The sequence below is a fragment of the Vitis riparia genome, chromosome 14 (assembly GCF_004353265.1).
Source record: "Vitis riparia cultivar Riparia Gloire de Montpellier isolate 1030 chromosome 14, EGFV_Vit.rip_1.0, whole genome shotgun sequence".
NCBI lineage: Eukaryota > Viridiplantae > Streptophyta > Magnoliopsida > Vitales > Vitaceae > Vitis > Vitis riparia.
In genome coordinates, this window is record NC_048444.1 from 22,916,561 (window position 1) to 23,060,739 (window position 144,179).

Below are 144,179 nucleotides of genomic sequence, written 5' to 3' on the forward strand. Positions count from 1 at the left end.
GAAGATCTTGGTCATCAATCTCTTATATGTAGCACCAGCATTCTTGAGTCCGAAAGGCATGACTCTATAACAGTAAAGCCCATGAGGAGTTATGAAGGAAGTTTTTTCTTCATCATCCGGAGCCATGGGGATTTGATGGTATCCGGAGAAAGCATCCAGAAAGGATAGTCTTTCGTGCGCAGAGGTTGCATCTACTATTTGATCTATTCGCGGTAGTGGAAAACTGTCTTTGGGGCACGCGTCATTAAGGTTGGTGTAGTCTACACACACCCGCCATTTTCCTCCTTTCTTTGGAACCACTACCACGTTTGCTAACCATTCTGGATACTCTACCTCCTTAATAAATCCGGCTTTCAATAATTTTTCCATTTCCTCCTTAATGACTTTCTGCCTATCTGGATGGAATCGTCGGATTTTTTGTCGAACAGGCTTGGAGGTGGCCAGTACATTGAGCCGATGAGAGGTGACGCTCGGATGTATTCCAGGCATGTCCGAGTGGGCCCAAGCAAAGATATCTCGATTTTGTTGAAGTACTTTTTGGAGTTCGAACTTCTCAGCTGGCGGCAGGAGGGTACTTACGTACGTGAAGTGTTCACCTTCTTTTAATATCCGGACGGCTTCCAGCGGGTCCGCTACCGGGGGATCTTTGTCTCCCGGGTGCTGTAACTGCTATTGGTCAGAAGCAGTTGCTTCTTTGGAGGAATGCTCGCTGTTGGTGCTGGGTCCAGCTTCGCGAGCAATCTGATAACATTGTCGAGCAGCAAGCTGGCTTCCGTGGAGATTAACTTGCCCATCGCGGGTAATGAAACTGACCCTTTGATGATATGTGGATGGAATGGCTTTCATCCCATGTAACCACGTACGCCCCAAGATGGCATTAAAAGGAGATAAATCTTCAACCACAGAAAATAGAACGTTTAGGATGACGGGCCCAGCATAAACCGGCAGTATTACATCTCCGAGTGAAGTTGTGGAGGAACCATTAAATCCGGACAAGGTTTTTCCGGGATTTTCTAAGCTGGAGGGTTCGAAGCCCATTCGTTTGATGACTGCCACCTGCAACAAGTCTGCAGAGCTGCCTGGGTCGATTAGGATTCTTTTCACGTCGTAGTCTCCCACCCCTACTGTTAAGACGAGAGCATCTCGGTGCAGTTGCAGCACTCGGGTTGGATCTATAGTGGGGAAGACAATGGTTCCATCTATGGGAGGGGTGCTCCCAGCGGCTAACCCTGGTCGGATGGAGCTCACGTGTTCCCGAACCGTGGCTGCTCGCAACAGTCTCTGTCTTTTCCTTTTGGAATTGTATTCGTCATCCATGGGTCCTCCGTATATGTCGTTGATCATTGTCCTAACAGGAGCTGCTGGGGCGCGTGGGCCTCGATTATGGGGAGATTCTTCACCTTGAGGGGTTGGTCGAATATATTGTTTCAAGTGACCTGCCTTCAGAAGATCCTCCACCATATAACGGAGGCTTATACATGCTTCAGTCGTGTGCCCATGATCTTTGTGGTATTCGCATCTTTTGTTGCGGTCCCTTTCTGAAGGGTTAGATCGTATTGGCACCGGCCATCTGAATCCAGGCAGATTGCGGATTATGGGAAGCAATTTTTCCTATGACTTGGTGAGAAGTGTTCGAACGAGTGGTGGTCGCCGTTCGTCTTGCCTCCAGTTGGATGTTCCAGGATGGTTGGGTGTTTTGAAGCTTCTGGTGGCTTCGTTTTTAGTGGTTTGGCCAGTCACCAGGACCGGCTGTACAGCGGCACGGATGTCGTCCTCTAGCATGGAGTATTTATTCGCACGTCGGAATAACTCGTCCATGGTTGTGGGAGGTTTTTTAGCGAGGGACTCGAAGAAGGGGGTCCCTGGGCATATACTCCGCTTAAAAATTTGGAGGATTGCGTCCATGCTGCACGATTCGACTTGTAGAACAGCTTGCCCGAAACGCTTAACGAACTCTCTCAAAGTTTCATTTTTCTTGCATTTTGAGGTTTTGGAGGGTGCTGATATTCTGATTATGTCTGGCTGAGCATAAGTATTGCCCCACGAAAACCTCGGACAAATCCCGAAAATTGTCGATCGAGTTTACGGGCAGTCGGTGGAACCATGAAAGAGCCTGGCCTTTGAGACTGGCTGGGAAAACCTTGCACAATAGCATATCATTCCCCATGTCAAGGGTCATGAGCTGCCGATAATGCATTATATGATCAAAGGGATCACTGGATCCATCATATGCGGAGAATTTCGGGACGATGAACCCTCGCGGGGGTTCATATTTAACGATACGAGAGCTGAAAGGTGTGGAGAGCATGTCATCCAGACGCCTACTGATAGAGCCCAGAGGGGCTGTACGCGAGGGAGGTTTACCACCCTGCACCGCTGGTGGGTGAGCAGCACGTCTTCGTAGAACAGGTGAGCTCGAGGGCTCAGAGTATGCCTCCAGTGGTATGGTGACGCGAGGCCTGCTTTTGTAGGGTGTTTGAGGTCCTAGACGCGCATACATAGCGTCAGATAATTGGGGCCTCTTCTTACGTCGTGATTTGGATGAGACTCGGGTAGAGCCTGAACTTTCGTCTCGTCGAATATGGTGAGCATGCACTGGGGTCTGACTAGGCCCTGCTTCTTGTGGCCCAAGGGTTGGGCTCGCCTCTCGGGGGAGTGGAACTCCCTGGCTATGACAGGGGTCCTGTCCCCGCTGATAGTGCTGAGGTTGGGGAGAGCTTCTAATCCTCAAGACACTATTTTCTTCCCTGAGCTTCCTTGTTTCCTAGAGTAGAATTTGCATATGTCGTTCATTCTCTCGTTGTCGTCTTTCCATGGCATCCCGCCATTCGGAATGGCTTTCGATACCTTTGGCTGAAGCGCGACTCCTTGAGGGTGAAACCATTTTTACAGTTGGAAGGTATAGGATTTACTGAGTAGAGAAGATGTTTCCCACAGACGGCGCCAGTGTTGGTGGTGAAATTTCCCTGCTACAATGATTGTCAATCAGCAACGAAATCTCGGTCAACGCACAGTATCAGTCCTTCCTTCTTCCTGCAAAAAGGCGTCCGGATGGGATGTCCGGACGCACCCTCCGATGGTTCTGTTAGCCATAACTCAAGAGATTAAGCTCAGTTTGGTTTCAGGGGAAGAAAAACCTTACCCTCCTCTTGGTGTGAAGACCCTTTTATATAGTGTCAGAAAGCATGGCACCGCTTGGCTAGTGGGTCCCATTGTCATGATTGTGGCCCATAGGCAAAGCAATCATGACATTTCTGGTGTCAGAAGGCGGTTGTCAGGAAGGTATTTAGGCGGTGGACGTCGCCGCACTTTATGACTTTTTAAATATCGGAAGTGTGTCAGGAAAACAGAGAAGATTTGGGAATGTCTTGTCGAATGTATCTTGCATTAATGATGAGTGACAGTTCAGTGGGCTTGGTCGTCAGTGTTGTCAGAGTTACCTTCTTGATATGCGGGCGTAAGCGAGTCCGATAATTTTGCAAATATCCAACAAGCTATACAGTCCGGGTATGCTGTCACAAGAATATCCGGACATGTCCTATCCGGGGAAGTTGAATCGTCTTCCTTTTCCCATCCGGTGGAAGGTGCCGGATGAGATATATTTGGAGAAGGTGGATCGTCACCCAGATCCGGATATGAGATATCCGGATAGGGTGAAGCGCCATCCGGGTATAATGGCGGTTGTGAGACACCCTTGGTGGGATGAACGATGATTCCTGTCCGGGTGGAGTTAGCTGTGCCAGGTGTCGTGGGGGGAACGTCCGCGTGGCCAAAAGAGAGAGAGACACGTGGCACTTTTTAGTGGGGATCCCACAGAGAGCATAGTTCAACTGATCCTCTCAAGCTTTCTCCATCATGCTCCCTCAAATTTTTCTCTTTTCCTCTGGCTATCTTTCTCAAAAAATCTCAACCCTCATGCCTCTCTTCCTCCATAACAGCTCTCTGTCTAGCTCTGCTCTTTTCCTTTCCTCTGTCCAGACTCTCTCTAGGCTGCCCCTCTCATCTTTTTAGCTCCTTGCTCTCGAAAAATATCTTGTATCTGCTCGTTTTCTTCTTCCTCAGCAAACACAAAACACACCTCCCCCTAACAGCCTGCAGAATATCCCCTATAACAGACACGCTCATCCTGAATATTACTTTACACGTGTCATACTTTGATAGCTTCTCAAAACCACTACCTGATTCTCCAATAGCCCCTCTTGAGGCAGCACATGGCCACCCAAAATCGTGACACCTGACAAAAATTAACTTGCCAAAAAGTGAGCCCTAAAATGGGGGTCTACAGGAGATTTTGTTTTGAAAATCTTGTTTGGGAATACCATTATATCCTAAGTTAGATGTATCTATCTTTATAATAGGAAAAAAAATCAAGGTTAAGAATTCCTAAACAAAGAAGAATCTTAACATGTTGTTTGATTGATTTGACTATTTCTATGTGTTTATGTGTCCAGGTCTTGGAATTTTGTCTAAGCCTAAGGAACGATGGTTTGATAATGGTCCTAAGATTTGGGTAGAAGTCTAACACATAGTTGAGACTTCCTAAAAACCTTTGAAGTTGATTTCTATCTTTCATTTCATCAAGAAATTTAATTTAGAGGCAAACTCTATTACTCTTTGAAATTCTATTGATCAACACTTCAAGCATTTATAATTTTAATTAGAATATCATTTTGATACAATTTTGATTTTATTATTATTTTTTAAATAGATAACATAAATAAGTTTTAAATTATAGTTTTAATTTTCATAGATACTAAACATGATAGTATTAATTTTGTTTATAGTAAAAAATAAAAGATAGAGATGTTCATAATAATATAATATAAAGAAAGAAGATATTTTTTTTATTTTTGTTACTCAAGTAGTAGGAGAAGGATATGGATCAAATAAAACTATAGTAAATGAAGGGATAGGAGCCATAATAATAATAATAATATTATAAAAAAAGTTGGTAGAGTAGATGGGTGATAAGGAAAATGAAAGCATTTGTTGACCAATTTCTAAACTTTAGACTTTTATCATTTGTCATTTGGATAAAGGCCTCCCAATTTTGAACCAATCAATAATAATAATATTAATAATAATAATAATAAACAGTTAGTAGAGTAGGTGGGTAATAAGGAAAATGAAAACATATGTGTACAAATTTCTAATCTTTGGACTTTTATCACTTTTCATTTGGATACAGGCCTCCCAATTTTGAACTAATCAATAATAATAATTATAAAAAAAAAAGTTAGTAGAGTAATTGGGTAATAAGGAAAATGAAAGCATTTGTGTACCAATTTCACAAGTCCTCCCAATTTTGAACCAATCAATAATAATAATTATAAAAAAAAAAAAAAAAGTTAGTAGAGTAGGTGGGTAATAAGGAAAATGAAAGCATTTGTGTACCTATTTCTAAACTTCGAACTTTTGTAGTTTGTCATTTGGATACAAGCCTCCCAATTTTGAACCAATCAATAATAATAATTATAAAAATAAAAAATAAAAAAAATTAGTAGAGTAGGTGGATGATAAGGAAAATGAAAGCAATTGTGTATCAATTTCTAAACTTGGGACTTTTATCACTTGTTTGAATAAAGGCCTCCCAATTTTGAACCAATCGATAATAATAATTATAAAAAAAAAAGTTGGTAGAGTAGGTGGGTAATAAGTGCTTACTCAAGGAAAATGAAAGCATTTGTGTACTAATTTCTAGACTTTGGACTTTTATCACTTTTCATTTGGATACAGGCCTCCCAATTTTGATCCAATTGTGGGAACCATGACCACACCTAACTAATCATCTAGGATTGTGAATGTCAGCATGAGCCCCATACATTTTCAAGTGTAAGTTCATTTACCTATTCCTCATCTATTCGTTTGGGATGTTTTCTTGTTTTTTGGTTTACTTGGAAGTTGATTCATGGAATGTATGATACTGTTAATACTTGAAAATATTTTTAATCTTATTTTGGTTTCAATTATAAAATATACAAAATCTCCACTATTCTTAATTTTCTTTTGAATAAACTTCTTGTTTACTTTATTATTATTTTTTTAACATAGATTCAGCTTAGCTCAGTCTTTATCAATTTTATAACATTATATTAAAATTACATCATACTACATAAATTTAATTTACCATCTTGTGTCAATTAATAACATGTAATTTTAAAAATATACATTATAAACCATATATGATTACTTTTATAGTCACTTAAGACGTTAAAAGGTAATAATTTTAGTATCCAAAGCCTCTAAATTTTGAATAATTAAGTTGTGGGAACACATGAATGGTATTATCTTCTATGATTGTGATTATGAATGTGAAGTAAACAATCCAATCCCCCATCTTCAAATATAAACCACTGACATCTATTTCACAACTCACATCATATTTAATACATTTTATCGTTTTCTTTGCTTTCTTCATTGGTCTAGTTGCTTTCACCAATTAAAGTTAATACTAATAGGAGTTCATCCTTTGTAGACATGTGCTCCACATTGGACAATCCAATTCCAAATTTTATCTTATTCTTTGTTTTCTTTATTTGTGTAGTTGCTTTCACCAATTAAAGTTAGTACCAACTTGAGCTCATCCTTAATAGACATGGGTTCACAATAGATAATATCTTCTATAAGGAATCCAAGTCCCCACATATCAATGATCAATGGAAATAATTTAGCAGCCAAAGGAGACCAAAACTTGAATGTGTTGTGGGAGTCAAATGCAGGTGGGAAATGGCAGATCATGGAATTTAGAATCGCTGCTTGTGATTTGTCTTCTTCTCTATTTTCTTGACTGTTACAGTTGTTTCACTTATTGAGAGCAATAATGGATGTGAACCCCTTTTCGTAGATATAAGAATAGTTCATGTAAAGAAATCCAAGGCTCAACGTATTTGTCTTTGTTATTGAAAACTGACAGCCCACTTTCATGTGAGTTACATGCCAGTATTTGTATTCCTTTATTGGTGGTTATAGTTTTGTTTTTCATTTTCATCAAAAGGAAATCAAATAAATTTTTTGCTATTTTTTATGATTATAGTTGAGATTGAGACACCCATATTATTGGTTTAGTAAATAAAAAAATAAAAGTGGGTAAATTAGGTGATAATTTTCAATTTTAAAAGTTAAAAAAAAAAAAATAGAAGTGAAACAAATTTTATACCTTGATACATTTTTTTTTTTTTTTTGTTAAAAGAGAATATATTAATAAATTCTATATAAAAAATAATTCTTTTTTAAAAAAATAGATTTAATTTATATCTTTAAAATTAAGATATAATTTTTTTTTATATCTCAACATTTAAATTTTTATTTTTTCAATATAAACATATGGTATATTATATAAAGATAATATTATTTTAATCTTTTGTCCGTAAAATAAAAAATAGGAAGGGTATACATTTAAATTCACATATATATTTTAAAACATGTATAATGAATTATCATTAAATAATTTTGTAGTGATTATAGAGGATAAGAGGGAAATAAGTTCAATAGCCAAAGGCGCCTGAGTATTGAATGGGTTGTGGGAGTCACTTGAACATGGAATGATATGTCTCCATTCAGAGGTCACGTCATGTTTCAGAAATGTCTCCATCTTTTTTCTACTTTCGTCATTGCTACAGTTGTTTCCCTTATTGATAATAGGAAAATTACCCTTGAAGGTCGGCCGGGAAACGAAGGGCGGGATATATTTAATAATTCTTTTTAAGGGTGTAGTAAAATTATGATAATTCTCTTAAATGCTTTATTTTGTTTAAATGTTAAGACTATTCATAATAAGTGAAAAATAACAGAAAAAAAAAAAATATTTTTTAACCCAGCTACAGCTTGTCAATATTGAAGAAGGAAAAATGGAAAGAGGAAAAAACTCCAACACTTTAGGTTATGATCTAAAATCGTTTCCATAAAACTTATATTTTTGTGTAAATCTAGTAAGAAATCCATTAAAGGTAAGATTTAAAAAAAAAAACGTCAATTTATGCAAATAATAAATAATTTAAAATTTGAATTGAATAAACAAAATGTTAATAATTTTAACAATGTAGATCTAAAATATTATATCTGAATATTGAAGGAGGTTTTGACAAAAAAATTATATTTTTTGTGTAAAATGTTATTTATTTATTTTATTTTTATATTATTTTGGTCATATTGAAGATATGTTTTTATTTTTAGTTTATTTTTCGGGTGGGTTGTTTGATATGATTATTATTGATTTCCGTTTAAAAGGTTCACATTTTAGTTTTGTTGTTGAGACTTATTTGACATGGCAGAAGAAAATTTTTTCTCAATTGTTTCATATTTGTTTGGAACCACTTTGTTTGGATATTTATGAACATATTTAGATTTTCATTGAAAACTGAAAATTATAATCAATTGAAACATATTTTATATAATAAAGAACAATATTTGTTGTATATTAGACATGTATATGCCAAAAAACCCACAACTACCCAATTTCATAATAAATTTGAAATTTTCAAAATTTTATCTTATCGTAATATATCGTAATGTTATTGTATTTATATTGTAATTGTAGTGTATTTTTATTGTACATTTATATTTTTATATAAAAAAATTAATATTATAGATTTTTTTTATACATCACTGGATTACTATCAATAACTTTATCTATTGAAATTACAATAGTGTATTTTTGTTGTCTTTTTATAATTTTGGTTTGCAAGGATGTTTTATGATAGGAATACAACATGATAGCCTAGAAATGATAGTTTAGTAAAAAAAGAATTCAATATTTTATCATTTTGGTATATTATAATGTATCATAATGTTAATATTTTTTCATTATAACTATATTGCATTTATATTGTATTTATACTTTATAATTGTCAAAAAAGAAGATGTACTTCTCAATTGGTAAATGGACTTGAGAAATTCAGGGTAAATTAATCTGATAAAAATGTTAGGCCGTCGTAAGAATTATCAAATCTATCCACTTTTTCGGTAAATATTTTTCCAAACCTACCCTTAATGGGTAATTCTCCCATGATAACAATGGAAGCCCTTTTCAGTACTGCAGATACAAGGGCTCCACAACAACAATAATAATTGTAGGGAATTCGTGTACAGGAATCCAAGGCTGAAGATTTTTGTCTTTGTTTGAAAATGCAAGCATGATATGGCAGGGTCTTCAGTCTCGTGATTTCACACTCAATCTCATTTAATTTCCATTTTGCTTTAATTTACATATTCATTTTTAAGCCAAAAATGTAATCATTAGACTGATTCTCTTTAAAACCATTTATAATAATAATAACAATAAAAATTTACAAAATTATTTGTATAAATTAAGAGCTTGTTAGATATCAAACAAATTTTATATCTTTATTTTCAATTTTTTGTTATCAAATTTAAAAGTAAAAAGTAAAATACATTACCAAACATGTTTTACGAAATTAGTTTTAAATTTTTTATTTAAAAAATAAATAATGAGAAATAAATTTTGAAGGAATGTTTAAATAATATATATATATATATATATTTTAAATCAGGCATTGAGATGTTATATATTTTTATTTAAAAAAATTAAAATTAAGATGAGATGTCTTTCACAGTGAGAGTTTATAATATTATATTAAAATCGCATCATATTGCCAAGTTCTCGAGGCAAAAATGAATTAATAACTAAGTGGATGATTCCCATAATTAATATCTGTACACTTGGCAGCCATGATGTGGAAAACCACATAGGCATTTTGCTTCATCCGTCTGTTTTCGTTTTTTTTAATAATAATAATAATAATAATAATACTAATGATGTTATAAGTTTGGAAATACACCGACTTCTAGCTTGTATAAGCATTATTTTTAAGTTGATAAAAAAAAACAAAAAAAGGTCTAAATTATGATTATTAAAGAACAACATAGAGAACATTAAGAATTTGAAGTAAATGATCTTACGGTTTTTGTTTAAAGCATGTTTTAATGAGATCAAGTAAGTGATCGTCATTGTGAATGCCCACCCACCTATTTGATAATTTTAAAATATGTATGATAAATAAATTATGATTATGTTTTATAGTTAGAGAAGAGATTAAAATGAGAATAATTTAGCAAAAATAGATCATGTCACATATATTATATCTTAAAACATGTATGATAAATAAATTATGATTATTTTTTATAGTCAAAGAAGAGATTAAAGCAGTCAAAGGAGACTGAAACTTGAGTGACTTGTGGGAGTCACATGCAGGTGGTGAATGGAAGACAAAGGAATTTAAAGTCATTGAATGTAATAATGGGAGCCCCTTTTAAGTACACAATAATGGTTCATGTAAAGGAATAGACTCAGGATATTTGTCTTTATTATTGAAAACTGATAGTCCACTTGCATGTAAGCTACATGCCACCACATATTTGTATTCGTTTGTTGGTGGTTATAGTTTTATTTTTTTATTTTTATCAAAAGGAAATCAAATAAATTTTTTTATTATTAATTTAGTAAATAAAAACGTGGGTGAATTGGGTGATAATTTTCCATTTTAAAAGTTAAAAAAAAGTTAAACAAATTTTATACCTCCATACGTTTCTTTTTTTGGTCAGAATAGAATATATTAATAAATTTTATATAAAAAATAAAATATTTTATAAAAAAATTGGATTTATTTTATATCTTTAAAAATAATGTTAAAAATTTAATATATAAAACTTTTTTGACATCTCAACTCTAATTAGAATGATTCTCTTTAAACCATTTATAATAATAATAATAAAAAATATTTACAAATGTATTTGTATAAATTAAGGGCCTGTTAGATATCAAACAAATTTTATACGGATGACTCGGATGCCAACAGAGACAGCAGTACTGAGATGGATGACCACAGTGCTGTCATTTGTTTTTGGTTCTTCATTACTTAATCATTCAAAGTTGAAAGCCGGAGATTGACAGAAGATAGAGAGCATAGTTAAACCTTATCGGTTTTGAAAATGCAATTTACCAAAGCCTGCTGCAAATCAGTTCTTCCTTCAGATGAGGGGTCTTCCCTTTTCGGCTGGAGCCTTCTCCATGAGATTCAGACGAGCTTTTGCGGCGCCGCTCGTTGTGTCCGGCCAAGCGCCTGCGGCAACTTCTTTTAGGGTCGTCAAACTCTGATAGCTCATGGAACCTGCAGAGCCACCATTGTGAAGAGATATGAACGGAGGTGAAGTGAAGGGGAAAATGACTTCCTTCTTCCACTGAAATTGATGTTGCAGAGTGAAGAATATGACTCACTAATGTGCAGCAACAAGAAGAAACAGAAATCTAAGAAAGAATAACACAAATTCAGAAGTGAATAGTAAAGAAAAATAGAAATGAAAATCTTATTAGATTCAAATTTATTATGTATTCTACTTTTTTTTTCTTTTTCTAAAAAAATCTAGGTATTAAAAAAACCTAAATATAAAGCAAAGGTTATTGTGTTTTCTCAATAATAACACTCAAATAAAAACATTAAGGCTTATTTAGTAATTTTATTTTTTATAATAAAAAATTATTTTTAAACATAAAAAATACATTTGATAAATTTCTAATAAAATTTTAATTGTTTAAAATTTATTCTAAAATTATATTTCTTAGAATAATTTTAAGGTGTGTTTTAAGTTATTTTTGTGAATTTTTTGAATAACAATTAAAAAATAAAAAAATACTTTAAAAACTTTTATATTATACATAAATGCATAATAAAATTATTTATTATATTTGAATTCCCAAAAAAAAAAATCCAAAATAATTAACAACTATTTTAAAAACCATTTTTTCTTTTTTAGAGAATTGGTTTTAAAAAAACCAACAAATAAATCCTTAATTGCTTCCATCCTTTTCTTTTTCTTTTTAACTATTTAATTTCCAGTTACAAAATTGAAAACGAGGAAGGTGGAAGTGAAAAAAATGACGAGTGATTCTTTAACGGTAGTTTACATTTTTTTCTTAAAAATGAATATTATTGGTCCTTATTAGGGATTTTTTATTTTATTTTTATATTCAAGTAAAGCAAAGGTGGGAGGATAAAGGCGCCTGAGTATTGAATGGGTTGTGGGAGTCACATTCAGAGGTCACATCATGTTTCAGAAATGTCTCCATCTTTCTTCATTGCTACAGCTGTTTTCACTGATTGATGGTAATAATGGAAGCCCTTTTCAGTACTGCAGGTACATGGCCTCCACAACAACAATAATAATTGTAAGGAATTCGTGTACAGGAATCCAAGGCATGATATGGCCTCATGACTCTGTTTACATTTCGTGATTTCGCACTCAATCTCATTTAATTTCCATTTTGCTTTAATTTACATATTCATTTTTAAGCCAAACATGTAATCATTACAATGATTCTCTTTAAAACCATTTATAATAATAATAATAATAATAATAATAAATTATTTACAAAAGTATTTGTATAAATTAAGGGCCTGTTAGATATCAAACAAATTTTATACCTTTATTTTCAATTTTTTCTTATCAAATTTAAAAGTAAAAAGTAAAATACATTACCAAACATGATTTACGAAATTAGTTTTAAATTTTTGATTTAAAAAATAAACAATGAGAAATTAATTTTGAAGAAATGTTTAAATAATATATATATATATATATATATATATTTTAGTTTTTATAAATATTAAATATATTTGGTGGTTATAATTTGTTTTGTTATTTTCATAAAAAAAAAAAAAAGAAGATAAATTTTAAATTATTTTTTATGAAATATTTGATATCACCCACATTGTTGGTTTGATAAGAACAAGATACGGAATGAGTTGAGTGATAATTATGCATTTACTTTTTATTAAATTAGGCATCAAACAAATTTTATACCTTCATTCTTAACTTTTTGTTATCAAATTTCAAAAGTAATTATGAAATAATTTTAAACTTTTTGACATCAAAACTTTTAAAAACAAGAAATAAATTAAGAGAGTTTTCATAGAGTTTTAATATCACTTATTCTTATTTTAAAAGAAAAATTAAAATTAATATGAGATGTTGTTCAATCTAATTTTTATTTCTTTAACATACATAATATAAGACTTATCACATATCCAATTTGATATAAGTTATATGATGTAATATTTTAGGTTATTATTATTAATATCTTAAAATATTTACAAAATACTAATAAACTTGATGAAATAATATAAAAAAATAAAAATTGTTTTTGTAGGTTCATTTTCTAAATGAAGCTTGTATGGGAATTTACCCATTTTATAATATTATATTAAAATTAGAAAGGCAAAAATGAATTTAAGTAACTAAGTGGGGCGATTCACATATATTATATCTTAAATGTGATTATTTTTATAGTTAGAGAAGAGATTAAAATGAAAATAATTTAGCAACCGAAGGAGACTGAAACTTGAATGAGTTATAATATAGTCACATGCAGCCGGTGAATGGCACACGATGGAATTTAAAGTCACTGATCGTGATTTCATGTGTTTGTCTTTTCCTATATTTTATCCAATAATGGTTCACACAATAATGGTTCATGTAAAGGAATCCAAGGCTCAGGGTATTTGTGGTTGATATTTGTCTCCCTTAAATTTCTTTTTTTCCAAAATCGTCTCCCCATAGACGATTTTAGCCTATAATTCTTTTTAAAAATCATTTCAAGACGACTTTTTTGTTATAATTTTTTTTAAATCATCCTTTGAAAAAAAGATTTAAAAAAATAACCATTTTTAATTTTTTCTTTTCTACTTATTTATAAATTTAAAATTAATTTTTCTACTAAAAAATATTTTTTAAAACTATCATTGAAATAAGTATTGTAATCATTCACAGCTCACATCTTGTTTCATATGTCTGCATCTTTTTCTACTTTGTTAATTGCTACAGCTGTTTTCATTGATTCACGTCAATAATGGAAGCCCTTTTCTGTACTGCATATACATTGGTCCCATAATAATAATAATAACAACAGGGGACTCGGGCTGCAGATTTTTGTCTTGGTTTGAAAATGCAAGCATGATAAAAAAAAAAATTTACTATCTCAAGTTTTAATATTGAAAAATATAAGGTAAATTTATATTATAAATTATAGATATATTAAAATATTAAAATTTGTTAAAAAATATTATAGATAATAAATTCTTAATTAATAATAATAATAATAATAAATAATAACAGGGGATCCGTATGAAGGCCTTGGGCTGCAGATTTTGTCTTGGTTTGAAATAATGACTATAGTTTTGGCTTAAAAATGAAATGTAAATTAAAGCAAAATGGAAATTGAATGAGATCGAGTGTGAAATGTGGACGGAGTAACAAGACAAAAATCCTTGTAAAGAAAATTACATTTATGATACATCTCATTCTTAATTTATGATTAAGAATAGTGGCAGAGGATGGAAAAGGAAGTGGCAGCCACAGCAGCCTCATATTATAAGCCATTAAACCCTGTTTTCCACTTTCCACAATGATAAAAGTAATCCATGTGAGGAATAATCCAAGGGTGAAGATGGAAAATTCTGCTTGGTTAGTGCTTTCTCAATTATAACACCCCAAGTTAAAAAGTAGTCTGCTCCTTCCCGTACCTAATTGCAATACCACTCTCTGCTTTGTTGCTGTTGCTTAATCCTTTTGGCTTTCCCCATCCCTTCGACTCACTACCTCTTTCCCATTTTATCATCCATTCCTAACTTGGCTCTCATTCACCGTCTCTCTGTTTGGAACCCAAACTCTGCTCCTTTCATTTCCTTGTTTATTTTCATTTGCTCCACCCTCTTCTTAGTTTCCTCTTATTTTCTCAGTTCCTATCTGTTTTCCAACATAACCAAATTCCCAAAAAAAAAAAAAAAAAAAACCACCATCTGTCTTCATAGCTTGGTAATCTACTCTTCACATTCGGGCTCACATCAGGATCTGCTTGCAAAACACCAACTTCCTTTGTTCTCGTTTTGTCACACTGAATCAAATTGCATGCATTCCTTGAGCTTTCTACATCTCTTCACTCCCTACTTCTTTGTCATTTTTTCTACCTTCACTCATATTCGCTACTGATTCTGCTTTTCATTTTGTTGGTGACCGTCTCTCTGCTTGGAACAAATACTCTGCTCCTTCCATTTCTTCCACTTTCTTATTTTAGTTTCCCCTTGTTCCTGCTTCCATTTGTTTCTGTTTTTTCATCATTTACCTTCTGTTTTCCCAACAAAACCCCACACACACACACACAAAAAAAAAAAAAAATCCAACTGAGACGAAATGACAGAGATCATTTTTGCCGTTGCTGCAAAAGTTTCAGAGTACTTGGTTGCTCCAATTGGACGCCGGCTTAGTTATCTGTTTTGCCATCGGAACTATACTGATGAACTCCACAACAAAGTTGAGAAGCTGGGGAAGGAGAGGGATGACGTGCTGATAACTGTTGATGAAGCTAGGAGAAGAGGGGATGAAATCAGACCTATCGTTCAGGAGTGGCTGAATCGGGTTCATGAGATTACACGGGAGGCCGAGGCGTTGAAGAAGGATGAAAACAAGAGCTGTTTCAATGGGTGGTGTCCTAATCTCAAGTCACGGTACCTGCTAAGCAGGGAAGCGGACAAGAAGGCGCAGGTTATTGTTGAAGTCCAAGGAAACCGCAATTTCCCCGATGGCGTAGCATTTCGTGTCCCTCCACGGAATGTAGCGTTTAAAGAATATGAATCTTTTGAGTCAAGAGACTTGACTTTGAACAAAATTATGGATGCATTAAGAGATGATAAGATGAAGATGATTGGGGTATGGGGGATGGGCGGTGTGGGCAAAACCACGCTGGTCAAACAAGTGGCTCAAGTAGCTGAAGATGGCAAGTTATTTGACAAGGTGGTGATGGTCGCTGTATCCCGAGAACAAAACTTGGAAAATATTCAAGCCGAGATTGCAGATTCCTTAGGTTTGAATATCCAAGAGAAGGGTAAATCGGGAAAAGCGAATCGGCTAATTGACATATTGAAGAAAAAGAAGCTCCTCATAATTCTGGATGATATTTGGGCGAAACTCGACTTGAAGGCTGTAGGAATTCCTTGTGGGGACGATCATGTAGGGTGTAAAATTGTGGTGACTTCTAGAAGAATAGATGTCTTATCTCAAGACATGGGCACTCAACCAAATTTTGAAATTCGAATTTTATCAAATGATGAAGCGTGGCAGTTATTTCAGAAGACAACAGGTGGCATTCCGGAATTGGATGTACAATCCGTAGCAAGGAAGGTAGCTGAGAAGTGTGGAGGTTTACCCATTGCACTTGTTACCGTTGCAAAGGCGCTAAAGAATAAGAGTTTGCCTTATTGGGATGATGCCTTACGACAACTGACAAGTCCTGTTATGATAGACATAAGAGAAATGGGTGAAAATGTATACAAAAGTCTAGAGTTGAGTTACGATTACTTGGAGATTGAAGATGCCAAGTTATTGTTTTTGCTTTGTGGTTTGATGGGTAATGGTGACATTTCACTGGATGACTTGTTCAAGTGCAGCCTGGGCTTGGGTTTTTTTCAGCGTATCAAGACATTGGACGACTCAACAAATAGGCTTCAAGTATTGGTAGATAGCCTCAAAGCCTCCAGTTTATTATTCGACATCGACAGAAAGGAAGCCTCCAGTTTTTTATTATACAGAAACAGAAAGGAGTATGTGAAGATGCACGATGTTGTTCGCGACGTTGCCAGAGAACTTGCATCCAAGGATCCTCGGTATATGGTAATAGAAGCCACGCAATCAGGGATACATGAATCCACAAGCTGCGTTCACCTTTCTTTAAGTCACGCAGGTACCCTTGACCTTGGTGAAATATCGGACCGTCCCAAAATTGAATTTTTTCGATTGGTCAATGAAGGTGGACCTTTGAAAATTCCGGACCCCCTTTTTAATGGCATGGGCAAACTCAAAGTATTACACTTGTTTCGAATGGAATTTTCATCACTACCTTTGTCACTTCAATCCCTTGCAAATCTCCGAACATTGTGTCTTCACCGCTGCACGTTGGGAGGCGTTGCTGGAATTGGAGAGCTAAAGAAACTAGAAGTTCTTAGCTTTTGGCGTTCCAATATCGTACAATTGCCTAGAGAGATAGCACAATTGACCTGTCTAAGATGGTTGGATCTGAGAGATTGCTATGAACTTCAAGCAATTCCACCAAATATCTTATCAAACCTATCTCAATTGGAGCATCTTTGCATGGAACTTTCTAGATTTATTCTGTTCGAGGATGAGGAAATTAATCAAGAAAGAAATGCTGGCCTTTCAGAATTGAAACATTTGTCTCGCTTGACAACTTTAGATATAGCAGCACAAGATCTGAAGTTGCTGCCAAAAGACATGGTCTTTGAGAAGTTGACAAGATTTAAAATATTTATAGGTGGTTGGTGGGGATTGGACTCAATTTGTGAAACCAAAAGAGCATTGAAGCTCTGTAAAGCTGGTGGAACCCTTCATTTGGTGGATGGGATTGGCAAGTTGTTGAAAAAAACTGAAGAGCTCTCCTTAAGGGAATTGAGTGGTACTAAAAGTGTTTTTCATGAATCATATAAAGAGGATTTTCTTCAATTGAAGCATCTCGATGTCGATAGCAGTCCAGAGATTCAATATATTGTGGATTCAAAGTACCCGCGGTTTCAAGAACACGATCTCTTTCCTTTGTTGGAGTCATTGCTTCTTCGTGATCTGATTAACTTGGAAAAAGTATGCCACGGACCAATTCCAAGAGGGTCTTTTGGTAACTTGAAAACTCTGAAGGTGATGAAATGCCATGGATTGAAAATTTTCCTATCTCTTACCATGGCTACAGGCTTTTTGCATCTTCAAAATATAGAAATAGGAGAATGCAATGTCATGCAACAAATAATCGCATATGAAAGGGAGTCAGAAATAATAGAAGATGGCCATGGTGGGACAACCTTGCAACTATTCCCCGAACTACAGTCTTTGAGACTTTATAAACTACCAGAGCTCATGAACTTCAGCTCTAAGGTAGAAACTACATCTTCCACGTCTCTAGCAAGGAATGCCAGGTCGGAAGGCAATTGTGATAATCGCATGTCATTTTTCAGTAACCAGGTATGTTAAAGCTTAATATCTAATTTCTATAGTTTTAATTTTTCTTTTTTTACACGCACCCTAGTCAAAGGAATAACTAGGATGGTCCCACATGCACTTTCTATATTCCACATTGTGTGTTAAAGGAGATATTAGGGTCATTTGAAAATATTTAAGGTAGAAGAGGATTTAATAACATATTTTTTTTTTGTAGATAATATAGAACCAAGAGTTGGAAAACAAATAAACAAAAGATGTAAAATTATTTGGAAAAATTCCAAATTGAATAAAAAACCTAAAATTATTAAAAATATTTCAAAAGTTTTGTAAATAAATTGAATATGATTAATGGATAATTATGGTTTAGGGTCTTCTAGTTTATAAAATTAATCAAAATGATATAAAAGGTTGACATCTCATTCCACAACTCTTAAGTTCTACTTAGATCATTTCTAATGATACTTAGGTTCTACTTTTTATAATTTTATTTTTACTCATTTCTTTCTATTTTGTTGTTGTTGTTGTTGTTGTTATTGTTGTTAAAATATTAATATAATATTTTTTGTTTTCAATAATAATAATAAAAATATAATAAAATAATAATATTATTAAAGGTGATAATATTAATACAATTATTGATAACATTTTAATAATAATAATAATAATAATAATAATAATAATAATTAATTAATTAATTAATTAATAAAATAGCTTATTAAAGAAAAAGACAAACTAATGCTATTTTTGCTTTTTACTCTTTATGGAATTTTTAGCAATTTACAATTATTGGTATCTTCCGTCTCAATTGTATCACTTTCTACATCCTAAACCATAACTCTCCCAAATTAATTTTTTTAGAAGCAAATGAAGATAAAAATGAATCACCGTTTTATTTATTTTTTACAATTATTAATATAATGTAATAAGATCCATTAATAAATAACTTTCTTCATTTTTATCTAACCGAATTAAATAATACATGTTTTTTATTAAGAAAAAAGCTTTGGTGATTCCATTTTATCAAAATATTGATGAAAATCTTAATATGGAAATATTGCTAAAAATAAATAAAAACATGAAAATATTAGATAAAACTTTGAAAATGATAAAATTTTAAATAATATATAAATATACATATGATTGCATTAATATTATAGTTAAATTAGTGTGATTTGTGAATAATATGGATATGTATGATCAAATTAATATGATTTGTGAGTGATATAACATAAGTTTATGATAAGTATAATTTTCAAGATGAATACTAAAAAAAAAAAAAAAATTTTGTATACTTAGTATTAGTCTTTAATAATAAATTTATTAAATGATTTGAAACTTTAATTTCAAATAATATAAAAATAATGAGTAATAAAAAAAATATAAAGGAGTAAAAAAATGAACAAGGTTAAACGAATTTTAATTTAAAAAACATTAATTAAATACTAATAGGAATGAATATAAAACTAAGGAAAAAAAATTAATAAGGAAAAGTCAAGGTTAATAGGAAAACATACCGGAATAAATTTAAGAGTGAAATACAATCTTTTAAAAGAAAATGCCAAATTTTAAAAAATGAAATCATTAGAATTTATTAATAGGAAAAAAAAAATTAAAGAGTTCATATGATTTAAAATAATAAATGATGGCTATGAATAAAAATAATTTGTGGTATGAGAATCTATGTAATCCATGGTTGCACCTTCGCCACCATTGGAGTCATCCCTATGTTCTTTTAACAAAAAGATAACAAAAAACATGTCGTTAAATAGCTAATATTATGTGGGAAGTGGAGCCAATATATTCTCCATTGATAACTTGTCAATTTTTTGTGAAATTTTCCAAGATTTTCACATGATTCTTTTTAGTCCTCCTTGATTGTTTTAGATTTTTAAAACATAAAACATAACTAAAGTGAATATGTGAATATTTGGAAGATGATGAATTATATTTAAAGAAAGGAACATATTCATGTTAATCATAACTTTCTAATTGATGATGTCATGTATTATATTTCAGGTTTCATTCCCTATTTTAAAGAAGTTGATACTTCATGATCTTCCCAAATTGAGGGAGATATGGCATCACCAACTTCCACTTGGGTCCTTCAACAATTTGAAAATCTTAGAAGTTCAGAATTGTCTAGGCCTATTCAATCTTATTCCATCTCATTTGATACAAAGATTCAATAATTTGAAAGAATTAGAGGTGGATAACTGTGAAGTCCTAAAACATGTGTTTGATCTTCAAGGACTTGATGGAAATATTAGGATTCTCCCAAGGTTAGAATCCTTACGGCTAAAGGCACTACCTAAGTTGAGGCGTGTTGTATGCAATGAGGATGATGACAAGAATGATAACGTGAGGTGTCTTTTCTCTTCTTCCACGGCTTTTCACAACCTTAAATTCCTATCCGTCACAAATTATGGGAACAAAGTTGAAGATGAGGGACATATCATTACTCCTATGGAAGATGTAGTGCTCTTCGATGGAAAGGTTAGTTTTCTCCCATATTTTGTTTTTATTTTTCCTTATACTATTTTGGGAAATATTGAAAAAGATATTCCATTAAAATAATAAAAAATTATGAGAACATTATATTAATCCTTAATAATAGATTTATCAAATTAATTTAAAATTTAATTTTAGATAATAAAATATGGTGAATAATAATTAAATTATAAAGGAGTTGAAAAAAGAATAAACATAATACCAAAATGTGAATTTTAAAAGCAATAAATATGACTAGAAATAATATAAAATAAGGAAACATGGTAAGTATTATTTAATTTAAAAGGAAAAAATTGGGGCTAGTTGGAATAAATATTGCAAGGAATTGCAAAGGAAAATTAGAGGAATTTTTAATTGAAAAAATAAATTTTATAAAGTATTTAGTAGAATTTATTTATAAGAAATAACTCAGAAGTGTATATGATTTAATATAGAGTAATAAATTATTAGATATAAATAAAAGTAATTTAGTATGAGAATATCTATAATATAGACTCCTAATATTTTCCAAGATTTTCACATGATTCTTTTTAGTCCTCCTTGATTGTTTTAGATTTTTAAAATATAAAACATAACTAAGGTGAATATGTGAATATTTGGAAGATGATGAATTATATTTAAAGAAAGGAACATATTCATGTTAATCACAACTTTCTAATTGATGATGTCATGTATTATATTTCAGGCTTCATTCCCTAATTTGGAGAATTTGATACTTTATGATCTTCCCAAATTAAGGGACATATGGCATCACCAACTTCCACTTGGGTCCTTCGACAATTTGAAAATCTTAGAAGTTCAGAATTGTCTAGGCCTATTCATTCTTATTCCATCTCATTTGATACAAAGATTCGACAATTTGAAAGAATTAAAGGTGGATAACTGTAAAGTCCTAAAACATGTGTTTGATCTTCAAGGACTTGATGGAAATATTAGGATTCTCCCAAGGTTAGAATCCTTACGGCTAAAGGCACTACCTAAGTTGAGACGTGTTGTATGCAATGAGGATGATGACAAGAATGATAACGTGAGGTGTCTTTTCTCTTCTTCCACGGCTTTTCACAACCTTAAATTCCTATCCGTCACAAATTGTGGGAACAAAGTTGAAGATGAGGGACATATCATTACTCCTATGGAAGATGTAGTGCTCTTCGATGGAAAGGTTAGTTTTCTCCCATTTTTTTTTTTTTCCTTATACTATTTTGGGAAATATTGAAAAGATATTCCATTAAAATAATAAAAAATTATGAGAACATTATATTAATCCTTAATAATAGATTTATCAAATTAATTTAAAATTTAATTTTAGATAATAAAATATGGTGAATAATAATTAAATTATAAAGGAGTTGAAAAAAGAATAAACATAATACCAAAATGTGAATTTTAAAAGCAATAAATATGACTAGAAATAATATAAAATAAGGAAACATGGTAAGTATTATTTAATTTAAAAGGAAAAAATTGGGGCTAGTTGGAATAAATATTGCAAGGAATTGCAAAGGAAAATTAGAGGAATTTTTAATTGAAAAAATAAATTTTATAAAGTATTTAGTAGAATTTATTTATAAGAAATAACTCAGAAGTGTATATGATTTAATATAGAGTAATAAATTATTAGATATAAATAAAAGTAATTTAGTATGAGAATATCTATAATATAGACTCCTAATATTTTCCAAGATTTTCACATGATTCTTTTTAGTCCTCCTTGATTGTTTTAGATTTTTAAAACATAAAACATAACTAAAGTGAATATGCGAATATTTGGAAGATGATGAATTATATTTAAAGAAAGGAACATATTCATGTTAATCACAATTTTCTAATTGATGATGTCATGTATTATATTTCAGGCTTCATTCCCTAATTTGGAGAATTTGATACTTTATGATCTTCCCAAATTAAGGGACATATGGCATCACCAACTTCCACTTGGGTCCTTCGACAATTTGAAAATCTTAGAAGTTCAGAATTGTCTAGGCCTATTCAATCTTATTCCATCTCATTTGATACAAAGATTCGACAATTTGAAAGAATTAAAGGTGGATAACTGTGAAGTCCTAAAACATGTGTTTGATCTTCAAGGACTTGATGGAAATATTAGGATTCTCCCAAGGTTAGAATCCTTACGGCTAAAGGCACTACCTAAGTTGAGGCGTGTTGTATGCAATGAGGATGATGACAAGAATGATAACGTGAGGTGTCTTTTCTCTTCTTCCACGGCTTTTCACAACCTTAAATTCCTCCTATCCATCACAAATTGTGAGAACAAAGTTGAAGATGAGGGACATATCATTACTCCTATTGAAGATGTAGTGCTCTTCGATGGAAAGGTTAGTTTTCTCCCATATTTTTTTTTTATTTTTCCTTATACTATTTTGGGAAATATTGAAAAAGATATTCCATTAAAATAATAAAAAATTATGAGAACATTATATTAATCCTTAATAATAGATTTATCAAATTAATTTAAAATTTAATTTTAGATAATAAAATATGGTGAATAATAATTAAATTATAAAGGAGTTGAAAAAAGAATAAACATAATACCAAAATGTGAATTTTAAAAGCAATAAATATGACTAGAAATAATATAAAATAAGGAAACATGGTAAGTATTATTTAATTTAAAAGGAAAAAATTGGGGCTAGTTGGAATAAATATTGCAAGGAATTGCAAAGGAAAATTAGAGGAATTTTTAATTGAAAAAATAAATTTTATAAAGTATTTAGTAGAATTTATTTATAAGAAATAATTCAGAAGTGTGTATGATTTAATATAGAGTAATAAATGATTAGATATAAATAAAAGTAATTTAGTATGAGAATATCTATAATATAGACTCCTAATATTTTATCTAAATTTAAGAATATTTAAAATAAATAATATTTAAAGAAATTGGGGTAACGTGTATGATGGTTAAAATATTTGAAAAATTATTATTAATTTTTATGGTTGAAAAATAAAAATAGTAGAACATAATCTACTTCATATAAGGAAACTAATTACCCTTCTTTCATAAAATTTTAAAAAATAAAAATAAAACAATTTTGAATATTGTTTTATAGGCATGTAGCTATTTTCTTTTTATTTAGACGTCTTTTCTCCTTTACTTTTCTTTAATTTATGTGTTATTTTAGTATTAGATTAAAAATAATGTAATTTCTCTAATTTTAAAAAGAAAATCTGCGAACTTTTTACTCATGGTATACATTTTGTAATTTTATATTTATTTTGAATTTTTTGTATTTTATTTATTTATTTCTAAAACCTTAGTTAAATTATATTTCTTAAAAGGTATTTACGATATACTAGTTGCTTGATTTTTAGGGAAAATGTTTAGAAAGAAAATGATTTTTTATTTAATTAATGAGTATATATATATGGGCCAATTAATTATTGATAATTTATATATTTATATAAATGTATTTTACTTTTTATAAAATAAAAAATTACTATCAAATAAAACATCATAAATATAAGTTTTAATAAAAGTCTTTTTACATTAAATAAAAAAGATTTTAATATTTTTAAATTTAATAAATAAAAAAGTAATCACATCTTTTCAAATATTTTGATTCCGATTTTCTGAAAATACTTTTTATAAAAAATTTTGTTAAATGGAGATAACATAAAGATGAGAAGAGAATTTAGTAAAATAAAAACCTTAAAATATTACTAATTGTTAGTATTTTATAATTTTTTATAAATAAATTGAAAAGGCTTGATAAGAAAAAATTAATAAAGCAAAAATTGGATTTAATTATTTTTAGATGCAAAATGAAGACAAAAATGAATCTTCACTTTGTTTTTTTATTTCTATCTCTCTCTCTTAATAATTAACCTTTTTTTTTATGTAATTGAACTAAATAGTACACCTTTTTTATAAAGAAAAAAAAACTTGAAATATTGATGAAAATATTCATATTAATGAAAATATTGGTAAAAAAAATTCAAATATGAAAATTTAGGATATGACTTTAAAGAATGATAAAATTATAAATAATACATAATAATATATATGATTGAATTAATGTTATGATTAAATTAGTGTGGTTTGTGAATGATATAGATATGTATGATCAAATTAGTATGGTTTTTAAGTGATATATCATAAGTTTATAATAAATATAACTTTTAAGATGAATGCTAAAAAAGAATAATATTTTATATATTTAGTATTAAGATTTAATAATAAATTTCTTAAATTACATTAAAATTTAATTTCAAATAATATAAAAATAATAAATGATATTTCTAACAAAAGGGCAAATTATGTCTAGAAGAGCGTGAACTCTTTATTTTACAACTTATCAAATTAAGATTCTCTCTAAATTAATTATATATATATATAAAATAAAAAACTCTCCCATTTTTTTAAATGTTAGAATTACTCTTAATAAAAATATCTTCTATTTTTTTTAAGAATGAAATTTCATATTTTGAAAACTCCCATAAGTTCTTGAAGAAAAAGGAGGTCTAACATTTATGATAACAAGAGATAACCTCCATTGAAGAGAATGTTATAAACTTTAAATACTCATTATAATTTTTTAATACATTGTTGGGACATATTTTTGGTTGATTATCTTGATTGGAAAAATGAGTAAGAAAAAGTTTGTTAAAGTTTTATTTTTGTTTATATAAAAATGAAGAATGTCATTGAAAATAAGATTATAAGTGAAAAATATATATAGAGAAAATCTAAAGCTCTTTTAGATTTAAAATAAAGGGTAAGTGTTTTGAGGTATATTATAATTGAAGATCTAGATAAGAAGGAAGATGAGGGAAAGGCTAGGCCTTTGACCAACCCTATTACCCAACTTTTTTTTTTTTTTTTTCTGTTTTTAGGTTATAATATTTTTTAATGATATTTTAAATTTCTTTTTTAAATAATTTTTTTCTCCTATGCAAGGATAAAATTACTTAGTTTTTTTGATGATTTTTCTGTTTTTATTAATTTTACAATTTTTTTTTTCAAAATTTAAGATTTTTTTATTTTTTTATTCTTGAAAACATAAATTTGAATTTTTTTAATTAAATTGTAAATTTCATCCTTAAGATATTTTCATTAAGGGTAATTTTAATATGTTAAAAAGGTTTTTTTTATTTATTCAAAAAACATCTAATTAGTAGTTCAACCAGGTATCAAAACTTAGTTTGGTAGGAGGTCATAGGTTTGAGTCATCTCTCCACAATTTACATGTTTGCTTCCTCATTTATTTGTTGAATATAAATTATGTGTATCTCTCCCGTGGGGGCCTAAATTAAGGTGAGGCTTTTAGGAAAAAAAATTGGTAGTTATATGTTTTAAAAGCTTTATAAGGAAATTGAAAATAATATTTTGGAGGGAAAATGATGAAAATAAAATTAAAAAATGGATCTTCATTTTTTAATATTTTTTTCTTTATAATTATTTATTATAATGAAATGAAAAAAGGGAGAAATTTATTTTATTTGGTTTCTTCAACAACTAATTCTCTATATTTTTATCATAAAATTATAATTAAATTAAATCAATTTTAGTTTATCATTAAATTAATTTTAATAAAAAATGGTGAATAGTAAGTGAATTATAAAGGAGCCGAAAAAAAAAATTTAAGTGAAATTTAAATTTTAATAATAAATGTTAATATAAATAATATAAGAATAAGAAAAAAATGGTTGGTATTATTTTAATTTAGAAAAGGAAAATTAGGTGTAATTGGAATAAAAGTTGCAATGAATTGGAAAGGAGAATTAGTGAAAATTTTATTCAAATAATAATATTTTATTTAAATATTAAAATATTTAAAATGAATTATATTTGGAAAAATTGGGGTAAGATGTTAGATGATTAAAATATTTTAAATTTTATGACTAATTTTTTACTTTTGAAAAATAAAAAACCGTAGAATATATTTTATTTTATATAAGGAAACTAATTAATCTTCATTTTAAAATAATGGTGAGAGTTGATAATATTATTAACTTGATATTTACATTAATCATTAGTAATAATTTTATCATTTACTTTTAAAAATAAAAATAATAAAATTATATATTATGATAGATGAAACAAAATGAATGATTGTTTGTCAAGCAAAACTTTTAATCACCATCTATGAAACACTGATTCGTTTTAATTTTATTTATCGAAGTTTCTTATAAAATTGTATATTTTTTTAAATATAATAGTAGAAGTGAACATGTGAATATTTGAGAGTTAATGAATTATGTTTAAGGAATATTTTTATATTTATTGTAACTTTATAATTGATGATGTTATGTATTACATTGTATCTCTGTAGGTTTCATTCCCTAATTTGGAAGAGTTAACACTCAATGGTCTTCGCAAGTTGAAGATGATATGGCATCAACAACTTTCTCTTGAATCCTTTTGCAGATTACAGATCCTAAATGTGTGGAATTGTCCACGTTTTTTATCTTTTTCCAAGTTCAAGGATTTTCATCACCACAAAAAGTTAAGTACCACTAATTGTGAGATGCTCTTGGATGAAAAGGTTAGTTTTTTCCAATTTCTTTTTATTTTTCCTTATACTACTTGAAATATTTAGGGAGATATATGATAAAAATAATTTTTTTTTTTAAATATGAAAAATAGTAAATTGATCTTTAATAATAATTTTATTAAATTAATTTAAAATTTAATTTTAAATTAATAAAAATTGTGAATAAAAAGTAAATTACAAATGAGTTGAAAAAAATAAAATGAAAAATGAAAAATTAATTTAAAAAGGATAAATGTTAATAGAAACAATATGGAAATAAGGAAAACCGGTAGTTATTATTTTAATTTAGAAAGGATAAAAATTAGGTACTAATTGAAAGAAATATTGCAATGAATTAGAAAAGAGAATTAGTGAAAATTTAATTCAGATAATAATATTTTATTTAAATTTTAGAATAGTTAAAATTAATAAGATTTGGGAAAATTGGGGTAAGATGTTAGATGATTAAAATATTTTCAAATTTATGACTAACTTTTTACTTTTGAAAATCAAAAAGAATAAAATATATTTTATTTGATACAAGGAGACTAATTAAAACATATTTTATTTCATATAAGGAGATTAATTAATCTTGACTTTAAAATAATCATCAAAGTTAATAATTTTATTATTTAGTTTCAAAAAATAAAAACATAACTAGTGGATCTAAAATAAAATATAAAGGAGTTGAAATCAAGAATAAAGTTAAAAAAAGGAATTTTTAATTTTAAAAACATTAAGTATTAATATAAAAAAACATAATAAAAAGGAAACGTAGTAAATTTCATTCTAATTTAAATAAAAAAAAAAAGTTAAATTGTTAGTAGAAATAAATATAACAATAAATTTAAAAAGTGAAATTATTGAAATTTTTAATAGAAAAAATAAATTTGAAAAGGAAATTATTAAAATTTGCTTATGATTTGAGAGTGAATGGATTATATTGACCTATTATTTTGTGTTTATCACATTTTTACAATTGATGATATCATGTATTATATATTGTGTTTCTCATGTAGGTTGCATTCCCTCCTAATTTGGAGGAGTTGGTTTTAAAAAGCCTTCCCAAGTTGACGGAGATAGATATTGGGAATCTCTCAAAGTTAAAAATTCTAAAGTTAAAGGAACTACATGGATGTCATTTGTTTAAGGTTAGTTTTTTCTCATATTTTTTTTGTTTTTTCTTATACTACTTGAAATATTTAGGGAGATATATTATAAAAATAATTGTTTTTTTTAGAAGTACGAGAAGAATACATTAACCTTGAATAAAAATTTTATTAAATTAATTTAAAATTTAATTTAAAATAATAAAAATTGTGAATAATAAGTAAATTACAAATGAGTTGAAAAAATAAAATTTTAAAGTGAAAAATTAATTTAAAAAGGATAAATGTTAATAGAAATAATATGGAAATAAGGAAAAATGGTAGTTATTATTTTAATGTAGAAAGGATAAAAATTAGGTACTAATTGAAAGAAATATTGCAATGAATTAGAAAGGAGAATTAGTGAAAATTTAATTCAAATAATAATATTTTATTTAAATTTTAGAATAGTTAAAATTAATAACTTTTGGGAATTTGGGTTAAGATATTAGAAGAAAATAGAAAAGAGCAAAACATATTTTATTTGATACAAGAAAACTAATTAAAACATATTTTATTTCATATAAGAAGACTAATTAATCTTGACTTAAAATAACCATCAAAGTTAATAATTTTATTATTTAGTTTCAAAAAAAAAAAAAGAACTAGTGAATAAAAAATAAACTATAAAGGAGTTGAAAACAAGAATAAAGTTAAAAAGGGAATTTTTAATTTTAAAAACATTAAATATTAATATATAAAACATAACAAAAAGAAAACATTGTAAATTTCATTCTAATTTAAATAAAAAAAAGGTTAAGTGTTAATAGAAATAAATATAGCAATGAATTTAAAAGTGAAATTATTGAAATTTTTAATAGGAAAAATAAATTTTAAAAGAAAATTATTAAAGTTTGTATATAATTTGAGAGTTAATGAATTATATTAACCCAATATTTTTATGTTTATTACACTTTTACAATTGATGATGTCATGTATTGTATTTTGTGTTTCTCATATAGATTTCATTCTCTCCTAATTTGGAAGAGTTGGCTCTAGAAAGTCTTCTCAAGTTGTTTGATTTTTTGGGAAAGTGTTTAGAATAAAAATTACTTTTTATTTAACAAATGAAAAAACCAATATATATATATATATATATATATATTGTGCTCTAAAATTTAAATTTTGTTTTATTTTAAGTACATCTCCTACCTTCTTACAATAGTAAAAATTTTCAAAATAAAATGATTTGATATTTTTTTATTTAAATTTATCATGCTCTGTTATGTTTAATTCAATCTTCTTATATGCATTTATTAGATAAAGGTTTTGTCAATAATATTAATAAGTTAATTAATTATTGATAATTTATTTATTTATATGTTATTTTAATTTTACAAAATAATTTTTTTGCTTAAATAGTATTTTAATTTTTATAAAATAAAAAAATTTTCATCATATAAGATATTAGAAATATTTGTTTTAATCACCAGTCCTTTTATGTTAAATAAACTAAATTTTAATCCTTTTATATTTAAAAATAAAAGAAAATAATAAAAAAATTTCAAATATTTTAAAGCTAGTTACGTAAAAATAATTTTGATTTTTTTTTTTATAAATCAAGTCGAGAGATTTTCACCCGAAAATATTGGGTAGTTTTAATATATGTAATGTGCATATGCTAGATGAAACAGAAAGGAAGCAGTTGTCTTAGATGTCACATCTTCCCAAAACTAAATAGTAAATACCCTATTTCCATTTTCTACTGCTTTGTTGGCACTGCACTTGGCCTCTCACCCTAATGTTGTTCTAGTCGTCCCTCTTTTCTGTTATTTTTAACAGAAAAAAATAATAAAAAAATATAAGGGTATTAAGCTGGCACAATAAATTCTCTATGTTAAGGCGATTTTTAATCCTTGATTTACTGGAGTTTCCCCAAAATATTCTATCATAATTCTCCAATTGAGGGATATAATTCAATAAAGATAGAACAATTCTTCAAAATGAGGTAAAATAATATATTTTCCAATATTGACCCAATATTTTTATATTTATTACAATTTTATAATTGATGATGTCATGTATTATATTGTGTTTCTTATGTAGGTTTCACTTTCTCCTAATTTGAAGGAGATAGTTCTAAAACGTCTTCCAAAATTGGAGGAGATAGATTTTGGGATCCTCCCAAAGTTAGAAATCCTAAAGTTAAAGAAACTACCTCAATTAAGACATATTATATGCAATGAGGATAAGAATTTCAGCAAGAGATGTGTTTTGTCTTCTTCAATGTTCAAGAATTTTCACAATCTCAAAGAGTTACGTATCATTGATTGTGGGATGGAAGACATGAGAGGTCAATACTTCTACTAATGATGAAGTGCTCTTCAATGAAAAGGTTAGTCGTCTCTCTCTTTTTCTTTTTTCCGTTATACACGACATTCTTAAAATATTAAACTACCATTCTTTTAAAATAACAACCAAATTACCTTTATTATCTTTATTTTAACATTTAAAAAATATAAAAATACAATCCTAGATATTATTTATTGCATATAAATTATATATATATACACGTCCTTTTTAATTTGAACCTCATTTCTCCTTTTACTCTTGTTTTTTTTATTTATAAATATTATGTGTTATTTTGTTGTTAACATCAAAATAAATGTAATATTTTTCTAAAAACAAAGTTATGAACTTTTTCTTTGTATCAATTATGTAAGTTTTGTAATTTTATATTTTATTTTGTATGTTTTGATTAATTTTTAATTATTTATACTTTATTTAATTTTTTGTATGAAACCCCATTTAAATTATATTTCTTGAAAGATATTAATTTTATAATAGTTGTTTGATTTTTTGGGAAATTGTTTAGAATGAAAAGTACTTTTTATTTAACAAATGAAAAAACTAAAAAAAATATATGTTTTATTTTTTTTTATTGTGCTCTAAAATTTAAATTTTGTTTTATTTTAAGTACATCTCCTACCTTCTTACAATAATAAAAATTTTCAAAATAAAATGATTTGATATTTTTTTATTTAAATTTATCATGTTTTACTATGTTTAATTCAATTTTCTTATATGCATTTGGTATATAAAGGTTTTATAAATAATATCAATAAGTTAATCAATTATTAATAATTTGTTTATTTATATGGTACTTTAATTTTACAAAATAATTTGTTTTTCTTAAATGGTATTTTAATTTTTATAAAATAAAAAAATTGTCATCAAATAAGAGATCATAAATATTAGTTTTAATAATGAGTCTTTTTATGTTAAATAAAATAAATTTTAATCATTTTCTATTGAAAAAGAAAAGAAAATAATAAAAAAAATTCAAATATTTAATCCCAGTTATGTCAAAATAATTTTGAAATTTTTTTTGTTATAAATCAAGTCTAGACATTTTCACCCGGAAATATTGGGTAATTTTAATATATGAAATGTGTGTATGAAACAAAAAGCAAGCAGTTGTCTAGATGCCACCTCTTCCCAAAACTATATACCCTATTTCCATTTTCTACTGCTTTGCTGGCACTGTAGTTGGGCTGTTTGCCTGACCTTGTTTTAGTCATCCCTCTTTTCTGTTAGTTTTAACGGAAAATAATAATAAAAGAACATAAGGGTATTATGAGGGGCCCAATAAATTCTCTATGTTTAGGCGATTTTTAATGCTTGATTTACCGGAGTTCCCCAAAATGTTCCATCCCAATTTTCCAATTGATGGATATAATCCGTTAAAGACAAAACAATTCTTCAAAATGAAGTAACATAATATATTTTCCCTCTTAAAAAATTAAAAATTCAATGACAAAATACATATAGAGAATAGTAGAGGAGAGTATGGAGAAGTGGAAAATATATTATAAAATTAATAAATAGCTATATATATAATATATATAGTATGTGGAAATACTACATGTACATTTTTTTTTAATTTGGACTTTTTTTTCTCTTTTACTCAAATGTGTTGTTTTGTTGTTAACATCTATTTTACAAAACCTTCAAAAAGAATTTTTTGTAATTTTTTATTTTTAAAAATAAAAAGAGTAAGTCATACTTTATTCCTTATAAGGAGAGTAATTATTATTCTTTTAAAATAATAAAATTTATTTTTTAAAATATAAAAATACAATCTTGAATATTATTTTTTACATGGAAATTATACATATACATATACATCCTTTTTAATATGAATAGTTTTTATCTTTTACTCTTTTTCTTAAAAGAAAATTATGTGTTATTTTTTTGTTAATATCAAAATAAACGTAACATTTTTTAAAAAGAAAAGTTAAAAGCTTTTTCTTTGTATTGATCATGAAAGCTTTGTGATTTTGTGTTTTTTTTATTAATTTTTTTCATTATTCATACTTTATTTACTGTTTGTTCAGAAACCCATTTGAATTGTATTTCATAAAGGATATTAATATTATAATAGTTATTTGATTTTTTGGGAAAATGTTTATAATGATAATTACTTTTTCTTTCACTAATGAAAATTTTATAATGTATTAGAAGTGAACATGCGAGAGACTATTTCAGAATTGAATTGAATTATATTTAAGAAATATGTTTATGCCTATCGTCACAACTTTCCAATTGATGCCTTATCTTGTGTTTTTGCTACAGGTTTCATTCCTTGAATCAAGAGCCTCCACTCTGAACGATATTATGGATGCCTTAAGAGACGACAATATCAACTTGATTGGAGTATGGGGCATGGCCGGTGTGGGCAAAACAACACTGCTGAAACAAGTGGCTCAACAAGCTAAGCAACAGCGGTTGTTCACCAAACAAGCCTATATGGATGTATCCTGGACTCGAGACTCGGATAAACGTCAAGAAGGAATTGCGGAACTTCAACAAGAAATTGAGAACGCGTTGGACTTGTCACTTTGGAAGCGGAATGAATCCACAAAAGCAAATAAACTGAAGCAGGCACTGAAGGAAGAGAAGATCCTTATTATCTTAGATGATATTTGGACGGAAGTTGATTTGGAGCAAGTCGGAATTCCTTCTAAAGATGACATTTGGACGCAATGCAAAATAGTGTTGGCTTCGAGAGATGGAGACCTATTATGCAAAGGCATGGGCGCACAAAGATGTTTTCCAGTGAAACGTTTACCACCAGATGAAGCTTGGAGTTTTTTTAAGAAGACAGCAGGTGATTCCGTGGAGGAGAATCTTGAACTGCAACCCATAGCCATTCAAGTAGTTGAAAAATGTGATGGTCTACCAATTGCAATTGTAACAATTGCCGAGGCATTAAAAGATGAGACCGTGGCTGTATGGGAGAATGCCTTGGAACAACTTAGGAGTTGTGCACCAACAAACATTAGAGCAGTGGATAAGAAGGTTTACTCATGTCTGGAGTGGAGCTACACCCATTTGAAGGGTGATGACGTTAAGTCATTGTTCTTACTTTGTGGGATGCTGGGCTATGGTTATATTTCATTGGATCTCTTGTTACGATATGGTATGGGTCTGGATTTGTTTGATCGCATCGACTCATTGGAGCGAGCAAGAAATAGACTACTTGCATTGGTGGAAAACCTCAAAGACTCAGGCTTGTTACTTGACAGTCATGAAGATACACACAAGTTTGATGAAGAAATAGATTCAAATTCACTTTTCATGGATGCTGATAACAAGTTTGTGAGGATGCACAATGTTGTTTGTGAAGTTGCCAGAGCAATTGCATCCAAGGATCCTCATCCATTTGTAGTCAGAGAAGATGTTAGAGTGGAAGAATGGTCAGAGACTAATGAATCCAAAAGGTGCGCTTTCATCTCTTTGCATTGCAAAGCTGTGCATGACCTTCCTCAAGAGTTGGTATGGCCGGAACTTCAATTTTTCTATTGCAGAACAACAATCCTCCCTTGAATATCCCGAACACATTTTTCGAAGGGATGAAAAAACTCAAAGTTTTGGATTTGTCCCGTATGCATTTTACAACACTACCATCATCACTTGATTCCCTTGCAAATCTCCGAACATTGCGTCTGGATGGGTGCGAGTTGGGAGACATTGCTCTAATTGGAAAGCTAACGAAACTAGAAGTTCTTAGCTTGGTGGGTTCTACAATCCAACGATTGCCTAAAGAAATGATGCAACTGACCAATCTAAGACTCTTGGATTTGGATTATTGCAAGAAGCTTGAAGTAATTCCACGAAATATCTTATCAAGTTTGTCTCGATTAGAATGTTTGAGCATGATATCTGGCTTTACTAAATGGGCGGTTGAAGGTGAAAGCAATGCTTGTTTATCAGAGCTAAATCATTTGTCTCATTTGACAACTTTATTTATAGAAATACCAGATGCTAAGTTGCAACCAAAAGACATTCTATTTGAGAACTTGACAAGATATGGGATATCTATAGGTATTGGGTCTATAGGTACTAGGTGGAGGTTCAGAACCAAAAGAGCATTGGTGCTCGGAAAAGTCAATAGAAGCTTATATTTGGGGGATGGAATAAGCAAGTTGTTGGAGAGAAGTGAAGAACTTCTGTTCTGGGGATTAAGTGGTACTAAATATGTGCTTTACCCATCAGCTAGGGAGAGTTTTCGTGAACTGAAGCATCTTGACGTTTGGTATAGTCACGAGATTCAATATATCATTGATTCAAAGGATCAATGGTTTCTGCAACATGGTGCCTTTCCTCTATTGGAGTCATTGATTCTTCATTCTCTGAACAATTTGGAAGAAGTATGGCATGGCCCAATTCCAATAGGGTCTTTTGGTAACTTAAAAACTCTAGAAGTGGAGTCATGTCCTAAATTGAAATTTCTCCTTCTGCTTTCCACAGCTAGAGGCCTTTCCCAACTTGAAAAAATGACAATAAAAAAATGCAATGCCATGCAACAAATAATCGCATATGAAAGGGAGTCAGAAATAGAAGAAGATGGACATGTTGGGACCAACTTGCAACTATTCCCAAAATTGCGATCCTTGGAACTCGAGAATCTACCACAGCTCATCAACTTCAGTTCCGAGTTTGAAACAACATCTTCCACATCTTTGAGTACAAATGCAAGGTCAGAAGACTCATTTTTCAGTCATAAGGTATGTTAAAGCTTATTAGCCAATTTCATTGGTTTTATTTATTTTTTTTTTTGCACCACTTTATATTGATATAAGTCAAAAGAAAAACTAGAGTGGGCCCACATGCACTTTCCAAACTCCACCATGTTAAAATTATTTGAACATTTCATTCTAAATAATATAAAAAAATAACAAATAATATATAAAACATGAAGGAGTTGAAAAACTAATAAGGTTAAAAGAAAATTTAATTTTAAACACATTAAAAATATTAATAGGAATGAGTATTTAAATAAGGAAAAACTATAAGTATAATTTTACTTTAAATAAGAAAAAAAAGTAAGTTAATAGGAATAAATTTAAGAGTGAAATCATAAAAAATTTTAAAAGAAAAAGGAAATTTAAAAAAGACATTCACAAGAATTTATTAATGAGAGAAAAATAAAAGAATGTATATGATTTAAAATAAGAAATTATTTATATGAGTAAAAATAATTTGTGGCATCAGCATGAGAATCCCTTATCCTTTCATTTTTTTTATAAATATAATTAAAGTAAACATGTGAATAATCCCAAGTTGGTGAATTATATTTAAGAAATATATTTACATTTATTATAACTTTCCAATTGATGATGTCATGTATCATGTTATAGGTTTCATTCCCTAAGTTAAAGAAGTTGACACTCAAAAATCTGCCCAAGCTGAAGGATACATGGCATTATCAACTTCCATTTGAATTCTTCTTCAATCACGGATCTTAAGGGTGTACAAATGTCCATGTCTACTCAATCTTGTCCCAGTTCATTTGATACACAGCTTCCAGAATTTAAAAGAGATAGATGTGCAACGTTGTGAACTCCTAGAGCATGTGATTATTCTTCAAGAAATTGATGGAAATGTTGAGATCCTCTCAAAGTTAGAAACCTTGAAATTGGAGAACTTGCCTAGGCTGAGATGGATCAAAGATGGGAATGATATGATGAAACATATTTCCTCTCTTCTGACACTCATGAATATTCAAAACCTTCAAGAACTACATATCACTAATTGTAGTATGGAAGACTCGCGGAAAATGTAGTACTCTTTTGTGAGAAGGTTAGTTTTTTCCCATATTTTTTATTTTTCTCTCCCATACTTTTTATTTCTTCTTATACTTTTTTTTTTGGAATTATTGACATAAATATTCTATAAAAATAAAAAAGTATGAAGATTATATTAATTTTTAATAACAAATTATTAAATTAATTTAAAATTTGATTTTAAATATATTTCATATAAGAGATTAACTATCATTCTTTCAAAATACCGTCAAATCACCCTCATTGAAAAAAATTATAGGATTTATTTTAATAGATTAAAAAAAATTGTAAATATTCTATCCTTTTACATTCATAATAATTAACTTCCTTTATTTTCATCTAATTTAACTAAATAATACACCTTTTTATAATGAAAAAAACCTTTGCTAATTCAAATTAGTATAGTATGCAAATGATATAATATAAATTTATGATAAGTATAACTTTCAAGATGAATATCAAACAAAGAATAATATTTTGTATGTTTACTATTAACATGTAATAATAAATTTCTTAAATTAATAAAAAAAATTGTTTTCAAATAATATACAAATGAATAATAAATCAAATATAAAGGAATTGAAAAACAAGATTAAAGAAATTTTAATTTTAAAAAATATTAGATATTAATAGGATGGAGGTGGAATCCATTTTTTTTATCAGGAAGTAAGAATATGTTTTGTTTCTTCATAATATATTCTATAAATATTATTGCTAAATTTTAGGTCATTTATATTTAAATGGTATCATTTTCTTTTGTTCTTATCATTTTTTTTAGGTACACTGGATATACTTTATGTTCTGCCCTATTTGAGATGAAGTACAGATGCAGCCTTTGAAAGAGAAACTATTAATGAAGTTTGAGAAATTGTCAATGATGTTTCCTTCAATCATTTCCTTCATTTGATAGAGTTTATTTATTCAAGCACATGCTAGATTTTCATATGCATTTTGTTCTGTTCATTGTTATATCCCTAATAAAATTGTTTGTTAAGTGTGTGGTCTTGCACAATGATGAAAGTTTTATATATTAGTATTCGACTTCTTGTATTGCGTGAGTTGACATTTCATAAATTATAAAATACATATGATAAAGGAAGTTTTGTTATTTGCTAAATTTATGTATATTGTTTGAGTAAATTTTTAATCATGTCTTAAATTATGAAATATTGCTTTCAAAGGTGAAATATGACACCGTGAAAATTCGTTAAATAAAATCTAATAGTAAATAAAGGATTCATAATATCATTTGATAGGATGTTCAGAGTTTGGCTTGACATATGAGTTTAGTCAAATATATTCAAGAATGTCTTATGAGGATAATCATTAGAGTAGAAATCTCTTCATGTATTAAATGAGTCTAATTGGTTAGAATGTTCTTGGATAATCAACCATAGATAACATGACTTTTTCACTTGTATGTTCATTGTGCAACAATCGATCTACTTATGTTTGGTTGGTTATTGATTGTTAGGAAAATCAAGTTCACTTGCAATTTACTCAATTATGATCTCTAATTACGCAAAATTTTAAGGCAACCCTCCAAGCCTTTCAAGGGCAATCAAAAGCCTACTTGAAAAATAAATAAATGAATAAGACTAACATGATGTCAATTTGATCATCAAATGGTTTAGGCTTTAGATGACACCATAATTATTATCAGGCTTTAGCATTGTAAATCATGTTCTCAAATTTAGGAATGATTTGGTACTACCATTATGTTAGAGGGATACCATATAAAACTTTTTAAATTGATTAACATTGAAAGAAAACCAATAAAAACATTAATATTAAAAAATTAAATTAAAAAATAATAAAAGAGAGAAGTTAACCAAAGAACTGAAATTAAGATAATAGATTGTGAGAAAAAAACTGAAGATATTAAAAAGATGTGTACAAACAAATGTTACATTTAAGTTGGAGACTAAAATAATCTTATTTTTAAATTTTAATGTTTTGACTATTAATGAGCTTTTATTAAGATCAAGGTTTTTACCACTAGCTATATTTCACACTTGTTTGATCTTCTTAAGAAATCAATTAGATATAGAAAGAGTCGCATTCGGATAAAGAAATATCCCTAGACACATTTAGATGATACCACTTAAGTCTAAATCTGTTGAGGTTGATTAGAAGGGCTAGTAACCAAGGTCCTACCACATAGCTATGGTTCGCTATCCCACTCCGAACACATTAGACCTTCATATTCATAGTTTTATTCCCTATTTGATACACACCATCCAAACTTTCATTCTTAATGTCAATGCATATTGAATCTTTGTCTATCTTAATTTATTTTATCCATTCCTTACCGGATCCAAACTAAGAGAACTACCAAAAACACTTGTGAGATGCAAAACCAGAGGAAGTTTTAGATATAACTGGGAAATAACACAAAAGATTTAAGATCATAACATCATACATCACACCATAAAGGACAACCTTCTTCCCTTTATTCTTTCAAGTTTTTGAGTCTTGTCTAGGGATCTCTCATGCATGACAAAACAAATGTCTTCAACTACATGTGCTTACCATGAGTGTCGGTAGAGCTAGTTTTTTAGCCTTGCAATCCGATAACTCCACAGGCTACAAAGAGGTAAACGAGCACACAACGTTAGGGACAAATGAATAAGATAAAAACCTAAGAAATGTAGAAGTCTAATAGAGAACCCATATGCATCTTTTGATGATCCCAAATAACATTATAGACAAAATTTATCTTACAAGTGCATTTAAAGAACAAATAATAGTGCAATCATTCCGTTTTATCCCCATAATAATTTGGAAAAGAAATTCTCAATCTGCTATGGTGGGGAGGAAAAAAAGAGAATAAAAAAAACTAAATATTGGAAAGCACTCACTCATACTTGATATGATTATAGTATCTCAAAATTTTTAAATGCAAACAAAAATTGCATAAGAAACAAAGTGATTTATCTTATTTCATTTCAAATTACATGAAAAAAAAAAAAACCAAATGCATGATTTGATTTTCATGTACCAACCAAAGCCCCCCCTCTCACTACAAAGGAAAGGAAAAGAAAAGAAAGAAATATGCTTACCACAGGCTACTCTGCCACCAGCATTTCCCGTGCTTTTGCTGAGCTCATGTCCCCCTAAAAAAATATAGAAAAGAAACTGTTATTGCATGCTCAGAAAGCAAAGATATGCTCAAAGGTAAAATAAGAATAAAAATAAGAAAAATAGGAACACATACGTCCATATTCTAACAAAGTCAAGCCATTCCCACTTGGGCCATATTCGGAGTTTTTTTTTCCAAACAATAAAAACAGACTAAACCAGCCAAGTATTCTCTTCTAACCAAATGGTACTGGTGAATGGCAAGCATATATCAAGGAACCAATCAACCTCGATACCAGGGCCTGAAAAACTTAATAATGCTCCAGCAGCTAGCATATGTGGCTTCTGGAGATCATAGCAGAAGCCCAAAAGCGAGTCAGAATAACTTTAAACCATAACTCTTAGAACCCCTCTTTTGCAATCACTCACATCACATAAAATTTGTGATGTCAACAAAACCTACTTCTATTTTGTGAAGAAGCTTTCAGTTCTAATAAAAGTAAGGCCCATTTTACCCCTAATCCAAACATGAACTTTGTTAACAATGTTAAGCGAGGATGAGATGGATATTTAAGTTCTCACACAGATGTCAACCATGCAATGGATAAACTGAATTTTTCAGCTTGATTTTTAAGGCAGGCTGGGTGTCGGATGACTTGGATCTCAGCGATATTTCAAAAATCTCCCTGTGGGTTTCTAATATTTAACTTAGAATCCCCCGATTTAGTGTAGCATATTAGTACTTCCTTGTAAAAATGAGGTAACTTCAAATGCCTCCTTATTGACTCAACAAAGGCATAATTGTAAAACACAACTGATTCTATTTTCAAAGCATTTCTTTTCTCTAAAATTCATCTTGCACAGCTTGTATCAGATTAATAAAAATAGCCATCCTGCACAGCACCCATGATAAGAATAAAAATAATTACTGTGCACAAAATGATGGAATAAGTATACATACGTTTGTCCAAACTTTGTAAGATGGAACTTAATAATGTTCCAGCAAAATATAAATTAAATTTGTCATAAGCTAGGACTGGACTGTTCATTCTTATCCATTAGTAATCCACAGGGCATAGAATAACAGTAGCACAAAATGGAAACACCTGAAAAAAAAGCTTCATAGATAGAAGTTTTACAGCTTACCCTTTCCAAGATCATCAGGATCAGCATGGACAACAACAGCCCTTCCAACAATGGAGTTTGATCCAGTGAGAGGAATCTTTAAACAGAGACAAATACATTTTTTAGATAACAAGAACCAAATTTCAACCTAGCAAAAAGAATAAAAAGAAAAAGAAGACAAAGTGGTAAAAAAAAAAACCTACCTGCTTGTCAACAATTTTGAAATTAACAGTACCTGAAAAGCACACAATCAAATGAAAACACCTTAATGACTAAGAAAGTTCAAATAACATAACTGAACTAGATATACAGTCCAGATATTCCATTCATATCACATAGCTTGATATCTACACAAGGATCTAAGAAAAATGATTGCCTAAAAAGTAGCAATGCCGGGCAAACAATAATAATGCTTCTAATGGTATTCTAGTAATAGTTAATTACAATGAAGTACATAGTACATACCATCCTCACCAACAATGACATTTCCTAAATCACCAGCATGACGATTCTCGTCTTCAGGAGCGCCATGCTCTTTTGCAGCAGGATTGAAATGAGGTCCTGTAAATAATAAATAAATAAGTAATCTAAATACTTAAGCTAAAAAGAAACATGCAGGAAATCTAAAGAGTGTAAGTCTAACCCAATGGCAAAGGATGTAAAAAATAAAGTAACCAATAATTAGACAATACCAGTTGACATGCAACCATTTGTTGTGTCCCCAAGGGCATGCACATGGAAGCCATGAAGTCCAGGCTTAAGGCCAGAAAGACTCCCAGTCACTGTAGTCGAACCTAAAGAATTGAGAAAAAAATAATGAATTTATAGGCAAATATAGCAATCTAAATTTCATTACTTATCCAGAGAAACTTGGTAGATTTCTTGATTACCATCTCCTTCTTCAGCAAAGTAGATAGTTCCACAAACACCCTCATTACTGTTAAGAACGGCAACAGCCTTCACCATTTTCTATGTGATCTAAGAGACAAAATAGTAAGAAATACAAACTTAAAGCGCCCTATTGTATGAGAAACCACAATATTTTTAAAATTATAGCAACTGATAAAGAGGTTTCATTTACATATAAAATGCTTGGATTGAAATCAATAATCAATCCAATGATAAAAGCAAAAGAAAATAAATGGAAAGCAAAACACTTACCAATATTTTTAGAATAAATAATGATTTGCTACCACCAAGGGAAAGGTATAGTCCATACACAAATTAAAATATAATCCTCCTACTCTACCCATTAGAGATGGGATACAAATTAGTGCATTAATACATAATTTTAACTCCATTTTATCACAATGCATTCAGAAAAAAAACCACTGCTTGTACAGAACCTCCCAGAAAATCCCAAATTAAAATAAGCAAGCGACAAGTACTTTAATTTTTTTTTTACTCTTCTCAGAGGCCCAAAAATCTCCACAAATGAAGACACGGTCATGTTCATAAAATATGATATGCAATCCACATTCACAATGATACCTCAGCTTTTTTAGAACCATGATATACAAGACAACAGAGGTGTTCTATACCTTGCACAGACAACAATATTCTTTTTCTTCGTTTTCTTTCTTTTCTTTGTCTTCGGTCTTCTCCTTTCTTCTTTTTTTCCCCTTTTTGTAGAAAAAGGGTTCAATGCATTTTACCAAGAAAGAGAAGCTCACACAAAATTTCAACAAAAGAAGCGAAATTATAAAAAATTAAACTAAATTATAAAAAATAAAAACACCCTTTAGCCACGCTATAACATGTAATACACAAAGCAATACAATATTAGAAGGAAGTAATGACATATATGTATAACTTCCACCACTAAAAGGCATAGGAACAAATAAGATTATCCATCAAATTCACCAAAACGCAGAAATAATTTTGAAAAAAAAAAAAACCTCCCTTATGAGGGAAAAAAAATAAAAAAAATTCAAAGTTTTCCAAACAGAACTGAAGAGATCTGCTAAAAACTCATTTATTCACAAATTCACACAACAAAAATGAAACACAATCTAGCTACAGAATCCGAATATCTATGGTCAACTACACTAAAAATCACAATATATACATATAAGAAATGAACACAACACAAAAATCTAAATGCATCGTGTATAAAAAATAAAAAATAAAAATAAATAAACAGATCCTCGACAAAACACCAGATCAACACAAAATCAAACCCAAAACTCACAGTACAGCTACAAAAAATTGAAACCTAGCAAAAAAAATTTACATGAATCGGATCGAAGAAGCAAGACCCTAATGATGGAGAAAAATCAAGAAGGCAAACCCTAGAAACGGAAGAAGAGAGAAGACGAAGCTCACCTCAGAACACCCCTTTTTAGAGAGAGAAAGTAGAGAGTGGTAGACAGGATAGTGAGTGAAGACTGAGCAATTTATAGAAGTGAAGAGTAAGGGTATGAATCGGCTCATTTTAGTCTGTATTCTCACCTACCACTATCTTGCGCTTAATTTTCCTATTTTCTGTTTGGATAAATGACCTTTTCTCGAATCTCACCTATCATGTACCACTATCTTGTGCTTAACTTTCCTATTTTATAAAAGATTTGATTTTTTTTTTTTGAAAATAAAAATAAAAATAATTAATTTTTAATAGAAATAATATATTAACACGGTGGATATAAATTTTTTTTCATAAAATTAAAAATACATGTAGAAGGCTTGCTATTTTTAAAGATAAAACATATAAAAGAAAAAAAATTAAAATATTTTTTAAATAGATAAATAGACAAGCAATGAATTGAATTTAATAATTTCTGGCCAAAGGGAGGCAAAAAGGAAACTTGGAATATCCTTGATTTATTGTTTTATCCTTTTATTGGTTATAATTTTTTTTTCTTAAAATTTGTGCTAAAAAATATTTGATCAAGATGGAAAAGATAAAAGAAAAATAAGAAGTTAATTTAATTAATTAATTATATAGGGAATTTAGTATTTTGTTTTTAAATTTTGTTAATTTTCTTAAAACATAAATGGAATAATTTCAAAAATAGAAACTAAGGAAAGGCAAAACAAGGTATTGTTTGGTGGATAATGGATAAAATCATTTATATATATATATATTTGTAAGAATCTACAAAATAAATACTTTTATAAAAATGGAAAAAGGAAAATAATGCATTAATTTAATTAATAAAAATCATAGAGTTTATGATTTTATTTTGGGTTATTTAATTAAAAAGGTTATTGAAAACTCAGTTTTAGAAATCTCATTCTTCACTGTTTGTTGGCTTCATTTTGACAAAAATATCCTTAATTTTTTTATATATAGATAAAAATATTTTTTTTTTTAAATTGAAATAATTAAGGGCATTTATATCAAAAATAGGTTACTCTTCAAAACAATACGAGAGAAGTTAAATTTATAAATATGAGATAATTTCATCTTTTTACCCAATTAAATCTTTTATTTTGATAAATTTGTCAATTGCATTCAATGATAAAAATATTGATAATCAGATATGTACTTCGATTCTATAGATATATCAGATATATCATAATTGAGATAAATTGGTGGATATTAAGTAAAAATAAACATTTTAAAGTTATTTAAAAAAATTGATATATATTAAACCTAAATTCTAGTTGATTAAGATTCTGAATCACATACGAAATATAATGAATGATAAAATTCAATCCTTTAATGACAATTTTTAAGTAAGATTTATAACTTTCATTTTTTTTTATAAATAAATAAATAAATAAATAAATATATATATATATATATATATATATATATATATAAACCGGGACCTTTGGCCTCCTGGGAGGCGGCGACGGTTAGGGTTTGGAGCAGAGATCAAAGTCGGCGACCACCAAAGGCCGTGGTTGGACTAAATTGTTTGCTTATAATAATTATAAAAATCAAAAAAAATTTTTTTGTTTATAATAGTTACTAAATTACTTTTCCTTTATAATAGTTAGAAAATTCTTCATGACATAAATTTTTGCTTATAATAATTACATTGAACACAATAAAAAATATAATTTTTTAAAAACCATTCTAATTAAATATTGTTTATTTTAAAATTTTAATAATAATTTTTATTTATAAAAATTGAGTTATGAATTTCACATTAAAATATTGAATATAATAAAATCATTTTACATAATATACTTTAGGTGAAAAAATCATTTATAATTTACTATTTAAAGAAATTATTTTGTTTTAAAATATAAAAAAAATATGAAAAACAATTGAGTGTGAAAAAATAAAAGAAATGAAAAGAAAAAAAAAACAAAGTTTTATGAGGGACGGGTAGAGATGAAAATGAAGATAAAAATAAAAGAAAAATAAGGCTAAAATGTGGGGTGGGGGTTGGGAAAAAAAAAATAAAAAAAGAGGTATAATTGGGACGTGAGGTTGGAGAGGAGAGAGAGGAAAGGAATAATGGAAGATAGTTTAGAAATGTAAAATGTTGTATTAGTAAAAATGGTGTTACGAATAGCAATTGAGATAAATAATAATATATATATATATATATATATATATATATATATATATATATATATATATATATATATATAATTCTTTTAAAATTTATAATTTTTATATTTAATAAATATATAGATTATATAAAAAGATCTATTACAAAAATTAAAATTTTATATTTTTGGTAATAAATTAAATCAAATTTAAAAATAAAATAATTAGAATTAATTTATTTAATAATAAAAAATCGGTGAAATATGATATAATATTAAAAAATATCAGTAAAATATTGATTGAAAGGCAAAAAAAAGTCAGTTGATAAATATATCTTCCTAAATTTTAGGATCCATGAATATTGAATATATCAAGGATATAATATATGGGATATTTTAAACCTTGATTGAGAAATAATTTCACAAAGTGACGATGAAATAGAAGTTAAAAAAAAAAAAAAAAAAAAAGAGATCCTAATTGGCATAAATACTAATATAAATTATTAGTATTTTGTTTTCTACAAATTTTAATATTTATTATTTGGTTAAGAGTGTGAGAAAGTACACGTGAAGACCGGTGAAAAAAAAAAAAAATATGATATTAGTTTAATTAAGAAAATTATAAATTTTATTATTTTTATTTTAATCAAATAAATCAACTTCATTTACTTAATGAGTTCTTTTAATCCCAAAAAAATTGCATATATTTTATTTATATTTAAAAATAATTTAAAATATATATACATTTTAATAAGTCATCTAATTATTATTTAAAATACCTCTTTTACCAAGTCATCAACATTAGTTGACAATTATTATTGTTAGTTTATTATTATTTAAGTATTTTTTTTCATGAAGAAATACCTCATAATAAAAGTGAGGTAGTTTGAATAGCCATTAGGAGTAGTGAAAAAAAAATCAAATAATAATAATAATAAAATAGAAGAAAATATTTATGTGAAAGAGTTTAATTGTCGATTGATGTTGATGATACAATAAATGAAAAAGATATTTTAAGGAATAATTAGATGATTGATTAAAAATTATATGTATTTTTAATTATTTTTAAATAGATAAAGATAATACTAATTTAAAATTTTTGAAGTTTTTTTTTATATTAGTGAATTAAATCATTCTTTTTAATTTCTTTTTACTTGCATTAATATTAACAAAAAGAAGCGAAAAATATGGAGGAAATCGGAGGAAGAGGAAGGAAACAAAAAATTAGAGAGGAAATGAGGATTTTTTTTATTAAAATATAATATTTTTTTAAAAATGCACATTGAAAATATTGATAGAAATACGGCACATTTTGCCAGATGGGTGCCACATAAGCACCATTAGGATTTAGAAAATCCCTATTCCCCATTTATGAAAACCCCCTCTTCATCTCACCGCTCTCTTCATTTTTTTCATTTTCTGAAAACCCTATTCCCTTTTCTTCACCCTAATTTTTCGTCACTCGATTCACCTAATTTCTATGATTGTGGGCTGCTGAGCAGGAGTTGTCAAGTTATCGTCTCTGTTTCCTCAGTCAGTCAGATTATCTGCTCATCTTACTCTTCATTCTATGGATCTTGTTACTGTAGACCATGGATTTTCTCTCCATTTTTGCTTTCTGTCACCTTCTTTTTCTAATAACTTCATCTGTTAAGTGTTTCCTTTCTCCCCTTTTCTGAAAACCCTAATCCTCTTTCTACGTTTTCAGATTCTAACTTCATTTCACTGCATTTCGTGCAAGAGTTAGTTGGAGCATCACAAGACTTTTGCTTTTGGCCTTCATAAACCACAAGAGTTTTCACCATTTTCGACCGTCGGCAAGGTAAGCTTGAAAATTATCTTTTTGAATTTTTCCTCGTCTTTTTCTAATTAAGTCTGTGTTTATTTTAGAAAATTTTCAAATTTGGGGTTTCTTGTTATGCAGGTGGAGGGTCCTGAATATGTGCAAATGAGGGTGGGATGACACAAACTATCTCATCCATTGTTTGGTAAAGACTCGGTGAAGGTTAGTTTTTTGTTTCCAAAATGTTGTTTTCCAACTTTATTTCATTTTCCATTGTTTGATTTCAAATCAAGGTAAAGCATGCAATAAAACCGTGCTCATTAAAAAATAAATAACTGGATGTTCATGGAGTAATTTGTAAATCTGATTAATGGATGTTCTAAATTCTTGATATTTTAGGTTTCAGTAAGCTTCTGTTTGTTTTCAATTTCATTAATGCTATTTGTTTCTTTTCTTTTTTTTTTTTTCTTTTTTTTTTTGTGTAGAAAGTGCAAATTGAGTTGTTAGTGGTATATGCAAACCAGTTGCTTGAAAAGGAGCAATCTGGCTGCCATGCCTCGCACAGAGATGACAAGGTATTTTGCAGAATCCCGCCAGTTGATTTCTTAAAAAATTTGTGCTCTGACAATTTTCAAACAAATCATATATAAATTTTCCATTTATTTTTGTATTAGGTGGATGATCTCTCCAGAATATATAGACTCTACCATAAAATACCTCAAGGCTTGGAACCTGTTTTTAGTATATTTATATAGGTGAGTTGGTTTATTCTTCAAAAAGTGCATCTGCTATATGATCATTTTCACTTGCTGAAACTTTTGAGAATTTCCATGGTGCAGTGTGTTACTAATGAGGGTCTTCCCTTAGTCAATCAGGCTATAGATGCTGCAAACAACCAGGTTCAGTATCTTGAACCATCTTTCTTCAACCCAGTAAATTTTGCATGCACTTATCTCAAAATATTGTTGTAATTTTTTTAATTTGAATTTTATAAGCACAGATTATTCTTGTGTGGATGTCGATGAATACATTTTGCTTTTGACATTTGGTGTTAAGGTGAAGATCATACATAAATGTTCAAGGATTTTAATTTTATTCTTTATGTGATGTAAGGAAAAATTTCAACTAATTTAAATCAAATCGAGGAGTATTAGGTTGAAATTGAGAACATAAAATTTAATTTTATTCCCAGGTCAATTAACTTCTGCTCAACTTTGTATAGCTACTTCTTCAATTCCTACCTCTTATTCTTTCTTTTACTCTAACCATGTTTAGCATCTATTGATTTGAATACCGATTCTTTAATTATTATGTGTTGGGAGGTTTTTTTCGCTTCTGGACAATTCTTCTGGAAAATGCCTTAGGCACAATGTACTGAATTATGAGTTTCATCCCTTGGAAGTTTGTTGTCCATTTTTTATTACTCATCGCTCATTGATGTTTTGGCTTATGTGTGGCTCGTGCATGTCACCAATGCTAGTTAGGTTTTTAGTCTGGCTAATTAGGACTGATTTTTTGGGCACATCAAAGATTTGCCTACAAACATAAGTTGCATCATTTTCTATTGCTTTCATTTCTCATTGTTGTGATGAATTAGGAAAACGTAATGTAGGAGCATGTGTCGTAAAGCTGTTGGGTTTCAAAATATGACTTGTTTTTAGCTTGTTTATATAAGATAGGTGAGCTGTTCCTCAAGTCTACCCTACTCCATTCTAAACCAGTGCTGGTTCCAAACAGCCATCGTCGATTTGGTTGGTCAGGTTCAGGTTCTGTCAACAACATTTGAAACTTCTGAAAATGAGGTTTGGATGGTGGAATTTTCTGGTTTATTGATTTGTCATGAATTTGGGATTTCAATAGATGGTAAGTAGGAGAAGTTAACAATGGCCATACTTGGGGAATTCATGTAGATGATTTGACTTGTTTAAACATGAGAAATTCTGCCTTTCCAAGAATCAATTACAGCTTGTTACATAAAATTTTCAAGTCTACCAATAGTTCATTTCCCAGATAATTGGTTTAAAAGTATTTGGATTTGTTGCAAAGCTTCAAAAGGTACATGACATTCAAAAAGGATTACAATGAACAACTCCTGTATCTCCCAACAGGGCTTGCTTGCTGCTGCACCTTGAAGAAATCTTATATAGGTCAAGTTCAGGAATTACCCATATTGATGTGAAAGTGGAGGAGTTGCAAAGCAAGGTAATGAAATTAGAACTCTTCTTCATTATCATCATCATATAATTCAACTGAATGGTAGTACGACCATCTTTAACTTTTGGAACTGGTTTCATTTCTAGCAGGCATAGGATTATGAAATCTATAATCTTAAACCATTCTTTTCAAGCACATAGTTCTCTAAAGCCCGCTTTAAGTTGGATGCAGAGTGGGGTGTGATGAGGCATCCCCTTGCAAGATGATGACAAAATGTAACTAAATTAATATTCAGACAGTCGAGTTTGCAAAGCAAGCAAAGTTAATGGTCCCAAATTGTTCTGGTTATTCAGATGAAGCAGAGTGGAATTCTACATCAACCAAAATCTCATTGGTTCTTTAATGTATTGAAATTAAACATGATCTCTATTTAACATACAAATTACAGTGATTTGAATGAGGATGGGATTAGTACTGAATGATGGGTATTGAAGTGAATTTTAGCAACTGAACATTTCTCATTTGGTTTTAATAAGTTTTGTGGGTAAGGATAGAAAAATCGTTGGTAAATGCCAAGAATGCAGATTAAATTGGGGCCGCTGTTTGTTACCTATTTCGTCTTAAATGTGATGCAACTAAGCTTCCTGAGCAAGGCAATTATACCATAAAGGGGCCAGAGGGTGTATTACGGTTTGCTTCAAGATGAAGCCAAAATGATGGTTAGTTGTGGTAGGGGAAAATTGGAGTTTAATATTCCATCTAAGATTGTTACACTAAGCATGTTACTAGAATGTGATATTTTACTGGTAATAACATTTTCATGGATCCTATATAGTTTATTGGTAATAACTTGTGGAAAAATTTCAGGACAAGTTTTGTTATTGGCTGAAAATTCATGATAGATAATATTAATGTGTAATGGTTGAGTGTGTATATTTATAAAAAATAAAAAATTATCCATTTGACTGTGACACTTGCTGATTTGAATCAAAGATCTCAGTTATTTAGTAGAGGTATGCAAATAAAAACTCATGTGAACTCATTGATTGAAAAGACGAATTCCAATTTTATGGTCTTTTCAATAAACAAGTTCTGAATTTTACATTGAACTCATTTATTAAAAAGACGAGTTCAAATTTTGTAAAATTTGAACACGTCTTTTGAACAAACGAATTGAAAAGAAGAGTTATTATTTTATATTTTCAACATATGCTATCCACATGGAATCCCATTCAAATTGTCTTAGTTTTAGAAGTATTTTGGGAACAACAACATTTTAATAAATATTTTTAAAAAATCTGTACTTTTGTAGAAATCGAAGGGAATGGAGGAAATCTTTTCAGAAATGAAAAATAGGAAGGAAATCTTGAAAAAATCACCTATTTATTGGGGAAAAAAAAAAGTGTGTAGACCCCCTTTGGTGGAGAGGACCTGGGGGGAGTGGATTTTTTCTTGGCTTTGGATTACATTTTGAGATAGGGTAGGGGACCCCCAGCTGAGAGCAGGATGCCGTCTGCATGAGGCGTGCAGCTGAAGGAGGGTGGTTAGGAGGCCATGCTGCTGAGGTGATGAACAGCAAAAGGGAGGTAATGGCTTGCCCAAGAAGATAGCACCGGCTGCCAGAAAAAGGGAAAAAGAAAGAAAAAAATGGGGGAGCCAGAAGCAAGAGGGCGGAGGGATTTTCATGAAGAAAACTTAGAGTCTTGAGGGCTTTTGCTGGAGAGATACTTCCACAGGTATGAATATTAGAGGCTTGTTGATTGATTTGGCTGCTTATATTTCCTCCATATATCTTGCCAATGTATGCATGTTGTCTGGTTTGCATGACTTTCTCGTTTGTTATGGCCATTTTTGCTCTTGGATCCCATTAGTTGTATGAGCTCCAAGGAGTAGAAACTTCCTTTCTCCGCGCATGGGCACGTGCCTTCTGCTTTGGTTCACATCAGCACCTCGAGTTCATCCACCCTTGTTCATGGGAGCCATGCAAACATGACTACCTTTTCCATACCCACTTCCTATTAAACCATACAACTTAATATCCTTGATGTTATGCCCTCCATCTGGTTCCCATTCTCCATGAACTCAGGTCACCTTCCCAAAACCTCGCCACTCATCTCACCCATCTTCCCCATCACCTTTTCTCCCTCTAACTGTCATACCCATCTTCACAAGGACTCCCAAAGCCGCCTTTCTGCACGCATGGGGTCCAAACATGCAAGCTGCCTCCACCCTCTTCCTCCTCATATCTGCCATCACTCCCGCCGTCTTCATCAGAGGCGCGTTTGTTAGAGGCCTGGAGAGCTTCACAACCTTCCATGCATGCGTGCTGCCCTTCCCCGCTCCTTCTCGCTGCGTGTACCGCGTCGGCGAGGCGCTTGCTCACCTCACCAACCACCACCACCCGCCCCGGCCAGGCGAGCACTCGCACCAGCCACCTTGACGGCTGCACCTTTTGGTTGCCGTTGAACCGCCGCCACGGCTCCTCTCTCCATCTTGCTGCCGGTGGTGAAGGCTCTCTCTGAGGATGATGTTGCGTTTAGAGGGGTAAGCTGTGAAGAAGATGAATATTGGGCTTGAGTTTAGAAGTCCAGCCCAGGCATATAAATGGATGGCTTGTGAAGAAGTGGGCTGTGATGGAGTATGTATTGGTGATGGGTTTAGGCTTGCCCATGGTGACGGGTTTGGGCTTAAATTGGAGCCCAGCCCAAGCATTTTGATGGGGAGCCTCAGTGCTCCTCAAACTAACCACTCTCATGGGCCCTACCCATTTCAGGATAGCCCATTTGGCTATTTCATTTCTAAATAAGTTTTTTTTAAAGAAGAAAAATTAGTAATTTATTAAGTCATTCATTCATTGTTATTTTTTATCTTAGTTCATTTTTACCAATTTAGTTAACTCAAACTTAAAGACAATTTAAAGACGAATTATTATTGATAATTACATTTTTATCTCGAAATTAATACTATTCAATTTCACTAGTTTAAACATTATGATTGTTAATTATTATTATTACTTCGTACGCATCTATTTATCATCTTTTAAAATCTCACTCATTAAAGTTAAATTCTAATCCTTCAAAAACCTCATATCTTAATTTAATTTTTCAATAATCTATTAAATCTCATTTTCATCGAATAAGAATTATTACCATATATTATCTAGCTATTTAAAGTCTAAAGCTTTCAAAGAAATCATGTGTCTTAATTAAATTCTTCAACAATTAGTTCAAATCTCATTATCATGCATTAGAGTTAGTATCCCATATTTATTTACTAATTTAAAATCTAACCCTCCAGAAATCTGATGTCCTAACTTAATTTTCAAACCCCTAAAAATTCTACTATTCTTTTTATTCCGTTCTAAATGATTATTTTCGTTAACTAATATTATCATCCTATATTAGTTTATTTATCCAAAATCCAATCCTTTAAAAGGATCCAATGTCATAATTTAATTTTCAATCCTAAAATTATACTATTTGGCTAAATGTCATTTTCTTTAATTTGAATTAGTATCCTATATTCATTTACTTATTTAAAGCCTAATCCTTCGAAAATCCCATGCCTTAACCTAATTTTTCAATAATTCATTTAAACCTTATTTTCATCAATTAGAATCATTGTCCCATATTTATTTTAGTAATTTAATCTTTCAATAATCCGTTTAAATCTTATGTTCATCAATTGGAATTATTATCCTATGTTCATCCAGCTATCTAGTCTAATCCTTCAAAAATCCCATGTTTTAATTTAATTCTTCAAAATACTTGTTTAAACCATATTCTCGTAAATTGAATCTATATCCCGTATTTATTAGTTATTCAAAGTCTAATCCATCGAGAAAATCTCATGCTTTAATTTAATTCTTCAAATATTCGTTTAAATCTTATTTTCATCAATCAGGATCAATTATCCCATGTTCATCTATTTATTTAAAACCTAATTCTTCAAAAACCTCATGTCTTAATTTAATTTTTCAATCCTAAAAATTATACAATTCGTCTAAATTTTATCTTCATCCATTAGAATCATTATTTCATATCTATTCAAAGTCCAATCTTTCGAAAACCCCCTGTCTTAATTCAACTTTCAATCCTAGAAATTCCATTATTCGTCTAAATTTTATTTTTGTTAATTAGGATTCTTGTTCCACATTTATTTATATAAGATCCAATTCTTCAAAAATCCAATTCCTGAATTAAAACTTCAATCCCAAAAATTCTACTACCCATCTTTATTCGCCTAAATATTATTCTCGTTAATTAGTATTATAATCCTATACCTACCTATTTATTCAAAAGCCCGATCCTTTAAAAATCCAACGCCCTAATTCAAATTTTCAATTAGAAAAATTCCACTATTTTTTTATTTTTTTTATTTTATTCGTTTAAATATTATTTTTGCTAATTAGTATCATTATTTCATACTTATTTATTTATTTATTTCAATCATTAAAATTCAATTCTTCAAAACCGAATTTCCAAATTTAACCTTGAGACCACCATTCACTTTTATTCACTCAAATATCATCTTTGTTATCATTGTTATAAATTCCACGTTTACTTATTTCTTTCTTCTAAAAATTCCAATAATTAGAGTCCAATTATTCAAAGATCCGATTTTCAAACTTAATTTTCAAAATCCCACTATTCACTTTCATCCGTTCAAATATCACTTTCGTCAAAATCCGATTTTCCAATTTAATTTTTAATCTCACGAACCCCACTATTCACTATTCATCCGTCCAAATATCGTTTTGATTAATTAACAACATTATTCCATATTTACCCATTTATTTCCCTTAAAAATCTTAACCATTAAAGTCTAATTCTTCAAAATTCCGATTTCTAAATTTAGCTATCTAAAACTCCAAGTGTCCTATCTCCGAACTTAATTTTCAGTTCCTAATGTTCCGATTACCGTATTTACCCAGTTACTCATTTGTTATCATCATTATTTTTATTACCATTTTATTTGTTCATTTCTAAAAAGTCCGTCTTCAAATGATTTTCGAGATTTCCAATTTTCATAAATCAACTTTCATAATTTTTATTTCTCAAATAACTTACGATTCTGATCTCTTTCAAAATTCAACTCCCAAAGTCTCAACTTTCGCAACTTAATCTTTTTTTAAAATCCCGAACCCTCAAATCGTTTTCTTCCAACCTCTTTCAAATTCAGTTTCTAAAAATTCTCATTCTCACATTCAATCTCTAAAAGTCTAATCTCCAAATAAACTCTAAAACTCCAATTTTCTAGTGATCCTCGATATTCCAATTTTTCAATTAAATTTCAAAAATCTAATTTTCTCCTGAATAGTTTTAATTCTGCTCCTCTTGACTTTAATAAGCAGGAACGAATTTTCCGTAATTCCGAATAATGGAATTTATGAGATTAATTCATGCAATATAAATCGGGCTTTGGTGGGGGCCCAACATATGTGATTTCCTTATGATTGATTGATTGTTTGTTTGATTTAATTGTCATGCATGATTGATTTTATTCTGCTCTATGACATGCTCGAAATTATTCCTTAATTGTGTACTAACCCCCCTTTTGATAGCGCGTATTGGTCGGCCACCCAGGTACATATTTTCTCGCATCATGGTCACTCCTTATGTTTGTTTTAATTCTCATACGTGCATAATTGATTTGAGTATCCATTAACTTTCTCATTGGTTGTCATGTCAGCTTCATTTTATTAGTAGAGACCCGACTTTAGGGACTTAGAGGGGTGTTACGGTCTTTACCGTACCTTCCCAATAAGTAACCTGACCCCCGAACCCAATTCGGTTTTTCACAGACCACCTTTTCCAAAACAAGGAGTCACACTTAGGGTTTTTCTTTCTTATTTTGTTTACTCTTTAAAAATAAAACAAAAATAAGTGGCGACTCCAAGTCATTTTTCTAAAAATCACATTTTCATCAAATAAAATAAAAAGCGAGCTCACCATCGAGTGGGAAACGCATGAGCCAAAATGCGGGGTCCACAAAGTGCCTAACAATTTTATTGTTATGGGCGAAGATTTATAGCCGATTTTGTCTTTGAGTGGAATTATCGTTTATTTTAATTTTAATTTTAATTTTTAATTTATATTATTCTTTTATTTTTAAACTATTTTTTAAATTTATCATATTAATCCTATTTTTAAAAATAACTATAAATTCCCTTATATATATATATATATATCTAATCAATTTATAGCATTTAATAAATGGTTTTGAATAAAAATAAATCCAATGAGATAAATTAAAAATATAACTTTTAATAGAAATTATCAACATAACCATTTTAGTGACACTCTGGAAAATAACATCAAAATAAAATAATTTACATAAATTTTATTTAAAATAAGTATTTAATTTTTTGTCCACCTTGAAAATGAAATTTGAAAATTATTTAACTTTTTATTTGAATGTAATGACACAGGATATAAAGTACTTTTAATTTTTCTTTTTTAAATGACTGAACATTAATGTATTAAAGAAATTTAAGATAATTTTAATAAAATTTTTGATAAATATAGATTGATGGATGGATCATGCAACATGCATCTTTGGACGGATCAAACCTCACGTTAGATAGAACATAAGGATCTTATTAGACGGTGGAGAACATCAAACATCCCATGGTATTTAAGAATATCATATTCCATTTAATTATTATTTTAGTGAATTGAATATGATTACATAATTCAAGATTTACCAAAAAGGGGGAAAACAATATCTTTACACTCTTAAAAAAAAAAAAAATTATTATTATTATTAAATTTTCATAGCACAACATTATTACTTTTTATGAACTCTTGTTTACTTTTACAAGTTTTGACTTCTAATTTCCTCTCTCATTGTTGGAGACCAGGATGCGGGATTTTAGAAAAAAAAAGGTGTTTTCAAAAAAATATTTTTAAGCATACCATAATTAGAAGGACTTTAATAGAAAGTTATTTTTTAAAAACATAACTTCGATTGACTTTTAAAGTTATTTTTAAAAAAAATATAAATTCAAAACTTGGACTGAAATAGTCTTTTTAAAGGATAACTTTTAATTGATGTAACCATCATAAATTTGAAAGAGTTAAATATGTTTTTCAAAATGGGTAAGGCATAGCAGCAACCAAGTGTTGATACTTGTCGGGTAGTTGGTTGGGACCGTTGGGTGGATGCTTGGTCACACCGGATGGTCAGAGAGGCGATGCCCATGTGTGGTGGATGGTTCTCTTTTCCATCTTATGATAGTTGCATTCAACCTTGTATGGCAAATCAACGAGGGGTCAACTTCAACATATTGGTGATGGGAGATCGCTTTACATTTTCACCTTTTTAATTTAATTTAATTTAATTTAATTTTTTAAAATAAAATCAGTTTTTTGATAATTTATTTTTAAAATAAGCTATTTTTAAAGTAAATTTTAGCCATTTTAATTATTTTTTATATAATATTTTAAAAATAATTTAAAATATAGCGAATATTTTAAAAACTTTTACATTGAATATAAATACATAATTTTTTATGAAAGATAAGTTAAGAAAATTATTTTTTATAACTAAATTTTTAAATAAAATTTTATTCTTGAAAACAACTAGAAACTAGTTTTTAAAAAAGCTTTTTTCGAAAATATTTTAAAAATGGAAATTGCCTAATAAAGTTCCTTTTACGTTGACTCTCTCAATGGTACATTTGCATCACATACAGATGTCACACCCACCTAAGTAAGGATGATTCTTCCCATCATCTGGTATACCAAATGGTTTGATGACTATTGTTACCCGGGTTAATAGTTAACGTAGACATTCCTAAGTTTATTTCATCCAAATTAAGGAGAGAGACCATTTTGCAATACACAACTCACTTTCACACTTTTTTTTTTTTTATCAAAACGATAAAGTAATTTATGACTTTTTTTTGGAAGTGGCTCAAATTTTTATTATGATATCCATACAAAATATTTGATGTATTGGTATATCTTTTTAAAAATATATATTTCTTACCAAATAAAAAGCACCCTTGGTTAAATATCTTCTTAATAAGTTCTGAGATTTAAGTGAGATTGTAAACACTATATGCAATGATAGAAATGTAAGGAAAAGAATAAGATACCTATTCTTCCAACAATTACAAAGATTCCTTATGGTCAAACAGTTACCTCAAACAAGACCTTATTAAGCTACTAATAAGCAGTAAGAACACCAATTAATTTGTCTTTTTGGTTTTTTCCTTGGGTATGCTCACCTATTGTTGTTACCTAAGAAGGTATAAGCATTAAACTAGGCCATTGTTGACAGTAATTCAGTGCTCCAAAAGCATCATGAACCCAAACCAAGATATAATAATATATGGCAAAAACCGGAAGGGATATATCTTAATTTCAGTATAAATGAGTTTATTAACTGCAATACCAGTTGTATAGATTTAAGAAATGCTACGGATCAACCAATTCAGGGGGATATGCATATGAGACCCTAGGGATCTCCCAATTTTCTCTACCATTTGCTTCAATAGGATGGCCTTGTTTTGAGAAGCTGCTAAAAAAGACATGACTACATATACTCAAAATGACTCCTACTAGAAAAGGCTTAGTAAATTGCCAAGTGATGTTTGGGCAGAATTTTTATATGATAATTCAATAAGAATAAACAAGGATATATGTAACTCAAATTTAACAGCCTAATCAGGGTCTCACCTCAATAACTAGAAACATAAGAGGAGAATAAATTTCTGAAAAGGAATAGGTGTGGGGAAAAGGTTCAACTGTACATCAGTAGTCCGGATCAATCTGCTGTCTGGGGTTGGTGGAATCTTGCCCAATCCATTTGCGAGATTCTTCCCACAGTTGGTGTTCAATCCCTAGCTTCCTGAGCTCTACAAGGCCACGCTCAACTGTGACATGAAAACAAAGCCTCAGCAAACAAATTCGTTTTAGTTACTATACTTATTGTGTCCTAAAAAGAGTTAGAATCTGATTTCTTTCATATCTGGCATGTTATTTAGCATGAGTCCTCCATTCATGCGATCCTGGACTCCACAGGTGTAAGTGGGTTTGCATGTTTCACAAGTTTATTCTTTGGCTTTATAGATTTTGATGGGATGCATTGGCAAAACATGTGATGTTAGCTACAAACAACAAAATTTTGTTACAGATTTTTCATGCTGAATGTAAATCATAGAAAATAACTGCTTTCTGAATTTTGAAAGAAGAAAAATCCAGCTGATATAACAGAAAATGTAGCTTGAAAATAATTAAAATTGGGTAAAAATGAGGGAAGTGAAGTTAGACTACAAAGATATGCACCTCATGATCAGCTAGTTTAAGGCAGCTAGCATGGGAGATGATAGTAAGTGCAAACGTTGGTGAATACACACTCTCTCTCACACGCACACACACACAAATACAGAGAGAGAGAGAGAGAGAGAGAGAGAGAGAAAGAGTACCATCAACTGCATCATGAAAGCTGGGCTGCCGAGTGGTGTGATTGATCCAGAATTGCAAACGTTCGTCAGCAATATCCCTTTCTACACCAAGATTCTTTGCTCTTCTCCAGAAATAAGTAAGCCAAGCCTGCAAGCGAAAATTGAACAAGCATCCAAGAAGTGACTCAACTTTAGAAACTACAAAATGCAGCTATCATATCGATTCTAACAGATTAAACAGGAGTAAGAAGTTTGGTAAACCAAAAACCAAACAAGCATGGTAATAACATCCATGGATTTTTTTAATGTGATAAACCAACATTAAATGATGAATCAAAAGCATTTCTATGAATTAGGCATGCATATACTGTCAAGGACTTCCATATGGAAGTTACTTGAGCTTTTGCAAAAAAAAAAAAAAATCAAGGAAATGGTCTTCTAAACTCAAATGGACTTCAGCTTCCACAAAGATACACCACTGTCTCTCTCACATATCCAATGGCCTATTTGGGGAAAATATTCACATTAGTTTCTCTCTCTCTCAAGGAAGATGGTCTTCTAAATTAAATGGACTTCAAACTCCACCTAGATACGTCACTGTCCCTCTCATATCCAATGGCCTATTTGGGGTAAATCTCCATATTTTCCTTGAAAAATTGACTGTCAAACAGTAAGAACTATAATCAAATACAATTGTTTGAGTGTTTCAACTTTGACGAAGATACGTCTTTCCCCCATCCCTTGAGGAAGAGGGTCTTCTACATTTAAATGGCCTTCAACTTCCACCAAGATACATCTCTCTATTTCTTTCTCTCATCTCAAATGCTCTATCCGGGGTAAATATCCATATTTTTTCTTGATAAATGGACTATCACAACAGTAATAACTATAATTGTTCAATTGGTTCAACTTCCACCCAGAAACACCTCTCTCTCTCTCTCTCATCCATATTTTTCCTGGAAAATCAGTTATCACAACAGTAACCACATAATTGTCAAGTTTTTCGACTTCCAACAAGATGCATTTCCCCCTTCCTCCCCAGTATGCCTGTCCAATCCATGGAGCCTATTGGGCTATGCCTGCAGGTTTTGCAATCCGGTTGGCAACCATTCAGGCACGTGTCACAACTGCCACAAAAAGCTCATTGCAAATGATTCCACTCTGGAGCATGACTGATCCCCTGTCTATTCTGCCACTCTCGCCCTTTGCATCTCTCTGAGGTTGCACTACACTACCTTCAAGGTAAGAGCTCTTTCAATTCACCACTCTTTATAGAACACCTCTACACCAAAAACTAGGATCTACATTGATATAAATAGGCGTGGAAATCGTTACTCATTCAGCATATTTAAGTGTTGGATAAGTTCTGTCACCATCACCCATACACTCCCAAACCTCAACCAGAATATTACTGCATCCAGGGGACTCAAGCTTACATGATGCCCATCTTTTTTGGGAATCAATATCTTCTATATGCCTTTATATTTCTGAAACACCCAACTCCTCTTAGGCTTAAGTTCCAGGTTTGTGAAACTCTTCTCCCACAACAATATTGGTAGGGCAAAATAGCTTTAAAGAACTGAAGCAAAAAGGAAAGAAAAGAAAAGAAAACATCTCAAGTGTTCCTTCAATGGTGATAACATAAAACCCAAGAAAAGAAAACAATAAGGAAAAAAAAAAAAAAAGTTCTTGAAATGATTCTTAACAGATTACTGTGGGTTTACTGAGCAACTATAAAAATAATAATTTTCTTCAAGGATAGGTAAAGAAAGAACTTGCAAAACAAGTCTCATCATACCTGTTTAAAAAGCACATCTTCTGATTCCTCTTGGCTCAATTCTGAAAGAAAATATAATTCTTTAGACAAATTTAACATCAATCTAGCCAAATTTTAAACAGTATTGTATAAGAAGCTAAGTTCATTGAGGCAAACAATAAAAGTTAGGAATTGAAAAAACGTAAGCTTAAGAAATTTCATCATAGCACAGTTACACAGGAAAAAGAAGATTCATAATTTTACATAGTGAGCCATGGAATGAATTTCATGCTCCAAGAGTGCTGAGTTAAATCCAGAAATCAGCCTAATTGGCAAATGGATTGCCCATGCAGAAATTGCAGCCATCCACATCAACCTCATAGCTTAATGAGGCATATGGCAATCATGCCAGGTCAACCCTTTTTCCCTAACAATACACCAGCTTCAATCTTAAATTCAGCCATTATCATGGAGAAATTCGTCCAGGAACAAAAATGAGAAGATGTGTACTTCACATTCAAATAGATATTCATAACCAAGAATAGATATTCTGTCATGTGACCTAGATCGGATTAACTACCAACTTAACAGCTCCCCACCTCCTTGGATTGGTTGTTACATATTACACTTATCCACATCAGCCATTCCTCAGTGTGTATGCACAACTAACATATAGCTTCCTATTTTGTGACATGAATATACAAGAATGAAAAAGGCCTTGCACAACTTAATTAATAATAATCTATTCTTCAACATGTTCTATTTCTTGTCATTAAAGAATAAAGATACTACACCATCCTATCTAAACCATCTATCTGATCATGGAGCCTCAAGTTTGACTTGACTTAGTTTAGATGTCCTATCAAATCTTTCAACACCTTATGTATAAACTACTTACCTAAATTTTGACAGGAAAATTTATTTTTATCACTCACTCACATGGCATATGCAACTTCACTAATTAATATTACATACAAATTTGATAGTTTGCTATGTGAACTTACCAAATGATTCTAAAAGATTGTGTGCCTCTGTTGATAGTTTCAAATCACCTACACCATGATTTAAAAATAAAAGTACGAGGAAATTCGTTAGATAACCACATCAAGATAGTAGTTGCGATAAATTGAATTATGTATCTAAAAAATAACTGATTAATCATGAAGCTAAGGAGCACATAAAGCCTCAGGTTAACAATTCAAAAATGAACAAATTCTATAGTTCAAACCAAAAAAGTATTTGAAGCAATTGTAAAAGAATATAGACAAAAGAAGCATCATGATCACAAGAAACATCAGCCAAGTAACATAAAAAAGAAGCATGCACATTACCAAAGAATGACATACTTTCCATCTCATAAATTTGTCTTCCTAATGAAATTTCCAAACAAAAAAGGGAAAAAACTATTGCAATGACATGGCAGGAAGACTCTTATGATAGAGGTACCCAAAAATTACAGCAAGATTCATCCCCTCTCAAGCTGACATCAAACCCCTAAAATTTGATGCCAAAATCTTGGAGATGACTGCATGGCATGAGAGAAACTTGGATGAATCTTGTAAGAGACCCATTGGCCAGTAGGAAAGCCTATGCTTTTGGTGAGTTTAAAAGCATAAGGATCATGAGTGTTTAGAGGAAAATATTACAAAAGCAAGGCAACCAAGGATTTCAAATCTTCACTGTGCATTTTATAGTTCCTTTTTTACAATGACAAATAGAAAATAACTCAATGTTAATATGCATTTCTCCATACAAAAGATAGAAAGTAACAATTGAAAGAAGAGAATCAACAAAGGACAGTATTTATGAATGGTTACATTCAATACCTTCACTGTCTATGTGCTTGTTCAATTATAGTAAAACTGCATGTAAGGATGGAAGCAAGTGTTGGTAGATAATTCAAATAAAATCAAATCATTCTAACTATGGGCAGATTCTGTTTTAAACCAGTAGCCGAATAATCAGCTATTATTTGAATGTTATTTGACTTTTTAAATTTTGAATAAATGTTGCCGATTAATAACAACGAAATCTTAGGAGATATGATTTCATTATTCCTAAAATTAAGGTCTATTTTCACGTTCAACTTCATATAAATTAGGGTTTGTACCTCTGTTTTATTTTTCAATAAGAATTTGATGAATGCTAGTTTTTTCTCCTTGTTGAATATAATGTATTTATAGTGTATAATCTTTCCTTGTTAATATAGGTCACATGTATGGTAGTTAGGACTCCTAGCCTTGTATATATATATATTTCTCAATTGTAAGTAGATATTACATGAATGAGAATTAAGGTCTTTCTTCTTTCTCTCTCTCTCAACATGGTATCAGAGCCAAGGGAGAAAACCTAATTCTTTCCAGTTTCCTGTGTCATCAACTCCAGGAAACCTTCCGGTGACCGTGTTTCATTCCGGTCACCTTCCCCATCTCCCAATACTTTCCGGTCAGTCGGATCGTCGTCAGAAAACACTCACCGCCGGCAAACTTTTCCGGCGAACTTCCGGTGACGTCTTTTTCCGACACCGACCATACCAGAAGGAGCGCCTGGAGGAGATCTCCAACTTTTGTGAAGGCACCGGAACCAAAAGATCATCCACGCGCCGGCCACGCGCAATTTTCCGTCCGGCGACTGCATCTCACGCGCCGGCGCGTGAGGGCGCGTGAGGACTTTCCCGGCCACGCGCCTCCTCCTCCAGCCTCGCCTGACGCCGACTAGCCTTCCTTCATCCCTGGTTCTGCCATCCGAGCCCTGCACGTACCTCTTTTGGGGTTTTTTGCTTCCGCCGACCCTCCAAACAGTTTTTCCGGCAAGCTTCAGCAACTTTTTCTCCATCCTAATACCTGCACGTGCCTAAGGAAGTGTTCTTCTACCTTTCCGGTGGTGCCATGCCGCGATCTGAAGCCGTCTCCCTTTCCAGTGGTGCCACGCCGCGATCTGCAGCCGTATCAGGGCTCTCTTCGATCCAAATATACTTCATTCTCCATATAAGTAGATATGGCTACTAAAACTTCCATTTTTTCCTTTGTTATATCTGGATCTCCTATGATTACTTCGGAGAAATTGGTTGGCAGTGACAATTATCTTTCCTGGTCTGCCTCTGTTAAACTTTGGTTTATGGGTTAAGGATATGAGGATCACTTGATTACACAGGAGGCAGATATCCCTGAGGTTGACCGCGTACAGTGGAGGAAGATAGATGCACAGTTATGTAGTGTATTATGGCAATCGGTTGATCCCAAGATTCTTCTTCATCTTCAGGCCTACAAAACTTGTTTTAAATTTTGGACTCAGGCCAAAGGATTATATACGAATGATATCCAGCGTCTTTATAAGGTGGCTTCTGCTATTGTCCATATCAGCCAACAAGACTTGGATCTATCTACTTATATTGGCCAGATTGCCTCTCTAAAGGAGGAGTTCTTGACTGTGATGCCTCTTACTCCTGATGTTGGGGCTCAACAAACACAGCTTGACAAGTTCTTCATGGTTCTTACTCTTATTGGCCTTCGTCCGGATCTTGAGCCTGTCCGCGATCAGATTCTTGGTAGTTCATCAGTTCCGTCCTTGGATGATGTGTTTGCTCGCCTCCTCCGTATCTCCTCCACTCAAACTTTGCCATTTGATAGCACTTCAGATTCTTCTGTGTTAGTTTCTCAAACTAGCTCTCGAGGAGGCCGCAGTGGTACCCGAGGTAGAGGTCAATGTCCTCATTGCACCTATTGCAATAAACTTGGCCACACTCGCGATCGTTGTTATCAGTTACATGGACGACCTCCTCGCACTGCCCATGTGGCCCAGTCCTCTGATTCTCCGCTGCCTCAGCCTCCGAGCTCTTCCGCATCTTAGGCTTCTGTTGCCTCTGTTGCCCAGCCTGGTAATGCCTCTGCCTGCCTTACCCACACATCTTCTCTTGGACCCTGGATTCTAGATTCTGGAGCTTCTGATCACTTATCTGGTAATAAGGATCTTTTCTCCTCTATTACTACTACCTCTGCTTTACCTACTGTTACTTTAGCTAATGGTTCTCAAACTGTGGCTAAAGGTATTGGTTTGACCCTTCCTCTACCTTCTCTACCTCTCACTTCTGTCCTTTATACTCCTGAATGTCCTTTTAATCTTATTTCCATCAGCAAAATCACTCGTACTCTTAATTGCTCTATTACCTTTTCTGATAAATTTGTGACCTTGCAGGACCGAAGTACGGGGAAGACGATTGGCATAGGACGTGAGTCTCAAGGCCTCTATCACCTCACCTCGGATTCATCTCCTGCAGCTTGCATTTCCACTGATGTTCCTCTCCTCATTCACAATCGTCTAGGCCACCCTAGTCTTTCCAAGTTCCAGAAGATGGTCCCTCGTTTTTCCACTTTGTCGTCGCTTCCGTGTGAGTCATGTCAGCTTGGGAAACATACTCGTGTCTCGTTCCCAAAGCGTTTGAATAATCGGGTAAAGTCTCCTTTTGAGCTTGTCCACACTGATGTTTGGGGTCCTTGTCAGACTGCGTCTACTTTAGGATTTCAGTATTTTGTCACTTTCATTGATGACTATTCTCGATGTACTTGGTTATTTTTAATGAAAAATCGAGCTGAGTTATTCTCTATTTTCCAGAAATTTTATGCTGAAATCCAAACTCAGTTCAATATTTCTATTCGTGTGTTACGCAGTGACAATGCCAGGGAATATTTTTCAGCCCCATTTACTTCGTTTATGTCTCATCATGGGATTCTTCATCAATCTTCTTATGCTCATACTCCTCAACAAAATGGGGTAGCTGAACTCAAGAATCGACATCTTGTTGAGACAGCTCGTACTATCCTCCTCCATAGTAATGTTCCTTTTCGTTTTTGGGGGGACGCTGTTCTTACTGCTTGTTATTTGATTAATCGTATGTCATCCTCTGTCTTACACGATCAGATTCCTCACTCCCTTCTCTTCCCTGACCAACCACTTTATTTCCTTCCTCCTCATGTCTTTGGTTGTACTTGCTTTGTTCATATTCTCACTCCTGGACAGGACAAGCTTTCCGCCAAAGCCATGAAGTGCCTCTTCTTGGGATACTCCAGACTTCAAAAGGGTTATCGTTGTTATTCCCTTGAGACTCATCGATACTTTATCTCCGCTGATGTCACCTTCTTTGAAGACTCACCATTCTTTTCCACCACTTCAGAGTCTCTTCCTGTTTCTGAAGTCTTGCCTATTCCCATTGTCTCCCCACCTGATGCTATGCCTCCTCGACCACTTCAGGTTTATCATCGTCGCCCTCGTGTCGTTGCTCCTCTCCCTTTTGCTGAGGCACTTGCTGACTCACTTCCTATCCCTTCAGCTTCACCTGCCCCGGCTCTGCCTTCTCCTAATGACTTACCCATTGTTGTTCGGAAAGGTACTCGCTCTACTCGTAATCCTCATCCTATTTACAATTTTTTGAGTTATCATCGATTCTCTTCACCCTATTCTGCTTTTGTTTCTGCTATATCCTCTGTTTCTCTTCCAAAGAGCACCCATGAAGCTCTTTCCCATCCAGGCTGGCGACAGGCAATGGTGGATGAAATGGCTGCTCTGCACTCTAATGGCACTTGGGATTTTGTTGTTTTACCCTCTGGTAAATCTACCGTTGGCTGTCGTTGGGTCTACGCTGTTAAGGTTGGTCCTGATGGTCAGGTTGATCGCCTTAAGGCCCGCTTAGTTGCTAAAGGCTATACTCAGGTTTATGGTTCTGATTATGGTGACACATTCTCTCCTGTTGCCAAGATTGCTTCTGTCCGTCTGCTTCTCTCCATGGCTGCTATGTGTTCTTGGCCTCTTTATCAGTTGGATATTAAAAATGCCTTCCTTCATGGTGATCTTGCCGAGGAAGGTTATATGGAGCAACCTCCTGGTTTTGTTGCTCAGGGGGAGTCTGGTTTAGTGTGCAGGTTACGCCGTTCTCTATATGGCTTGAAACAATCTCCTCGAGCATGGTTTGGCCGTTTTAGTTCTGTTGTTCAAGAGTTTGGCATGTTTCGCAGTACAACAGACCATTCAGTTTTCTATCATCATAACTCTTTGGGGCAGTGTATTTATTTGGTTGTTTATGTGGACGACATCGTCATTACAGGCAGTGATCAGGATGGTATTCAGAAACTAAAGCAACATCTTTTTACCCACTTTCAGACCAAAGACTTGGGGAAACTCAAGTATTTCTTGGGAATTGAGATAGCTCAATCCAGTTCTGGTGTGGTCCTTTCCCAAAGGAAGTATACTTTAGACATCCTGGAAGAAACCGGTATGTTAGACTGTAAACCGGTAGACACACCTATGGATCCGAATGTCAAACTTGTACCAGGACAGGGGGAGCCTTTAGGAAACCCCGGGAGATATCGACGGCTCATAGGTAAATTGAACTATCTCACCATTACTCGTCCAGACATTTCTTTTCCTGTGAGTGTTGTTAGTCTATTCCTACAGTCACCATGTGATAGCCATTGGGATGCCGTAATCCGCATTCTTCGATATATCAAAAGTACACCAGGCCAAGGTGTGTTGTATGAGAACAGAGGTCATACTCAAGTTGTTGGTTACATAGATGCAGATTGGGCTGGCTCACCCACAGATAGACGTTCCACTTCAAGGTACTGTGTTTTTATTGGAGGTAATCTAATATCTTGGAAGAGCAAGAAACAAGATGTAGTGGCCAGATCTAGCGCTGAAGCCGAGTATCGAGCTATGGCTTTGGCAACATGTGAACTCATATGGTTGAGACATCTTCTTCGAGAGTTGAGATTTGGAAATGATGAACAGATGAAACTCATCTGTGATAACCAGGCTGCATTACATATTGCATCCAATCCAATCTTTCATGAAAGGACCAAACATATTGAAGTTGACTGTCATTTCATTAGAGAGAAGATTGCATCAGGATGTGTTGCTACAAGTTTTGTTAATTCAAATGATCAACTAGCAGACATCTTCACTAAATCTCTCAGAGGTCCTAGGATTAAATATATTTGTAACAAGCTTGGTGCATATGACGTATATGCTCCAGCTTGAGGGGGAGTGTTGAATATAATGTATTTATAGTGTATAATCTTTCCTTGTTAATATAGGTCACATGTATGGTAGTTAGGACTCCTAGCCTTGTATATATATATATTTCTCAATTGTAAGTAGATATTACATGAATGAGAATTAAGGTCTTTCTTCTTTCTCTCTCTCAACACTCCTTATCAGTGGCATGGTATCAAAGATAACCGACTTCTAATTGAGAAAAAACAAAGGCCAAAACAGCCATGGCTGGAGCAAGCAGGGGTGGTGTCTCAGAGGAGTTGTCTGACACTTCTTAGACACCTCTTACAATTGCTCCCACCGTCTTAACCTCAAAAAATGCTTCGCAACAAATTACAACACAAAAATTGAACAGGAAATTTTTTTTGCTATGGTCAAGAGCAGTGCTAATGGTGGTTCGAGGTTGTGGCAAGCTAGGATACCTAAACAGGACCATTACTGAACTAGCGAAAACAGACCTGACTTACCCCACATGGGACACCAACAACTTGATTGTGATGTCTGGTTGGTAAACTCTATGACTGACAAAGTACAGAGAAATTATCTCTGTTATCCTACTGCAAAAGAAATTTAGGACTCTCTAAATCTTGCGTATCCCGACTTAGAAAAATCAACTCAGGTTTTTGAGTTGCGGAATATGGCCAGAAATTCAAGTCAAGGAGATTCAGATATGTCTACATACTTCACATCACTCAATAAAACACGGCAAGAGTTGGACTTAGTTGATGATTGCGATTAGAGCTGCACTGCCGACTATGAAAGATACAGAGCTCGGATTAATAAGGAAAGGATCTATGACTTCTTAACGGGGATCAACAAGGAACTGGATGAGGTTCAAGGCCAATTTCTTAGAATAAAGCCACTTCCAGTGATTAAAGAAATCTTCGCAGAGGTGAGGAGAGAGGAGACACGCAAACGTATGATGCTTGGTGGGGTAAAAACTCCTATTGTTCCTGGCAATACTATTGTTGATAGCTTAGCCCTGGCAGCCTGTAAAGATGACAGTTCCAGTGGAAATACTCGCAACAACAGAAGAACAACATCCTTTGGTGTGATCACTGTCAGAGATCCAATCACGGCTGTGAAAACTGCTGGAAGCAAAATGGCAGACCACCATATTTCAGAGATAACTGAGGCACTAGGAAGGAACCCAATGGATATTAGACCACTTTGGATACTAAACAACGGCCAGGAGAGAACTTTTTCAATATTTCCTTAAACAAGGAGCAGTTAGAGTAGCTCTACAAATTGTTAACACCATCCTCAGCCTCTGTACCAGCACAATCTTGCACTAATACACCCAAAACTTCATTAACTCATCATTCCTAGCCCAAAAAGGTACATTTCAGACTGCTTTGAGTGGAACAATAGAAAAATTCTACCCTTGGATCATAGATTTAGGGGCAACAGACCATATAACAGGTTGTGCAAGTCTTTTTTCTACTTATACTCCAGGTTCTGGGCACATTAAAGTTAAAATTGTAGATGGATCCCTTCCTAGTATTGCAGGGACTGGTACTATAATTTTAGGGCCTCATATAACCTTCTTCAATGTTCTCCATGTCCCAAAATTATCATGTAACTTGCTGTCTAATAGCAAACTTACCAAAGATTTGAACCGTGCTGCCTATTTCTTGCCTAATCATTGTGAATTTCAGGATGTGACTTCGAGGAAAAGGATTGGCAATGCTGAGAAATATGGAGGGTTCTACTACTTCAAGGAAGACAATACCAAGGATGGACAAGCTCAAACAACTGGTTATGAATCTTCCTTTAGGACTAAGCAACAAGAAATAATGTTGTGGCACTTTAGGTTAGGCCACCCTCCTTTTCAATGTTTGAAACATTTGTTTCCTTCTCTTTTCAATAATAAAGATGTTTTTCAGTGTGATATTTGTCAATTTGCTAAACATCAACGCTCCAATTATCCTTCTCAACCCTACAAAGCATCCAAACCTTTTGCAATGATTCATAGTGATATATGGGGTCCCTCACATCTACAAAGTCTAATTGGGAAAAAATGGTTTATCACATTTATTAATGATCACATATGAACCATATGGCTATATCTCTTGAAAGAAAAAAATAAGGTAGAATCAACATTCAAAAATTTTTATCAAATAATTCAAAACCAGTTTAATGCTAAAATCCAATTCTTACGAACGGATAATGGGGGAGAGTATTTTAACACCATTTTGGGGAATTATTTGTCAGAAAAAGGGATTATGCATCAAAGTTCGTGTATAGGTACACCTCAACAAAATGGAGTGGCTAAGCGAAAGAATAGACATATGAGAAGTAGCCCGATCCATTATGTTTACCACAAACATACCAAAATAATTTTGGGGTGATTCCATTCTTATAGCCTTACCTTATAAATCATATGCTTACCTGAGTTCTCAGTTACCAAACACCATTAAAAAGCTTCCTTCAATTTTATCCACAAACTCGGTCCATTAACCAATTTCCCCTTAAGGTTTTTGGCTGTAAACCCTTATTCATGTTCCTGACCAAAATCGAAGCAAACTGGATCCCAGAGCATTAGCCTATGTCTTTCTTGTTTATTCAGCCATACAAAAGGGTATCCTTGTTACTCTCCTAAAAAATGAAAATACTTTGTCATTATAGATGTTATATTTTTTGAGAACCAACCTTATTTCTCCAAAAATTCACTTCAGAGGACCTCTACATTACTTTTTAGGGATGAAAGTGGCAAGGAACAAGAGTGAAATATCATTGCCAAGGCTACTACCAAAACAACCACCAAACTTGCTACCTAACCCAACTGTATCACCAAAACAACTACTGAACCAGCCTTCTTACCCACCTGAATAGCTAGAACACCTCCTTAACCAGCCAGTGTTTGAAACTGACAAACCAGAACCTAACCCAGTCGAACTAGGGGTGTCAACAACAAAAACAAATTCAAGGCCAGGGGGAGATTCACTACAGCAACCAGAACTTCGTGTCTATTCAAGGAGGAGTAACTCGAGAATAGTAGAGACCAAAATGGAACAACAGTGCTGTCAAGAATCAGAATCAACTTCCTTCCTGAGGTAAGTGACCTTGATTTGCCTATAGCCATGAGAAAAGGAGTTCGGTGATGTACTCAACACCCAATATCCAATTTTGTGTCATATAATTATCTCTCACTTCAATTTCAAGCTTTTATTTCCAAACTTTCAAGAGAAGAAGTTTTGAAACATTTTCATGAGGCTTTACAAGATCCTCAATAGAGAGAAGCTGTTATAGAGGAAATGAAAGCTCTTAAACAAAACAAAAAAAATATGGGATTTACTGGACAAGCCTAAAGGAAAGATGTTTATTAGATGCAAATGGGTGTTTGTTGTAAAATATAAGTCAGATGGATCCATTAAAAAGTACAAAGTGAGGCTAGTAGCTAAGGGATTCACTCAAACTAATCGTATTGACTATCAAGAAACGTTTGCCCCAATTACCAAACTTAATACTGAAAGAGTTCTTTTATCCCTGGCTGCAAATCTGGATTGGTGACTTCAACAACTAGACATCAAAAATGCTTTTCTAAATGGAGACCTAGAAGAAGAAGTGTACATGGAATTGCCTCCATGATTCGATCAAAGAAGGAATGAAGGGAAAGTCTACAAGCTTAGAAAATCTCTCTATGGGCTAAAACAATCTCCCTGTGCATTGTCCAAGAGATTTACCAAGGCCATCATGATGCATGGATATACACAAGCTCAATCCGATCATACCTTGTTTTATCGTCACAATAATGGTAAGGTCACTATTCTTATTGTCTATATGGATGACATTATAATGATTGGGAATGATCCAATGGAGATGAAGCGATTAAAAGGGAAGTTGGTTGCTAAGTTTGAAACTAAAGATCTATGACCTTTACATTACTTTTTAGGGATGGAAATGGCAAGGAACAAGAATGGAATATCAGTTTCCCAAAGAAAATATATTCTAGATCTCTTGAAGGAAACCGGGATGCTAGGATATAAACCTATGGATACTCCAATGGATCCGATAAAGAAGATTGGAGAACAAAAAGAAAGCACACCTGTCGACACCGAAAGATATCAATGTCTAGTAGGAAAGCTAATTTATCTTTCCCACACTAGACCAAACATCACTTTTGTAGTAAGCATTGTGAGTTAATACATGCATGCTCCTTACGAAGAACATATGAAAGTTGTATATAGAATTCTGAAGTATCTTAAAGCATCTCCAAGAAAAGGATTATTTTTCAAAAAAAATGAAACAAGAAGCATTGAAGGGTTCATGGATGTTGACTTGGCAGGTTCCATAGATGATCGAAGATCAACTTCAAGCTATTGCACCTTTGTGTGGAGCAACTTGAAAGCAAATAGTAGTAGCGCCAAAGGCGGAATTTTGTGCTATTGCTCATGGTATGTGTGAACTACTATGGCTTAAACAACATTTAGGAGAAATTGGTGTGAAGGAGGGGTGCCAACGAAGATGTATTGAGATAATAAGGTGGTCATCAACATATCACACAACTCAATTCATCATGACCGAACTAAACATGTAGAAGTTGATAGACACTTTATAAAGGAGAAGGTTGAAGATGGTACAATTTGCATGGTTTATGTACCAACAAATAAACAAGTAGTAGATGCACTTGCCAAAGTACTATCAAGAAGATTATTCGAGCAGCTAGTAGACAAGTTGGGTATGTTCAATTTGTACTACCCAACTTGAGAGGAAACGTTGGAAGATAATTCAAATAAAATCAATTCATTCTAAATATGGGAAAATTTTATTTTAAACCAGTAGCCGAATAATCAGCTATTATTTGAATGTTATTTGACTTTTTTAATTTTGAATAAATGTTGTTGATTAATAGCAACAAAATCTTAGGAGATATGGTTTTATTATTCCTAGAATTAAGGTCTATTTTCACATTATGCTTTGTATAAATTAGAGCTTGTACCTTTGTTTCATTTTTCAATAAGAACTCAGTGAATGCTGGTTTTTTCTCCTGATCGGTGATAACAAGCATCTAAAACTAATTAAAAAATCATTATAAGCAAACCACAAACATCAACAGAGAACAATGATTTAGGACAATCCTAAGGTCTTTGTCTACCATCAAATATGGATGAGCTAGTGACTCAATGTTTTAGTGTTTTAGGAGAAAACAAAGAATTAAGATTATGATAGTGGGAAGAAGAATAAAGGTGAGAAAGAATGAGAAGAATTTATGGGCAAATCTCAAAAACTTACTAAGGCTTTAAAGATGCAAAAGATGCAAAAATTATTATTTGATCATCTTCATTGTTCTTTTGGTCACATCAAACAACTTTATTTATAGGCTTTACAATGCCTAATAGAAAAAGACTTCCAAATCTAAATAGGATTCAAAATACCAACTACCATTAACTTGGACCCCAAACAATCCACATCATTAAAAATTACCAAAATACCCTTTTATTCTTTTCATTAATAAATCCAAAGGGCTTAATCTCCATCAAGGAACCAGCAATTAATGTTAATTGGCTTGATATATATTATTGACATATTATCAAACAACTTAAACTTTTGGAACAAGTGGTGGTTTAACAATAGGGGTAGTAATTGGGCTATGTTGTGTCAAAACAAAAAAAAAATGTTTAATAAACATGAGCAAGTGGTTGTTTAACACCAAAATACTTAATGTTTAATTTATTTCTTCAATAAACAACCAACACCTTTGTACCAGAGATGAAATAGAAGATTTCCGCAATCAACTGCTTTGAACTAGAATGTTACAACAATCATAAAATTAATAAATATTTCATAGTAGTCCTAATATTAAAATAACTAGGTTACCAATAGTTTACTGATAATAAATTATTTCAATAATAAAATGCTAATAATGATACCTGCAAAATCAGATTTCAGCGAACTGGAACGCCGATGATGAGCCAATGCATACACAACTGCTTCCTCTACCTTCAATAAAAAATAATGCATTAAACTGCTAACTACAAGAATAATCAATTTTAGAAACGTCAAAACACTATCTGTGATCCATTGCTGCCAGATTTGCCATTTCTCATAGTCTTTAGAACCTACATCAATCAAAATTTATTCTCTTTCACATATAAATCTAGGACCAGTCTCCATTCCATCCAACTTGGATATCATGTTTTAAAAAGGAGAGAAAAGAGGAAATATCCAAACCTAAAAAACAAAAGTAAAAAATCTTGGCAAAAACCTATTATCAATTTCATGTATTAGTCAACCCCATATAATCACAAAATCATATCCCTATAATTAAAATGTTGCACGACTATCAAATTTGTTTACATGTCAAAAATAAAAATTCCACTGTTCCAAGTGGTATAATTAAAAAAAGATTTCAATATTGAAATACGGTAAACTCATTGGCAAAGGGATTTTAGTCCTTTTGAATGGGGTCCAAGTGCTACTATTTTTGTTTCTCTAATCTTGGATAGTGTTTTGGCATCTTCAATGCTAAGGACGACACCTGTCCCAATTGGTATAATTCAAAAAATAGAATATACCAACATAAAAAGACAATTAACCAAATTTCAAAGGGATTCTCTCTCTCCTTTTTTTTTTTTTTTTTGGCAATCTTGTCATGGGAAGACATTTTAGTCATTTTGATTGAGGGACCAAAATGCTACTATTTTTATTCCTCTAATCTTGGATAGTGTTTCGGCATTTTCAATTAAAGGAAGGCAACTATCATCCCCAACTACAGTACTGGAAAAATGAACACAAATGAAACAAGGACATAATGCTAGCTATACCCAGCACTAAGATCAAAGTGTATCTACATATAGACTTATAGGAGGGCCTAAGCCAATATATGATGAAAAGTTCAAGAAATTGGAATGAAGAAAATTGATATGCATATGAACCTGCGAAACTATAATAATATAGGGATATAACAGAAACCTTCAATGAAGCCAGTTCTCGCAGACCAATCTCAACTAAAAGCATACTCTCTATGTTTCCCTCTCCAGAAGGTTCATTCAAGTCCCGTGGAGCCTTTTCTCTTTCCTCTGCATCACTGTTTGCTGCTCAGCGAGTTAGATCAAAGAAATACAATCAGTAAAAACTAAGACAAAAAGGGTAAAAAAAAACAAACATTCAAGTTGCACTCAGAAAGAAATATGAATTATAAAATTCACTTTATTGAAACAAATTATCCAGATATAAAGAATTAGGCAGACAACATTTGGCGCCCTCATTATAGAATTCATCCCTCACCAAATAATGTACTGCCTAGTTAAGATTATACTTGACAGTTGGTCAAAATAAAATTATATTATAATCAGTTAAAGTAAATCTATGAATAACTATGGTGCAGGAAATGGTCGCAACCTTGGTAATGAGGTAGGCAATGGATTTGACAGATTAAGTGATGGTTTTAAATCATGTAAAATTTGCAGTAGTGACAGCAGCAGGGTGGTGTATGACAGTGTAGGATGGTTGATAGTGATGCAGTGAGTTGGTGGCAGCAGTATTGGTGATGGCTCTGGAGAACATGGTGAGAGTGACAACAATATTGGTGCAGTGGATGAATGGACTGCAGCAATGGTACTGGTGGTAGCAGCAGCATTCACAGTAACAATAATGGCAATGCAGTGGTGCTAGTTAGCATTATGGTTTAACGGTATCAGCTTCTGACATGGGAGGTCCTAAGAGGACCAATCATGGCATCTCAAATTGGTATTGGACAATAGAAACCATATGGCATTATACTAGTTAAAAGGATCAAAATTTTAAAAGAAAAAAAATAATGAAAATGTTTTAAAAAACAAGTACAATTAGATGCAATCAACAAATTAATAAAACTTATAATGCATTTGACATTGTTTAAATAACCACAAAAGCACACAGAGAAGACAAAGAAGAAGATTTTGTGATGGAACTAGGCTGGTAGTCATAGTTCTGATAAAAGCTCCTAGCCTTTCTTTTTTGTTTTTTTTTTTCTCTCAATTGTTCTTGTTAAGCTACCAATTGATTTAAAAGGTTTAACTATTACATTAGGGACCCACAACGAATACTAGGCTTACTCCCTCACGTGCAACTCTACCTTCGAACATGGAGGGGCAAATCACAATTATTAGGAATTAAGATAAACAGATAGGGAATAAATAGAAGGAGAGACTCTTACACAAGACCAACATTTAATTTACAAATTGAACCAAAAACTTAAGCTGTAGGTAATAGATCCACAATGTACACCAGGCTAACAATTATCATAACTCTTCAATTATTTTCCATCAATTATTCATCATAATATATTTGTAGATCATCATCACCATCATCATCATCATCATAACATTTAAGAAATGAAGAGATTCTTGCATTTTTTTTCAGTAGATTCAGAATGCCAGATTCTTTCACCATGTTGTGATGTAGTGGCTGAGTTGTTGCTGCAAGTGAAAAACTAGTAACCAGTCTCAAAATCTTACTAGTAATGGCCATTCAGTATATTACTCATCCAAAAAAAGCCAATAATTTGAACCCTGGTTGGTCTAATGACAGTGCGCCTAGGTGTTGGAAAGAATAAGGGGATTTCATCGTGGCAATGGTGGTGCTTGTGGTAGTGTTATGGTGATGATGCCATTAGTAGCTATGCTACCAACAGTATAGCAGAAGGGGCTCCCACAACAATGATGGTGGTGCTGGATGTGGTTCTTGTGGTGGCGGCACAGTGATATGGTTGTAGCACCAATATTGCTGGTGGTAGCCATGGTGTTGAACAGGTGCTTGTACCAGTGATAGTGCAATAGTGGTGGTGAAGGCAGGGCGACAGTCGTGATGGCAAGGAGGTGGTTCCAATGATGGCAAGTATAATAGTGGTAGCAGCAGGAGGGATGAAGACTAATGATAGTGATGACAATAGCAGCAGCTGCAACGGTGTTTTGAGCAAGAGATTAGACATGGAACTTATATCTAAGATTTTCGAAGTTCTAGTTCACGTAGGTTATAACCAGTCTGTTCATTCATTTCATGATCCCCAAGGATAAAAAAGTCCTAGTATGGAAAACCCATTCTTGGAGAATGCACCGATGACTCAGCTGACCTAACCAATTTCTCATTGGACATGCACCATCAAACAAAAGCACGAGCATAATGCTATAAAGACAGGGCCTCAACCCCATTTCTGACAGGGAAACAAGCAACAACAACAACACCAAAACAACTGACCAACTGATCATACAAACAAAAAATTAAACACATGCATCCAAATGAACTCTTACATGAAGAATTCTCCTCTTTTGCCTTTTGACCAGCTGCTAATACAACTTCAACAGGAAGAGGGGCAAAGGATGACCAGTATTCATATTTTACTCCAGCCACCTCTGCATGAATACCTGGCAAAAAATTATATAACCCACTAAACAATGAAGTCTGCATGTAAGATTTGTGTTACTTTGTCCCAAGACTTGCAGATTGCACAAGAACATAAGTTGATAATCATTCAATTTAGTCATAGCTATTAACTAGACTCCATCTGAAAATTAAATCAAACATTCTAGCCTAAGAACAAGTATTAAATGAATAAATAAATAAATAAGCTTCACAACATAAATGGATGATTCAGGGTAGATACACATAAATCAGACTACTCAACGGCATGGGAAAGCTACTAATCATGGACTTGGACACATAAAAAACCTTGTGACAGATAATTAAAAATCTCAGATAACTTCATTTATGAAAAGTGTTTAACACATTTATAACGTTAGCAAGTCATCAGGATCACCTTAAATATGATTAATTGGGAAAGACAAGGTTGAGATAATATCAGAGCAATTCAGCTAAGTGGTATCCATCTGTTTTTGAGATTGAATCATGGTATGGTGCCAAAACCATATGTACAATATGCTATAATATTACTAAGTAGTAAATATACAGTAGGCCCTCCCAAAAAAAAAAAAGAAAGAAAAAAAAAATCATTTTAAGAATCAACCTCATTTTCCCCATGAGGGATAACTGACAGTGGACCAAAGAGAATCATACAATGAATCATATATAAGGACCACCAGCACTTGAGAGATATCATCCAATGTTGTATGACGAATAAATAAGAAACAAGACATCCATAAAATGAGCACTGCTGAATTTTGGGATGCAAAGATGGATCAAAGGCAACTCAATATAGATTAGAACTGAATGCATTTATTTACCATAGAAGCTAGGGGTAATGGAAGATGAGATCAGAAAAGTTCACTGGAATGATTTGGTGAAATGCAGTGAAGATCGATGACTTCACAAGAAAGAATCATAATGTTCAAGTTGAAGGATCTAGGAGTAGAAGCATCTTGACAAAAAGCAGAATGGTTAAAACAAATTCATGAAGCTAGCTTCATCCACTTGGTTTGGGGATGACACTCCACTTAGCATGTGCTCATGTACACAAGTGATGCAGAATAATGAAGAAATAAACCAAGAATGAATTTCCAACAGAGATATAGTGCTTACGAGACAACAAACTTCAAAGGGATGAAATATAATGTCTATAAATCTACTAATGTGTATCCTTATATAAAAAGGCAAAAATCAATCTTGGAGATACAGTAAAACTAGGTTACAAAACCATTTGTAAACCTTACCATGTATAAGATGAAGAAAAAGATGACAAAATCACAAGGACTTCATAAGTTCAATCCTTCAATCCCTTAAGGCCATGTTTGGAACATTGGAGTAGAGAATGAGAATAGGAAATCAATTCCATTCCCATTCATTAATATGTTTGAATTGTTTTCTAAAATGGGAATAGGAATAAAAAAAATTCCTTAACATGGAAACCAAATCTCACTCTTATTGGGATGTTGATTCTACTATTCCACATGATATTATGATTCACCTCTATTCTCATCCTGCTTCCATTCCTATTCCAACATACCAAATGCACACAAATGGTTGTATTTTGCTCATGTGATTTGTACAACAAAAATATTAATTGAAAATAGATACATTAGCCAGAATTATCACCAAAGTGGTAATATAGGCTAATAAGCACCAAAGGGTAATATGGGCTAATAAGAACCAAAGTGGTGATATAGGAAAATAAGCACCAAAATGAGCATGCTATCAAAGATTCAAACAGGTGTAAATGATTTTCAATCAGACATACATATTCACTAGCAGAGCTAATGCATGCCAAGAGGGGCATATATGCCCCCTCCCCCCTAACAATTTTTCTTTTGAAAAAAAGATTTCAAAAAAAGGGATTCAACCCCCTTTTTCAAGGATAGGAGAGGAAAATTCCTTAATTACCAATAGGGTATAAATGTTATTTATTCATTGTTTGCCTTTTCTCCTCCTTCCTCCACGCCCCCTGTCTCAAGTCACTTGTTGGCTCCACCACTAGATATATTGATTAGCATCATTATTGGAGCCACAACTAGTGGCATGAATGGCTGCTACTAAAAGCATGGACCCATATTTGAGACCAAGATCATATCTCAAGATTTTGAAACTTTTATTGTATTCCTTCATACTCTTTAATCCCTAAAACTTTTTGCTTTTCTAATCTTGCTACTTGTTCAAAGCCACCTTTTATTACTACTTTTTGATACTATATAAATGCAATAAGGTGATTTTAATAAATGAAATGTGTCGTAGAAGAAAGAAAGAAGAAAAGAATGAGATTAAACAAAAAGAGGTTGTGAAACTCATGAGTAGCATTACCATTTTATATGTATAGGTGATGTAGGACAACCCTAAGATGGTTGCCTACACTCAGGGATAGGTGGGCTAGGGTTTTATCTTTAGGGTGTAAAGAGAGGAACAAGGAATAAACTTTATGGTAGAGAAAATTATAAGATAGGAAATAGAGAGAAAGAAGAAACAATGAAGAAAAGATGGAAAACCTTAGAGTCTCACTAAGGCCTTCTAGGAGTCTCACCTAGAAGAAAATCAATGGAGTCTCACCATTGAGGGTTGCAACCTTGCAATAAAAGAAAGTATAATATTATTCATCAAATTCATCCCTTTGATTTACATTGACTAGCCTATTTATAGGCTTCTCTAAGAAATCCAAAGTCTACTAGGACTCTAATAACCTATTATGATTCTAATTCTAATTATAACATCCAAAGTCTACTAGGACTCTAATAACCTATCATAACTCAAATTCTAATTATATTATAACTCAACTAGCTAATCCTAATTAGGCTCCAACAAATACCAATCCCTATTCAATTCTAATTAATATTAATCCTACTTAAAGTTTACTTAGGTCTTCCCTTTCTTCCTTGAATAAACTTTAAAAGGCTTTCCCCCATCAATAGGTCTTAATACAAATGACTATAACACCTATCATAAGCACAATAAGAAGCATAATAAATAAACAATAGTAATACTTCTCCTCAAGTTCGAACATATATTTAGTAGACCTAGGTTGGAACACAAAAGAGTAATTGTTCTTTTTCCTAAAGTTTTAGCAAACATATCTCCAACTTGATCTTTGGATTTTACATATCATTGGTTTATTATTGGATACAACTTTTCTCCTAGGCAAGATGCATAATATTTGCAAAGCATTGGTAGTTAAGGGTCGAGATATTGTCAATCAACGAATTAATGGGCCAAATCTTAGGGAAAATATACCAATCTATTCTCTTTTATCAGAGTCTTCTTGTTTCTCATAGCTTCCCTAAGGGAGTGGCAATCAACTTCATTATGTTTATTATATCATGAAACATGGGATTATCAACACTAGTATGTAGTTTAATTGTCACAGTGCATCACCGTTGGTTTGTCAAGAGGAAACCCCCATTTTTGTAACAAGTTCTTAATCCACATAAGTTCACAAGTAGTCTGAGCCATAGCTCTATATTCATCCTCAGCACCTAACCTTGCTACCACACTTTCTGCTTCTCCGAGTCACTAAAACACCAAAAACATAAGCAAACTACCCAATAGCAGATCTTCTATCAATGGTTTGGTTCCTAGCATTACAATTTCAATAAGCAAGTCAAGCACATACTTTGATTGTGACAACTTAACTTCGTCTTATTTAACAACTAAATAAACTTCTATAATATTGGAAATTTAGTAATCTTGCATCAAATTTAGTATTAGAGTCAACACAATGAAAACTGGAAGTAGTAAAAATTCTATAGGAAGAATGACAAATTGATTATGTTATAATTTTCTTTCTATGATTGTAGAGCACTCAACCAATATTATCCTTAAGCCCCCAACTAGCAGTGATAAAGATGAGGAAGCATGTATTGGAGAGTACATTAAGCAAGAAGTAGATTCAATTCTACCTCCTCGAAAATCCTAAAGCAATATGTCATTTTGAAGGGTCTGAAACGAGTCCTTTGGACATAACAAGTGATATGGTGGAATTTGATCAATGTGACACAGTCAATCCCATCGAAAGAAAGTTCATGTAGAAACATCACATTTTTTTTGAAAAAAATTGATGCATGAGCTTTTTAGATTGGTTGGTTAACTTGGAAAGATATTTGATTGGTATGCCATGTTAGATGAAGATAAGCTCATTTTGCTATTATGAAACTTGTTTGACAAACTCAATTTGGGGGGAAGGTATGGAGAATGAATGAAGAATTGCAAGACCATCACTGATTATTAATTGGGAAGAAATGGAACAAAAGATGAAGGAAAAATAATTGCCTCATGGTTATCAAAATGAACTTTATTATCAATTAACTAATCTTAGACAATGAGGTCTGACATTGATTAAATATAAGAACAAGCTTGAAGAGCTAAAAATTGGCAATACATTATCTTCGTGATGTTGATAAGGCATTTTGGAGTTTTAAAGATATAGAAGAATCTAAAACAACCTCTAGCCAAATGTTTCTCTTTCCAAACAAGAGAGGTAATAAAAGAAAGCATGAGAGAATGGAAGAACTTCTAGAACCATCACAAAAGTAAGTTGATTTTAATGTTAATACTATAGTTGATTAGGAAAAAAGGGCACAGATAGGCAAGGATTAATATTAAAAGAGGGGCAACAAGAACTTGTTTTTAGATGTAGAAAAAAATGGACATATTGAATGATAATGCCCCAAGAGAAACTTACATAGTTGGGACTAAAGAGAAGATAGCATACCATAATGTTAAAGGTATTAATTCCCCCTTTGGCATTGGATGCTTAAATGTGGATGATCTTCAAGAAACATGTTGGGATTTTTATTTATTTTTTACCACTATAAGCATATTCTTACTACATCTAAGCAAAAAAGTGAAGATTGAAAGCATACTTTTATATTACAAACAATAGCATGCTGTAGGAATGAAGCTTGTAAGTTAATTATTGATGGAGGCACTAATGTGAATGATAATGTAGTGTCTGAAGAAACTATTATAAGGTTGAAGTTGCAAGTGGAGCCACATCCTTAATCATATAAAGTATCATCGATCAATTATACTTCTATTATTGTAACAAAATGATATTTGCTTCATATTTTTCATAGTTGCTATAATGATGATTCCATAGAGTGTGGTGTTATTCCTATGATTGTTATTCATATTTTACTTAACTAAATGGTAGAGATATGTATACCATGGCAAAGCGAACTTCTATTCTTTTACATTCAATAAAGAGAATATTGTTTTGATGTATATGATTATGGAACCAATGAAGAAACATAAAGAAGGGAAATCAATGAATGTTGTTGAAACTCATTCTTATCAAGAGCTTGAAAAGGAAAGTAAGAAGAATGATCAAACCTATGTATCACCTCAAGATGTACCTTTAGACGTGTCCAAATTGTTGTCTGATTTTTCAGATGTTGAACCAAACGATTTACCCTATGAGTTGTCACCAATCAGTATTCAACATGTCATTGATTTGATATCAGGTTCCCAATTATCTAACCACCCAACATATAATATGAATTTATTACAATATTTTAAACTTAAAAGGCAAGTTGAGGAGTTCTAAAGAGTTGCTTTTCAACGGTTTTATTCACCATCCTTAGTTCATATGTTGTACTAGCTTTGCCCACACCTAAAACGATAATATTTTACATGTATATTCATATTGTAGAATAAACAAGATTACAATCAAGTATAGGTCTCCACTACCTTGATTTACGATATGTTAGACAAAATGGTGGGTAATGTAATTTTTTCAAAGATTGATTTAAAGAGTGGTCATCACCAAGTTAAAGTAAGGCATGGGATGAGTGGAAAACAACTTTAAAGACAAATGAAGGGGACATAAATGGAGTAGGGATGGGTTGAGGAGGGTTCCCCATCCCCATCCTCATCCCCATTTGTAAATTTCTTTCCCATCCTTGGCTCATTCCTTATCTTAGACTAGACAAGGCAAGGATGGGGAATCTCCATTAGGGGGACAAAATCCCCATCCCAATGGACAATATATATATATATATATATATATATATATATAAAATTATATCTATGTATTATCTTTTAAAATTTTATATTTATAAAATTATATAACTATAATATAATTGGGGCAGGTGCGCAAACGAGTTTATGAATTTTCCCCATCCTCAACCCTAATTTTCACTCCCATTCCCCATTGGGCTGGATCCCCCACAAGAACTTGACTTAATGGTTGTTTTTTTTTTGCCATCCCTAGAGAAAGGATGGTATCTAAGAGTGGCTAGTTATATTGTTCAATGCTTCTATGAGGGTCATAACTTTACTTTCTTGTTCTTTATTTTGATGACATACTCATATATAGTAGTGCAAAGAGGATCATATTTTATGCTTGGAAAGCGTGATGGGAATCCTTTAAAAAGAAAAGTTATGCATTAGCTTGAAAAAAGTGCTCGTTCTTGGCTGCTCATATTAAATTTTTGGGCTCTGTTATCTCATTTAGAGGCCTTGAACCTGATCCTGCCAAAAAAATAAAAGCTATTCTAGCCAACCTACTAATTTCCTTGTATAGTTTGCACTTTTCTTGGCCTGGCCTCATGACTTTTTCTATAGGAGATTCATTAAAAGTTTGAGCATGATTATAGTTCTTATAACTGAGTCCATGCAGAGGGCAAGTTTTCTTGAAATGTTGCAGCAAGCCAAGCTTTTGAAGGAGTGAAAAAAAAGGATGACAGAAGCACTTTTACTTCACCTACCAGATTTCCCTAAAGGTTTTTGAAGTGGCAGCTGATGTTGCTAAACTGGGGATTGAGGTGTTCTCAGCCTTCCTGTTGCATCCTTTAGCAAGAAATTCAATGACACAAGCTGACAGTATTCAACTTATGACCAGGAATTTTGTGCAATGTTACAAGCACTCCATTATTGGAGATACTACATCATCTATAGGGATTTTGTTTTGCATTAGGAACACAAAGCATTGAACACATGAACTCCCAAAAGAAGTTGAGTTATTGGCATGACAAACACGTTTCTTTTTATAGGAAAGAAAATAAGACTGGAATAGAAAACAAGGAAGCAGATGCATCATGCACTTACAAGGATTGCATATATCCTTATTTCTATGGTTGTACAAGTGACTAGGTTTGATCAATTCATAAAAGATTACCCAACTTGTGGAGACTATAGTGTCATTTATTCTAATTTAATAGTTGAATAGTAAGCATATTGCCCAGTTTTTGCAATCTGTGCTGGCTATCTCTTTATAGGAACTCGGTTGTTTTTGCCTAACATGTCTCTTAGTGAATAAATGATACAGAAATTACATGTTGAAGGGGAAGCTAGTAAAGGATCATTTACATTGCCTAGCTTAAAACAAGATGTTGTAAGGACTAAACTTGCCAACTAGCAAAAGGAAGGAGGAAGAATACAAGCCTTCCTACATGCTCCTTGGGAAGATCATATTATGGACTTTGACTTAGGGCTACCAAGAAATTTTAAGGGTTTTGTTGAATATAATGTATTTATAGTGTATAACCTTTCCTTGTTAATATAGGATACATGTATGGTAGTTAGGACTCCTAGCCTTGTATATATATATATTTCTCAATTGTAAGTAGATCATTACATTAATGAGAATTAAGGTCTTTCTTCTTTCTCTCTCTCTCAACATGGTATCAGAGCCAAGGAAGAAAACCTAATTCTTTCCTGTTTCCCGTGTCATCAACTCCGGGAAACCTTCCGGTGACCGTGTTTCATTCCGGTCACCTTCCCCATCTCCCAATACTTTCTGGTCATTCGGATCGTCGACAGAAACTACTCACCGCCGGCGAACTTTCCGGCGAACTTTCCGGCGACGTATTTTTCCGACACCGACCATACCAGAAGGAGCGCCTGGAGGAGATCTACAACTTTTGTGAAGGCACCGGCACCAAAAAAGCATCCACGCGCCGCCCACGCGCACGTTTCCGTCCGTCGGCTGCATCTCACGCGCCGGCGCGTGAGGGCGCGTGAGGGATTTTCCGGCGACGCGCCTCCTCCAGCAGCCTCGCCTGACGCCGACCAGCCTCCCTACCTCCCTGGTTCTCCCATTCGAGCCCTGCACGTACCTCTTTTGGGGATTTTTGTCTCCGTCGGCCCTTCAAACAGTCTTTCCGGCGAAGCTCCGACTACTTTTTCTCCACTCCAATCCCTGCACGTGCCTTGGGAAGTGTTCTTCTACCTTTCTGGTGGTACCACGCCGCGATCTGAGGCCGTCTCCCTTTTTCGGTGGTGCCACGCCGCAATCTGAAGCCGTATTAGGGCTCTCTTCGATCCAAACATACTTCATTCTCCAGATAAGTAGATATGACTACTAAAAATTCCATTTTTTCCGCTGTTATATCTGGATCTCCTATGATTACTTCGGAGAAATTGGTTGGCAGTGACAATTATCTTTCCTGGTCTGCCTCTGTTGAACTTTGGTTTATGGGTCAAGGATATGAGGATCACTTGATTACACAGGAGGCAGATATCCCTGAGGTTGACCGCGTACAGTGGAGGAAGATAGATGCACAGTTATGTAGTGTATTATGGCAATCGGTTGATCCCAAGATTCTTCTTCATCTTCGGGCCTACAAAACTTGTTTTAAATTTTGGACTCAGGCCAAAGGATTATATACGAATGATATCCAGCGTCTTTATAAGGTGGCTTCTGCTATTGTCCATCTCAGCCAACAGGACTTGGATCTATCTACTTATATTGGCCAGATTGCCTCTCTTAAGGAGGAGTTCTTGACTGTGATGCCTCTTACTCCTGATGTTGGGGCTCAACAAACACAGCTTGACAAGTTCTTCATGGTTCTTACTCTTATTGGCCTCCGTCCGGATCTTGAGCCTGTCCGCGATCAGATTCTTGGTAGTTCATCAGTTCCGTCCTTGGATGATGTGTTTGCTCGCCTCCTCCGTATCTCCTCCACTCAGACTTTGCCATTTGATAGCACTTCAGATTCTTCTGTGTTAGTTTCTCAAACTAACTCTCGAGGAGGCCGTAGTGGTACCCGAGGTAGAGGTCAACGTCCTCATTGCACCTATTGCAATAAACTTGGCCACACTCGCGATCGTTGCTATCAGTTACATGGACGACCTCCTCGCACTGCCCATGTGGCCCAGTCCTCTGATTCTCCGCTGCCTCAAGCTCCGAGCTCTTCCGTATCTCAGGCTTCTGTTGCCTCTGTTGCCCAGCCTGGTAATGCCTCTGCCTGCCTTACCCACACATCTTCTCTTGGACCCTGGATTCTAGATTCTGGAGCTTCTGATCACTTATCTGGTAATAAGGATCTTTTCTCCTCTATTACTACTACCTTTGCTTTACCTAATGTTACCTTAGCTAATGGTTCTCAAACTGTGGCTAAAGGTATTGGTTTGGCCCTTCCTCTGCCTTCTCTACCTCTCACTTCTGTCCTTTATACTCCTGAATGTCCTTTTAATCTTATTTCCATCAGCAAAATCACTCGTACTCTTAATTGCTCTATTACCTTTTCTGATAAATTTGTGACCTTGCAGGACCGGAGTACGGGGAAGACGATTGGCATAGGACGTGAGTCTCAAGGCCTCTATCACCTCACCTCGAAACTGGTATGTTAGACTGTAAACCGGTAGACACACCTATGGATCCGAATGTCAAACTTGTACCAGGACAGGGGGAGCCTTTAGGAGACCCCGGGAGATATCGACGGCTCGTAGGTAAATTGAACTATCTCACCATTACTCGTCCAGACATTTCTTTTCCTGTGAGTGTTGTTAGTCAATTCCTACAGTCACCATGTGATAGCCATTGGGATGCTGTAATCCGCATTCTTCGATATATCAAAAGTACACCAGGCCAAGGTGTGTTGTACGAGAACAGAGGTCATACTCAGGTTGTTGGTTACACAGATGCAGATTGGGCTGGCTCACCCACAGATAGACGTTCCACTTCGGGGTACTGTGTTTTTATTGGAGGTAATCTAATATCTTGGAAGAGTAAGAAACAAGATGTAGTGGCCAGATCTAGCGCTGAAGCCGAGTATCGAGCTATGGCTTTGGCAACATGTGAACTCATATGGTTGAGACATCTTCTTCGAGAGTTGAGATTTGGAAAGGATGAACAGATGAAACTCATATGTGATAACCAGGCCGCATTACATATTGCATCCAATCCAGTCTTTCATGAAAGGACCAAACATATTGAAGTTTACTGTCATTTCATTAGAGAGAAGATCGCATCAGGATGTGTTGCTACAAGTTTTGTTAATTCAAATGATCAACTAGCTGACATCTTCACTAAATCTCTCAGAGGTCCTAGGATTAAATATATTTGTAACAAGCTTGGTGCATATGACGTATATGCTCCAGCTTGAGGGGGAGTGTTGAATATAATGTATTTATAGTGTATAACCTTTCCTTGTTAATATAGGATACATGTATGGTAGTTAGGACTCCTAGCCTTGTATATATATATATATTTCTCAATTGTAAGTAGATCATTACATTAATGAGAATTAAGGTCTTTCTTCTTTCTCTCTCTCTCAACAGGTTTTAATGCCATATTCATGGTTGTTGATCAGATTTAAAAAATGTCATATTTCATTTCCTAATCAGAGACATTGGATGTGGTTTACATTGCTAAAACAAAAAAATTCTGTGGGCATTATGCACTTAGATGGGATGCGTAGGCTATTATTTTGGATAAGGATGTTAAGTTCATGAGCTATTTTGGGATAACACTATGAAGTTCATGGAACAACAAACTTAATTTTTCTTCATAATTCCATCCTGAGGTGAACAGATAAACCAAAGTTGTTAGCTGTAATCTTAAAAATCTCTCAAAATGCCTAGTGGGCAACCATATTACCAATTGGGAACAACTACTTCCCATTGCAGAATTTTATTATAATAGATCTATAAATCAGACCACTAGTCGAGCTCTTTTGAGTTTGTTACTGGTTTGCAGTCCTTCTATTGCTTTGATTTCTTTACCTTCAAATTTAGAGCAAGTGCCAAAGGAGAAGATTTTCAAATAAGATGAAAGGAATTCATGATGAAGTTTGAAGAAAGGTTGTGCTTATCAATAAAAAATATAAGCATCAATATGATATTAGTTGATACTTTGCTGAATTAAGGAATAAGCAATGGTCATGGCTTATATAAGGCCTGAGTATTATATTAAAGGTAACTATAAGAAGCTATACCTGATCTGCACATGATTGTGAAGAAATAAGCTATAATTCTTATGTCCATGAGTTGCTAAAGGCCTAGAAGATATGGGTATTAGCAACACCTTTTAAGTTGAGGACTTAACAGTATATAAAGGTAAATATGATGGTTCTTCTCAAGCTGAACTTGTTACTCAATTGCCATGAGCACCAAGCTTAAAGAAAGAGATTGAAGATGGCTTTATCAAATTGTGGCAATAAGAGGAGGCAGAATGTAGTTGGTCAAGTGGAAACATCAATCTTTTTCTTATTACAATTTAGATTATAGCTGACGAAAAAATAACCCATCAGGTGCCCAGTTGGTTAGGGCAAATGCCAAGATGTGTGGTAGAGACACAGTCTTACGCTCGATTTCTGTTGTTGGTCGAATGTCCTGGATTACCCGGTGCTGATTGTGGCAAGCATGGACAACATGGGATTTGGGTCCCATGGAGAGTCCAAAAGACTTAGCCATGAAAAGTTCCTCAGTTATTGAAAAAAAAAAAATACTACTGAATTTCAGCGTCTCAATTATGACCTTTATTATAGGTATTGGAAAATTGGGATCGGGTCATTGACCATCTAATATAATGGGTCATTGACCATGTAATATAGTTTCCATAGTTAAGTGTTGTATAGTAGGACAATATTATGTAGATACTAAAGTTTTACCAAGATTAATATGTTTCCTTATTTAGATTCTAAAGTCAAAATTTTTGTTCAATATATAGCTTTGTAACAACACCTTAGAATGAATGAGAAAGAATAGTTTTTCTTTCGATTTTCTCAAGTTTTTTCAATTATTTTTTTGGTTGCCCTCATTGCCATCATATCTCACCCGACAACCTTCATTATAACCACCTTTAGCATTATTAGTGATGATTCTTTTTAACCTTATTTCACACTCTCATCTGAATCCATCTCTATCCCTCATGTCTAAAACATTTTAATCTGTTACTTCAATCAATGTGTCATCCTCCAACCAAGCTTCCAGCCACAATGAAAACCCAACCTTTCAAATCTCCACCTCTAAGTTGAATGGGTGAAATTTCATAGAGTGGTCACAATCAACAAAGATATCCTAGAAGAGCAAAGGAACAATCAAGTATGTGATGGGAACTACAAAACCACAAGCAGAGGATGGCCTAAATATGAACTTTGGGAAGTAGAGAATTCCAGGATGATGTCATGATTGTTTTACTCAATGCAACCAGAAATCAGTAAGACTCATATGCTCTTATCTACTGCTAAACAATTGAGAATCATTATTCAAAACATACTCCAAGGCGCGCGTTTCTTCTCAAATATTTGAGTTTCATCTCTGGATGAAGCATTTGCCCATGTTTAAGGGGAAAAGAGTCTTAAGGAATTGATGGTTGGAAATTCTACAAACCTATACCTGAAAATTAGACTTTAGCAATCTCTAAAACCCCTTCTACGACTAGAAATCAAAAGGGAGAAGACAAAAGGATGGTGGACAAGGACAAATTATATTGTGATTATTTTCATAAATCAAGACATACTAGGGAGATGCATTGGAAATTGCCTGGGAAACTTTAAAATTTGAAGGGAGTCAACAACAAAGGAGGACACCAAGCAGAAAAATCCGGACAATCACCCCAAACAACGGCTTTAAAGAATTCTCATGAAACTGCAATGTTCAGCCAAAGCAACATTGAGAATCTAAGGAAGCTCTTAAACCATTTGAGAACCAAACTTTGGACTTAGTTGCAATTTCAGGCTCTTATTCCATGGCTCAATCGAGTAATAGGTATGCCTTAGTTACCTCCAAAAATTACTATTCCAATACTTGGATCCTTGATTTAGGTGCTTCGAATCATAAGACTTGCTCCTTAAAAAAAATTTCTACATATTCTCCTTGTTCAATAAAACAAAAAATCAAAGTGGTTGATGGATCTTTTTCTCCCATTTCTTAGAAAAAGCATCATCCGGATATCATCAATTTTGTCTCTAAAATCTATCATTCATGCTCAAAATCTATTTTCCAATTTGTTGCCAAAAGGAAACTCATTAAAGGCCTAAATTGTTTTGTTGTATCATTTCTCATTGGTTACAATTTTCAGGACTTTGGTACGAAGAAAATAATTGGGCATACTAAGTTAAAAGATGGGTTCTACAACTTGTAAAAAGCTTTGGTAAATCAAGATTGGTTTCTACTACCGATTAAGAAAGGAAATATCAAATGGCTATAACACAGACATTTAGGACATCCTTCATTTTCTTTGTTGAAAAAATTGTTTCAATAATGTGGAAATTTTCCATTTTGTGAGCTTTCTAACATCATTGTGCATCTTTTCTTTTGAATACTCCAAAAATTTATCTCCATTTAGTTTGATCCATTATGATGTTTAGGTGTTACTAATACTTCTAGTTTTTTATGATTTGTCATCTTTATAGATGATTGCACTCAAAGAGACTTGAGTATACTTAATGAAAAATAAATCAGAGGTTTCATTCATTTTCCCTACCTTCCACAAATTCATTAGCACTTAGTTCAAGGAAAAAAGTACACAAACTCAAATCCAAAAGTAGCAAAGAATACTTTAATCAAGACCTTGACACTTCTCTTTAGAAAGAGGGTATTATTCATCATTTGTCATGTGTTAACCTACCTAAAAATAATGAAATTGCAAAAAGGAAATACTAACATCTTCTTGATGTTGCTAGGTCACTTTTTTTCCAAATGAAAGTCCTAAAAATTTATTAGAGGAAGTTGATCTTACTAAATGCATATTTGATAATCGAATGTCATCTCATGTTCTTGAATACCAATCTCCAATGAGTAAACTCTCAACTCTGCTTCTTACTTTTCAAAGGTTTGGGGTTTCTACCTTCAAAAACATTTAGGTGAGTTTGTCATGTGAAAATTCATAGTCACTTTAAGAAGGGATTTTGATCCTAAAGCTATCAAGTGTGTTTTTTTTCTTTTGAGGTATTCATCCACTCAAAAGAGATACAAATGTTATCATCCTCTAACAAAAAGAATATATGTTAAAACGGATGTTACCTTTATAGAAAATCAAGCATACTTTAGGGACACCTATCTTCAGGGGGACAATAAGCTAGGAGAAGATAGGTAGTGGAGTCTAACCAACCTCTAACTATACCAAGTGAGGTATATAAGCTCTTTGTTGAGTGTTACTTCTAATCCAAGTACAAACTATGGTCCTGCTATTAATGATGATTTGAATTTGCCTATTGTCATTAGGAAAGGAGTTAGGTCCTACGCTCATTTCCCTATCTATCAATTTGTTACTTTTCAGCTTCTTTCACCTTAATTTTAGGCCCTTGTCACTCAGAAATCCTCTCATGAAGTTTCTTCTACCATCCAAGAAGTTGTCATGTTGAAGCCATGGAGGAAGGCAACGGATGAGGAAATGAGAACCTTGGAAAATAATCAAACTTGAGAGATACTGAAGCTACCAAAAAGAGAGAAAACTATGGGATGAAGGTGGATCTTTACCATTAGATACAAGACTAATGGAATGATTAAGCAAGATTTGTTGCAAAGGGCTACACATAGATAGATGGCATTGATTACTGGGATACTTTTGCTCCAGTAGCCAATATGAACACCATTAGAATCCTACTTTCATTAATGACAAATTTTTTATTGGCCCCTACTATAATTTGATGTAAAAATTGCTTTCTTCCATAAAGATCTATAGGAGGAAGAATACATGGATATTACTTTAAGAGATGAAAAGGATTTATGGATAAATAAGGTATGTAAACCTTAAAAATTACTATATGGTCTCAAGCAACCTCCTCGAGAATGGTTTGGAAGATTTATGAAAGTTGTGATGAAGAGAAATTATCATTAAAGCCAAAGTGATCATACTTTATTTATCAACCACTCTCATCTAGGGCAAATTACAACTTTAATTATGTATGTTAATGATATTATCCACATTAGAGATGACCAAAAAGAGATTATAGGGCTAAAATCATACTTAGCTAAAGAATTCGAAATCAAGGACTTAGGCAAGCTTCAATATTTCCTTTAAATTGCAGTAACTAAGTCAAAGTAAGGATTATTGGTTTCTCAAAGGAAGTTGTAAACCAAGGAAGACACCTATTGAACAAAATCACAGACTACGAGAGAAATCTAAAAATAACCAATTAACCAAGGTAGCTGCCAAAGGATGGTGGGAAAGCTAATTTGCTTGTCATATACATGACCAAACATTGCACATGTTGTGAGTATGGTAAGTCAATTTATGCATACTCTACTTTAACCCCACTTAGAAGTTGTGTACCAAATTTTGTAGCATCTAAAGGCAGCTCTTAGCAAGGGTATCTTGTTTAAGAAGGGTAAAGAGTTAAAGTTACAAGCTTATCAACTACTAGATAGTATACTTACTTATGAGGTAATCTTAGAAGTAAGAAACAATCCATAGCAGCCTGATTGAGAATGATAACAAAATTTAGAGCTATGACACGATGTAGACGTGAACTTCATTAGAATAAGATCATACTTAGAGATCTTAAGATCAAATTTCAAGAACTTATGATATTGTATTATGATAACAAAGATACCATCTATATAGCTCACAACCCAGTCCATCACAACTGGCCCATCAATCATGTGGAGGTTACATCCATTTTATAAAGAACAAGTTAGATAGTGGTCAATTGTGCACGTCATACATATGTAATACTAGTCAGCTACCTAATGTTCTCACCAAAGGACTCCCAAGTTTGGCATTACAATCAATGACTAACAAGGTAGGAATATAAAATATCTTTGCACCAATTTAAAGAAGAGCATTGGAAAAATCGGGATTGGGTTGTGGACTATGTAATATAGTTTTCATAGTTAAGTGCTATATAGTTGTACAATATTATATAGATCCTAAAATTTTACTAAGATTAATTCATTTCCTTGTTTATATTCTAGATTCAGAACTTTTGTTGCATATGTAGCCTTCTACCAATATCTTAGAATAAATGAGAAAGAATTATTTTTCTCTCTAACTTCAGCAAGGGGTATCATTCATTTTACTCACTAAAATCAACAAGTCGTGGAAAGATGATTGGGAACAATGTTGGAAGAATTCTTTGAAGACATGAAAGAAGATTAAAAAATATTTCAGCAACGACAGTTTAGTAACTTCCATATTTTGGGCATTTCCTAGAATAACAACCGATGGTTTTACTTTGAGTGTTTTTTCTATTAGGATTGGTGTGATTGTTTATTTTTTGCCAAATTTGCATTTATTTTAGCCTTTCATTTGATTAGGAAAGATAGTCATACTACAATTACAAAGAATGTCTTAGCTTTATAAGGAAAAAAGGAGTTTTATGAGTTCATATAAACTTATGCGATCATTATATTTATTATTACTTTATTAAGAATTTTTAGTAGCTACTTAGCTTCTTTGAAAGGCGTGATTACTTGCTTCTCATTGAGATTGCTTGAAAATCCTAGGTGTGTTTTGTTTAGGAATTATGGTGTAATTACCAATGATTTCTTTTCTTATTTTGTTCATCATTGACTCCTATCACCTCGTTATACAACTAAAGAAACTTTTATAGTGCTCAAAATTTAATTACCCTACCTCACCAAGACCTCCTAAAAACTTACTATCATTTAACCCAAAAACTTGAGTTTTTAGGTAATTTAACCCAAAAACTTAAGTTATTAGGCAATGAGCTAACAATATGTGTCAAGTCATCAAGCAAAATAATAATTTTTAATAGTTATTACTAGAGGGAAAAGGGTATCTACTCTCTCTGCCTATACAACATATCAACAATCCTTGTCTTTATAGCTCTCCTGCCTCTTAGATGAGAGAGAATTTCCAAAATGAAAGCAAAACAAAGAATAGGAAGTAATAACTTGACTTAGGTATTATATTATTTTTTGATGAAATCCCTAAAAAAGAAAAAAGCATTGCACGCTTTCTAGGAGAAGTCAAGGACCATATAGACACTCAAAGATAAGTATTCCATGAAGTTCCTTGTCTAAGGCATACATATGGAGCACACACTAACAAACTACATTTATCCATGGGATGAGATTGTAGTTGTTGAGATAAGTGATATTTTATGATACAAAAGATTACGGTAACATACATAAGGCCATGACAGTGGAATCATCACTTAAAATGCACCATTGCCACGTATCCATATTCTTGATCTTCTATCCACATCTTCAATTTGTTTGGTAGCATATGCTTTTATTGCTTGATTAGGCTATTTAGTGTATTTTTAAGAAACTTCTAGGAATAATAAATTCCAAAAGCCACATTAATGATATTTTTTTTCTTTTTGGTGAAGATCATTGGCCTACACACATGGGCTTTTTTTCTCTCAATTTATAAATAAATAAATAAAATAAAATAAAATAAACCTGAACTTATTTATTTATTAAAAGCTTGTTCATGCCTCAAAACTCAATGACAACAATTCCCTTGAGAAATACTATTTTTCCTTTAATTTAATTTACATTTGGCATACAAAGTGTATAATATCGTCTTCAATTCCCTAAATCATGCATTTGTAATTGAAAACTACTAAAAAGTAAGTGTGGGTTTGATAGAATTTAGATTGTCACTTCTAGATTCACAAACATGGCTAAAACTACTAACTAATTTGTAAGTCATATGAAAAAGTCTAGCAATGAAGGAAAAAAAAAAAAGCACCAGAAAAAATGTTAAAAAATAAATAAAATAAAATCACTTTACCATATTGAACACATAAACTCCAATAACGAGCAAGCCAGCACCTCTTAAGAACAACAACTTCCTAAGACAAAAACTGCAAATCATGTAACTATGACATAAAGGAGTACAAAAAGAAAACAAGTACTAGGTATGAAATTGATACAAACCATCTCTTCCTGAGTCAGCATCATTCTCTGGTTCATTGTCCGAAGTGCTTTAATTTCAGATTCAGCTTCATGAAGCTGCTCCAATGCTGATATTGCCTCATCCCTAGCAGACTAACACAAAATTACAAGTGTAGATTAAACTTCAGAGACACACGGTTATGACCCATTTAAAGAACAGAATTAAAAATAAAAGAAAATTAAAAACATACAAGGTAGAAGTTCTGGATACCTCAGCTTCCATCCGAAGGGCTACAATCTCTTCATTTCTACCACCATGAGTTTGTGCTGCAACTTTTAAAGCAGCCTGCAAGGAAAACTGTGTTTACTAACAATACCTATTATGACTACTTTCCAGTACAGTAAAAAAGAGATAAAAATGATATAACTTAATTTTTGGTGCTTCATGAACACATCCAAGCACTAAATTTCCATGACATATGAAGTTACCATTTAATTTGTTTATGGAACCTCTAACTATTAGAGTCCAAGCACACTTTCACATACTTTTCATGTTGCAACCATATGATTTTTTAGTATACTTACCACCTTATGTTAACCACTTTAGTATCTTTTATACACCTAAGATCTTGGCATTGACCTTAAAATTTCCTGTCAGATCGTCCACATTAAGTTTAAGAACTATGATATTATGGAACACTTCTCAAGTCCTTCCTCTGCAGAAACCTGCCAGCTCCTAGATATGGCAACTGCTACTGCAAAGGATGCCAATTACTGGAACCACTCAAAGCAGAATAGCACAAACATATAGAATTAGCTGTGATTTCTATAACAATCCACTTGTTTGCAAACTGATCAGTATTTTCTGCTTTGATGCTTCTGTCACTTCTGTCTGTCATTTTTTTATTCACAACCATCAAATAAAAGAAAGAACGCAATGTATTTCATCTATCTTTGTCATCATTTTTTATGATTTATCAGCTTTTCCCCAGAGGCACATCATTAGCTCTTCCCAAAATGGTCATTCCCATCAGACAACATGATATTGACTAATTTCAGTAATTTGAATGAGGTGGTTTCAATGTTTCAAGCCCATATTTAGAGAGCCAAATTTTTTAAAGCAGTCAATTAAAAAACTGAGGCTAGACATTGTGATAAAAAGTCATGTACACTGTTTGTACTTATGCAATGGATTCCAACAAAAAACAGATGGATTATTTCACTTAACAATATCCCTCATGACACAAATTCTTAATTGTCAGTCTGGTCAACCTTGTAAAGATGAATGGTATATGCAGCGAGAAAAAAAAATTATGTATTGATAATGCATTTCTTAAGTTCTACAACACCACTTCCCTTGAAATTATTGTGCAGCCAGAAGAATCTCCATTGAAGCAAATGATGTTGGGAGTTTCTTCTTGTTGTATAAACAATGGATTGAGTACATTCAATGATTTTTAAGAATACTAGTAAAATTATTTGCATTGGTCTTTATTTTTCTAGTTTTTAGTATTGTGTGAAATATCTTATCCTGTACTATAAGTTCTTTTTGTGTACTAGAAGATAAATAGAAAACAGATACAAACACACGCATGTAATAAAGAAACATAAAACCGTATGACCAATTTCATAGAAGATGAAAAATTAAGAGGTAATTATAGATATCCATACAAATTCTTTATGAAATAACTTGATAAAATATGACACTAATGCACTATTTCAAAAGGTTCTCTTTTGAGCTCAATAAGAGCTTTCATGATGTTTGTTTATCTAATTTTACAAAAAGAGGTTATTGCTTAAAAAAGAGGCACCGGGGGGTTGGGGGGGAGGGAATTTATTTCTTAAAGAAGCTCTATTTTAGCTTATATGAGAAATCATTTCATGTCTAATGAAAATTTTAAAATAGTAATATTACGCACCAAAAACAAAAAGTCATATAAGCTAAAATAGAGCTTCTATGAGAAATAATTTTTTATTTTTTTTACTTCCTCCTTTTTAAGCCAGAACCTCTTTTAATAAAATTAGATAAACAAACACAAAAGCTCTTATTGAGCTCAAAAGAGATCTTTTTGAAATAGTGCGCTAGTGTCATATTTTTTCAAGTTATTTCATAAAGAATTCTACTATTCAATGTTTACATATGTATCATAGGTATAATTACCTCTTAATTTTTCATCTTTTATGAAAGTGGTTATAATGTTTTTGTTTCTTTATTACATGTGTGCATTTGTGTCTGTTTTCTATTCATCTTCTAGTGCACAAAAAGAACTTATAGTATAGGATAAATATTCTACACAATACTAACAACTAGAAAAATAAGTCCTAATGCAAATAATTTTACTAGTATGCTTAAGAATCATTGAATAGGAAATTTTTAAACCCTTTGAAAACCATGGTTTTAGCTTTGGCTTTAGCTGAAAGCTAAAACCAAAAACAAAAGCAATCAAAAACAGGAGTTATGTCCTAACTAGCATCCAACCAAAATATGTAAAAGAAACTACCTTCACACACGAATACAACAATATAATTGCATGAATATTGATGTTTATGTGAAAGGGTGCTATATTGACTTTCATGCTCATCATCATCTCCTATGTGGAAAAAAAAAACAAAAAAAAACAAAACAACTAACATATTAATGAAAGGTGTTCATTCTTCATCTATCAACATCCTCTAGATTCAAATCATTTTAGATATGTTTCATTTGAATGACACCACCCTAATATTCATTTGAACAATAGTTACACTTAAATTTCAATCTTGAGTATATTTCTTCAACAACATGTATATATAATGTTTCCATTTAGGATCATTCTCTCTCTTCCTAACCTATTTGTCACTCAAAAATATCTTTTAAACAATAATTTAATAATCTTTTAAAGAAAAAAATTTCAAACTTGACTTTCCTTAAAAACAATTAGACATTGTCAAATGTGTTTGTATCACACATAATGTGCATTTTATATATATATATATATATATATATAAGATACATATTGATGAACAATTGTTTTGCCTAAAATATTATGCCATATCATAGATTTCTTAAGTTTCTGGAAACTACAGTCCCAAGTGATATGAGTTCTGAAATATCACATCCTCCTTATCTCTCTCCCTACGTTCTAGAGTAGTATGAAGGAGCGAGAGAGCGAGGGCGATGGCAATGAGGGAGAAAGCCAATCGGGGAGGTGGAGAAAACGGCAGGGGAGTAGCTTTGGGGTGGAGTCGAAGGTTTTTGAAGTCGAAGTGGAGGAGAGAAGAGGCAAAACCCTGGTTTTCATCATGGAAAGCAAGAGAGGGGTTTCGTCATGGGTCCGACTGGGGCCGGCAAGTGTTAAGCTCTTTCTGGAGGGGTCTGGATCAGTGCGTTAAGAATGGGAAAGAAGATAAATGGGAGAAGGGTTGGAAGGAAAAGGGGAAAAGTTACTCTATGGTGCGCGAAGCCAACAGGGCAGGCTGTTTTCTCCGATTAGGGGTCGTCGACTCGAAGAAGAAGAGATATAGTACTTGTATCCCGAAAGGCAGAGGGGAAAGGGGGGGATGGTTAGCTATGGCGGAGGTCTTACGGAAATTGATCGTTAGTTTCGACAAGAAGGAGAACAAAAAGGAAGAGAAGACCTCTGGAAGGTTGCAAGTAGAAATGGGGAAGAGGTTAGGGAGTAGGGATAGGAATTTGGTCGGAGTGGATGTAGAAGGGGAGGAAATTAGTAGAAATTTTAGTAGATTGAAACATTGCTTAGTCGGAAGCTGGAACCCTAGGGTAGCAGAAGGAGAGAATCTGGAGAGGTTGGGGTGGTTAATGGCGAGTTCTTGGGGGTTGAAAGGAAAACTTGGTTTGGCAAGGCTAGAAGAGGGACGGGTCCTTTTGGAATTCAAACTTATGGAAGAAGCTAGACGAGTCCTTACCTCCGGGAAAAGGTCGGTGGGAGGGATTCAGGTAGGTTTGGAGTTCTGGAATCCAAGGTACAGGTGCTTGGAAGAAGGGGAAATAAGAAACGAAGCATGGATGAGGATCCTAGGTCTGCCAATCTCTCTTTGGGTCCCGTCCATTTTGAGAAGAGTGGGGGAAGAGTGCGGCGGTTTTTTAGCTATTGACCCATAAACGGAAAGAATGGAGGAACTCCAATGGGCTAGGATCCTAGTTAAATCAAACGGAGAAGATCTGCCAAGCTCGCTGGAGATTGGGGTCAAGGAAACAACCTATCACCTTCCCCTTTAGTGGAAGGTTTTGCCGTCGTTCAGATAGAACTCGGGGGGCTATCGTGGTTCAACTGGTCGTTCCAGTGGAGAGGTTAGGGGTGACGGTGGTGCACGCGCTGGCCCGCGAGTGGAAGAGCGGGTAAACGCAAGGCCCGAGGCGCTGTCACGGACAGCAGATGGGACTGAAGGGCAGGTGGACGGGACGGGTAGTGACTTGACTGAGGGCTGGATTCAATTCGGGTCGGCGACCCGGTTTCCTGTGGATCGATCGGTGGCTGGGCCGTCTTCGACTGGCCTTGCCGAGGATCTTTCGGGCTTAAAGAGGTCTGGGGGGCTCTTTTGCAAGGCCCTTCAGAGGGTGAAATTTTAAAAGGGGCTGGGGATGGAGGGGTTGGACCTGTGGATGGGCCGACGGGCTCTAAGGGTAAGGAAAAGGTTCCCAATTATGGAGAACGGGTCGCCCTTTAAGCCTTTTGTTCCTTTAAGGAACAGACTTGGCCCGTCTCTAACCTAACTTAAGGCTTTTGGGGTGCAGCCTATTGGGCCTTCTATTCTGTTAAGGGACAGTCATGGCCCGTCCGAGATTCAGCCTACTGATAAAGGACTTTCTGTGAAGGTTTGCTCCTCTGCTCAACCTGAATTCTGCAAGGAAAGCAATTTTGAGCTTGAGTTTATAACCCTACGAGAGAAGGAAGCCAGGAGAAAGCAGGTGGACTCCCACTACTCATTGACAAACTACGTGTTAGTGAAAGAAGATTCGAGGTATGGGTCCTTATCAAATTCGGGGGGCTTAAGGGATTCAAGGTCTACTTCTCCTTCTATTTCTTTTTCTTTTAGTCGGACTCCGGAGGGGGAGTTTTACGACCATTCTAGGGCGATAAGGGAGGTTTGCCATAATGGAAATTTGCTAAGTTTCCAAGACGCAGCTACGCCCATTGTGAATGGCAATGGCTGCTGGGAATTGGTTGAGTTTAACGGTCCTACTTCAGTGGCAAGGTTTTCAGAAGGGGGTTCAGCTCAGTCTGAGTCCCAAGAAAGAAGGGGGGAAAGGGAACTTAATTGGGAAGAAAGTAGCCTAGCGAAGTTCAGCCACTTTTTGGGGTTCTCGACTGAAGGTTTGGAAAATGAAATCCTGATTTTCCTGGTCAAAATTAGAAAAAGACAAGAAATGATTCACAGTAAAGGTCTCTTGGAAAAATCAAAATTTGAAAATAAGCAAAAGAGGTTGGAGTGCTCAATTAACTACGAGGAGGAAAGTAAGAAGAAATGCCCTCTTCAGGGCAGAGGGGGTCAGCCAGTGGTTGTCCAATGAACCTCAAACTGTTGAGTTGGAATGTGAGGAGAGCGAACGACAGCTCTAAAAGGAAAGTAATCAAGTCTGTCGTAAGGAAACAAAATGTGGATCTGCTTTGCATTTAAGAGACACAAATTCAAGTTTTGTCTGATAGGGTGGTGAGAAGTTTAGGGTCAAGAAGATTCTTAGACTGGAAGACCCTGGATGTTTTCGGATCGGCAGGAGGCATTTTGATTTGTTGGGACAAAAGATCTCTAGAAATTCTGGAATGGGAGGAAGGCCAATTTTCTATATCCTGCAAATTCAAGAATGTGGAAAATGGGGTTGTCTGGGTGTTCACAGGTGTTTATGGTCCGTTCACCAGAGAAGAAATGGAGTGTTTGTGGGAAGAAATCGGGGCGATTAGAGGAATTTGGGAAGAACCTTGGTGTTTAAGGGGTGATTTTAATATCATCCTCTCTCAAAGTGAAAGAAGTAGACAAGGGAGAATATTGATTCATGCCTAATTGGTGTCTCAGCTGATTCGTGTCCAGCTGGTGCTCCTTGATTGAGGGATTAATCAACAAAATTTATAACCTATTACACCATATACTAGGGTAGCAAAGACAAAGCTACTATAGCATAGTGGCTCTAGGATCGTTCACTGGGATGGGTTTTCACTTCACAAATGATATCAATTCAAAGCTGAATTGGTGCCTTTTCATTTCAAGGTTAGCTTCAAAAGAAAACATAAAGATGTTTGAATGAAAAAGGATTGGTTTTAAGCTAACCAAAAGTAGTAACTGATTTTACTTATAAAGAAAAGTGTTTCTTGGAGTTTCAGATCACTAGGCTCAGATTCCTCATACAAAAAGGAGAATTCCGGTCACTTGTTTCTTTTCCTCGCATTAGAGAATTAACATATAGTTCCTTCTCCAACCGGTGTTGTACAGATGCTTCCCATTAATGGGTTCAAACACTAAATCCCTCTCACTGATGCACCTTGTAATGGCTCATACCTCTCACCTAACACTTGCCATTCAAGGTGATCTTTAACCTTGGATTTCCCTTCACAAGCTTGCAAGAGATAACTAATGGATGTCTCCTTGGAGTCCAAAAGCTTACCAAGTGTTGGCTATTCTAGAAAATCCTACCTTCAAGTCACCTACCAGAGGCTCGCAAGGGGTAAACTAGTGCATCTCCATGGTTAGAGATCACTTGCCTTACCAAGTGTTGGCCCAGGTGACTCAAAGGTGTTTTAAGTTAACTAAAAACATTAGAAACCATTCACGGGACACACTCTCTAAAGATTCATAGCTGAAACAACAAAACTTCCAATTTATGCATTTGGAAACTTACCCGGTTACCTTAGCTCCAAGAGACAAAGAGCTTAGCCTCTCATCCTCTGAGGAAAAATCCTCAGAGTTTGGTTGGCTAGAAAGAAAACTAAAGAGAAAACAAGAATATAAAGAAGAAACAGAGCAAGTGCCCTGTTCGTTAATTTCACATATATTATGATGGATCTCCTGCAACCACCTTGGAACAGGCTCCTCGGGCTCCCTTTTAAACCAAAAATTACACTTACAGCTATTACATGATATTTTGCCAAATTCCTAACTTAAAAACTAAGAAATCCTATCATTGGTGACTTACAAGGAGAATTTGGGCATTTAGGCAACAAAAATCTAATGAAAAATATCTCCAAGTGTCGGTTACAAATATCGGGAAGCACTCAGGACCACTTCGCAGGTGACAAGTGAGGTCTGCGAAATTTCACAGGTGAACAAGAAGGGCTGCGAAATTTCTTCATAGCAACCAGCTGATTCAACACCTTTGCAAATTGGACTTCCATCTTGTGGTGTTTGGCTTCCATCGCGGCGTGAAGCTTCAAGGGGACTCCATAGTACTGTGCAAAAAGGCTGCGAAATCACTTCGCAACAAAATGGTGATTTCACAGCACTTTTCTGAAGCCTTCCTTCAGCTTGGAGTGATTGGCTTCCAATGGCTGTAACTTCCTCATTTCAGCTCCAAATCATGCACCGTTTGAAGCATTGGATTCTTGACTTCCTGAGCTTTGAAATGACATATTGTATGCATTAATTGGACATCAGGAAGTGCTCCAAAAGTGGCTGCAGTGACTGTCATCAAGAATGCTCCATGACTGATTCCTCTTTGCTTTCCCTTTGCATTCCAGACTTTGCTTATGGCAAAAGTGCTCCAAAGCTTTGATTCTTCATTCCTCTAAGCTTCCCATTTCTTACCAAGGATTCCATATAACTCTCCTCAATCTCCTAATGCTTTGGTGATCAAAATACTAACAAAAACACCAAAACTTACACATTTTGATTAGAATTGATTGAAAGGGGCCTTAACATGCTAATTGGGTTAAAAGGCACTAACTACTACTCAAAAGTGTTTAAAAGGATTAATTATAAGCTATCAAATAGCACTTTTTGAGTAGTAATCAAATAACCTCAGCTATGAGGAGGTTTGCTCAGGTTGTAGACGAGCTAGGACTTGTGGATTTATAGTTGCAAGGGGGATCTTTCACCTGAAGTGGGGGCCTTAATAACCAGTCAAGGGCCAGGCTAGATAGATTTCTGGTGACTCCCTGCTGGCTTGACCAGTTCAATAGGGTAGTCCAGAGAAGGTTACCTCAGCCTACCTCGGATCATTTTCCAGTCTTACTTGAGGAGGGTGGCCTAAGGAGAGGGCCCACCCCTTTCAGATTCGAAAATATGTGGCTCAAAGTTAAAGGGTTTAAAGATCTAATTCGTAGTTGGTGGCAAAGAATGGTGGTTAGAGGCAGTGTCAGCTTTAGATTGACTGCAAAATTGAAGGAGCTGAAACAAAACTTAAAAATCTGGAATAGGGAGGTGTTCGGGAGTCTGGAGTGCAATAAGGCTGCAACTCTCCAACAAGTGGAGTATTGGGATTGGATGGAATGTGAGAGAAGTTTGACAGAGGAGGAATTAGTTTGTAAAAAGAAAGCCAATGAGGGGTATGCTAAGTGGGCGGACCTAGAAGAAACCCATTGGAGACCGGCTTCAAAGGAGTTATGGTTAAAGGAAGGGGATAGAAACACGGGTTATTTCCACCGTATGGCATCCGCCCATAGAAGAGCCAATTACATAGATAGAATCAAGATAAATGGGGTGAGGCTATCAGGGGGATCAAGAAGTGAGGGAAGGGGTAGCGAATGCCTATCAGCAGCTGCTCTCAAAAAGCTCGGATTGGAAGGCGGACATTGGAAGGCTGCAGTTAAACCAAATCAGCCTTCAAGAAGCGGGTCTGCTGGAGCTCCCTTTCTCTAAGGCTGAGGTTCAGGCTGCTCTGATGGATATGAACGGGGATAAAGCCCTAGGACCAGATGGTTTCACCTTGGATTTCTGGCAAAGTTGCTAGGACTATGTGAAGGAGAAGATATTGGATATGTTTAAGGAGTTCTATGAGCAGAATGCTTTCCTCAAAAGCCTCAACAATACTTTTTTGGTGTTGTTACCTAAGAGAGGAGGGGCTGAGGACCTAGGGGACTTTAGACCCATCAGCCTTTTGGGGGGGCTGTATAAGCTGTTGGCTAAGGTGCTGGCCAATAGACTCAAAAAAGTGATAGGAAAAGTGGTTTCCCCCGATCAGAATGCTTTTGTCATGGGAAGACAGATCTTAGATGCCTCTTTAATTGCAAATGAGGTGATTGATGCATGGCAAAAAAGGGGTGAGAAAGGTCTAATCTGTAAGTTGGATATCGAGAAGGCATATGATAGCATTAATTGGCAGTTCCTAATGAAGGTTATGCAAAAAATGGGGTTTGGTCCAAAGTGGTTGAGTTGGATGTGGTGTTGCATTTCCATAGCTAAGTTCTCAGTCCTGGTGAACGGAGTTCCAACTGGTTTCTTCTCAAGTTCGAAGGGGCTGCGCCAAGGGGACCCTCTTTCCCCCCATCTTATTGTCATGGGAATGGAAGTGTTGAGCATTTTAATCAAAAGGGCTGTGGAAGGGGGTTTTATTTCAGAGTGTATCATTCAGCATGGTAGAGGGCGGGCTGTCCACATTTCACACTTGCTCTTTGCCGATGACACAATCGTTTTTTGTGAGGCAAAGAAGGAGCATTTAACGCATTTGAGTTGGATTCTTTTTTGGTTTGAAGCTGCTTCAGGGTTAAGAATTAATTTGGCTAAAAGTGAAATCATCCCCATTGGGGAGGTGGAAAAGGTGGACAAAATGGCAGTGGAGCTAGGGTGTAGGGTGGGGCAGCTGCCTGCAGTCTACTTGGGGTTGCCATTGGTGGTGCCAAATAAGGGTGCTTCCGTGTGGGATGGGGTGGAAGAGAGAGTGAGGAGGAGACTTGCCCTTTGGAAACGCCAATATGTTTCAAAAAGTGGGAGAATCACTCTTATTAAGAGCACGATGGCTAGCATGCCAGTATATCAAATGTCCCTTTTCTGCATGCCCAAGTCTGTGGCAAGGAGGTTAGAAAAACTGCAAAGAGATTTTTTGTGGGAAGGGGAAAATCTGGAAAGGAAAGCTCACCTTGTCAATTGAGAGGCGGTTTGTGTGGATAAGGAGAAAGGGGGGCTTGGCATAAGGAAGCTAACCCTCTTGAACAAAGCCTTGCTTAGCAAATGGATTTGGAGATTTGCTTGTGCTAAGGAGGATCTTTGGAAGCAAGTGCTCATGGCGAAGTATGGGCAAGAGGATTTCGGTTGGAGGACAAAAAAGGCTTTTGGTGCGTTTGGAGTGGGGGTTTGGAAGGAGATTTTGAAGGAAGCTGGATAATGCTGGGAAAAATTGGTGTTTAAAGTGGGAAAAGGCACTAAAATCAGGTTTTGGACTGATCTTTGATGTGGGGGTACAGTGTCGTCCCAAAGATTCCCGCATCTCTTCACTTTGGCCGCTCATAGGAATGCGACAATAGAAGAAATGTGGGACCAGAATTTTCGCAAAGGAGGATGGAATTTGAGGTTTATTAGGGATTTTAACGATTGAGAATTGGATATGGTAGGCAACTTGCTTCATGTTTTGAGGGGTCACAGGATAACTTTGGAGGAAGATTCGGTTTTTTGGAAGGAATGAAGAAATGGGCAGTTTAGAGTAAAGGAAGCATACAGCCTGTTGGAAAGCCCTTTGACGGCCGTTTTTCCAAAAAATAACATATGGGTGGAGAGAGTTCCAACTAAAATTGTGTTCTTGGCGTGGGAAGCCGCTTGGGGGAAGATTATGACTCTTGATAGACTCCAGAAGAGAGGGTGACAGCTTCCCAATCGTTGTTTTTTGTGTGGTTGTGAAGAGGAAAATGTAAATCATATTCTCATACATTGTACAGTGGCCAGAGTGTTGTGGGATTTAGTTTTGGGATTGTTTGGTGTTCAGTGGGTGTTTCCAAAAACTGTAAAGGAGGTTTTATTTAGTCGGAGGGGATCTTTTGTGGGGAAAAAAATGAAAAAACTTTGGAATTTCATTCCGTTGTTTATTTTTTGGACGGTTTGGAAGGAAAGGAATAGACTAGCTTTTTAGGGGGGGAGCGAGAGGTGTTAGCAATTCAGAGACTTAAATATTATTTTATTTGTAATATATGGGGTTGGGTTAAATTGTATATTGGAGAGGAGCCGCCTTCCCTCATAGGCTTTCTGGAGTGGTTAGCCTCCAGATAAGGGGTGGTGGGTTTTTTTTTTTTTTTTGCTTGTGAGGCCTTAGTAGCCTTGTATACCCCCTGTATACTTCGTGGTTATTTTGCCTCTTTTTATTGAATTCTGTGCTTACTTATCAAAAAAAAGTGATATGAGTTCTGAAAGATAAACATAGTCTAATTCATAAGCAAGAAAGATTGAGCCTCAGGAAAATATGACTTGAAAAGAAGTGGATCGTGTAATTCTACATGCACCAATATATATCAACAGTACAGTGTACAATTTCGTCTGTTTCAATGTATTTGCAGTCCTAACAAGTCCTAAAAGTACAAATTCATGCATGCATTGATCACACACTAAAAAACAAACATAGCTCATTTAAGAAATTGAGTTGTCCAAATCTACAAGAAAAAACATAAAATAGCACCCTAAAGGGGGAAGATGATGCTAAACTCATGGACCTATAAGGTCTCAAATGGAAAAGACTAACATGCACATGATGTATTGTGCATTTCTAAGTCTTGTTTCACAGACTATGGATGCAAAAACATGCATAAATGGGCATAAATATACTAGTGAACATATAAGAGCTCAATTTTATTCTGCACTTGTACCAATTCTTTATGAAATTACATGTATGTGTATTAATGTCAACATCCATCTTATAAAAATAATATCCACATTCAAGATTGTGTATGAATGGAGAGAGCAACACTCATGGTGGTACAAACCTCTCTTTGCTGCAAGGCTACCTCCTTTCTGAAGAGCAAAGCAAACATTAGAAAAATAGCATATAGAAAATATTGCAACAGATATGACAAGTAGATTTCTGAACCTCAAGCTTGCCTGCTTAAAAGTCGGGCTTCTAAAGATACACCTTCTCCAAGAGTAGCGACCTAGGAACACAAAACTTAAACAATGATTTAACAACAAAAGGTAAAAATGAAATAAAAATAAAAAGGGAACACAGATGTTAATGAATCCGCATTATGTCAATGCAGGAACATATAAACCACATTTAAAAAATTAAAATAAAAATTGAAAATGAATTTTGGGAAGATAATATGTGAGAAAATCGTGAAGACACAACAAATTCCTGCTTTAAACATAATATTTATTTTTATGAACAAAGAAACCTAATTCTTAGCATTAGAAAACACATGTTCAACATTGGAAGGCTTTCAGTCTGGTTCTCTACATGGGAAAACATGATTGGCCATTATAAGAATATGATGAAACCAATCGCTTCCTATTTACTGCAAAATTTAAAATCACACTAATGCTACAGTTGGTAAATGAACTGCAATGGGTGGAAGTGCAAATGATTATCCATCTAAACATGTAGAAAAATGTAAGTAGCTTGAAATGAATCATCAACATGCAAAAAATTGACATTAATTTGCAGAAAAGGCCAGTGTTTAAAAAGCAATAACTTCAAAAATAAAAATTGAAAATTAAAAATTTTACATAAATGATTTTGCAGTGTCCATTGTATACACGTCTTTCTTTACACCTTTGGTAGCCATGCCATCAGCAAACTCAAGATTCAAAATGTGGAAATATGGGATTATGATTTGTAATTAAGTGCCAAGATTATAGGGATTGTGTTAGGATACTTTCTATTTTATGGATGAGAGAATCTCTCCTAATTAGTTATTGTTTCCTTAGAGATAGTGATTGTGCATATTATATGGCTTAGATTAGGAATCCCACTTGTATATATATAGGTCACTTTGTATTCAGTTTTGACATAGAAAAAAGAAGAATATTTTCTACATGGTATCAGAGCATTCAGATCTGAACCACGTATAAAAAAAAAAAAAAAAAAAATCATCTTTTTCCATGGAGAGCAGAACGAAAGGATTAAACTCGGAGGTGACGTCCAGACCTGAAGCAGTTCACTCCGGCAGTGCCAGCACCACAGACGGCATCATTCTTCCCATAACAGGTCATAAACTCAATGGGCAGAATTTTATTCAATGGGCTCAGTTTGTTCGGATCTTCATCTGCGGGAAAGGTAAGGAGAATACCTTACGGGAGCCATTGTTCAGCCGAAGGAAGATGATCCAGGATACCGAACCTGGAAGTTGGAAAATAGTATGGTGATGTCTTGGTTAATTAACTCTATGACTAATGACATAGGAGAAAACTTCATGTATTATGGCACAGCAAAGGAGATATGGGATGCAGCTAGAGAGACCTACTCCAACATCGATAATACCTTAGCGATTTTCGAAATCAAGAGTATTCTCCAAGATCTTCGACAAGGAGATTCAACTGTTACTGAATATTTTAATATCCTTACACGGTATTGGCAACAACTCGATATTTATGAAGAATTGGTTTGGAAGTGTCCCGAAGATGGACTCCTATACAAGAAGGTCATTGAAAAGGAACGCATCTACAAATTTTTACTTGGCCTTAATAAGAATTTAGATGAGGTACATGGAAGAGTTCTAAGTATTAAGCCATTACCTAGTGTTAGGGAAGTTTTTTTTCTGAAATTCGCAGAGAGGAAAGCAGACAAAAAGTGATGTTGGGAACCCAAAATTCCTCCAAAAATCTTGAGAACTCAGCCCTAGTTGCACGAGGAACCCAATCCAACAACAACAACCACCAAACGAAGAAGAATCGTCCATGGTGCGACCATTGTAGAAAACTTGGACACACGAAAGAGACTTGCTGGCATCTACACGGTAAACCTGCTGATTGGAAACCTTCTCGGCCACATCAAAACAAAGAAGGTCGGGGTTACACCGCTGCAGCCGAAGAAGACACATCTGGCACTAGCTCAAATCCTAGACCGTTTAGCAAAGAGCAATTGGAGGCACTACAGAAAATGTTCCAACAGACTTTTCAATCAACTGGAACAACTATTGGTACCGCATCTGTAGCCCAGAAAGGTATTTTTTCCCATGCCCTAAATGTTAGACAGGAAAATCACACTACATGGATAGTGGACTCAGGAGCTTCAGATCACATGACTGGGAATCTCATGGTTTTTCATGAATATACTCCTTGCCATAACAATTCCTCTGTTCGAATTGCCGATGGAACCCTTTCTAGGGTATTCGGCACAGGTTCAGTTATTATTTCCAAGGATATTACTCTTCACTCCGTGCTCTATGTTCCGAAATTGGATTGCAACCTATTGTCTATAAGTAGACTAACACAGGATCTTAATTGTGTTACTAAATTCCTTCCTCACATGTGTGAATTTCAGGCCTTGAACTCTGGGAAGAGGATTGGCAATGCTGAGGTGCGTGCTGGACTTTACCTTCTGAGAGCCGAGGAAATTTGAAGGCTACCAATGAAGACTGCTTGTGTAGTTTCCAACCCTAGTACCAAGACGGATAGTGTTGTTATGTTATGGCACTACCGATTAGGTCACCCAAATTTTTCCTATCTTGAAAAACTATATCCATCATTATTCAATAAAAATTCCAAAAATTTTCAATGCGAAATATGTCAATTGTCCAAACATACTCGCAACTCCTATTCCATTCAACCATACAAACCATCTCATCTTTTTTCCTTGATTCACAGTGATGTTTGGGGGGCCTCTAGAATCAACAACATTACAGGTTCTAGATGGTTTGTCACCTTTGTTGATGACCACACTCGAGTGACTTGGGTATTCCTTATGAAGAAGAAATCAGAAGAGAGGGAAATATTTGAAAACTTCAACAACATGGTTCAAACGCAATTTCAGGCAAAAATTCAAGTCCTTCGGACAGATAATGCTCAAGAATACTATCACAACATTCTTGGGTCATATCTTCTGGAGAATGGCATCGTACATCAAAGCTCATGCATTGATACTCCACAACAAAATGGAGTTGCAGAAAGGAAAAATAGACATTTGATGGAGGTTGCACGATCCCTCATGATAGCTTCAAACGTGCCTAAACAATTATGGGGTGAAGCTGTACTCACAGCAACCTACTTGATCAACCGAATGCCTTCTAGGATTCTTCAATTTAAAACCCCGTGTCAAATCCTCCTCGCTGCATATCCATCCGCTTGAATAATCTCGTCTATCCCAATCAAAGTCTTTGGTTGCACTGCTTTCGTTCACATCCATAAGTCCCAACGTAGTAAACTTGATCCGACAGCCACTAAATGCATCTTTCTCGGGTACTCAGCAAACCAAAAAGGATACAAGTGCTACTCTCCAACAACCAAGAAATTCTACACTTCCATGGATGTCACTTTCTTCGAAAATCGACCCTTCTACCCCAAAACTGCAATTCAGGGGGAGAACTGGTCCACAGATGAATTCCAATTTTGGGAAACCGAAATCAGCATTACTTCTCCTTTGAGTTCATCACTGCCTCCTCAAACAGATACTACTCTTTCTGTCCCCGAAAACAATTCCTTGGATGTCCCTTCTGTCACACCTGAGTCAACTACACAAGGCAGTAAAGAGGTAATAGTTTATTCTAGAAAAAATTTAAAGGAAAAGCCCGAGAAACCTCCTCAAAAGGAGCCTGAGGACAGCACTCCACCTGAGCAGAACCAAGAATTGGACCAGGATCCAAGCAACCCAAACTCACAACCAGGTAACACAATTTATGATCTAAATTCCAGTAATGACCTTGATGATCTTGATCAACCCATTGCTTTAAGGAAAGGTGTAAGATCCTGCACTCAGCATCCAATCAGTAATCATGTGTCCTATGGAAAGCTTTCACAGAATTTCCAAGCATTCATCACTTCTCTTGAAGATGATCGTATCCCATCCAACATCCAAGAAGCACTTCAACAACCTGAATGGAAGGCTGCTGTTCAAGAAGAAATACAAGCATTGGAGAAAAATGGGACATGGGAAATCTCAGAATTACCAGAGGGTAAGAGGCCTGTTGGATGCAAGTGGATATTTACCGTGAAGCACAATCCGGATGGAAGTATAAACAGGTTCAAGGCTCGACTAGTAGCTAAAGGATTTACTCAATCCTATGGCATTGATTATGAAGAGACATTTGCACCAGTAGCAAAGCTCAACTCCATTAGAGTGTTATTGTCAATTGCAGTAAATTTGGACTAGAATTTGCACCAACTTGATGTCAAAAATGCATTTCTCAACGGAGAACTAGAAGAGGAAGTCTACATGAAGATTCCACCTAGTATGGAAACTCCAGAAAATTCAGGAAAAGTGTGTAAACTGAGAAAGTCCCTATACTGTCTAAAACAGTCACCTAGGGCTTGGTTTGATCGACTGACTAGAGTTGTGAAAAAACATGGGTTCATCCAATGTCAAGCAGATCACACACTGTTTATGAAGCACTCTAAGGAAGGTGAAATGACTTTGTTCATTGTCTATGTTGATGATATTATAATTACCGGAGACGATGAAAAAGGGATAGAGAATCTCAAGAAGCTTCTAGCAAGAGAATTTGAAATCAAAGATCTTGGACAACTCAGATACTTTCTTCGCATGGAAGTTGGCAGAACTAAGGAGGGAATGGTGGTCACGCAAAGGAAGTATGTCCTTGATCTACTTCAGGAGACTGGAATGCTAGGTTGTAAGCCAGTGGACACGCCTATGGATCCTATTGGTAAGATTGATAAAGATAATGACAGTCATCCAACTAACAAAGACAGGTACCAGAGGTTAGTAAGAAAGTTGATCTACTTAACTCACACAAGGCCCGATATTGGTTTCGCTGTGAGCATGGTAAGCCGCTACATGAACAATCCCACTGAAAGACACATGAAAGCCGTATACAGAATTTTACAGTACCTTAAAAAGAGCCCGGGTAGAGGACTCTACTTCAAGAAAACCTCAAGTAGGGAAGTTGAGGTATTCACAGATGTTGATTGGGCAGGATCCTTGACAGATCGGAGGTCAACTACTGGGTATTGTTCCTATGTGTGGGGAAACTTGGTGACTTGGAGAAGCAAGAAGCAGTCCGTAGTGGCGAGAAGCAGTGCAGAGGCAGAATTCAGGGCAATGGCTCATGGGATATGTGAAGGAATGTGGCTCCAAAGAATACTCAAGGAACTTGGAATTATATCAAACTCCACTATGACAGTTTTGTGTGATAACAAGGTTACCATAAGTATTGCAAAGAATCCAGTTCAACACGACAGAACCAAGCACGTGGAGATAGACCGTCACTTCATCAAGGAGAAACTTGAAGGGGGAACAATCAGACTTATGTATATTCCTTCAAGTTGTCAAACAGCAAACATTCTGACAAAGGCACTTCCAAAGACCACCTACGAAAACATGAAAAGCAAGTTGGGAATGCTAGACATCTACTACCCAACTTGAGGGGGAGTGTGGAAATATGGGATTATGATTTGTAATTAAGTGCCAAGATTATAGGGATTGTGTTAGGATACTTTCTATTTTATGGATGAGAGAATCTCTCCTAATTAGTTATTGTTTCCTTAGAGATAGTGATTGTGCATATTATATGGCTTAGATTAGGAATCCCACTTGTATATATATAGGTCACTTTGTATTCAGTTTTGACACAGAAAAAAGAAGAATATTTTCTACACAAAATAAAGAAATTGTTGCAACAAATTCTAATACTTCGTCAAAAGTGCTAAATGTGCAATTTATTGCATATAATTGAGTCATCCACATTTCTACAAACACTAGATGTGAAATAAAAAAGAAAATACAAAACCAATCATACAAAGCAAAGCCTTTATCTAACAAAATACATAAACACAATAACACGATCTTACATATTTGATAAATTATCACAGTGGAATACCTATTATTTGGTTGCCATAACAAAGAATCCCTATTTTGGTTATCATAAACAAAAATATTACCTGTTTTTCAAGTTGCCTAGCTCTCGCCTCTGCTTCTTCACATCTCTCCTCTACAAGTCGAAGCTGTGAACACACACATTATCATGATGGAATTCCAAAAAAGATATATGACAACACGATTAATATGTACTCGTTTGAAGTAGTTTAATTTTTTCCCTTGGACATCATTTGATTTTGAGTAGATCAAAACACTCATTTAGAGCTTGAACTGAGAAAACAGTTTGACATGCTCAAGCAGTTTAAGATACCTCTTAAGATTAAACAAGATACAAAAAATTCAAAAGTAATACAATACACAAAAGAAATGAAGCATAAAATTTTGCAGCATCACCTTTTCTAGAAGACTTTCATTTTCTTCTTGTACCATATCAAGCTGCAATTAAGTTCATGCCTCATTAATGGAATCTTCCAAAGAAAAAAGCTAATGAAATAACTGTCACAGAGTTCCAAATTTCTAGGCAAGGGAAATAGAAAATTGATTTATATTAACCTAAAAGGTTGAGAATGATTAAAAATGAAAAGCAAATAGATAGAGAAAATGTTTATGTTAGAAACTGACAACAGTAGAAGACTATAACTCACGGACCTCAAATGCTTCAAGAATGGTCGTACCTCATCTTGTAAAGCAGAAGCAGAGGAATGATTGCTAGCTTCTCTGAAGTTTAAGTTCCCCATATCTAGGGACGACCTGCTAATGAAAAAAGGATCAGAGGATTGCATATTTAAACCACCAAATTGGAATGGAACACACATTTTAGGTAACTCCCTGACAATGAAGATTGAATTACTTGATCAGTTGCACTGTAATGAAGTAACAAATAACACAGAGAGACAATGATCTTAAGTATTTCAAAGACGAAGCATTTGAACCACCAAAATTGGAATGGAACACACATCTTAGGTAACCCCCTGACCATGAAGATTGAATTACTTTGCACTATAATGAAGTAACAAACAACAACGAGAGATAATGGTCGTGGCTATTTCAAAGACGAAGCATTGTGCATCTGCAATCCACTAAAATTCTATCAAAGTGACTGTTCAGCTCTTAAAATTTATACAATGGAACACCAAGGCAGAGACCACTCATTCTGTTTAAAACAGCACAAATTGGAATGAAAGTAAGTACTATTTTTAGTTTGTTTCATTTTTAATTAGAAACAAATAATACCTGCATAAGAGGTTACCAAGAATTCTGAAACTCAATCATGCACAAGCAGAGTATCTCGTTGTAGAGAAAATAAGAAACATTCAACTGGTGGAATGAAAATTGTTTGTTTCAATTGTTTCTTGGATTTCAATGGCAAGATGAGCAACAATCAACATGACATATTTAAATGGAACACTTGGCTGTTAAGCATTACAGTACAAAAACACTTTGACGTTAAAAACTGCATAAATAAATGTCTTAATGTGAAGTTATACAAGCTTCATATACCTTTTATCTCTTCGATTATCAACTGGAGCCTCTGCTTGTATCGCTGAATTGGGTGGCCTGAGTAATATAGGCACTACAGAGGGAACCATAGGAACTGTCTTGACTCCTAAATGTGGACGACCAGCTGTTGTAGAACGAGCAGATGGTGGTTGTTCAATCACATTTGTGAAATGAGATGATCGACCAGCTACTAGAGAACGAGCAGATGGGGGCTGTTCGATAGTGTTTGAAGATTGAGATGATCGTCCAGCTCCTGCAGAATGACCAGATGAGGGTTGTTCAATAGCATTTGAAGATTGAGATGATCGACCAGTTGCTGCAGAATGAGAAGATGGAGGTTGTTCAATTGCATTTGAAGATTGAGAGGACCGTCCAGCTATAGCAGAATGAGCAGATGGTGGTTGTTCATTGGAGTTGATGGATTGAGATGATTGGCCAGCTGTGGTGGAACGAGCTAATGAAGGGTGTTCAAAAGTGTTGACAGATAGAGATGATTGGCTACCTGATGCTGAGAAGGCAGATGGGGGTTGCTCTTGGGAGGTACGAAATGCCTAATAGAAACGACATCAAAGTTTCAAGTGAACAGTATGTTGAAAGATAACATGAGCAAGAAATTAATTTAAGATTTTATAAGATGGTTAATTTAAGAACATAAAAATCTTTACCATCAACTTTTGAACATGCAAATCATCTTTTCATAATTTTAGCACATATCTCTCCACATGTCCTCTACCCAAAATTTTTGTTGCTCATGGAGAAGTCGTAGAACTATAACGAGGTCCTAGAGCAAATTTTTACAATATAAGCATGAAATGGTGGTTAAAAGACCTTTAAATGTGCCCAGTGCAAATATAACTATGGGCCAACCCATGCCAAATTAGAAATTTTGGTTCAACAGAAATGTTTTAGATTATAGGTCCAATTGTAATCAAAATATTTTTATGTTATCTTATTATGATATCACATTAAATAAGACAAAAGTACAAATGTTGTGAATGGAAGGGACGGTTTTAGATCAATGGCATTTCCAACTATAGGCTCAGGAATAAATGCTTAGGGTACTATCTCAGTCAACATCATTGATGAGCATCACTAAATATTTATTCATTTACTACAGAGAGAAGATCTAGCCCAATTACTTTAGCTCCTACTCAGAAGCTAACAAGAGGATAGTGGTATAAAGTTATTATCCTTCAGCCTAAACATTAAATAAGACAAAATTACAAATGTTGTGAATGGAAGGGACGGTTTTAGATCAATGGCATTTCCAACTATAGGCTCAGGAATAAATGCTTAGGGTACTATCTCAGTTAACATCATTGATGAGCATCACTAAAAATTTATTCATTTACTACAGAGAGAAGATCTAGCCCAATTACTTTAGCTCCTACTCGGAAGCTAACAAGAGGATAGTGGTATAAAGTTATTGTCCTTCAGCCTAAACATTAAATAAGACAAAAGTACAAATGTTGTGAATGGAAGGGACGGTTTTAGATCAATGGCATTTCCAACTATAGGCTCAGTAATAAATGCTTAGGGTACTATCTCAATCAACATCATTGATGAGCATCACTAAAAATTTGTTCATTTACTACAGAGAGAAGATCTAGCCCAATTACTTTAGCTCCTACTCGGAAGTTGACAAGAGGATAGTGGTATAAAGTTATTATCCTTCAGCCTTCTCAACCAATTAAAAATTCAATTGGTTGAGGTAGATTTCTTACCAATATACAAGGCAATTGTTAATCACTTAAAATTTTATTTGTTAGAGTTTGGTGATCTGAATTCTATTTGGTTTGACTCAAAAAGCTCACAATGCGACATATATGGTGAAGCTAAAATTATGAGATTTTTTGGGGGGTCTGTGGTGGTAGCAGAGGGATTGTGCCGATAAACCTGCTTTATTTATTACTCTTCTACACACACACACACACACACATATATATATGCGATGATGTATAGGATTTAAAGTTATGATGTTTATGCATATGCAGTAGCCGCTTGCATCTCTACCCTCTTGTACCAATTTTTGATATAGTAGATTTTCTTCTCCTCTACCCGTGGTTTTTTCCATCTAGAGTTTTCCACGTAAATCTATGTGTTCTTATTTTGTTTTGTTTCTTATTGCATATTCTCGTTCTTTCATAACACTATTTCTTGCAACTCATCTAGCTCCACACTACATTAGTTCTTGCTCTATAAACACAAAATGGAGGCTTTTCAGAGTATTCAAGGAGAGGGGCACAGGGGGTTTGGAATCCTTTACAAACTCCAGGAAAAAGGAGGATTTTCCCTTTTAGTCAACTTTGATTTCCCTGTAAAGGAACAGTTCAAGACTCAGAAAGAATCAATAATCTGACAAAACCACAAGTGAAATCTTGAGACCAAAGATGACACTAATGGAGTCCTCCTCCACCATAAGATTATTAACACCCATCAAAGTCACCACTGTCAGGCTTTCGGATGTGGCTAAAATCTTGGGCTCAGTAAGCCGCTCATATGATACTATCTGGTTTAGGGAGTCCTAACAGTCCCAGCTTTGTCTCTGAATAAGCCTCCCATATCCATCTGCCTTGCATTACACAGCGAAGATACATAAAGAAATATAAGCTTAAGGCACACGCGAAGGACATCATGAGTTTTCTTATACCTCAAAGTATACATGATATGTATTTTGGTTCTGGAAACATCACCTATCAAAGGAAAAATCTAAAGACATAGTTAGAAAGATTTAAACAATTGTGTTCTTTCAGCAAGACTAAATACTTGTAAGTAGTTTTCTAGTCACTCTTTTGATCAACAATTTTGGCATCTTCCATGACTAATGGTTAATAGAGGATCAACCTTATGAGCATATAGGTTATCACAAAAACTTTATATTCCATCAAGTTCAGATCACACTCGACCAAATACTGGGAAGAAAGAAAATTTTTCTGTATATTGGATGACAGGCATTATTAAATTGAGTTGGAATGGACTATCATGCTGATAATATTGTTATGCCTTCTCAAGATCACTCTTCTTTTTTAAAAATAAATAAATAAAAATCGAAACAAGCCAATGGCATTTTTCCGAGTAGCATCCCAGGGGCTTCTGTGGTGTCAATTTTATGTTGAGAATTTGTGCCACCCATAAAAAAAGTTTAAACTCAAAATTGTGTTTGGAATGAAAGCATTTGGGTTTAGATTCCACCCAAATGTGAAGGCACATAGGCAGAAATCAGTCCTAGAGCTTTCAAAAATTTTCCATTTTCATTTTCTGGTCCATGCCTTTCAATTAAGTTCCCATAAACCACAAACGATATAAAGATAAACAAGCACCACGGATTCCAAACAAAAGTTTTTCAATTAACTATATGACGCTTGTATGATGTTGTCTCCAACATATCAAACCAAAAATGCCATTACCATAGGAGAATGAGGCCGCACCACCGTCCTCCCAGCCGTACGCCCTGTGCTCCCGGCTGCACCTACTGGTGCGAAATCAAACGAAAGTTCTTCGTCGTCGTCGTCATCGTCATCATCGTCCGGCGGCTGATGCGCCATCACCTGCGCAAGCCTCTGCGCCGCGGCTTTCGTAGCATTGTTCTGCGTCTTCTTCAGATTCGACACACCGATTGATCCCGACCGCGAGTGACGGTTCAACGGTGACATCAACGGCGAAGAGGTAACGCCACCAGCAGTGCTGGCGTTGCTCTTTTCCCTCACGTACACAGGTCTCATCCGATCCATTGCTGCTGCTATAAAAATCACGAAATGTCATAATTCAATCTGGTGAAAACGAGATTTCAAATGTGTTTGGCTGCCGAGAAAACGTGGGAAAAAGAGAAGGAAACGGATTTTTGAATCGCGTACTCACCTTGACAGAGTCGGGTGGACGTTGCTTTGCTTTATGCAGTAGCAAATAAATTAATATTATATCAGAATAAAAAATAAAAAAATAAAAAAAAAAAATTTTTCTTTTCCCACAGAGCAAACGGAATGGGTAAAATTTTTATAAGCCTTTCAATTTCCTATCCAAAAATATTGATTTTTTAGACCTCAATATTTGATCAATTAGAAAGGACTCCGACCCTTTTCTGGTAATTCTACCTGTCAATCAATAATTATTATTTTTTATTTTTTATTTTTTGCTTTATAAATGTAAAAATATTTGTCAATATATTTATTATGCTCCCTTTTTTATTTTCACAAATAAAAAATAAAAATATATATATCTACCTTACTAAAATTTTTCTATATCTACCTTACTAAAATTTTGCTTGAGAAAAAAACTGAAGGAAAAAAAGAGTATGAGTCTATTTGGCTGTTTGATTTAAGTACAATTTTCTATTTAAAAGAAAATGTTTTTAACAAATTCATGACACTATTTGCTTATTGTTCTCTATCTCTAATTTTTAAAATTATAGTAAAAATAGAGAATAATCTTAAAAGAACAAGTATACCAAATAATATCTAATTAGGTTATTAATTTTTTAAAATAAATAAATAAATAAAATCGACTTAATTAGTACTAGAAAGTCATGAAAGTCAATAGCACTAGAAAGTCATAGATCAAAATTCATTTGGAATTATTTAGGTTATTTTTTCTTTACATGTAATCATATTTTTGTAATTTTGATTCACAATGACTATTAGTTTTTTCTTCATATAATTATATTTTTATAAATTTTATTACAATAGAGATAAACTTAAAAGCAAGCTACAAATCGTATTAAATATATTAATAAATTTAATAATTTTTTAAAATAATTTGAAAAAAAAATAGATCTAATTATTACAAAAATTAACAGATCAAAACTATTACAAATCATGACTTTATTATTTCTTTTATATACATAATTATATTTTCTGAAATTTTTTACTTGATATATTCAAAATTAAGTCAAATATAATTAATTATTTAAATTCATATATTAATTTTTTTAATTCTTAAGAATAATTTAAAATTCAAAAAGTTGATCCAATTAATTGCAATATACATTTTGAAATATTATTGTGGACCCCGCATTTTGGCTCATGCGTTTCCCACTCGATGGTGAGCTTGATTTTAATTTGAAAAATGATTTTGTTGATTAAAAATGACTTGGAGTCGCCACTTATTTTTGTTTTATTTTTAAAAGGGTAAACAAAATAAGAAAGAAAAACCCTAAGTGTGACTCCTTGTTTCGGAAAAGGTGGTTTGTGAAAAACCGGATCGGGTTCGGGGGTCAGGTTACTTATCGGGAAGGTACGGTAGAGACCGTAGCACCCCTCTAAGTCCCTAAAGTCAGGTCTCTACTAATAAAATGAAACTGACGTGGCAATCAACGAGAAAATCAATGGATACCCACCTAAATCATGCACAATATGAGAATCAAAACACGCGATAGAGATTGACTAGAATGGGAGCAGATGCGTACCTCGGCCTTGAGCCATAATGCGCTATCAAGAAACAATTAATGAATACAAAATATAGCTCATGCATATCGGAGTGCAAAACGAAGCTCAAGCAAAATACACTAAGCACAACAGTTGACAAATCGAAAGAGATCGAACATAGGGCCCCCACCAAAGCCCAATTTATTACTCATGAACTAGTCTCACAAATTCCGTGTTTTGGGATTAAGAAGAATTCACTATTGCCTATGTAAAATCAAGAAGAACAGAAGATTATTTAGGAATCGAAATGGAATTAAAACTATTCGAGTGAAAACGGGATTCTTGGAGTTTATTGGAAAATTGGAGATTTTGGGAATTAAATTTAAAAGATTAGAGCTTCGGTAATTAAAATGAAATTTGCCAAAGAAAATGAGAAATGAACTTTAGGGAATTAAACTGCAGGGATATAGATTTTGAAAGTTTGGATTAATGATAATAATAATAATAATAATAATAATAACAATAAGATTTCGAAAGTTTGAATTAATAGCAATAATAATAATAAGGTTTTGAAAGATTGAATTAATAATAATAACAATAAGATTTTGAAAGTTTGAATTAATAATAATAATAATAATAATAAGATTTTGAGAGTTTGGAATAATAATAATAAGAGATGAACTTTAGGAGGTTAAACTGCGAGAATATAGATTTTAATGATAATAATAATAATAATGATAATAATGACAATCACAATAATAATAATAACAATAATGACAATAATAACAATAATAACAATAATAATAATAGAAATAATAATAATGATGATAATAATAATAATAATAAAAATAATAAGGTTCGAAAAATTGAATTAATAATAATAATGACCATGGTAATAATAATAATAATAGGATTTTGAAATAGTTGAATTAATAATAATAATAATAAGATTCGAAAAATTGAACAAATAATAATAATGACAATGATAATAATAATAACAATGGTAATAATAATAATAATTGATAATAATAATAGCAATAATAATAATTAATAATGATAATATCCGTTAATAATAATAGTAATAATAATAATATCCGCTAATAATAATAATAATAATAATAATAATAATAATAATATTCGTTAATAATAATAATGATAATATCAGTTAACAATAATAATAATGGTAGTAATAATAAGATCTTAAAAATTGAATTAATAAAAATAATAATAACAATAATAATAATAATATCCGCTAACAATAATAATAATAATATCAGTTAATAATAATAATAATGGTAATAATAATAAGATCTTAAAAATTGAATTAATAAAAATAATAATAATAAGATTTTAAAATTGAATTAATAATAATAATGAGAATAATATTTTAAAAGTAATAATAATAAGATTTTAAAAGTTGAATTAATAATAATAATAATAATAATAATAATATTAATAGGCCTTGGACTTCAAAAATGGGCTTTGTAATAATAATAATAATATGGATTTCAAAAATGGGCCTGGACCTCAAAAACGGGTCTGGAAGTGATACCATTGCAAACTGGGATTAATAGGCCTTAGACTTCAAAAATGGGCCTGGAAGTGGTGGTGAAGAGGGTGAGAGATGGGTATGGATGCTTGAAGTTCCACGCGCAGGAGAGGAGAGGGAGCAAATGGGTGACTAAAGAATGATATCAGGGGTAGTGGAAGGTAATGACGGGAAGTGGGTTCGATGAAATTGTTAGAGAGAGAAAGGGGTGCTACATGGTAGTGAGAAGAGCGGAAGCACGAGCATGAGCGATGATGAGTTTGAGTGGGTTTGGGTGGTGGTGTAGACATAGAAAGTGAGTAGAAAGAAGGGGTTAATGAAGAATAGGGCAGTGGGTATGGACATGAAACGTATGGGGTGTGTGGATGGTAGGGAAAAGAGGGTATGGGACTAGTGGGAAGGATGGTGTAGATGAACAAGAAATGGATATGCATGAAAGGTATGGAGTGTAGAGTGAGAAACCGGGGGAGTGGATATATGCGAGGGTGATGGTATGCATTGGGTGGGGGCATGGGATGGTATAGATTAATAAGAAAATGGGATGCATGAAAGAAGTGTGGTGTAGAGAGAGAAAAGGTGGTGAGGAAACGGGCATATTGCATGGGGAATGAGAAGGGGTATATGCATGAGGACGTGGGGTATGAAGAGTGGAAGAAATGGCATGATGAAGGAATCAACAGCCGGTGGTGGGTGCGATATCACAGGATAGATTGACTGTGGAGAGTATGGCATGACAAGATGAAGGCTTAGAAGGAGAGAGATAGGTTTGAGGGGTGTTAAAGGATGGAGATGTGGATAATGTGGATGGGGTTTGCGGGTAGATGGGTGTGAAGAAGCTGAATAGGAGTGTGGGCTTAAATGATGAGGAGTTCCAATGGCTTTGGGTGGTGGTGTAGAGAGAGAAAGTGTGAGGGCTAGCATGCATGGGTATGAGATGAGCTTTAGAGAAAGAGAGAGGGAGAGATAGGTTGAAATATGGGTGTTAGAAGGTGGACATGATGGATGATGCTTGGGAACCAAGGTGCATGGAGAATAGCATAACCATGCATGGCCATGCATGGCCATGCGAAGGTGGAGGGAACAAACGTGGAGGGCACCTAAAAGAGGATAGATGGGTGGTGTGGTATAGAGAGAGTGTAATGGACGAAAGATGAAATGGGTTAAAGGGTGTGAAGAAGGTTTAGAGTGAGAAAATGGGCTTAGTGGGGCGGTGTGATGGGTAGAGTGGGTGGCAACGGGTATAAAGATATTAGAGAGAGAAGTGGCTTGCTTCAGGCTTGTTTCATGCAAGCTAGGAGGCACGTCACTCACATTCTGGTCAACATCCAGCCTAAACATCCCATGTATAGTATGCACTTCATTCACATCATTCGTTCTTACTAACCCAAGAGATTAGCCTGCCGACGGCTGGTATACGTGAAGCTTATAGTTCCATTGAAGACGGGGAAAGGGAAACGCTGGTAGGACTGCTAATGGTACTAAAGCTGTGAGCGTGGGTATCAAGATCTTCTCTGCTAGCACGACTGGGAGGATGCTCATGACAGTCACTATGTAGGACTTCATCCCTGGAACTTGGAGCTCATGAAAAAGACTCGGAGCTTGATCTGGAAAATCATCTTCAGCGTAAGCTCGAACCATTAAATTCCGAGTAATTAAGTCAGATTCAGACATTGTTGAATATTGCACCGGCATCACCATGAGGACTACAATCTCTCAAGAAACATTGATAACTCCAAGATGCGATTTTAATGTAGCGGTTTTCATTCTCCTTCCAGCCTCACCCAAACTAACCAGAGATTCACAGGTTTTAAAATAAAATGAAACGCGCATGGAAGAATGAGAAAACAGAGGGTAAAACAATGTAAATCTCAAGAAGCAAACAAAGAATATCCAATGACAATTATATTGAGCCTCATTCCAGGCGTAAATCCTTAGGCTATGGGCCGTGGAAAAACGGAGAACACAAACACGGTTCGAAGGAACCCATACGCATGATATCTCCAAATGAAATCAAAGAAGAACGAGAGAATAACAGAGCAAAACACGTTCGAGCAGTGAATGAAAACTAAAACCCATAAGGAAAATGCATGAAAGACAAATGTGATGAGAAATATGATCAAAAAACCTACGAGGCTCGCACCTGGGAGGGCTTCTTCTCAAAAAAAACAAATCAGGAAACCCCTGGGTTTTTTTCTTGCTCCTGCTACCTGCTCTCCCCCCTTTCCGACCTCCTTTTTCCTTTTTTTCCCCCTGTTTGTGTCTTCCTCTGCAAGCCATCCTCGGCTCTACTGCTCCCTCGTCAGCAAGGATGGCGTCCCTGACCACGAGCTGTCTCTGCAGCTGATTTCCCGGGCATAGGGAAACCGCCCCCCCCCCCCCCCCCCCCCCACCACTTATCTCTAGTGTGCTGCCAGCTCCTCCGGGATGCTATAAAAATCCTAAAAAAACTAAAATCTTCTGGTTTCCTGAGAGGGGGCCTACAATTATGTTCATAATTGAGTACGAAATATATACATGTAATAATAATATAGTTTATTTACATGTTAAAATAGTTAAACTTTATTCATTTTCAAATTCAATTTAAATAAAATATTATTAATAATTATTGTTCATTTTTAACGGAAAAAAACTAATTATGATTTTACAAAAATGTTAATATCCATATATTTTCAACATACATAAAATAGTATTTTGCTTATAAAAAAAAATATAATTTATGATTTTATTATAATATTATTGTTCATATTTTACTAAAATCTATTTACTTTTTAATTTATTTGTAATTACAAAACTATTGTTATTTTTAACCAGATTTGAATTAAATTAAATAATATCATATAAATTACAAAATAAAAAAAAGTATTTTTAAAAATAACTTATCATAATAAACTTTTTATTTTTTATTTTTTGAAAACTATTTTTAAAAATAACTTGTCAAACACTCTTATTTTATAACATACTAAAAAATGTTCTTTAATTTAAAAGCGATTTTTAGAAGTAAGCATAAGAAAACATGACCAAATGGGTTAATAAGTTATTTTAAAAAACTTTTTAGAAAATGTATCTTTTTGGTTAAAAAAGTCTATTCTCATATAGTTTTTTTTTTTAAATTAATCTATGAAAATCCTTTTATCCGTCACAGTTGAAATTAAACTTTAAATATAAGTTTCTTTTTTTAATTATCAGAATTTAGGTTTAACCAAGCCATAGGGTAACACAAGACATTCATCGATGAGATTTATTTTTCAAACTAACAAAGAAGAAACAAAATTCATATATTTCCATGTAAATTGAAACAAAAAGAAATCAATAAAGAGAAATCATGTGTATAACTCATAGTTAAAAATGTCTAATATTTTAAAGATAATGACGAAATTAGAGTGACATCATAATATTTAACGTAGATGGACATTCTAATCACCAATCACATGGCCAATTTTTTCACTTAGTCTTCAAAGAAATTTGGGACAATTAGGTAGGTTATATCTATATAGTTATTTCCATAAGTGAAATTTGTATCTATATCATTTCCTTTTAATTTCACTAAATTATGGTAAAGTTTAACCAAATTTTTTGGTGTATGCATAGACCCCTAATTGGCCCCAAAACCAATCCGTTTAAGCTTTTAGCCCAATATTTTAGGCCCATTCCCTTTTATAATTTTTTTTTCAGCCCCATTCCATTCTAATTTTGACCTAATTTTGAGGCCCATGTTCATACCCATTTTTAAGGCTAAATCTTGGCCTTTCATTTTTAGTTTGATCCTCGTCACCCATAAACTTTTAACCCAATATTTTACGCCCACTCCCTTTCATAATTTTTTTTCAGCAGCATTCCATCCTAATTTTGACCTAATTTTAAAGCTAAATCTTGACCTTTCATTTTTTTGTTTGATCCTCATCACCCGCACCCATTCAAACCTTAAAGACCACATTTCCTTTCCCTTCCATTTTTTCCTTAAACCCTTTGTCAGTTAAGTAATAAGTTTTAAGAGGATAATTTAAATATAATTTAACTTAAAATTATTAAATAATAAATATTAAATCATAAATATATATATATATATATATATATATATATATATATAGAGAGAGAGAGAGAGAGAGAGAGAGAAAAGAGGGGATGACCCTATACCAAAAATTTAGAATAACTAAAATAGCCTAAATAAAACCTCACCTAATAGGAGATTAGAAGAAAAGAAAAAAAAAATTATTCTATATTTAATGAAATTTTATATATATATATATTATTATTTTTTTCTCTTGTATACCTAGGCATGATTGGGCAACTTGATAGAATCCAATTTGAATATATTCTGACATTTAAAATTATTTTTTGTACTTATATTAGGCCTTGATTGAGTTTTTTTCTTTCCAACCAAAGGTCGGACAAACTTGATTAGAATTAAGTTATGTTAAGGACCTCGGGTTAAAAATTTGGATGACTATTTGTTAATTCAACTTGGAATTGAACTTGCAATCCTAGGTAATAAACAATTTTAAGGTGGATAAGTTTCCAAAATAATTTATATCAAATTTAAATTATCTTGTATACTTTAACATAGGTTTCTTAAATATATTTCAATATGCAAAGGAGTATAATATTTGGGCATAATGATAATGGCTTTCATAATAAAATTATGACGTGCCGCAACATATTTGTCACCACATTTCTCTCCATATGTTATCATCGAAACAAACTATCAAACACCTTTTCTCCACTTTAAGCCTCTTTCCCTCTCTCTGAATTTGCCTATAATTTTTTCGACAAGCCCTTCGGGTTAGGGTTAGGGTTAGGGCTAGGATTAGGGTTTCTACATATCCGTCTGGTTTCTCGCTCTTTCTTCAACTTATTTCAAGGTTGGGTTAGGGTTTCCTTGCGTCGGGTTTCTTACGGATTTCCTAGGTTTTTTTTTTCAACAAATCTGGGGTTAGGGTTTTGGTGGGTTCTTGAATTGTTGTGTGCGGTTCATGTTTGTGGCTGATTCTTATACCGAGCGTGGTTTTAGGGTATCTATATCCGAAGTTGGTTTGAGATTTTATTGAATTCAGCTTTTGTGTGATGAGTTTGTAGCTGCTGGTTGGATCAGAATGAGATCTCTTGAAGGGGTTGCGGAGAGTCCGCTTTCGACGGTCTTGAATTTAACCTTGCAGGAAGAAAAGTATAATTTGACGCTAAAGGAGGGTAATTATGGTCCGAGATTCTACGGATGGCTCTTTGAGTGTCATGGATTTTGGCATAATGTTGCTTTGATTGTTCCGTCGGCTCTATTCGTGCTGTACTTGGGGTTTCAGGCAAGGAAGAGCTTCACGAAGCTCACACATGGACGATCTTATATCATGATTTCTTATTATGGCTGTCTTTGGCTCGTTAGTTTGCTCAATCTCGCTTGGTGCTCCCTTCAGGTTTGTGTTTTCTGATTAGTTTGGTTGATAATTCGATTATGACTGGTTTGGTGGCTTGGAAAATGTGGGAAAAGAAAATAGTAGAAATAAGAAAGGATTTTAGCACAGAAATGTAAGGGAAGAAAAGGGGGAAAGAGCATTTCTTTCATTCAACTAGGACTGTGGGTTGAAAGCTCAAAAGTCACAAACTATTGAACACTGACAAAACTAATCTTGCTGAGGGGTGTAATATTCTGTGATTCTGCAGACATGCACATTTTGTCATACCAGTAAGACATGTTTCAGGCACATGCTTAGATTTTCTACTTTTCATAATTTGTAATAGCTCATTTGTTTTAGTAAGTGTGAATATATCTGAGTACGTCATTCATTGTAATTTTACATGTGGGCTAATTTTCTAGAGACAGGAAAGAAAAGAGAGAAGGAAAAACAAATAAAGAAAAAAGAAAGGTACGGACCAATCTACAAAAACTTTTGAATAAATGATACTTATATTTGGAGTGGGTTAGAGTGGGCTTAAGTGATGCGACTATGTCTATGGTAGACCCATTGGCTTGCTGTTATGCAAGGGAAGGGGCTATTGCTCTTGCCTTTCTCTTGTATTCCTTTTGTTCTTGCATTGGGTCCCTTGTATAAAATTTCCATGGATACATTACTGTAGGGAGCAAGCTATGTGTTCCTCTGGTAAGCCTTACAGCATATTTGAATTGATCAAACATCTTGAAACCATGCAGTGGGCTTCATCCGTGGATGCTTCAGCTCATTATATGCATTCCATTCTAAAATTAATGCAACTAAATATTAGGCTATGCTGGTGGGATAGGACTGGACTTGATTTGGAACTTTGTTTATGTAGAATTTGGAAATCTTGCTTGGGTGGACTTGTTTCTATGGGTTGGAGTCAATGGAACTACATTCAATTCCAATCCATTGACATCCTGTATACACAATGGAAAACCAAAAGAATAAAAGCATGGAGCAATAGCAAGTTGTATTAATATGTAAAAGAAATGTCTGCAATTTGCTCAATCTCTGATGTATTCTTAAACATCCTTTGATCTGGTCTCCTTACCTGATTTAGATTCAAAGGCTGTACAAGCTTATGCTTGGGCAAAATATCTGAAGGCGTTCTTTTGATCTTCTAAATTTATGAAGATTAAAGAATGTGTTTGATTGGGGATTTGTGAAGCTTGATCTCAGCATGCACCAATGACATATTTTCCCTAGTATTTTCTCATGGAGGGCAGATCTTTGGCTTGTGAGCAAAAGAATCTGCACGTAGATATTAAGTGCTCGTTGGTCTTCCATTGATGGGTGATAGATGCTTAGCTGTAGAAATATGTAAAATGCTTGTAGAAGACCTTTTGCAATGAATAGAATCTCTATTTATAGACAAGGTTGGGATTCTTAATTTGGAATTCTTACATTTGAATTTGAACCCGTGTAGTTTTGTGCGCTTTTTGTGTTATTTTATACACCCTTCTCTTATTTATAAAAAAATAAAAATAAAATTGAATTCCATTGACTTGGAGAAAAAAATCCATCACTCACAAGATTATAGTGATCCATGTCTTGAACTGTCAAGCCGATCTATATACAGCAGAGCCCATATCAAATGTAAGTTTAACTTGTTGAATTTTTAAGAGTCAATGAGAAGTCCTTTGAATTGATCATTGACTGACCTGATGTTGATTCAATGCTTGCCAAAATTTTGTTGTCTGCAATTGCATACTCAAAGCAATCAAGCTTTTGAGTTCGAATCGGGGCTTCAGGTTCCCATTCTAGAGCTTCAGCTCCAATTCGATGCAAATCAAACAAAACTTTAGGATAATAATCCCAGTCATATTTAAGGAACCCTCTTCCTCTCAGCTCTTTTTTAATTACGTAAAATCTTTTCTTATGTTATTCCAATACGATGCTTTCATTTTATGTAAATAATGTCAACCTTATAGGTGAGTACTGTTCATTCTCATGGGTCTGTTATTGTTAGGGTAATTCTTTTGAAACTGCCCCTGCAGCAAAATACAGTAGCATTTGGATACACTTTATTTATTTATTTTAAATATAAACTCCTATACAAAATACAAATACCAAAAAGCAGAAATTTAAATTCTATAGGAATTGAACTTTTTATTTTTAAAAAGCAAAAAATAAGAAATGTATCTAAACATCACCTAAATTATCCTTTTTTTTTTGTGTGTGAAAATTTCCATTTACCACACATAAAATGTTATCCTTAGTTTCAGGTTCAACTCTGCTGAGGCTTGCTTTATCACTCAGCTTGCAGGTGGTCAAGTGATCTGCAAGGATTGGTCTTGTGCCTCAATCCCTTGTGGAGGTGTAGGGATGGGGATAGCCTGTACTTAGTTCCTAATTTATGAAAATTGTCATATATGAAACCATTTGCTATTTTCCATGTGTTATCTAAAATGCAGTTGGGATGCTAATGCCTGATGTTGATGACTGGAATTTCATCACTTCGTGGATTGGTTATAAGATTTAAGGCTTTCTAATAGTTGTTGCTTAATCGGACTTCCTCTATTGCTCCAGGCATGGGAATGCACTCCTGAGAAGGCAGTAGCATGGAATGTCTTATCGTTGTTTACAACTTCTGGGATGCTTTTTCTGGAAGTAAGCTTGGTGGCCTTTTTACTCCAAGGAAATTATGCAAGTGGATTGGAAGCTTTAACGCGAACTTTTGTTGTCTCAGGACTTATTATTGGTTTGGATCTACTCCTCAAGGTATTCTGTGCTTTTCTTCTTAAAAACATTTCCATCCCTTTCTTGGCTGTTGGAAAATAAAGTTGGGGGAAAGTTTCCAAAAACTAGGATTTTGATTTGGTTTCTAAAAGTCAATTAGAATATTTTTAGTTTGAGTTAGTTGAACAAGAGTGATGGAAGACAATAAATTTTTCTTCATTTTTTTACTTGAGTTCTCTCTCTTTATGTAATTACTTCATCAACAAATTGATATTTAGTAATTGTTATTAGTAAATTTTGTTTTTTTTCCAAAGTAAAGCTGGCTTCCATTAGCTTTCTGGTTTCATTGCCATTAAATTTGATCTTTGTCTTTTTCATTTTAATGTCTGAAGCTCTTGATGGTGGCTTCATAATTGGGGATCTTAGTAGCTGTGTTTTTTGTGTAACTTGTACCAGCTACCATTACTATAATTGGTTTATATTGTAAATTGTGAGGATAAGCTCTCCTAATACCTGGCTTTAATGAGTCAATATCTTCCTGTCACAATACATTTATATGCTTGGTTGTTTGCTTTGTGTTGTTCACATGCTACCCTTTTTTTTCTGTAATTAGCTTATACCCAACCCCACCTTTACTGTTGATGCGAAAATTGGCCTTCATACTCATGACAAAATGGAAGTTTGATTTAACCATATTTTAACCTTTTTAACTTACTAGTAGTGGCACATCTGATGCATAACTACTCTTTCTAAATCATTGATATGTCCATGATTTTGTATATGTGGTATGTCCGTTGATCTGTCTATGATATTAGGAATCTGACACGGAAGGAGCATGAGCTCCCTTCTCTGTGGCTGTACTGATGGCACACTACATTGTGAAGTGGGTAGATGGTGCCACTGTTGCACCCTTCTCACTAGAAGGGATATACGAATTCAGAAATATCAGATCTCAGAAATACTAATTTTCTGTATGGGGACAAACTGTAGTTAAGTGGACCTAATTTTCTGTATGGGGACAAACTGTAGTTTAGTGGACCAACTTAAATGCTCCAGCATCCTCTGCAATTTTGAATCACACTTTCCCCCTTCTACAACATCTGTAATACAATTTTCTGTTCTCATGCCATGCTTTGTGGCATAAAAAATCTAGAATATTTCCCCAATATTTTATAATGTAATGATACTGTTTCTTTTCAGGTCATTTACCTATTTGGATTTGGGGTCCCATTGTTTATTGACAACAATGATCAATCACATCGGGTAAAATGGGGCTTGTGGGTTGTCCACAAACTAGTGCTTACTGCTGTTTATGGCTTCATATTATTCATGTACCACTCAAAATGGAGAGAGAGGTTACCTGGTGAGATTGTCTAATATATGCCTTGTCTTTGAGGTTGAATTTGTCTCATAGTGAAGACGTAATCACTAAATTTAAGTCTGTTTCTTCTTTCCTTTGATGCAGCAAGACCTGCATTCTACAAATATATCACAATCATGTGCTGCTTGAATGCATTAGCATTGTTTGCTTGTGGGCTTACAGGAAATGGGGCTGGTTTTGGGTTCTGGTATTCCTCAATCTAGTTTTTCTATGAAGCAAAGAATTTCACAGGCTTATCGAGTCAAGATACTAAATTTTTTAAAATTTTTTTTGCAGGTTATATGGTCTTACAATGATTTTCTACCATGCCTTTTATCTTCCCCTTCTATATATTACATTTCTAGCAGACTTTTTCCAGGTCATCGGATGTCCATCCCTTGCAAGTTCCTCTGTTATTTCTTTGAAATCTGTTTTGCCCCATTCCATGTAATACTCTATTTTATGATTGATTAGATTCGCTATAGGTTATGACTGGGTGTGCTGTGATGACAGGAGGAAGATTTGCATTTGGAGAATGTATACTACTCTGAGATGAAAGATGCCGGCTTCTTTGATGCTGATTGGGAGTGATGCAACTGCACTTTCTGAATCAGAAGATGGTCTCTGGTTTTTACACTGTATATAAAAGTAAATAAACAATAAGGCCCCATTGGACTTGGTGGTTTAAGAGAATTAAAAGAGGGTTTGATTAATGTTTCAATGACTTGGCTGTTTCTTATCATTTTACAAGAGCTGTTTTATAGCAAACTCTAAAGCGAACATGACTATATGGAAAGCGATTTAGAGTCTGTGTCAATTTATAGGCTATATATATATAGTATCAAGTGCATAATGGATTGAATGGATGAATTGCTGCCCTAAGTTTAGAAATCAGAAACATTTGAAAGTGAGGAAGCATAAGCATCAAGTGCTCAAATTTGTCTTTTTTCTTTCCCACTGCTGAAAATTGGGTGGCTGGTAGTTAAGAGGGAATTATTTTTTCTAATGCTCCCTTCTTTCCCTGTGCACGATGGGCTTGTTTGCTGAGTGCTGTTATCAGCATTTTTGCTTGCCTATTGAAAAAAGGAAAAGGGGTGAAAAGTTGGGTTAATGTTTTGTATGGGAAGTTGTTATACTGCTAATGGTAGTGTAACCAAATTGTAAGGTTGTGAAATAACATGCCTACAAGGCTGCAAGCCTGCAACCAAAACGGTGGCCCTTTAGGCATGCCTACAAACCCCCAATAAATAAGCAAGCATTTCAAATTGGTAAATAAAATTGCAGGAAATAGCTTGAACGAAGAATGTTCAAAATGTTGCAGATCGCACCATTCATATTGAACTGAATCTGGCAATGCTTTGTTTACTAAAATGAATACCCTAACCAAAGACACTCTATCATGCTAAGCTCTGGCTATAATGAAACCGAAAATCCAGGCATAACTTAAAAAGTACTGAAGAGCAACACACAAAAAGATGTAAGTTTGTAACAGGAATGCTAGAGATTCCACATGCAGAAGGCTACTAAGAGATGCCAGGTAAGGTTTAAAAACCTCCAGCTCTGGATTTCTCTGTTTCTTCTAAGCATCCTTCTTCTCAATGAGCTTCTCAATAAGATCTGCAGCATCCTGAACAGTTGCAATGCTCTGGGCACTCTCCTCTTCCACATTGATACCAAATTCCTCCTCTAGTCCCATCACGATCTCCACCTATATAACACATGGCATGACCATTGGGTTAAACAACAATTGGTAATAACTGACATTTAAAGATGGGTGAAAACATAATAATTTGTGGTGAGATATAAGACCAAAAAGCAATTGACCAATCAAGAATCAGAAACGAACATCAAACATAGCAAATCATGTTGCGAGAGCCAGAATCTACAGTGAGGAGGGTGGAGGGAGGGAGGGGGGGCGCAAAACAGGGAACGCTGATTAGATAGGATAAGCACTCTTGCAATAGAACATTTTTAAAATGAAGATTATAGAGTACATCTTGATATCCCACTAGAACAAAAACATCCATTTCTACTAGCATGGCATTTATGATTTCTGAAAGTTTTTTCAAAGGACAGTATAATGTGCATTTTGATTATACATACATACAAATACATATTTATATTCAAATGCACCAAACAAAAGGGGTGCAACATTGTACACAAGGATGCATGTTAGGACAGCCAAAGGGGAAAAAATAGGACTCTACACTCCTTATAGAAAGCATTGGTAAAATCTAAGAAAGAGAGGAGCCTGTCAAGGCTCCACATGTGAAACAAAATGTTTATTTAAGTACCATGAGATATCCAAATGGTCAATCATAAATAAGGGCTCAAGCCCCCTCTAACTCAATATAACAGTATCCAAACCCATTTTGCTTTATCCAAAATCATATATCTACTAAGTAAGAAATAATAGGAAACCATGTTCTTTCAACCTTGCTCTCTGTTCTTTTTGGTCTTTTCATTGTAGTGCATTTCTGAAACCTTTTAATACTGAGGCAGGCACCTCCTTAACATGTAACTTACCTATAACCCATCTAATCACAACCATGTCTTTGACAAACAACAAATACCAAACACCAAAAGCCTTGAAATCACTTGTAATATAAGCACAGTTAGCTATATATTGATTGACAGGAAGCATATACAACTATACAGTGAAAATGTATCATGATTGGAAATTAAATTTTAATGTTAAAACTACCATTCTAACCTAAAAGCCTATAATCAACCAACAATGTATATATCAAGCCAACCAACAATTAGGCTAATATCCTAACATTTTTTCACATGTAGCATCCTATCACACATGAAGGCTTTAATACCAAAATTAAACTACCATTTTAATCCAAAAGCTTAAGCTATTAGGTAGTTAGCTTCCGCTAAAAGCCTCAAGATATAACTCAACTAGTTCTCCACATTTCTGATAGCTCCATCACCTCCAGGAGCACATCCACACCAATGTGTTTAAATAACCTATAATATCCCTTTTGTAAGTCCATAAAGACCATATATGCATGCTCCTTCTTATGATATATGTCTATGAAGTCAATAAAGATCATTGCTTCCTTGAAGATCCACTAAACTGAAAATTTGAAATAGCACATATGTGCCAGCTGTTTCTAGAGAGAAGAAAGCCAAACTGTTTCAATGGTTACGATATGCTATTTTGGAGGAGCAACAGAGTGAATTAGAAAATCCAGTCTTCTTATTTCTTCTTGACTGCCTTACATTGTTGCTTGAGAAAATCAAGAGGAAGCAATTGGCAGTATGAATTTGAAAATAGACATGGCAAAAAAACAGTGGGTAATACAATTCATTCAACCAGCCAGAGAAAGAACCATCATGATTACATAAGGATGAATATTTCACAGAAAATAGCTCAAGGAAACAGTTAGGATACTTATGGATAATTGTCAAATACCGTATCAAGAGAATCAGCTCCAAGCGCTGCAAATTTTGATTCACCAGTAATTGCAGAGTCCTCTGGTAATGCAAGCTGTTTCTTGACAATGGCACACACCTTCTCCACTGTCTCTGGTTTCGCCTGCTCAAGGATATTGACATTCATATCATTGTTTAATCACATTGTTTAATCACAGAGACATAATACTTACTAGTGCATTTATCCTACTCGATGTAAGATGTACAAGACTATGAGAAAATGTAAACCTAATGCAAAGTCTCCTATCTGCTGATAAGACATGTAAAAGATAACCAAATAAGCCATAGTTATTTACAAAGCCTGCCCCTATTTTCATCTCAGGTTGTTGAGGAGGCTTGGTGACTTGACGAAGATTAAAGACATAGATGTACTTCTTTCTATGCCTACCATATGCTCCCTATTTCAAGGGCACACCAATTTGATTATGATTGAACTAGCAGACTGTTAAAAGTTGCAAATACCTCTGTCCACTATCCCAAAAAATAGTATTATTGATAGTATAAACCTTCCAAAACATGCACTTTTGTTTAATTATGTCCATCTGAACGCGCTTCCACATCTCAAGAAAAGGACTGCCAATTGATCCTGGGGTTGTTGGTTGCATGATACATCATGTAATGAAGTATTCTCTTTCTGATCTATCTATATATATAGCCTAGGGCCCATCTTGGACAAATTAGAACCTGTCTTATTTACCTCAAAATTAACCTAGTTCAACCAAATAAATATGCATTAGGCACCCGCACAAGTTTCCAAATGACAAATTAGAACCTGTCTTAATTACATGTTTTGCATCTCAGTTCCAAACATAGACCATTCCAAATGACTAAACTGTTAGTGGTAAAGAACATTGAATCAGAATATAAACATTCATGTCAACCAAATGCCAGTCAAATAGCATTTTTCAGTAAAACATTTTTACAGACTCAAAATTGGTGCCTTGTCATGGTTGTGTATTATATGCATAAAATAATAAAAATGTGAAGATACAATCAGTTAAGAACCTACAGCACAAGAAACCCTTAAGCGCAGTGGCAGATGCTGTGATGTAAGCCTTCCCCCTCGATTAGAAAACGAAAGTGATTTCAGACTGGAGATACTGGTTGTTGCCTGCTCAAACATAAGAAACTGAAATCAACAATCGACACTAAATAAAAGAACAGAAGAAAGTATGTCACCTCTAGCACAAACATTCATTCCCCTATTAATTAGCAAACAAAAAACTAATATCCACAATATCTTTCCCCTCAAAAGGAAAGAAGAAAACTTACAATATGAAACACATGGTATGACCAAATGAAAATATAAGAAAGAAATAGGAATTAATGATAGCCCTCATCTAATCAAAGAAAAAAAGTAATAGCAGTCTTCAAAGCTGCATTAACATGGACAAAAATTCTACATTTTAGAAAAAGAAATGAGGTAGATCAATCCAATGTAGATTTGAAACTAGGGTTCCGAAATTAAGGTCTTCAAGTAAACTGCTGGTTATTTCATTGAAATTGAACATTACAGGTTGAGAATCTCTCAGAGTAAAGGCAACAGGCTGGCTTTAATGAAATAACACATTTACATCATCCATGTGTTATTCAAAGTTCTGAAATATCATTCAACTATTTGGAGGAGACAGGAGGGGAGAAGGGGAGGAAGAAAGAAGTAAATCAACCCATGAATAGGCTGAAAAAAAAATGTAAAAGCTAAAAAATAAAAAATAAAGTAAAATAAACATTACATAAGATGCCCATGAATTACAAAGTCAATTAGAAGGTTAAGTAGTGCAACATGAATATCAAGAGTAATTATCAATTTTTATTGTCCCCTGAATTGCAAATACACTCAAAAGCTTTGCAAACAAGCAGAATCCAAGGTTAAAAAAATAAGGAATTAGAATTGAAGAATCCTGTGTATGTCTGAGAGAGGAACAGCATAGGGATAGCAAAGGCATCTCTAATTTCTTCCTCAAAATTCTTCTTAGAGAACTTGCTATTTCTCATGTTTTTTTTTAAAGTCTTTCTAATGTAAAAAACCTTAATTGATTAAAATAATAACCTTTCTATCAAGTTGCAAACTTTAGGCCCAATACAAAATTGTATAAACGCACATATTAATAGACCCGTCTTCCCCCAACCTCACTAAAAAACATTAGAAGTTCTAAAAAGTGATTCGGTCCGTGGAAAAGAGATTTTAGCAGCCAAAAACATGCTAAAGAGGGGCTAAGTCTTCTCTCTAGTCATTTGGAAATCCTTATGCTTAAGATTGAAAGCAACTGCGCCAATATGAAGTTCACAAACAAGCAGAATCTCGCATGCAATCATACACTTAGAACCAACACAAATCTCCGGATTCAAATCCGATAGGCCCGAGAAGCACAAGCAGAACATCCTCACAACATTATCACAGATTTCCAGCTTAAACGGAGAAGAAACTCTCCATGATTCAAAAAATCAGATCAATCTCTCCAATTAACAGAATAAAAAAACTAGGAAAACAAACGATTCGATCACTACGAGCTAGACAAATATGAAATAACACTAGAATCACATCAATTCCAAAAACACCAGAAACAAAGACAGATCAAGAATCGAAACCATAAATCAGAGAGAGCAGGTGATATACAAGGCTTTGGCGGAGCAAACGAGGACGAGGCTGCACAGAGACAAATGTTCCTGCGAAAGCCGCCATGGATCTGACTGACAGAGAAATGTGGAGAGAGAAATAGGGAGGACGTGAAGAGTGTGCTTGAGATCGTGGAGTAGAGGGGTCTATATAGTGGCTATGCTGTGATATTGACAAGGATGCATTTCTTATTTATCCAAGGAAAAGGCGCCTTTTGAATACTTGTCCAATGAGAACAATGTGGCGAAGTACATGTGTCGGCCCTCTTGTCACTGGTGTATTTTAATGGGCTGGGGCCCAAATATTGGATTGTAAGTGGAAGTTGAAAGTTGATACAAGGCCCAATAGATAGCTTGGGTCACGAGAAAAAAAAAAAAAAAAAAAAAAAGGAATAATAGCAAGATATATTTGAATTTTTTTTTTGGAAAAATTAATAATATTTTTCGGAATAAATAAATTACTATTATTTCTTGCATCTTAAAATATAATAATTTAGCACATGAAAATAAAATTTTTTTTTCATCTCAAAAAATTCAAAGAAAAATGATGCTCAAATATTTTGTTTGATCAATTCTTGGCTTGTTCTAAGAATTTATAAATATTTGAAGAAAATAACATCAACTTTTACGTTGCTTTTAGATGTTAAAAATTTTGAGAGGAAAAAAAAAAGTATAATAAAAGCAAAAATAAAAGAGAATATAGTAAAAGATAATACAATTCGAACTTATCAAATTAAGATTCAATTATTTGAAATCTTAAAATTTAAGATAAGTATATGTCAAAATTTAAGATAAGTATGTCTAGTAAAGTTTTTAGAAAGGTTAATACAAAATATTAGGAAAATAATACTTTAATTTCCCAAAATTGGTTAGTACTATGCTTTTAATTCCAAAAATTATTTCTGGTAATTTCTAAAATTGTGTTTTATCTAACAAAAATTTTGGAATGTTTTTTTTATAAAGTCCAATTGTATTTATCTTTAAATAATATTTTTTTAAAATTAGGAAACTCTCTACCATTTTAGAAATGATTTATAAGACATAAATAGAGATATTTTATATAAAATAAGTGTAGACTTTTATGAATCCTAATAGTGTATGGTCGAAATTAAAGGTTGATCTTCCACTCTCAAACTTTTAAAATATTTAATGTATTTCTTCAATAAAGATTAAAAATTTCATTGCAAAACTTTAATACGAGTTTTGAAGCATCAATTAAGGGGAATAGGTGTATTGATAAGGTAAAACTATGTACCATTTTTACATAATTAACGAATTATTTGGCAGTTAAGATTAATAACAGTTTTTCCTTGTTATATCTTGATGTTTATTTGTATGAGCGATTTTATTTATATTTACATGAGATTGATCGCTCTTAATACATAATTAATTCAAAGAAGCAAACCGAAAATTAGCAACAAAGTATTAATTTGAGATTAATTCGAATGCTACCTATTCATCCCTGGATAGTTTCATTATAATAAAATTTTAAAACTAGACATTAAATTTTTTTATGATCTTATCTTGATTTATAGTTAAAAAAGAAATAAAAAATAAAATTATCTTATGCGGGTAGTTTAGGGATTTGAGAAGAGAATATAGGTGAGAATTGATAAAAATAAATCTAACTACAAATATGATCTTACGGTTGAAAATCATAGAGATTTATAATAGCATACAAATATTATGTAGTGTTTAATTTGTACACAACAAATAGTAAGTTAATTTGTACTCGCTTTTCATAATGATTTTATATTTTTAAAAGGCAAATTTATTTTTTGTATTAAATTTGTATTTCAAAAAGACGGGTTTTGCTTTTACCTTATAATATTTTACATTGAATTTGTATGTTCAAAAGACGAATTCATATTTTTTATCCTTTCAAAAATAAGTTTTACTTGAAATTTAAGAGTATTGTGATTTTAGAATTAATTTTTTATGTTATGATTTTTTAAAAATACCATAGAAAACCCTCATTTGTATCAGGTTGGCAAATTTTGTGAATTTAATAATAGCATTACTAAATAAATAAATATATATATATATATATATATATATATATATATATATATATATATATATATATATATATGTAATTTTTATGACATAATAAAACAATAAAGGAATGAATTGAAGGTGGAGTGGAATCATTTGTCTAAAAATGTCATATTAAAATTATTCGCTGGTAAACAATCTTTTTAATTGTGAGTATTTTTATATATTTTTTATTTTTTATGATGTAATTTTTTGAATTGCTAATATAATTAAGGTTTTATCTTTTGATATTAATATATTATATTTTGATGTATTTAAAGAATATTTATGATATATTTTACATTTAAATTCATAAAAATAATAAATAATATTTAATATTTAAATTAATAAATAATTTCTATACAAGTAATTATTATTAGATTTATAAATATTGATTTGTTTTCTTAAAATTTATAACTAAAAAATATTTTAATTTTTTTATGGGATTTAAGATATTTTATTTTTATATTAAGTATATTATTTAGATTTTTTTTTTTCCTTCGATTTTTCATTTAGGTATTTGATACACCAAATGGGTGCTTGATAAACCAACTTAATGACTTAAAGTTACTTAATAACTCAATTTTAGTTATTAAATATATTAATTATATTTGATAAAACAACTTAATGATATAACTTAAAGTTAAAAATAATTTTAAGTAATAAAACAATTAATTTATTTTTAAATCCATATGTTACTTCTATCATCTCTTTTATTGCTTCACGACTCTCATTATTATTTGACCTCCTTGACTCTAATTATAATTTAACTTAAAGTTAATTAAAGTCATTAAGTAATAAATATTAAGTTTTATCAAACACTCTTAATTTAATACTTAAAGTAACTTAATAACTTAATTTAAATCGTTAAATATATTAAATATAAAATAATTTTAAGTAACAAGTAAAAACAATTAACATATTTTTAAGTTCACATTTTTATTTTACCTTTTTACCCTTATCTATCCTAATTACCTTCATGATCTCCTTTACTACTCCACAACCTCCATTATTACTCGACCTCATTTGCCCTAATTATAATTTATGAAGATAAATATATCAATTTGATGATTTAAAATAAGTTTTAAGTTAAATTTATCTAACAACCTTAATACTTAAAGTAAAAATTAAATAATAAGATTTAAGTTAATAATTTAAATATAATATAATTTAAAACCAACTTAAGTTATTAAGTAATAAATATTAAGATCTCCATCTATATATATATATATATATCCCATTATTTAAGCTGATTGAGAGATTCTTATCTGTGATAAAATTATTTACCTAGTCCTATTACCCATTTATTTAGTATTATGAGAAAACATCAATTTTATCCATAAAATAATATCATGATACAATAAATGAGATGTATTTTTCTAAGTATATTCAATTTGTATATAGAAAATTTTAAAAAATAAAAAATTACAAGTTTTTAAATAATTAAAAAAAAAATTTCTTTCTATGGAATTTTTCTTCATAAAATTGTAGGCAAATTATGTCATGTAATTCATAATTAATTATAATGGAACATGCAGTGGGTGGGTGTTGTGGGGTTGGAGGATGAGGATGTGATAGAAGTGTGCTGGTGATAGTGGAAAGGTTACCAAATCTATTAATCATACTCATAATAACTAAAATTATGCTAAAAAAATAAAACCCCCTTTTTTTAAATTCCTAACATTGTTTGGTTGTTGTTTTCTATAAATAATTTTAAAAAATAAAATGAAATAAAAAATAACAAGTAGGAATTATTTTTACATATTTTTAAAAACAAAAGTAAAATATAGGCCTATTTGACTGTCTTTTCTGAAATTCTTGTTCTTTAATTTAAAAATAGTTTTAAAAATAAATTTCAGAAAATATGACCAAACATACCCTAATTTATTAAAATGCTTTTCCACAAAACTTGATAATTAAATATTTTAATTTTATAAAAATGAAAAAAATCAAGGTTATACTTTATGAATGGATATGACTTTGGGATGCTTATGGCAAATTTCTCCTTTTTTTTTCTTACATTTCTTTGAATTAAAAATAGTTATCTTTATTATAACATTTGGTGTTAAAAATTAATATAAAAAATTACTTCAAAATCAATATAAATTCATATAATTATTTTTAAATTTATACAAAACTAAAATCTAATTATAAAAAAAGAAGTTAAAATAATTTGTTATGTTTTGTTTATTTTCATTCCCTCAAGTAATATATCACTATACAAAAAAAGGTGTCATACCAAAACTATGTATCTTTATCACATTATTCACGTGTTAGTCATTTTTTTTTTTTTGCTCATATTTTTTTTTTCAAATACATTTTTCTTTTTTCTTCATATTTTGATTATATTTTTATTTTATATTGGAGTTTGTTCAACGTCCTCAACACATCCAACTATTCCCACTTGCTCCAATATAATTTAAAATTTTCTTTCCAAGCTTATGAGTGTGATTGAGCAAGGCAAATTGGCTTGGTTGCCTAAGCCATGGGGCAAGTAGTAGTCCAAAATAGACTGGCAGTTGAGGCAAAATTCAGAGAAGTGATTTTCATCAACATGGTCCACCCCTTTAATTTCATGCTTGCCTCTATTAAATTCTCAACCAACTGGTTGGTTGGTTTCATTTCACTTTCCTTAGATCAATAGTTCTACTTCTACTAGTAGCCATAGAATATGACAGCCTTTCTTTGGTGACTTTGATTCATCCATGTGGGGGAAAATTCTTATGTGCCCAAGAAAATTTGTGTTGTTCTAAAGAAAGCCCATGCACCTATAGTTTTTCTTTGAAAATACTATTTCTTCAATAAAGTTGTTGCATAAAATGTCCCTATAGTTTTTGAAGCAGTTCAATTCACTTTTGTGAGTCATATATATTATTATGACCTAATTTTTGTAAGCCAAAAATTTAGTGTTCAATTGTAGCAACATAAAAATATAAAACATAATTTTAATAATTTAGTTAGAAATTTCATTGTTTATTCATATGCTTTTTACATTCCAAACTTCCGTGAATAGCCGGGACATTGACATTGAGAAATATCCAAAAAACATATTGGGAATTGGTTTGATTCTATTTTGAGGGAATAGGAAAAATTTTCAATTTTTTTTAAAGCACAAAAAATGTTAACAATTTTTTGTTTGAAAGTTAATATATTGTGTAATGATTTTTTTTTTTCTAGATTTTTATTTAAATGGATCATTTGAAATAGCATAGAAATTTTATTTAAGTGAGATTTTTATTTTGAATAATGGTATATGCACTACTATTTTTTCTATTATTTCTATCATCCATTTATATAAAAATTGACAATTGAATATAATAAAAACTAAAGAATAAATTATTTATTAAATAAAAAATATTTTAGGATTTAATCTTTAACCATAACTTAGAGTGTGTTTAACGGTAATTTTAGGAAATATTTCTAGTATTTTTAACATTTAATTGATAAAAAAAATTTAAATGTGATAAATGTTAGAAACACTTCATAAAATTACTATCAAACAGGCTTTTAGATTATATTTGACAGTGATTTTAGGAAGCGTTTTTAATTTAAAAAGTTTTTTTTTTTAAAAAAAAATATATGTGTTTGACAAAATTCAAAAAATTAATTTAAAAATCTGAAAAAAAAAAATCACTTATTGTTGTAAAATTATAAAGTGAAAGAAGAAGAAAACAAGAAAGAGAAATCAGAATGTAGGAAGATAATAGAATGCACGAGAAAACTTTATTGAAATTCATTAAGGGTCTCTCCCTTTTATAGGGAGTTACACAAGATATTTATGGATGATCATCCACAAGTTACCATAGAGGTACATAATCTTATATTTTATAACACTCCCCCTTGAATGATCATAAAAATATGTCTCATTAAAATCTCACTAGGAAAAACCTTATGGGAAAAACCCTAGTGAAGGAAAAAGAGTACAATATTCTTTTGGATTACTATAACTGCCTCGTTAAAAACATTGCCAGTAAAACTCAATAGGACAAAACCTGGACAAAGGAAAAAAGAGTGCAGTATATCCATATTATCATTCTCACCCCCATGTAAACATGATTATGATTTCTTCAACATTTCAAATGGTAGATCTCTTAATCTTCGTATTCCAAAGTCATACCTTAACTTTTTCAATGTGGTTGAAGGTAACGCCTTTGTGAATAGATCTGCTAGATTATTGAATGACCGAATCTGTTGAACATCAGTCTCACCTTTCTTTTGGAGCTCATGAGTATACAAGAATTAATGGGAAATATGCTTAGTTTTGTCACCTTTTATGAATCCTCCTTTAATTTGTGCAATACAAGCAACATTATCTTCATGTAACTTGGTTGCATTGCCTCTGATGGAAGGTAGTCCACATGTTTCTTGAATATGTTGGATCATTGACCTTAGCCATACACATTCATGACTTGCTTCATGAATTGCAAGAATTTCTTTATATGGATCTGAAAGATATTCTGCATCTGCATATCCAAACAATTGTTACTTTGATTCCCTTGAGTAAAATAGACCCATACTAGTAATTCCGCAAAAATAACGCAATATATGTTTGATGTCATTCCAATGTCTTTGAGTTAGAGCAGAACTATATCTTGCTAATTGTTAGGAATTTGAGACTAATCCAACCTATGGTAATCACTCTAGAGGGGGGGTGGATAGGGTGATGGTCTCTTTTCGCAAGTTTAAACTAAATGAATTTAAGAGACAATTATATGCAAGTATATGATAAACAATATAAAGACAATTGCATATAAATTAAAGAGTAGGGAAGAGAGAATGCAAACACAAGAGTTTATAGTGGTTCGGCCCAACCCGGCCTACATCCACTCTCCTCTACCTTCAATCCCGAGCTTAAGGTTCCACTAATCCAAGGCTTCCAAACCAAGCCTTCAAGCAATACAATTTGATTATGGTTCCAATTCACCCTTTTGGACTTTTAGCTCCAAGCACCCTTTACACTTCTCAAGAGATATCCCACTCTTGAACAACCCCTCAAGTGATACCCCACACTTGAGAAACTTCCTCTCAAAGATTTATAAATGAATGATCTCTCAAAAATCCTAGCACAAGAACTTTAAGCTCAAATGATACAAGAAAAACTAGGATTGAATGGTGCACTAAAGATATGCAAGTTTTGAAATAATGGTGCACTAAAAAATACTCTTCCAAGGCTCAAATATAATCAAGAAAGATTTGGGAAGGTTAAGTTTTTGAAACAATGAAGATCGAAACCTTTTTATAGAAGAAAAAAGTCAAACTAGTCGTTGGGGGTTCAACCGATCGAGCTAGGAGTCGATTGGTTGACTAGCCGTTAGCATTTAATGCTTGGCAGGTGACCGTTGGACCTCAACCGGACCTCAACCGGTTGAGGTTCAACCTTGACCGGGAACAGAAGGCCGCTGGGAGAGAGAGAAACTTTTTGGCCTCCTTCAACCGGTCATCGACCGGACGAGCACAACCGGTCGACCGGTTGAACTGGTTGAGCCATTTTTTGGCTCAACACCCAACCTTTTTCAACTTAAAACCTTTCAACACAAGTTTGAAAATCATTTAACACAAGGTTTTAGTTGAAAACATGAAATCATCCAATTCTTAAGATATTTAAAACAATATTACTCTTGGATGATTTTGGTGCATAAATAAAGAATTGAAATGCATGAAAGTCCTAGTGCACCAACAACCTTATAAAGAGATCTTATGAAGCTTTGGTCTTGAAAAACTCTTCTCTTTGAGGTGGTCTTCTTCTTCATGATTTCTTCTTAGCTTGATTTATCTTTGTGATTGCCACTTTGGAAATCGTCTTGCATAATCACACTTGAAATATGATCATTAGTTCTAAACCTTGTTTTGTTATCATCAAAATCAAGATTAACCAAACCTTGGTTTCACACTAATAAATTGACAGAAAAAACAATGTTTGGACGTATACAATTAACAAGATACATAAGTGCACCAATAACACTAAGATATGGTACTTCAAGACCAAGTAATTCTTCATCATTTTTCACAAGGACGA

General features: G+C 33.3%; 7 protein-coding genes and 1 long non-coding RNA gene across 21 annotated transcripts; 4 read left to right on the forward strand and 4 right to left on the reverse strand.

Annotated features, from left to right (window-relative positions):
• Positions 1-669: 669 nt before the first annotated feature.
• On the reverse strand, positions 670-2,500 carry LOC117930553. Its single transcript, XM_034851195.1, has 3 exons — positions 2,087-2,500; positions 1,664-2,022; positions 670-1,570 (listed from the first exon to the last, which is right to left on the reverse strand). The coding sequence occupies exons 1-3, from the start codon at positions 2,498-2,500 to the stop codon at positions 670-672; spliced, it is 1,674 nt and encodes a 557-aa protein (XP_034707086.1).
• Positions 2,501-14,458: 11,958 nt separating this feature from the next.
• Positions 14,459-37,281, forward strand: LOC117930960 (disease resistance protein At4g27190-like). Of its 3 annotated transcripts, XM_034851778.1 has the most exons (11): positions 14,459-16,572; positions 16,609-18,033; positions 20,029-20,505; positions 21,206-21,682; positions 22,377-22,856; positions 26,814-27,026; positions 28,034-28,165; positions 30,209-30,497; positions 32,738-35,172; positions 35,806-36,247; positions 37,010-37,275. In XM_034851778.1, exons 1-8 carry the CDS (start codon positions 15,202-15,204, stop codon positions 30,470-30,472), a joined length of 4,839 nt encoding a protein of 1,612 aa, XP_034707669.1. In that variant the 5' UTR covers positions 14,459-15,201; the 3' UTR covers positions 30,473-30,497; positions 32,738-35,172; positions 35,806-36,247; positions 37,010-37,275. The 3 variants fall into 3 exon arrangements, with proteins under 3 accessions (XP_034707669.1, XP_034707667.1, XP_034707668.1); XM_034851776.1 differs by having other exon boundaries at positions 14,459-18,033; XM_034851777.1 differs by lacking the exon at positions 35,806-36,247 and having other exon boundaries at positions 14,459-18,033; positions 37,010-37,281.
• On the forward strand, positions 32,780-33,991 carry LOC117930554 (probable disease resistance protein At1g61300). The gene has a single exon (XM_034851196.1). It carries the CDS (start codon positions 32,780-32,782, stop codon positions 33,989-33,991), a length of 1,212 nt encoding a protein of 403 aa, XP_034707087.1.
• A 1,302-nt stretch (positions 37,282-38,583) lies between the features above and the next one.
• Positions 38,584-42,885, reverse strand: LOC117930961 (superoxide dismutase [Cu-Zn]-like). 3 transcript variants are annotated; one of them, XM_034851779.1, is made up of 8 exons: positions 42,763-42,885; positions 41,328-41,406; positions 41,130-41,231; positions 40,903-40,998; positions 40,641-40,672; positions 40,459-40,534; positions 39,294-39,347; positions 38,584-38,811 (listed from the first exon to the last, which is right to left on the reverse strand). In XM_034851779.1, exons 1-8 carry the CDS (start codon positions 42,868-42,870, stop codon positions 38,789-38,791), a joined length of 570 nt encoding a protein of 189 aa, XP_034707670.1. In that variant the 5' UTR covers positions 42,871-42,885; the 3' UTR covers positions 38,584-38,788. The 3 variants fall into 3 exon arrangements, with proteins under 3 accessions (XP_034707670.1, XP_034707671.1, XP_034707672.1); XM_034851780.1 differs by having other exon boundaries at positions 41,328-41,415; positions 42,763-42,848; XM_034851781.1 differs by lacking the exon at positions 42,763-42,885 and adding an exon at positions 41,979-42,030 and having other exon boundaries at positions 41,328-41,415.
• A 3,357-nt stretch (positions 42,886-46,242) lies between these two features.
• On the forward strand, positions 46,243-51,489 carry LOC117931192. Of its 10 annotated transcripts, none has more exons than XR_004653997.1 (7): positions 46,243-46,705; positions 46,808-46,888; positions 47,152-47,241; positions 47,341-47,421; positions 47,506-48,868; positions 50,133-50,556; positions 50,692-51,489. It is a non-coding gene; the product is annotated as an uncharacterized LOC117931192 (long non-coding RNA). The 10 variants fall into 10 exon arrangements; XR_004653998.1 differs by lacking the exons at positions 50,133-50,556; positions 50,692-51,489 and adding an exon at positions 48,970-49,327 and having other exon boundaries at positions 46,247-46,416; positions 46,592-46,705; XR_004653999.1 differs by lacking the exons at positions 50,133-50,556; positions 50,692-51,489 and adding an exon at positions 48,970-49,327 and having other exon boundaries at positions 46,247-46,395; positions 46,592-46,705.
• Positions 51,490-57,377: 5,888 nt separating this feature from the next.
• LOC117929484 (coiled-coil domain-containing protein SCD2-like) lies at positions 57,378-117,562 on the reverse strand. Its single transcript, XM_034849784.1, has 18 exons — positions 117,554-117,562; positions 117,103-117,434; positions 113,696-114,246; positions 112,870-112,948; positions 112,589-112,630; positions 112,258-112,320; positions 106,312-106,361; positions 106,197-106,224; positions 94,637-94,711; positions 94,408-94,518; positions 94,262-94,322; positions 76,266-76,379; positions 73,948-74,069; positions 72,906-72,975; positions 60,993-61,040; positions 60,031-60,071; positions 58,254-58,380; positions 57,378-57,701 (listed from the first exon to the last, which is right to left on the reverse strand). The coding sequence occupies exons 2-18, from the start codon at positions 117,424-117,426 to the stop codon at positions 57,580-57,582; spliced, it is 2,028 nt and encodes a 675-aa protein (XP_034705675.1). The 5' UTR covers positions 117,427-117,434; positions 117,554-117,562; the 3' UTR covers positions 57,378-57,579.
• A 7,738-nt stretch (positions 117,563-125,300) lies between these two features.
• Positions 125,301-130,897, forward strand: LOC117930288 (protein CANDIDATE G-PROTEIN COUPLED RECEPTOR 2-like). Its single transcript, XM_034850859.1, has 6 exons — positions 125,301-126,009; positions 128,560-128,751; positions 129,910-130,072; positions 130,175-130,277; positions 130,367-130,448; positions 130,583-130,897. The coding sequence occupies exons 1-6, from the start codon at positions 125,695-125,697 to the stop codon at positions 130,658-130,660; spliced, it is 933 nt and encodes a 310-aa protein (XP_034706750.1). The 5' UTR covers positions 125,301-125,694; the 3' UTR covers positions 130,661-130,897.
• A 439-nt stretch (positions 130,898-131,336) lies between these two features.
• Positions 131,337-136,250, reverse strand: LOC117930289 (acyl carrier protein 1, chloroplastic-like). Its single transcript, XM_034850860.1, has 4 exons — positions 136,131-136,250; positions 134,523-134,624; positions 133,494-133,616; positions 131,337-131,777 (listed from the first exon to the last, which is right to left on the reverse strand). The coding sequence occupies exons 1-4, from the start codon at positions 136,194-136,196 to the stop codon at positions 131,649-131,651; spliced, it is 420 nt and encodes a 139-aa protein (XP_034706751.1). The 5' UTR covers positions 136,197-136,250; the 3' UTR covers positions 131,337-131,648.
• Between the last annotated feature and the right edge of the window lie 7,929 nt (positions 136,251-144,179).

Coding starts and splice junctions, on each gene's coding strand:
- LOC117929484 (XM_034849784.1), bottom strand. CDS start 117,426: ATGGATCGGATGAGACCTGTGTACGTGAGGGAAAAGAGCAACGCCAGC. Junction 72,976..73,947: donor GAGAACTGGCTTCATTGAAG/GTTTCTGTTATA, acceptor TTTTTATTGAAG/GTAGAGGAAGCAGTTGTGTA. Junction 58,381..60,030: donor AAGATGTGCTTTTTAAACAG/GTATGATGAGAC, acceptor TTTCGCTTGCAG/GCTTGGCTTACTTATTTCTG.
- LOC117930960 (XM_034851777.1), top strand. CDS start 15,202: ATGACAGAGATCATTTTTGCCGTTGCTGCAAAAGTTTCAGAGTACTTG. Junction 20,506..21,205: donor TAGTGCTCTTCGATGGAAAG/GTTAGTTTTCTC, acceptor ATTATATTTCAG/GCTTCATTCCCTAATTTGGA. Junction 22,857..26,813: donor TAGTGCTCTTCGATGGAAAG/GTTAGTTTTCTC, acceptor GTATCTCTGTAG/GTTTCATTCCCTAATTTGGA.
- LOC117930961 (XM_034851779.1), bottom strand. CDS start 42,870: ATGAGCCGATTCATACCCTTACTCTTCACTTCTATAAATTGCTCAGTC. Junction 41,232..41,327: donor CTTTGCTGAAGAAGGAGATG/GTAATCAAGAAA, acceptor TCAATTCTTTAG/GTTCGACTACAGTGACTGGG. Junction 40,999..41,129: donor AAATGGTTGCATGTCAACTG/GTATTGTCTAAT, acceptor TATTATTTACAG/GACCTCATTTCAATCCTGCT.
- LOC117930554 (XM_034851196.1), top strand. CDS start 32,780: ATGGATGCCTTAAGAGACGACAATATCAACTTGATTGGAGTATGGGGC.
- LOC117930553 (XM_034851195.1), bottom strand. CDS start 2,500: ATGTATGCGCGTCTAGGACCTCAAACACCCTACAAAAGCAGGCCTCGC. Junction 2,023..2,086: donor CATGGTTCCACCGACTGCCC/GTAAACTCGATC, acceptor ACTTATGCTCAG/CCAGACATAATCAGAATATC. Junction 1,571..1,663: donor CCTGGAACATCCAACTGGAG/GCAAGACGAACG, acceptor GCCTGGATTCAG/ATGGCCGGTGCCAATACGAT.
- LOC117930289 (XM_034850860.1), bottom strand. CDS start 136,196: ATGGCGGCTTTCGCAGGAACATTTGTCTCTGTGCAGCCTCGTCCTCGT. Junction 134,625..136,130: donor GTTTGCTCCGCCAAAGCCTT/GTATATCACCTG, acceptor ATGTTTGAGCAG/GCAACAACCAGTATCTCCAG. Junction 131,778..133,493: donor GAGCTGATTCTCTTGATACG/GTATTTGACAAT, acceptor TGTGTTATATAG/GTGGAGATCGTGATGGGACT.
- LOC117930288 (XM_034850859.1), top strand. CDS start 125,695: ATGAGATCTCTTGAAGGGGTTGCGGAGAGTCCGCTTTCGACGGTCTTG. Junction 126,010..128,559: donor TCGCTTGGTGCTCCCTTCAG/GTTTGTGTTTTC, acceptor CTATTGCTCCAG/GCATGGGAATGCACTCCTGA. Junction 130,449..130,582: donor TTCTAGCAGACTTTTTCCAG/GTCATCGGATGT, acceptor CTGTGATGACAG/GAGGAAGATTTGCATTTGGA.